The sequence below is a fragment of the Brachycentrus maculatus genome, unplaced genomic scaffold (genome assembly GCF_059751285.1).
Source record: "Brachycentrus maculatus isolate JH-2025_06_01 unplaced genomic scaffold, ASM5975128v1 h1tg000374l, whole genome shotgun sequence".
Lineage (NCBI taxonomy): Eukaryota > Metazoa > Arthropoda > Insecta > Trichoptera > Brachycentridae > Brachycentrus > Brachycentrus maculatus.
The window spans coordinates 1099786-1243964 of NW_028281123.1; the positions used below are offsets into that span (position 1 = coordinate 1099786).

Consider the following 144179-nt stretch of genomic DNA (forward strand, 5'->3'; position numbering starts at 1 on the left):
AGTCCAGGGTAATATTAAATAAAAATTAGAGTGAAAAATTCACATATATCTTTTTGACCCCCCCCTGGGAATCGAACCCGGGGCCTCCAGAGCGGTAGCCGAGCGCGCTACCATTACACTACCACTACCATTGCACAGCTGAAAATTAGCGATTTTTGATGTATGACGTTCTTGAAAGGAGTGAGCGATATGTTTTGCCGCACATTTTCTTAAATATCTTTTGTTTACAATATGAAATACCTCGCTTGATCCAAGCTAAGAGCGATCTTGACAATTTTGTTAACATCTCTGGAGATATTCGCTCCGTACACGCCTAGCTTGTCCACCTTGGTATGGATACCGCTGTCACGTACTTGCAATGGCTGTAAAGAAAAAAAATCAATTCAAATCACATTTTCTTTTTAAAAAATATCTTAAACTAAGTAATTGTGGGCTATGTAGCCACATCGTTGCGTTGCCGTGCTGACATGGGCAGGATGGAAGCATTTCCGATATGAACCGAACCGAAGATTTCCGAGCGGACCCGACTCTGAAGCGAGAGAACTCAAAAGCCGCGAGAAATTGCTTCGATCGTTTACTAGAACAGACGCTTTAACTAGATTTTAACTTTACTTGTTTAACTCTATACATTATAAATTATTTGTCATTTTTTGATTCCAGTATATAGTGTAAATTTTCATTTATTTTAATAAAGGAACCAACTGTACATTTTTTCATTTTTACACTGGTCACCAAATCCACATCACAATGGCAACACGCCACAAAAAAACCAGCCGGAATTAACATAGCAACTAGCTATATAATCATTATTTCATGACTTTATGGATAATAGAAGCAGGTTGTACATCTTTATTGCATTATCATCGAATGTAAGAAAATTGAGAACAATGTAAAAAACACAGACAAAATATATAAAATATGCAGCGTAATTCAAACGATGAAAGCCATAAAATGGTGATAGAGAAATGATTGATGCATTTTTTTTTATGGAATGCATTCGGGGTAAAAGAAATAAACGACACATCCGGGAAAACGGTTATTCGAGGATAGATAGAGGTTTCACTGTATTTCTCAAAATCTATTATATTGTGACACGTGTTGCAATGCATTCCGCATCATACTCAAAAACCACTATAGTTTATATAATATAATTAGGCTTAGCTTCACATACAGTATTTGAAAATTATGTGGAATGCATAGAAACACGTGTCACAATAGATTTTAAGATAGTGGTATTTATCAAGTAAATGATTTAAAAATTGATATTTATTTGTTTCTGTAAGTTTGTTGATAAAAAACTAATTGATGGAAAACATTAAAACAATTTGTATTGCACTGTATTTCATTTATTATAATATGTTTTTGATTGTTTGTGAACCATAAATAATAAAAAAAAAAGAAAAAAAATTACAAATTCCTGATAAGATGAGAAATACGACAATACTTTGAGTGTGGCCAAATTTTTGTTTACAGCGCTGGGTTTGTTCACATAGGAGATATTTATATATTGATGCTACATATCAATATATGAATAGCTACGTATCTAAATTAAGTCTGCCTATTAATCTTCTTAACTTTTGCTATACTTTATTCTTGCTGTTTACTTTTAACTCATTTAAAATTTGTGAAATTTTGTAATTGGAATGTTACAATTAATAATAATAATAATAAAACCCTTATCCGCACCCCAATGATGCATAGGGCACTGTGTCATATAAACGCAGTGTTATCTTGATCGTTTACACATGAAGGAAAGGTGATCAGGCCTCCGCTTCAGGTACCAGTCCATGGTAGTATTGAATAAATATTACAGTGAATAAATCACTTATATTTATTTTACCCCCCTTGGGAATCGAACCTGGGACCTCCAGAACGGTAGCCGAGCGTGCTGACCATTACACTACGGAGGCGGACAATGTTACAATTACCTGTTTTATTTTTGTAAATGTATTTATGTTAATGTTCTGTTAAAATTCTAAATAAATAAATAAGATTTTACCATAAAATGACTGCCGAATCTATAATGAAAAAAAATTATGTATAAAATGATTTAAAATTGCTATAATTACTTAAAATTTAGTTAATGTAAGTACAAATGCATATAATCTATTAATAATATGCTATCTAGCATAAAACCTTCATTGAATACAAGTTGCATATTGAAGGTCAACGCCAGAGATAATGTGTATAGTACATATATGTATATACAGTAGCGAATGCTGAAATGCTTCCAGACTGAATTATTATTATTATTTTTTAAATATTTTTTGTTGTGATTTTTTGATAGCTTTTCGATAGCTTTAGTCCAAATTATTAAACAACACTGTTTAAAGATGATATACTAAAAAAAGTGCCTATTTAGTGACCAAAAATTTCATAATTTTATATTTAATTTGCAGATTTTCAAATTTTTCGTAAAAAAATAAAAATGCTCATACAATTTTAAAAACCACATATTTATTGAAAATAAAATTACATAGGTATACAAAATTAACAATTATAAAAAAAAGAACCAATAAAAACAGGACTGTGTTGTTCCTCATTTTTTTATACCTACTTTGTAATTTATGTTTTTAGTACTACTACTACTACGGGTAGGCAGAGAGGATGGAACGCCACATGCCTGACATACACTCCTCGCTTCCTTCAAATACATACATCTAGTCATACATGCCCTTTTTCGGTCGTCCTCGTTCTGTTTTCCAGGATGTTTTTAGTATATACGCTTTAAATTCTCGCTTAGAGTGTCAGAAATGAAGACTCTGAGAAGCATAACAGGCAAGAGTCTTCGAGATAGATTGAGAAATGCCAAGATCAGGGAAATATGCGAGATCGAAGATGTCGTTAGGTGGGGAAGGCAACGAAGAAGACAATGGTATGCGCATGTGAGGAGAATGGAACCATCCAGACTCCCCCACATCGCACTGTACGGCCAACCCCATGGTAGACGACTCCCGGGCAGACCACCAAAGAGATGGGCCGATAGCTGGGAATCAACGTCGCAGGAGGCTAATCCCTCTTAAAAACAGGCCGTAAGGCCTACAATAAGAAGAAGAAGAAGAAGAAGAAGCTTTAAATTTTAGTTTGTTATGTATATATAAATTATTGATTAAATTAATTTAATTTGAAAAGATGATGGTTAATTAGAGTAAAATATAGAGGACTTACAGTATAGAGGGCGTCAAGAGCTCCTAGACACAGGACCATGTCGCTGTTGTCAAACACGGGGAAGTCTTGCAATATCAGGATGGGTTTCTTGACTCCAGCTTTCAAGGCGCGGTTCATCCCTTTCTTGGCTGCATCGTACAGAACCCTGGAAGACAAGGAATGTGGGACTTAAAGACATACAAATTAATGCTATTGACGATTTATATCAAGACTGAAAATATACCATATACACAGTGGCGTGCACAGATAATCAACCTGTCCGAGAGTGAGTTTATTTAAAAAATGTTTTTTTTAAACTTTTTATAATGTATATCATTCATTCGAACCCTTATCCGCACCCCAATGGTGCATAGGGCACTGCATCATATAAACGCAGTGTTATCTTGATCGTTAACACACGAAGAAAAGGTGATCAGCCCTCCGTTTCAGGTACCAGTCCAGGGTAATATTGAATAAATATAAGAGTTAAAAAATCACTTATATTTATTAGACCCCCCTCTGGGAATCGAACCCGGGACCTCCAGAACGGTAGCCGAGTGCGCTGACCATTACACTACGAAGGCGGAAGCAACAAATTTTCTTGAATAAAAAAAAGATTTACACAAGTAAACATGATTTATCGCAACATTGGCCATTTAGACATAAATCATGTTTTAAACATGTTTTGACATAAATCAGGTCATAAATCACGTTTTGTATGGTCGTATATGTACAACCATACTCCTGGAAAGGTTAATTAGGATAGGTAGCAGTGGTAGGTAGTAAGTTAAGCTAGGCACTACTTAGTAAGGTAGGTAGTAGAGGTAGGTAGTAAGGTAAGCTAGGTACTTCTTAGTAAGGTAGGCAGTAGAGGTAGGTAGTAAGGTAAGCTAGGTACTACTTAGTAAGGTAGGTAGTAGAGGTAGGTAGTAAGGTAGGTACTACTTAGTAAGGTAGGCAGTAGAGGTAGGTATTAAGGTAAGCTAGGTACTACTTAGTAAGGTAGGTAGTAGAGGTAGGTAGTAGAGGTAGGTAGTAGAGGTAGGTAGTAAGGTAGGTACTACTTAGTAAGGTAGGCAGTAGAGGTAGGTAGTAAGGTAAGCTCGTACTACTTACTAGGGTAGTTAGCAGTGGTAGGTAGTAAGTTAAGCTAGGTACTACTTAGTAAGGTAGAGTAAGGCACTGGTTGCATTTTTATATGTCACCCGGGTAAGTTAGGATATGCACTGTTTTTCTGCCTATATGGAATACACAGGTCTACCAAACAATAAAATGACTCGATTGCAATCAGTGTTAAACGCTGCAGCGAATCTGATTTTTGCAATTTCTGATTAAATTAAAAATAGAATTGAGTTAAACATTCAAAGACTTTATTACCTTTAACCCTTTCAGGACAACTGGTTGCTGCTGCTAACCACAAATTTAAAATAAATTGTCCAAGTGCCTACAGGTTTCTAGTTAAAAACCATAGTGCAATGTGTGTTGCCTATGTAACAGAAATAGTGCTTGTATAGATTTTATGTTGGTATCATTGTCTTGGAGCTTATTTCCTACTATTTACTGTGGCGATGTGCACATGCCGGGATATTTATAGGTTATCTGTATCTTAGTTTATCAATTTTGTAAGGTTATTGAACGAAATAAACAAAATGACAAGTAAGTTATAGTCATAATAATATTAAAAATAACTAACTAACTAACTAACTAACTAACTAACTAACCATCACGCCGCTTCTCCGCAGGGGTAGGCAGAGAGAATAGAGCGCCACACCACTCTGTCCTTGCTAACATTCTTCGCCTCTTCCACGTTCATGCATCTCCTCATACATACCCGCCGATTAAAAATAAAATAAAATAATGATTAAAAATAAGTAGTGTAATATATTACCTCATATTTTCAAGAAAAAATGTTTTTATTTATACTTTATAAAACATGGTCTTTGTTGCTAACTACCAGACACACAATGTGTATTTTTAATTTTGTTGAGGGATAAATATTGTATGAATCTGTGTGCACAATTTTCAGTAAATTTTCAGTTGCTGTATACACTTATTTGTAAATAATTTCTAGAAATAAAAATGTGTTAAGTAAAATATTTTTTATTCTGTCCTCAAAGGGTTAAGCAATATTCCTTCTTCCTTTTTTTGTGTTTAATTTAAGTTTAATTTATTAATTACTTTTAGACCGGTATTTAGATTATAATTATATGAGTACATAGTACATAGCATAAGACACAAGAAATAAAATATGAAACGCGCCTTTGAGACGGTATTTTCTAAAAATGGCACTTCGTAAATTAGCAGAAATAGTATGAAATAGAAGTATTATTGTAAATAATAAAAATAAAAATAAAAATATTCATCTTTAAAAAAGAAAAAATATTATTACCTCACATCATCGTAGGGTGATATAGGTCCTGTTGGGGATATGATAAGTCTTGAGCCAGCCACGTTAGAACAATGCACGACCGCAATTTCCTGTATTAGACAAAAGAGAATTAAAGAGATTCATCTGGCCTCTATTTCCATCTAATTGATTCATAGCGCATGTAACAACAGTGTCAACTCAATCAATTTTTTTGTTTTTTTTTTTTTTTAAAGAATGTAAAAATGTGTCTATCTGACGCAGTACTCTACGAACCATCTGAGTATATGCCCAAGTATGTTAACACACTTAGGACAGGAAAGGTATATCTACCCTTTTGGTCGATTGATGCTTAAGAACGGGAAGGGTATTTTTACTTTCTGCGCGGACCTCATTTCAAAGTCAGAAAAGAAGGAATTATTTAATGTTTTTATTAGAATATTATGTACCAATCTCTTTATTAAGTTCTAAACTACTTATAACCCTTATCCAAACCTAATGGTGCAAAGGGCACTGCATCAAATTGACGCAGTGTTATCTTGATCATTACTTACATGAAGGCAAGGTGATCACTCTTGCGCTTCAGGAACCAGTCCAGGGTAATATTAAATAAATATTAGTGTTAAAGCGCTAATATTTATTTTCACCCCCCCCTGGGAATCGAACCCGGGACCTTCAGCACGGTAGCTAAACACGCAGACCATTACACCACAGAGGCAAAATAAAAATAAAAACTATATGAACACAATTATCAAATCCCGTGACCAGCGGTCCGCCACAGACGTAAAAACACCCATCCAAAATCTGTTAATTGTTTTAATAATTACGCAAGAAATATAATAAAAAGATACGAGTGACTCCTATATGGGGAAGAGTGGCTAAAACTTACGGACTTCAGCCCCTTATCCAAGCTGAGGGCATCTTGGACTATTTTCGTCAGCGGGGATGGTGCGTCAATTTTAGTTTCGACAGGAAATGTGACCAGCAATACTCCGTCATACTCCGGATTGTCCAGAGAACTCACAATCCTGAGGGTGGACTCCGTGAGGTAAGGCTTGTCCGGAGACGCCATTCTGTAAAAAAAAGTCAGTCTGAAATAATGGTCATTGTCAAGTGGATTTTCTCCGCTATACTATCAAAGCTTGTTGTATTTGCAAAGCATATTGTGGAGTTGTTTCAACAAGTATTTACATTTTATTTATTGTTTCGGCATTAACTTTGTGGTAAGACATGTTACAATGATTAAAGAAAACACTTCGTTTTTTACCACTTGAGTTTTATTATAGACTACATGATTCAGAAGTTAAACTTCCATCATTCAGGTCTGTATAATAACTAAAATATAAAATATAAAATTCTATAAATAAGGAGAGGGGAAAGTAAGGGTTAGTCAAGGGACGGAGTTTGAAAACAAAGGAAAAATGGAAAGCAATGGTGAAGAATTTTGAAACAATATATTATTTAATAAATTATTATTAGAATTCAGGTTTTTTTGGATTTCTAAATTTTCTAAATAAAATTAAAAATAAAATTATTAAAATTAATTTCTAAATTAAATTAAAAATAATTTAACCAAAAAATACATACATTCAGCTCCTAATAATGATTCAATCAAAAATAAATCTTGGCGAAAATTTTATATACGGGTTCAATAACTAAAAATATTTCGAAAATCTTACCCTCCCATATCCAACCTGCATTTTATACAAATAATAATTATACATAAAATCCTCGATAACTCAAAATCTAAAATTGATTTATTACAAAAAAGTGGTGTTTATGAAATTTCGTGTGGAGATTGTGATAAAAAATATATTGGCCAAACTGCGAGAAATTTAAAGAACATCATAGCGGTCTTGTTAGTAATTATTTTTCGGAATTTGCAAATCATATAATAGATACTAATCACTCATTTCATTCTCATAAATTAAAATTATTACACCTTGTTCCATATAAAGGCCAAATTATGAATTATCTTGAAAATTTAGAAATCCAAAAAAACCTGAATTCTAATAATAATTTATTAAATAATATATTGTTTCAAAATTCTTCACCATTGCTTTCCATTTTTCCTTTGTTTTCAAACTCCGTCCCTTGACTAACCCCTTCCCCTTACTTTCCCCTCTCCTTATTTATAGAACAATTTTATATTTTATATTTTAGTTATTATACAGACCTGAATGATGGAAGTTTAACTTCTGAAACATGTAGTCTATAATAAAACTCAAGTGGTAAAAAACGAAGTGTTTTCTTTAATCATTGTAAGTATTTACATATTAAGATGACCTCATATGTAAATACAAACGTGTTATTCATACACTCTGTTAATGTATGACAAAAAAGACAATGCTCATAATTAAGAATAGACTGTTTTATTTATTGTTTCGGCATTCACTTTGTGGTAAGACATGATGAGATTGTAATTGAAAACACTTGTCATTTGCTTTTACAGTTATATTTATTTTAACGACTAGTTTCGGAAGCTACAGATGCTTCCATCTTCGGGTCTGAATATAAACAGACCAACTGGAAGCAACTTCAGCTTCCGAAACTAGTCGTTAAAATAAATATAACTCATATATTATTTTGAGAAGTAAAAAGACTTGAATGACTGTCATAAATTAAACCCTGAAGAGGGCACAGGTTGTTGCCGAAACTAGTTGGTTAATAAAAATGTGAGTGGATCAAAAAACAAAGTCTTTTTATTTCTCAAAATAATATATCAATATGATCCACAAAGTTAAAGCTTCCAATGTTCAAAACATAAATATAACTCAAGTGGTAAAAACAAGTGTTTTCATTTACAACCGCGAAGCATTTGCCACAGTGATCGCCAACATTTGGGGGACCTAACAAGACACACGAAGAAGAAGAAGAACAGAATGAGGACGGCCGTAAAAGACTTGGCACGATCAGGCCAATGAGAACTTAAAATCTGGTGGTGTCAAAAATCGGCATAATTGGAGGGCATGTATGACTAGATGTATGGATGTGCGGGAAGCGAGGAGTGTATGTCAGGACAGAAGAGTGGCGTTCCATCCTCTCTGCCTACCTGTAGTAGTAGTAGTAGTAGTAGTATATAATGTATACCCACACCTTTGTGGGATCTTTTTTTGTATTAATATTTTATATTTTTTGTACTTGTGAAATGCAAATAAAAAATAATAACCAGTAGCACAATCCGTGTTAGTTTCAAAGGAACTATCACGAGACGTTATATCATACACAATAAAATAGTGAAGAATATTTCGTACCCTAAGCCAAGCTAGGACATAAAATACCGAACCCTCTTCTAGTGGAACGGAAGGCCTGTTGAGGACAGTCAGCAGTCCGGCTTCTACTGAGGAGTGCATCGTGGTTTTCCTAATATATAAGTTATGTTCAGTAGTACAATGTTAAGTGCGTTAAGCTATAGTGCTGGAGGACCCGTATTCAATTCCCAGGGGGAGTCAAAATAAATACCGTTATTTTGAAACACCTTCTATTTGTTAGCAACATCAACAGCGAAACAATAATTAGCAATGATAACATTGTTATCAGACACCCAAATAGAAATTTCGCTGCTGTTATCAAACCAGATAACTATGAAAACACCCACCTAATAATTCATATTTTTATCAGGCTTTTCTCATAATATGGGGATAAATTTATTAAATATCTCTTCTTAGCCATATTGAAAAATGTGGAATATATAGAGTCCATATACTTAACCTATGTGGAATATATAGAGTCCATATCGCTCACTCCTTTCAAGAACGTCATAAATCGAAAATCGTCAATTTTCAGTTGTGCATGTTTTCGGAATGCCCAGAAAATGTACTATATCCCAGCAAAAGAGGCATATTTTTAACTTAATATTTACCCGCTACAGGGCAGAAAGTTTTTGCATTTTGAAGAAAAGGTATTGTTTAATTATTTTTTTAAATATACTAAATATTTTTCAAATAGAGAAAAAACCTTCAGGTTTCCTAAAAAGATTATTTTACGTAAAAATCCAAAATGTAGGATTTAGGATTTTACGGAGTGTGTGGAAGTTTTTGGTGAAAGTATTTTAATGTTTTTGAATTAAAATAAACCCTGATGATGACAAGGTTCTTGTTGAAACCGGTAGGTTAATTTTTTTTAATAAAAAAGTGGTTAAAACTAAGTTATTTAATTTTATAAAGTTTATAAAATGTGCCACACGGAAAACATTCAAGAAATTAATATTTATTTTGAAAAAAATCACTTCAAAAAAATGTTTATTTGACCCCCCTGGGAATCGAACCCGGGACCTCCAGTACGATCATTGAGCATGCTGACCATTACACTACGGAGGTGGACAAAAATCCCATTATAATTGACTTTAAAACAAAACTTACTTAGAATTGAAACCACCTTTCAGACTGTTTTCATAATCTTCACGGCGGAGCGGTGGACCAAGGAATCTCGGTTTTACTGTTCTAGCAGACATCCTTTGCTTTTACGCAGTCATGTATTTTACTCTTATGAGACAAATCTGGTATAAAAAAAACAGTATGTTGAAGATGCTTTTAAGTACAACATTATGAGTGTGTCCAAATACTTGTTCACAAAATCTGGATTATCTCCAATTACAGGAGTTATTTTCATATTATTTTTTGACATTTCATCAAAGATGAAGAAGAGTATAAGGAAGTCTGGGCATTTACAGGGCTGACGACCGTCATAGGCTGGTTTAAGTGATTGCTTTACACACGTGTAACATTCACCAATTCTACCCATTATTGACAACCACACTACTCAAATTCTTGGAAGTTCTATATATGTATATGTACCAATTTTGAAACATTGTTCTTCAATCACTAGAACTTCACTAGAGACATCTATTGGTGAGATGAAAAGAAGCAAGTGTCTCTAGTGAAGTTCTAGTGATTCAAGAACAATGTTTCAAAATTGGTTCATATATATAGAACTTCCAAGAATTTGAGTAGTGTGGTTGTCAATTATGCGTAGAATTGGTGAATGTTACACATGTGTAAAGTGATAACTCAAACCAGCCTATGACGGTCGTCAGCCCCGTAAATGCCCAGACTTCCATATTCTTCTTAATCTATGATGAGATGTCAAAAAATAATACGATTTTAAGTGTTTCCCGCAAAACAATGCGTCAAGTGATTTCTGCCAAAATGTCTGCAATTGTTAAATAAAATTTACACACTTTTAAATAAAACATTTTTCTTGTAAATTAAAAAAAAATTAAAGAGTAAACTAACTTGCACAGTGGTCGAAGCGGAAAATCTAACTGAGTAATGTCAAGTCTAAAGTACTAAAGTGTATTGAACTGATAAGAAATGTTATTTACGCACAGGATGTATAAAACTAATTATAAAATATAATTAATTAAAATAATCAATGAAAAATTCTGTTTGTTAAAAAATAGGTAAAAAAGTATTTAAAGTTAACACAGTGTTTGCGGGAAACGCTTAAAAGCGTTTCTAATACATACTGTGTGTAGAGAGCGGGAGACGCTTATAAGCGTTCCATTTGATTACTTTTGGTAGAGTGCGAGAGACACCAAAATACTTTGTACGGAATGGAGTTGGGTTTGCGGTTACTTGCGATAAGTATACGACCCTAATCAGTATACAAATTGGGTTTGAGGTTGATGAAAAAAATCGCCCGTCAACAATGCGTTCAGATGTATTGCTAAAACTATGATGTAGTTTATGGTTTGCATTGTGAGGAACAAGGAAATCAGGTGTAGAACGCAGCAACCCATGGTCACAACTGTCGTCAAGAAAACGCGATTCAGTTGGCTAGAACGTGTATACGCATACCTCCCGAAAGACGCCATCAAGCTTGCCTCCACAAGGCATCAGGTTCCCATAGCCTAGGACGTCTACTAGTGACAAATTGTCTGTGTCGTTACTTGTGAAAGGGATCCGAAATAGTGTCGATGAATAATGGTTGAGTGGAAATGCGATGACTGACCATTCTCTGTAAATGTCTTTGCACTGTTCCGTGTCTGTCTGCTGTGCTGGTCGGGGTTGTGGGCGTCTGTGTACCGGCCAACGTCGAGTCGGAATCGGATCTAGCTGACTAATCGAATGAAACACTAATCCCTTTCACTGCCTACACTGGGGTTCTTCTAGAAAATTTGGTGATGGACTTACAATCTTGTATTTATTTAGATTGGCAGTGACAGGTATATTGAAAGCTTTTAAATGTAAATTCACAGTAAAATCGGGATACAATTTTATATTGTTTCACATTTTCAATCAATTTCACACCTTAATTTTTAAAAAAAATGCTTAGCAAGAGCAGATTTGTCAGGAAGACTAGATGCTTCTGTATCAGATCTGGGCATGCGGTGGGACAGTTTTCAATATGGTGACAATTTGTCGGCAGTTGGACATGACCTAGCTTGGAGGCAGTTTGCAGACTCCATTAGCTCTGCATAGGGAGCAGATTTAGATAAATGATGTATTCAGGATATGTATATACACACATATACTACATACATTATCTCTGGCGTTGACCTTCAATATGCAACCATTGATATGTAACAATTCAATTTGAAGGTCTTATCCATTAATAATAGATTACATGCATTTGTACTTAAATTTATTATGATTTAAATAATGGCGTTGCAATTTAAAATTATTTTATAAAAAGAAATATATACTTTTTTTTTTTTATTATTAGATTAAAAACCAATATTTTTAGCTTTTCCACTTTTTTCAAAAAAAAAAAAAAAAAAGTGGAAAAGCTAAAAATATTGGTTTTTAATCTAATAATAAATTAAAAATGCAATTCCATCACGAAGTGTCAGTGGATAATATAAATCTATTAGAAATATATACATTAAATTAGGTAGGGCGAGAATGACAAATAACAACATGAATACAAATCAACCATAATAATAATTCTGGTTACATAACTCAACAAGGAAACTATGATACACATATGTGGCGTTCCATCATCTGCTTATTTCTTGGGAAAAACGGTGTGATGGGGGCAGCAATATTTTTAATTGTGACAAATTTTTCCGACTTCTTTGGATTCTACTGTATTATTTTAAAGACGATTGACATACTGTTTTTTATTTTTAGCTAACACTATACCAGGAGTGAGTAGATATTCAATATGCGAGATATACTGCACAATTAGTCAACAGAACCTTTGTTTTACGATAGTGTGGATCTATAAACCACACACATACACCCAAAAGGCATTATAGTCTCTAACATGACTCCTGTAGTACACGCGTTTACTCATCAAGGCAAGGTTGGTTGGTGCTTGCCTAACATGACCATTTATTTTTGTCCTCAAAACGGGACATCTCCAATTTTTACGTAATATTATGTATATTCAAGAAAACACATATTTTTTCATAGTTTTTATGTATTAATGTTGATAAAGGAATGATAATAATGTTGAAAAGGAATTTTAATAAAGAAAATAAGAGGAATAAATAGTATCTAAAAACGGGATGGTCCTGTTCAAAACAAGACGTATGATCACTTAATGCTTGCCGTACACATATCGCCCACTTCTTTCAACAACGTTATAACATCAATAAACTTGATTTTTCAGGAGATTGTTTTTAAAGTTTAAAAATATAATACAATGTACTAAAAATAAATATCAAGCCACTTATTGAACTTTTTACTGTGCAAAAGATCTTTTTAGGTGACACCTGAATGCTTTTTCTCCATTTGAAAAATATTTAGTATATTTAAAAATATAATTAAACAATACCTTTTCTTCAAAATGCAAAAACAACACTTTCCGCCCTGTAGCGGGTAAATAATAAGTTTAAAATATGCTGCTTTTGCTGGGATATAGTACATTTTCTGGGCATTCCGAAATCATGCACAGCTGAAAATTGTCGATTTTTGATATTTGACGTTGTTGAAAGGAGTGAGCGATATGTCATTCATTACTCTTTAAAGGGTTATTTTTGATACCGACATTATCATAGACAGTGAAAATTGGTTACTCAGAGTAAAAGATAGAGAAAAAAAAACTTACATAACGATGTTAAGATCTTTATCAATCTAATAATTTCAAGTGATTTCCAGTGGTGTGCAAATTAAATTAAGAAGGCTGTAGGAAAACAGAATATTTATTACCACATTGTTTTCGGTAAACGCTTATAAGCGTCTCCCGCTCTCTACCAACAGTATGCCAAAGACGCTTTTAAGATACACGCACACACACATATTTTTATTGGTATAGCATAGTTACAAAAATTATTACAGCTTAATTTTTTAACTAGACATTTCTAATTATGAAATATTTTATACTAGTTGCTTGGAGACAGACTTACAATGAATATTTATTTATTTTACTTAATTTAGGATGTAATACAACCTTTTTTTTTAAATTTCTCATGTACGATAAAGATTTTTATTGTAGTAATTAAATATCATTTATTTTTTTAATGAAGCGTTGCATTTCATAGTTGATAGTTCCAACTCTTAAGGCGGAGACTGACCGGAGCATTTGGTCGTAACGTAACACGTTACGATGCGAGCATTCAGGCAGTCAGTACACCGAGCCGAGCGCTCCATCCATAGTTTCGGATGCTCGCTGATGCCCGCCGCGAGCGATGTTACGACGTTATGTTACGACGAAATGCTCCGGTCAGTCTCTACCTTTATGTATGGAAGTGGTTATTTATGGAGTCCAGGCTCCAACCCTTATGTATGGAAGTGAAGCATGAAGTTCGCAAAAGAAGGATGAAAGCAGACTGAATGTAGTCGAAATGAGATCCCTCAGACGAATGTGTGATAAAAAAATGTGCGATAGATGTTCGAATGGTGAAATAAAGAAAGAATGCAAGGCTGAGATAAGGTAAGGTCACAATAGACCTAATATGGTCGCAGTGACATAAGGGATGCAAGATCTCTTGACCTCACAAAAAAAAGGCTGAGATAAGCATAATGATAAAATTAAGAAAGATGTGTTGAGATGGTTTGGACATGTGAAACGTATGAGTGAGGAAAGAATGGTAAAACAAATTTATGAAGCGCATGTAGTGGGAAAAAGAAGCAGAGGAAGACCGAAGAAAACTTGCCACAATCAGGTATGTCAAATACTTGAAAGCGGCCGGGTCAGGAGTCTAAATAATCGGCGGGTATGTTTGATGAGATGCTTGAATGTGGAATGTAGAATGTTTACAAAGATTGGGTGGTGTGGCATTCTATTCTCTCTGCCTACCCTTGCGCCAAGCGGCGTGATGATTAGTTAGTTTAGTTTATACATATTTTGGAAATTATAGATCATTACAATAAGTTGTTGGGTTGTTAATAAATATATCAATTTTGATAGTCATTATATTTTTAAGGTAGGGCAAGCACTGCTTATGTGCCTACATGTAACGTACACCACTGGTAACACGAGATAAGAATTTTCATAATTTCACGATAAGAACGGCATGACAACCACTTAATCTGTAAATCAGAAAATTACCTGGCCTACTTCATAAGTTTGTCATTTTTATGCATAGGATGTTTTTTATAGAATATATATCTTGACATTATTTTGATGCGTTAATTTAATTTAAATATTACTTTAATCTGTTATTTTTAAAAGAAAAATTAATTTAAAAATAAATGTATAAAAAAAACAATAATATAAACAACAATAATAACTTACCTACTGATTTGAGGAACGATCGGTTTTCATAAACTTCACGGTGAAGTTTAAACAATTAATTGAAGATTAGTAAATAGTAGTACGTACGCGCAGTCTCAGATTTACATAAATGCCGTAAAAATATCACAAAAAACAATAATCATTGCTCAGTGTAAACAGAAAATTAGGTTAAAAAAGTTAAACGTCATGTATGTATTCATTTGAAATCTGTAAATTACACTAGGTCTGCTCACTATTTAACTAAATATCTTCTTGTTTCACGCATGTCGTCATGGGTGAACAACCTTCATTGCAACAAAAAAAATAAATTGGAAAAAACTTTTTAGTTACGTCATCAAAGCTACGCCGATAGATGTCTTAAATGCATGACATGCGTTATTATAGACCAAGTATATTTTGGGTATAAAAAATTACAGCGCTCTGCTTTATCATGAAAACTGCCAGGAAATTCAAAAAGTCAAATAAAGACGTATTTTTGCATTGTTTTGTATAAAAATGCTTAACATTGCTACTAGTTTAAAAATTCAATTTTTTTTTTTATCACTTTGACTTACCAGCCAATGTTATCCCCGCAAAATATTACTCAAATTATTTTAAATAATTTATGGTTTAGCGCCATCTTTGTAAGGATGTAAAATAAACCAATGGTAATGCAGATTTCTTCTTTTATGTGCGTAAGAGTATTAAAACTTATAATTGAAAACACAGATGGCTAAAATGGATGTATTTCTTTAATTGAAGATGAGTATGTAAGTAGTTAGTATACAATGCATACATATGTACCTATGTCCAAATATTAAATAGTGTCAGGAGTAGACTGAAGAAGTCTTGGAGGTGTTCACATGACCTCCTCGTTGAAATTTAGAGTGATTATTGAACCTCTTATGAAATAAACAAAAATAAATACAAAAATAATATTTTATTATTTATTTGTCATGGAATATACTGAAATCCAGCACGGTAGCTTAAATGCCAAAGGGCCACAAAGCAAAAAAATCTTTATTCCAAAAATGGTATATAAATCGTCAACATTTTCATATTCGAAAAATACACCCATCATTCTTTTTGGCATTTTATTATTTTTTATTATTTTTTATTAATATTTAGTTATATCACATTGAATACAAACGATTAGGTATTTACACTTAAATTACATCATATGTATATATACTTACATCTTCTTACAGTAAACAAAATATTTATTTTTAAATTCTTTCAGACTCTTTTCATTCTTCATACATTCAAGCATATTTCCAGTAGGTACTATGTTCGTGATTTTTTTTGTTTAAAACCATTTTATCCTTAGAATATTTGGGTAATGATTCTAGCGTTAGAATTGTCCATTTCCAACGCTAGAATCATGTGTCTTTCGAATACGAAAATATTGACGATTTAGATACCATTTTTGCAATAAAAAGTTTTTTTTTGCTTTACGGCCCTTTGGCATTTAACCAGCGATATAAGTATCTAGTCAGATTTTACCACATACTACCCATATAAGTTTCAAAAAATACCATTGTCGTTGTTTTGCTTGAGGACTGTGGTTAGGTTATTATTCACCATTAGCCGTTTGCTTGAAAGAATGAAATTAGTTCTGACGTTTTGCAAACGTAGCAAATTGCTCGGACGTCGGACGATGAATGTTCATTCCAGTCAACTTGTCTTTTTGTTCAACTGCAGACATAATCAATTATTACCCGCATTGTTTCTTTGTTCAGAATTCACATGTACCTACTTACTTATAACTCAATCTATATAGCCTCTACATTAAGAAATACGCTCACTCCTTTCAACAACGTCATAAATCCAAAAAACTTGATTTTTCAGGAGAACAAGTTTAAAAATATAATACAATATATTAAAAATAAATATAAAGCCACTTATTGAATTTTTTACTGTGCAACAGATCTTTTTAGGTAAAACCTGAAGGTTTGAAAAATATTTAGTTTATTTGAAAAAAAAATTGTCCGCCTCCGTAGTGTAATGGTCAGCACGCTCGGCTACAGTTCCGGAGGTCCCGGGTTCGATTCCCAAGGGGGGTAAAATAAATATAAGTGATTTTTTCACAGTCATATTTATTCAATATTACCCTGGACTGGTACCTGAAGCGGAGGGCTGATCACCTTTCCTTCATGTGTAAACGATCAAGATAACACTGCGTTTATATGACGCAGTGCCCTATGCACCATTGGGGTGCGGATAAGGGTTTTATTATTATTATTATTATTATTTGAATAAATAATAAAATAATACATTTTCTTCAAAATGCAAAAACAACACTTTCTGCCCTGTAGCGGGTAAATATTAAGTTAAAATATAAGTAAAAATATGCCACTTTTACTGGGATATAGTGCATTTTCTGGGCACTCCGAAAACACGCACAAATGAAAATCGTTTATTTTTTATATATGACGTTCTTGAAAGGAGTGAGCGAATAAATTGTAATAAACATACATTAAGAAAGTGCTATTACTAGGCGAAACAATTGTCACAAAATTGATTTTCATGTGTTTTTTAACAATAAAATACAACTTAGCAGACTCCGAAAATCAGTGTTTGATTTTAACATTTCATATACTTATATATAAATTAAAATGGAATTCTACAAATTAAACGCCAAATCAATAAATAATTAATGGTAGAAAATTAAAAATTTTGAAATTTACCATATTCATATTTTAATAATGTGACGAATTAAATAATGAATTTTACATTTTTACACATCAGAAAAACAAAAGAACATCTCCTTAACTTCTTATATTAGATAATCCAGATTTGTGAACCAGAATTTGGACACACTAAAAATGTTGTAATTAATGAATTGTATATTCTTACACAACAGAAAAAAAACAACAAAAACATCTAGACCAACATCTTTATGATTCCACAATAAGAGATGGATTCGATATTCGGCATTTGCACCGTTTTCATCATAAATACTATGGTACCTACAGTATCGAACATATTAATTGAAACAATTTTTTTTTCGGATTTTCAACAACCTCTAAAAAAATGTTTTGGGTGTGTTCCTCGCATTATGGATCAGGGCTGCTTCTTTCAGTGACTGAGATGAAGAATAGCGAGAAGTATCACCCAATTCTACGGGAAAAGATACTACCAGAGATACAAAAACGAACGTCAAATGGTAATGAAATATTTCAGCAGGATTTAACCCCCTGCCACAAATCCAAAAAAAAAATGATGAAATTTTTCACACAAAAACAATGAACTGTGTTGGACTGGTCAATAATTTTGCCAGACATAAACCTAATTGAAAATCTATCGGCAAATCTGTAAGAATCGGCTCTCCAAAATTGATTGCACTACGGTGGAAAAGCTCATAGATACTGTCCATAATTCAGGTATGGTTTCGAGACGAAAGCATGGTATCCAAGTGCCAAAACCTTTTATAATAGATGCCAAGAAGAGTAAAATCTTTGATTGACCCCAAATGAGAACATTTTAAATATTAATTTGTGATATAACTAATAAACAAAAGATTTTACAAAACTTTTTACGAAAATAAAACAAAAAAGTCTTGTTTCAATTAATCTGATCGATATTGTAGGTACCTACCTATTGATTTGTCATTTCCTGTGTTGGCGGGAAACTATCTAGCAAAGGTAGACGTAACCTAACAGCTAATAGCCCAATTCCGCAAGTGGGTAATATTAATGTCACGAGAACAATTTGGGAATGATTACTCCGGGATTATTGGCATCTCAGAGATACGAGATCCAAGATGGCACACCGGATACTATGTTAGTTAATTGTATAGCCTGCATCGATCCAATTTGTTTTCGATTTGAAACATACGGATAATAATAATATGAAATGAAACATAAAAAAAGAGAAGATGTTATATCTCTAACCTACTACAACTTGACTTTAAAAATAAGAATATTAAAATAAAATATAATAGATACGGGCTCACAATTTTTAAATCGGGGATTGAAACACCAATACACAAACGTTTCTGAGATTTTTTTTGAATTACCTAACGTCCTAGTGACTCTTAAATCTAGCTACGGCTTATGCAACACCGTTTATCATGACTCTTCTCAGGCTTCAACTTTTTATGTTTCATAGCCTATGCCTACTCGTGAGTGGATTTACTCTTTATGTTTAAAGTTACTATAATTTCATGTACAACATTTTGAGTGTGTCCAAATACTTGTTCACTGTACTTTTGAGTTATTTTCATATTCTTTTTTGACATCTCATCATAGATGAAGAAGAATATGGAAGTCTGGGCATTCACGGGGCTGACGACCGTCATAGGCTGGTTTAAGTGATCACTTTACACACGTGTAACATTCACCAATTCTACCCATTATTGACAAATTAAAGTATTAATATAAGAGTTTCTGCTTAATAAAAAGCTTCCTTACATCTCACCAATAGATGTCTCTAGTGAAGTTCTAGTAATTCAAGAACAAGGTTTCTAAATTGGTTCATATATATACAGAACTTCCAAAAATTTGAGATGTGAAAAAAATAAATAATTTCATGTAATTCATGAGTGAAAATTCTAGGCCATAACACTCGCTATCTCGCTAGAGCCATGAGTTTATACATTTCATTGTTTCTAAGTGTTACGGACAGATCGCACACCCCGTGCGGCGGCCCTAAAAAAGAATTCCAGGCGCCTGGCGGCGAGCGAAACGGTCGCCCGTCGGAATGCGGCCCGAAGAAGGGCCTCTATGGATTCTACCGATTTCTCATGTATTTACAGAATGTATTAGATATAAGAAAGAATAAGACAATGTTAATACATAAATGCGCCTAGATGTTAAGTAGTATAAATAGATTACTGATATAAGATAGGATAAAATAAACTTGCAAATTGTAAATTGTAATGTAATAACGAACTGTTGGAACGGCACCGGTACGGTATGAAAGTGTAGCCCGTCCGGTGCCCATTAGAGAGAGACAGAGATATGGCTGTCTCTCTCCCCCGGCCGCTGATTGGCTGTACTTTCCCACTGTCGGGCGGTACGCGATCACGGCCGGGTATATAGAGGGCACATTTTTTGTAATAAACCAGTTCTGGTGTGACTGTTGAAACCTGTGTTTCATTTCTCCGCTCCCGCTCCTTGGACTACTCGCCGCGCCGCCAGCCTGGACCGCTTCGCCTCATTATACCGATTCACGGACCAGTTTCGGAAAGCCCTTATCAGGGCTATTGAGGTTGACTTGTCGGTCCAGTGCCCGCTCTTCCGCTCATACATCCATTCACCTCCGTCCGTATCCAGCTTACTCGGTAACTCGGTACGGCGGGGCCGTCTGGAACGTCACCCCTTACAACGGTGGCATAGTTGGGAGATTCCGAAGAAGGCCAGGCGTGTACATTTTTGAGAGTCATCGCACGTAACCCACGCCGGTTACATTTTGGTCCTTCGAGCCGGATCCTTCAACGCAGTCTCCAGCTACGATGCCTGCATCCCTGAGGTCGGGACGCAACGTCGCCATGGAGCCCGAAGAGCAGCGCCGTGAGGAGGGTCGGGACTCGGTCAGTTCAGTCCGAACTGATGCGAGTAGCGACTTGCGCCGCCAGATGGCGGAGCTAGCCGCTAGCAGCGAGAGGCAGTTCCAGCAACTCCGTGAGCTCCTGTCACAGTGGACAGCAGCTAACGTAAGCTCCCCAGGGGGGGAGGTTATACCGGGTGTCGAACAATCCACCCACCTACGAACGCGGCAGGACGACGCCGCCAATCAGCCTAGAACAGGATTCAGGACATCGGCCGCAGCTCTACCGGTTCCGGTGTTGGATCCGGAACCTACGCGATTCGCTGGGGAATCGCGGGACGAACTGACCGGCCACAGAGGAGAAGCGCCCGGGGGACATGGCCCGGCGCCTACTGGCAACGCGGAGCCGAGGCGTATGGAAACCTCTGGCTTGCGTTGGCGCGCACTGGACGAACGCGATCGCTACCCGGTACGCGAATGGGTCGACAGAGCTCGACCGGACGAACGGCACCGCAGAGATGACGGAAGAGGAATCTACGCGGAGCCCTCACCCCGAGGCGGGGACTACTTTCGATGGTCGGGGCAGCCGCCGGAGTTGCCTAAGTTCAGCGGAGACCCGAGGGAATGGCGCCGCTTCAACGCGGCATATCTCCAATCTACTGAGAGATGGGGGATAGGGGACGCTGACAACATCGGAAGATTGGCGCGCGCACTGGAAGGGCGTGCGCGTCACATGGTAGCAGGCCTGCTACTGTATCCGCGCAACGTGTCGGAAATATTGCGGACGCTGGAGGACGCCTTCGGCAGCCCGACACTCATCATCGCGCAGATACTGGAAGACGCCCGGAGGATGCCGAGTCTCGCCGACCACCCCGCGGACGAAGCAGTCGTGGATTTTGCGGTTTCGATACGCAACGTCATCACCACCGTGGACGGGATGGACGCTTGCTATCTCGACAACCCGCAGCTGCTAGCGGAGATGGTTGCCAAGATGCCGACGCAACTCCGGTGGGATTGGTTCCGCGATCGCCGCCGCGAGACGAGGAGCAGTATCTACGATCTCGCCGCTTGGCTTGACGAGATCACCGCCGGCATCACGCGCCACGGAGGTCTGTTCAGAATGGTGGCGAGGAACAGAGACAAGGAGCGCGCGGGTCAGCGCGACAAGTGCGCCGAGCCCGCCCGCCGCGAGAACGCTCGACGCGTCGAGCCGAGGTATCACGTGTTTGCGACGCGCGACACAACAAGTGATAAGGAATGCGTATTTTGTAAGGCCAACGGGCATAACATACGCCGATGCAAACGGTTCGAGAAGAAAACCGTGGATGACCGGTGGGACTTTGTGCGGTCGTCCAAACTGTGTTACCAGTGTTTGGAATCAGGGCACAAGGTGCCAAATTGTGAAGCGAGAAGTTGTGATGTATGCGGAAAACACCACAATAGGATCCTGCACTCCTTCCGCACGGACAGTGTTGTGGAAGATGAAAGTGAGGACGCTGTGGACAGTGCGCAGGTGTTGTGGATAAATGACGGTGAGGTCCCGGTCACCTTCAAAGTGTTGCCGATCACTCTGAAGGGACCACGGGGGACCGCAAAAGTGTTCGCCTTGATGGACGAGGCTGCATCTGTAACCCTCCTGGAGGAGGGCGTCGCCCGCGCAATTGGTGCTACAGGGATAGCCGAGAATCTGATAATCAAAGGCGCGTGTGGACGAGGCAACACATACAGGTCACAGCGTGTAACGGTGACTTTGGAAAGTGAACAAAACGGGGAATTCGAGATCAGGGCGAGGACCATTAAGGACTTGGATCTTGTTCGTGAAGGTGGCGCGCTCGCGCAGACCGGAGGCGTTATCAAGCCGCAGTTGCTTATCGGCCTCGACAACGCGTCTCTAATGTTCCCGATCGACACCCCAGTGCTTCATAGGGACGGTCAGCTGACTATAGTGACCGCACTGGGACCGGTCACGTACGGACGCCCCAAAGTGAAGGGGAATGACTCCGCGAGCGGAGTACTACAGGCGCAAATGTGCGCAATCGACTCCTTGGGAGTATCAAAGGAAAGAAGCCGCGCGGCGAATGCGCGTGCAATAACGGCGAAGGCTACCACGCAGCAACCGCCTAATCATGGGAAGGCGGGGTCGCTGCGGGCCCGAGACGATTTGCCGCCTGATGCGGTTCCGATGGGAAATCCGGAGCGACTCTCGGACAAGTCGCGGCCCGGTAGCACACTTCATACGGTTCCGACGGGAAGTTCGGAACCAAGGCGACTCACAGAAGGGTCGTGGCCTGACGGCCAGGAAACTTATGCAGTTCCGACGGGTAGTTCGGAACCAATGCGACTCGCAGAGGGGTCGTGGCCTGACGGCCAGGAAACTTATGCGGTTCCGACGGGTAGTTCGGAACCAAGGCGACATTAAGGAAAAGTCGCGGCCAGATGTCTCCACCTGAATGATTGCGGCTGGATGACTCATGGCCACACATGGATGCTGCCGGGTGATCACAAGCACGTGACGCGGAGCATCACTTCAAGCCCAGGCGATTCTAGCCTGGCATATGTAATGCGGTTCCGACGGGAAGTTCGGAGCTTAGGCGACTTAGGAAACTCAAGACAAGTCGCAGCCAGATGTCTCCGCCCGAATGGTTGCGGCCGGACGACTCTGGCAAGGATGCTGCCGGGTGATCACAAAGATGTGACGCGGAGCATCAATTCAAGCCCAGGTGACGCTTGCCTGGCACTCGCGGTTCCGGTGAGGATTCTGGAACTTAGGCGACTTAGGAAACTAAGATAAGTCGCAGCCAGACGTCTCCGCCCAAACGAGGTTGCGGCCGGATGACTCTGGCATGGATGCTGCCGGGTGATCACTATATGTACGTGACGCGGAGCATCACTTCAAAGTCCAGGCGACGCCAGCCTGGCCCCTGCGGTTCCGGTGGGAATACCGGAGCTTAGGCGACTTAGGAAACTCAGGATAAGTCGCAGCCAGACGTCTCCACCCGAACGATTGCGGCTGGACGACTCTGGTCGTACGAAGATGCTGCCGGGTGATCACAAGGATGTGACGCGGAGCATCAATTGAAGCCCAGGCGACGCCAGCCTGGCACATGCGGTTCCGGTGAGAATTCCGGAACTTAGGCGACTTAGGACAAGTCGTAGCCGGACGTCTCCGCCCGAACAAGGTTGCGGCCGGATGACTCTGGTAAGGATGCTGGGGAATCAAGGCGACTTCACGAAGGACGAGTCGCAGCCAAACGTCTCCGCCCGATTATGGATGTGGCCGGATGACTTTGGCCGTACAAGGATGCTGCCGGGTGATCACATGATGTGACGCGGAGCATCAACTCAAGCCCAGGCGATGCCAGCCTGGCAAATGTAATATGGAAACCAAGGCGACTTAGATGACAAGTCGCAGCCAGATGTCTCCGCCCGAGTATGGATGCGGCCGGATGACTCTGGAAGGATGACAAGGATGCTGATCACTGGACGTGACGCGAAGCATCACCTCAAGCCCAGACTTCTCCAGTCTGGCGTTGTGACCCGGAAGGCGACTCCATCAGGGCGAGTCGCGGCCTGATGTCTCTGGTGACGCGAGGATGCTGCCGAGAGACCACGCTGAACGGGCCACAATCATCACCATCGGCGTGATAAGGGAGAAGAACGTGCAATCCGTCCCAGGAAATTTGGTGCAGACTAGCTGCACGGGGGGAGTGTTACGGACAGATCGCACACCCCGTGCGGCGGCCCTAAAAAAGAATTCCAGGCGCCTGGCGGCGAGCGAAACGGTCGCCCGTCGGAATGCGGCCCGAAGAAGGGCCTCTATGGACTCTACCGATTTCTCATGTATTTACAGAATGTATTAGATATAAGAAAGAATAAGACAATGTTAATACATAAATGCGCCTAGATGTTAAGTAGTATAAATAGATTACTGATATAAGATAGGATAAAATAAACTTGCAAATTGTAAATTGTAATGTAATAACGAACTGTTGGAACGGCACCGGTACGGTATGAAAGTGTAGCCCGTCCGGTGCCCATTAGAGAGAGACAGAGATATGGCTGTCTCTCTCCCCCGGCCGCTGATTGGCTGTACTTTCCCACTGTCGGGCGGTACGCGATCACGGCCGGGTATATAGAGGGCACATTTTTTGTAATAAACCAGTTCTGGTGTGACTGTTGAAACCTGTGTTTCATTTCTCCGCTCCCGCTCCTTGGACGACTCGCCGCGCCGCCAGCCTGGACCGCTTCGCCTCATTATACCGATTCGCGGACCAGTTTCGGAAAGCCCTTATCAGGGCTATTGAGGTTGACTTGTCGGTCCAGTGCCCGCTCTTCCGCTCATACATCCATTCACCTCCGTCCGTATCCAGCTTACTCGGTAACTCGGTACGGCGGGGCCGTCTGGAACGTCACCCCTTACAACGGTGGCATAGTTGGGAGATTCCGAAGAAGGCCAGGCGTGTACATTTTTGAGAGTCATCGCACGTAACCCACGCCGGTTACACTAAGTTAGCAGTGAAGTTACTTAGGTGTAAGATTTTAAATCTTGATTTTACTCAGGAAGTGAATAAGATGTTTCTGAGAGTATGCGTGTGTACTGCACTTTACGTACACGCGCACGCGACTTCATACTGTTTCCGACGATCACATTTTAGCTGCGCACAATCTTCACCTCTTCCACAAACCTTATTACCTATTTGTAAGAAGAAAATAGACACAACATTTCGAGTGTGTCCAAATACTTGTTCACAAAATCTGGATTATCTCCAATTACAGGAGTTATTTTCATATTATTTTTTGACATCTCATCAAAGATGAAGTGATTCAAGAACAATGTTTCAAAAATTGGTTCATATATATAGAACTTCCAAGAATTTGAGTAGTGTGGTTGTCAATAATGGGTAGAATTGGTGAATGCAACACTGTGTAAAGTGATCACTTAAACCAGCCTATGACGGTCGTCAGCCCCGTAAATGCCCAGATTCCATATTCTTCTTCATCTTTGATGAGATGTCAAAAAAAAAAAATAGACAATATTATTTCAATTCATGTCACTTGGTAAGTGCGTAGGTACGCGAGGTACCTACGTAGGAAAAAATAGCTAAGTACATAATAGCATCATTACGTTAGATTTCACGAGTTTAAATTTAAAACGATATTATTTAACAAAGATTGCGGGTGTAGTTCTATCACATCCAGCTTTAGTATGACTTTTTTTTTCTTTCTAGACTTTTAAGTTGAAAACAAAAAGAAAAAACCGTACTCATCAGTAGGTACCTACTTAGGGGAGGTATGTAGGTAGAAATTCAAAAAGAAAAGCGTGTGCGAAGGCATAAACTACAGAGGACGACCCCGCTCAAACTACATGGACCAAATTATCTCCGACATGTGCTGTAGCGGGTACGCCGAGCTGAAGAGACGAGCGAAGGATAGAGCGTGGAGACTGTCCACGAAAGAAGCAAACCTATCATCACACAGGTTGTGATCAGCGAAGAACAAGATAGTAAGTGAGATCGAATTTCATTTCATTCATTCAAACCCTAATCCGCACCCCAATGGTGCATAGGGCACTGCATCATATAAACGCAGTGTTATCTTGATCGTTAACACATGAAGGAAAGGTGATCAGCCCTACGCTTCCGGTACCAGTCCAGGGTAATATTGAATAAATATTAGAGTGAAAAAATCACTTATATTTATTTGACCCTCCCCTGGGAATCGAACCCGGGACCTCCAGAATGGTAGCCGAGCATGCTGACCATTACACTACGGAGACGGAAGTGAGATCGAATACGGTTGTCAAACTTTTGTTTTTTTTACAGATTTTTGAAGAAGAAAAAGTTGAATTCAAGTTAAAAACGGATAGATATTACACAAAGTGACCGCCAAATATAGTGTTTGAAAATGATGCTGAATCCATCGAAACACGCGTGACAATAGATTTTAAGAAATAGTGGTATTTACCAACTAAACATGGTTAGACAGTGTAAAACACTTGTTTTTTACCACTTGAGTTTATTTTATTATGACGACTAGTTTCGGAAGCTGTGCTTCTATCTTCAGGCCTAAACTGTTTATATTTAGATCTGAAGATGGAAGCATAGCTTTTGAAACTAGTCGTCATAATAAAATAAAGTCAAGTGGTAAAAAAACAAGTGTTTTTCTTTTACAAATTAATTAAGTCTTACCACAAAGTGAATGCCGAATTAATAAATAAAATATGATTTTAGATATTATCACAAAGTGGCTTCCGAATCATTTAATGAGAATTTATTAACGTTTGAAAAAGTCATGCAAAGCGTCATGCTGACAGAATTATCGCTAGATATAAAAAAGTACCTTCTTGTGTATGAATGGCATTATAAAATAAGTAGGTATAGGTGGGTTTAATGTACTTCTTACAATGGCAATGTTAGAGTATGTTTTTATTATTATTTACAAGATCCGAAACCATTTGCGGTTATGGCTGAAAGCAATCACGACGGAAAATCAACCTCTTTGAACTTTATTTCACATTACCTTTATAATAATGAAGACGCACGAAAATACGGTCGCCGCTAAAACATGGTCTCCTGATAACTAAGAAAAAAATTATAGGAACAATTTGTAACCAATTTATTTACCATTTTTGATTTAAGTTTTACTTAGTAAATACTTGTATTTCTTAAATTCTACTGACACGTGTTTCGATGCATTTTCAAATATTAGGGGGTTGAATTAATTCTCGCCGTTTTTTGTAGTATTTTGAATTGAAAATATTTTTTTTTTTAAAGTAAGAATTTATTTAAAGTATTGCCCTTCTTTCTCGACTACTTTGGCCCATCTTTCAGGAAGAAGTCGTATTCCCCTATAAAAGAAAACCTTGTCTTTTGAGGCAATCCAATTTTCAACCCATAACTCGACTTCTCGATAACTTTTGAAAATTTCTCCCAATAATCCATGCTGCATGGACTGAAACAGATGATAATCGGATGGTGCGACGTCAGGGGAGTAGGGCGGGTGTGACAGAACCTCCCAACCAAAGGAGTTTATCTGTTCTTTTACCACTTTGGCAACATGCGGGCGCGCGTTGTCGAGCAGAATGAGAATCGACTCGTGCCTGGCTGCGTATTCTGGACGTTTTTCTTCAATTGCTGTTTTCAGTTTGATCATTTGCTGCTTGTAAACCTCTGCTGTGACTGTTGGCCTGCTTTAAAAGCTCGAAAAAAATTACTCCCTGCTGATCCCACCAAATGCATCGTTTTTGAGCCGTGAATGTTGCGTTTTGCAATGCTGGCTTCAGCAGGGAGTGGCTGACCTGGCTGGCAGATGACTTTGCGGCGTTTGGGGTTGTTGAAGAAGATCCACTTCTCATCGCTGGTGATGACGCGATGCAAAAAACCTTTTCTGTGATGCCGTTGCAAGAGTGAATCACACATGCAAAGTCGCCTTTCCATATCTCTCTCCTTCAGAGCATACGGGACCCAGTTTCCCTGCCGATGAACAAGGCCCATAGCCTTAATTTTGAGGCTGTTTGAGGCAGTTGAAAGTGCCACGTGGGTGTTCGAGGCAGCGGGGGACAGGAAAACAAAAAAAAACGAAAGGAATCTATTTAAATCACAGAGAAATATTAAATTTTTATAAACGGCGAGAACTAATTCAACCCCCTATTATTTTCAAAACGGTTAAACCTATCTATTTTTTAAATAAAATTATTAAAAATGGACAGGTTTTATCACAAAGTGACTATTAATGAAATGATTTATTTTCCTTACAACATTTTGAGTGTGTCCAAGTACTTGTTCACAAATCTGGATTATCTCCAACAAGGAGTTATTTATTAAATAACTCCTAGTTGGAAACAATCCAGATTTGTGAACAAGTATTTGGACACACTCAAACTGTAGTAAAAAAAATAACTGGTCAAATTAAATCGTCATCGTTTATTAAATATTATATGTGAATATAGGTACCTACTAGCTAATCCAGGATTCGGACCTCATACAAATGGAAGAGTCTTTGTTAAAAGAAAGCTTTCCTTATCCTACCACAGATGTCTCTAGTGAACTATGGCATACTGTGTTTCGAGTTTGATCAATATATCTAGAAGGTTCAAGAATTTAAGTAGTGTGGTTGTCAATCATGTGTAGATTGGTGAGTATAACACGTGTGTAAAGTGATCACTTAAACCAGCCAAAAGTGTTTGGACACACTCAGAATGCTGTAAATAAATTTCACATAAGCAACAGATATTGAAATCTAATCAATTGTTTTAAAAAAAGTAGTTGAATTTTTTATTCAACGCTTGAATCGCAGAATACGAACGGAATTTTACCGCGTTATTTATTAAATAACTTCTAATTGGAGAAAATCCAGATTTGTGAACAAGTATTTATTTGCACACACTCAAAATGCTGTAAATAAATTTCTCATAAGCAACATATATCGAAATCTGATCAATTGTCAACCCTCCCTTCCCGGTGTTGTGTACCTAGTACACATTGCTTCTAATAACCATAATATCTCTATAAATATAATAAATACAAGGCTAAGATTTTATGTATTCCTCCATAACATATTTACGCATTGATTTATAAAATAATATTAATAATAATCATATTTTATCGGGTACATCGAGGTATTTTGTGGATATCTGAAACAAATTCGCGTATAAACAGCGCGTGAAGAGTGTGCGGGAACCGCGACACTATACTCTTGTATACTTGCACTGTGCAAGCGTGAGGAGCTCAAAGCTCAATGTTCTCTAGCTAGCGGCTAGCGACAGTACAGCTGTCCAAACTTAAAACACAGTAAGGGACATTTTTTGTAGTTTTTTTTTGCATTTTTGGACTAAGTAGAATCTACTCAGTCCAAAAATGCAAAAAAACCTAGATACTAACAAAAAAATGTCCCTTACTATGTTTTGAGTTTGGACACCCGAGTAGCTTTTGGGCTTCCGACAAGAGTGGACCTATGCTTGTTGCGTGAGCGTTGCCAGATGTTTTTTTTTTAATGTTTTCAGCAAATAAATCTAAATTATTATAATTTTTAACATAATTTATCAGTAATTAAGGGGATTAGCTATGAATATCCGTATTTTTCCGATTTGAAATCGCTAATTTTTTATGTTTTTTTTTTTAAATTTTTCAGCAAATAAATCTAAATTATTATAATTTTTAACATAATTTATCAGTAATTAAGGGGATTAGCTATGAATATCCGTATTTTTCCGATTTGAAATCGCTATTTTTTTATTGTGTAGTGCGACAAAACGATGTATGATAGATGTTCGAATAGTGAAATAGGGAAGGAATGCAAAGCTGAGGAAGGTGTGTTGAGATGGTTTGGACATGTAGAACGAAAGAGTGAGAAAATAACGGTAAGACAAATTTATGAGGCGAATGTAATTGGAAAAAGGAGCAGAGGAAGACCGAGAAAAAGTTGGCACGATCAAGTATGCCAAATACTTGAAAGTAGTCAGGTTAGGAGTCAAAACAATCGGCGGGTATGTATGAGGAGATGCATGAACGTGGAAGAGGATTTTGATTGTGTATTTACTACCCGACGCGCGTTTTTATTTTAGCATCGTAAGGGAACGGTTAAAAAAAGTAGTTGAACTGCGTATTCAACGCTTGAATCGCAGAGTACGAATGTCACTTTACCGCATAAACACCGACAATTGAATGCCTGGTCGGAATTAATACCGGCCCAAACGAAACTGCGCTCTATAATAGCGCGTCACGAAGGGTACATCCATATTAGGGCCCATTCCGCAAGGGCCAATTCCCCTTGTAATAAAATCTGACCCGCGCCCAATCAGTGCGGCGAGGGGGCGGGGCCTCGGGGGAGGGGCGCCGCCCGATTGGTCGCCCGTCGCCATGGAGACGCGACTCCGGACCACGTGGTGTCGATAACATTCGTTCGAATTAAATTCGAATCAGATTCGTTCGGAATTGAATTTATTCAATAATTTTTATGGCTTAACGGAATTGTCGAGAAGTTTTAATGGATTTGGAATTCATATTTGAATGGGAATTTTTTTAATGGCATCATGAGGGAACAAATTAGGTATGTACCTATTTAGGGTAGGTAAGAATAATATATTTTTTTTCGCTGTAATATTTATTCAATATTACCCTGGACTGGTACCTGAAGCGGAGGGCTGATCACCTTTCCTTCATGTATTGACGATCAAGATAACACTGCGTTTATATGATGCAGTGCCCTATGCACCATCGGGTGCGGATAAGGGTTAGAAGAAGAAGAAGTATAATTATAATAATAATAAATTTGGATAAATTATATATAGCCATTTTCGTTACATACTGCCTCAAGTGCGCTTCACTGTGAATATGTCAAATGTAGGGATTGTCAAGGTAGGTACCTATCAGTGGCAGTACTTCCCTAGAAGCCCAAAAGCCCGAAAACTCCAAATAAAAATGACTAAATCTAGACCAAATGATTAAAAATACATAATTAATGTGTGACTGTTTTTAAATTATCGTGCGCTTATATGTTTATTAAACACTACGCATGCCATTATATGGTGATGGTACTTATTGATAATGGTTGATATCTGAGGAAGATATTTTATTATAGTGCACATTTTCTTTGTTTAAAGGTGATGGCTATACCTTACAAAAGTTACATGTATGCATGTTTTCACAATGATTACAATACATTGTTTATATTTATAATACTTTCTGGGTGCTTACTATACTGGGAATGATATGAGGTGAAGGAATTATAGGTACATCATGTATTCACGAATGTGAAAAATAGTGGGTTTGCCTTACTGGTAAACCCTAGGCACGCCACTGGTACCTATATGTCAAATGTAATGGTCAGCACGCTCGGCTACCGTACTGGAGGTCCCATGTTCGATTCCCAGGGGGGATCAAATAAATATAAGTGATTTTTTCACTCTAGTATGTATTCAATATTACCCTGGACTGGTGCCTGAAGCGGAGGGCTTATCACCTTTCATTCGTGTGTTAACGATCAAGATAACACTGCGTTTATATGACGCAGTGCACTATGCACCGTCAGGTGCGGATAAGGGTTAGAAGAAAAGGAATAATTTTTATGGCTTAACGGAATTGTCGAGAAGTTTTAATGGATTTGGAATTCATATTTGACTGAGGATATTTTTTAATGGCATTATAAAGGAATGAATTTGGTATATATCAATCTATTAAAAGTAGGTACCTATATGTTAAATGCATATCGAATTAGTGAAGAAAGGATAACAGTCAAACAGATTTATGAGGCGAATGTGGTTGGTAATAGAAGCTGCGGAAGACCGAGGAAAACTTGCCATGATCAAACATTTCTAACTAACTAACTATACATCACGCCACTTTCCCGCAGGGATAGGCAGAGAGAATAAACGACACACTAATATGTCTTTGCAAACAATCTTCGCCTCTCCCACATTCATGCAAGTCCTCACACACACCTGCCGATTATTTTGACTCCTAGCCTGACAGCTTTCAAGTATTTGACATACCTGATCGTGCCAAGTTTTTCTCGGTCTTTCTCTGCTCCTTTATCCAACTACATTCGCCTGATAAATTTGTTTTACCGTTCTTTCCTCACTCATTAGTTTCACATGTCCAAACCATCTCAACACACCTTTCTTATTTTTTTATTTATTTTCAAAATTATACCTCCTCGATAATGTGGTGGTTGGCGCGTTTGTCTACGATGTTCATATTCCTGGCATCGATTCCCAAGGGACCAACTAACTAACCATCACGGCGCATCTTCGCAGGGGTAGGCAGAGAGAATAGAATGCCACACCACGCTGTGCAATGAAACTGACAAAATAAAATTATTTTTTGAAGACGTAATTGAAAATTTAAATTTACCTATTTTAATCAATTTTAATTTAGTTAATTTTATAAAATTTTATTAATTGATTCGGCAGGCAATTTGTGGTTTTAAATCTATCCATATTTAATTCAAGTTTTACTTAGTAGGTAGGTTTACCTATAAGTATAAGTATAAGGCGTTCTATTCTCTCTGCCTACCCCTGCGGATAAGAGGCGTGATGGTTGGTTAGTTGAAATAGATCCAATTAAGTTTTGTCGATGTGTTTTACAATAAGTTCCTAAAGTACCTACCTAAAAGTAAAACAAATATCCAATATTATTTATTTCGGATTTTTTAAAAGAGAATTCGTAAGCTGTGAGGCCTCCATTGTATAATCGTTTGTCTTCAGAAAGGATAAAAAAAAATATGGAAGAAACAGTATTAATCATACATTACATTACCTAGAAAAAATTAAAAGGTCTTTAAAAAAAAAAAAAAAAAAAATAGGACCTTTCTTAATTTTATCGATAATGCTTTTCTCAGCCTTGCATTCTTTCCTTAAATCACTGTTATAAAATCTGTAACATCATATATGTATTGTTTTACCGCATGATTGTCTTAGAGAACGCATTTCAACTGCATTCAGGCTACTTGAATATAATTTTATAAAAAAAAAGTATTGTAAAATGTAAAATGGAAAACTATGTGATGGCACATTATTGTAATTTGTATTTATTGTGTGTGATGTAATATATTAATAAATAAATCAAGTATTTCTTTTTAAGTAGGTACATCAGCATGAGTTGCTTTTAATATTTTCAACAATTAATTCGGCAGGCACTTTTCGGTAATATTTATGCATATTTAATTAAGTAAATACCTACCATTATTTCTTAAAAATGTAATATGACATATCGCTCACTCCTTTTAAGAACGTCATAAATCAAAAAGCTTGATTTTTCAGGAGAACGTTTTTAGAGTATAAAAATATAATACAATGTATTAAAAATAAATATCAAGCCACTTATTGAACTTTTTACTGTGCAACAGATCTTCTTAGGTGAAACTTGAAGGTTTTTTCTCCATTTGAAGAATATTTAGTATATTTAAAAAAGTAATTAAACAATACCTTTTCTTCAAAGTGCAAAAACAACATTTTCTGCCCTGTAGCGGGTATATATTAAGTTAAAAATATGCCGCTTTTGCTGGGATATACTTAGTACATTTTCTGGGCATTCCAGAAACATGCATAACTGAAAATTGACGATTGTTGATTTATGACGTTCTTGAAAGGAGTGAGCGATATGTTTCGATCCATTTCGCATTATTATCAAAGACCGTACGGTATTTGAAAATTATGCGAAAAGCATTATAACACTTATCATAATAGATTTAAAAAAAGTAGTATTATTCAGCACGTAAAACTTTTGGTTGGTTAGAAGATATTGCTTTTTAGCAATAAGCCCGCCAATGCACTTATTTATTTTCTGTAAGTACATGAAGTTTAAATAAAATAAATAAAACTTACAACATTTTGAGCGTGTCCAAATACTTGTTCACAAATCTGGATAATCACCAATTATAGGAGTTATTTCATATTCTATTTTTTGACATCTCAACATAGATGAAGAAGAATATGGAAGTCTTAAACTTAAACCAGCCTATGACGGTCGAAAGACCTATAAATGCCCAGACTTCCATATTCTTCTTCATATATCGTAGTCGTACAGGAGAAAGTGACCAACTAACAAAACGTAAAATGTTCAGGAGGGCCATTTAAGTCAATTTTGCTTGGCACGAAAAAAAAACATCAATGCAGTTAGTCATTTTTAATAAGTCAATATTTTATACTTCCAAGTTTAAAATTGTTTTGGGATTTTTCAGGGCAGTATTACGCAAGTAAGATATCAAATAGTCAATAATCACGTTTTTTGTAAAAAATGCACTTGGTTACTTTCTCCTGTATGACTACGATATGTTGAGATGTCAAAAAATAATATGTTAAATTTAAATTATAATTATTTTTATATTACCCGAAGTTGAAGGCTGGTCATGATTTATGTTTAAAAAAAATCTGTTCGTAATATGTATGGGTGTGAATTTAAAACAGTTTAATGGTCGGGAAAAACATCCGAGTTATCGTAAAATCAAAACGATTACCATATTTTTATTACGGCACATTGTTGTGTGGATCAAAAGCGAAATAAAATGTGAAATAGACGCAATAATATTAATGACAAGAGTATATTTTTGAACAATTCTAAAATTACATGAATATTTCCTCGCGCCATTAATCATACTCCGCCCAGCGCAGTCGACCGGACTCGATCGGATTACGTTAACCAAGAAGAAGGCTATAACGAGTGAACACCTCCTTATAAAAAATACTCCCCTATTTTAAAAGGCACCGAGATTTATATCGCTACCCTTGTCTATCCAAAGGCAGGGGTATTGGACGGCTGATCGCGCTGTCTCTCTCGCGCAATTGCCAATTTATTTTCGACTGAGGCTCTAAGCGCTCAGTGTGAATTAGTTGGTAGAGGCGAAGGGTTCTCTTTGCCGGTTGCCGGCGAATTACTGGGGAAATTAATAGTCCGAATCGCGCTGAATTACGTTATATTTAACAAAACTTTCTACACTAATATCGTGTCAAAACAGCATTATTTTTTTTAATTAAAAAAAATCTGGTGAGACGTTTGTAGAATTTTGATATTTTTGTCGTAGAGGTGCTTGAGAAAAAAAAGTGAGAGATTTTTCTGGGTTTGACAGTATGTTTTTATTTTGAAGAAATATTTTGTGTTGTGATTTTTTTATGGACCATATTTTGGCGTGAGGCAAAAAAGTGTTGAACTGATTTGAAATTTAAATAAAATTAAGCTATCTCGGCGTTGTTTTAAAAGTGAAAAGCATTAACTAAATCATGTTTTTACGTGATTTGAAATATGTTTTAAAATGTCATAACGTTTGATTGAGGGGACAAGGTTGACAATTTGAAATTATCGAAGAAGACAAAGGTGAAGATAAAGACTTCGAGATGTCGTCTTTACATTCTGAAGATGAACAGGAAGAGATCAACGTAGACACTGACAGTAGGCTGTCAGCTGCTTGCGATCAGTCTGACCACGAATCAGACAAAAGATCAGATTCGTACAGCCCAAGAAATCGTTTAAACATTCATTCCATATCCCCATCCGATCTGCACAGAAGTCACATATCTTCGCAGACACATCCGGCGCAGATATCTCTTCCGTTCAGCATATCCAGGCTCCTCGGAAAGTCTTTCGAAGATGACAAAAACCTCGTCAACGTCGCCAGAAGAGGGGTGGACGAAATAATGGACAGAATACACAGAAGAGACTCGAACGAAGACACGACAGACGAAGAAGGTAGATTAAGAAGTGATAATGACTCTGAACAAGGTAGGGACGAGTTCAGAAGAACGGGAAACGAAATGAACGACAATGAATCGGAGTCTAAAGATGATTTTAGAAGGGTCGAGAGTGAAATGGATTCTGCAAGAGAAGAGTACAGGAGGCTAAGTGAAAGCGGTATGGCGAACTGTTTCATGGGTCCTATGGGTGTTGGTTACGGAGTTCCTGGGTTCTATGGGTCTGGTGGAGGAGTTTTGAGGGTGCCGGCTCAGAGGGCGCTGGCTTCTCTTCCTTGGGGACTGCAGCTGGATCCCAGACAAGCTGCGGCTGCAGCCTTCGCGCACCAAGTCGTCAAGGATAGACTTAACGGTAAGCCAATAATAACTCATAAAAAATCAATCCAGCAATCTTTTACAACCATTTAGGTGTCATAGAATCTTCTAGGTTCTATAGAATCTACAATATTTTGAGTGTGTCCAAATAAGTGTTCACAAAACGGGATCATTTCCAATTATATGAGTTTTTTTTGTATTATTCAAGTAAGTAGAATTGAAGATGGAATTGTGCAATTGGCTTTATTTTTATTAATGAAAATATTTTTTATAATATAATTTTACTAAATGTAAAGCTGTACAGCTCCCGAATACTTAAATAAAAAAATAAAAAAAAAATATTTCGAAATTGGTTCATATAGAACTTCCAAGAATTTGAGAAGTGTGGTTGTCAATAATGGGTAGAATTGGTGAATGATACACGTGTGTAAAAAGATCACTTAAACCACCCTATGACGGTCGTCAGCCCCGTAAATGCCCAGACTACCATATTCTTCGTAATCTATATAATATATATTTTTTGATTTGGCGTTTAATTTGTAGAACTCCATTTTAATTTATGTATTAATTGTTCAATCAAACACAGATTTTTTGAGTCTACTAAGTTGTATTTTATTGTTAAAAACATATAAAAATTGATATTGTGTCAATTGTTTCGCCTAGTTATGGCATTTTCAAACGAATGTCAGTTTCGTTTGTTAAGAAATACTATAATTAGGCAAAAAAATTGTCACAATATTAATTTTTATGTGTTTTTTATAACGATAAAATACAATTTAGAGGACTCGAAAAATCAGTGTTTGATTTAACGATTAATACATAAATTCTATACAATCTTTCAGGTATTTTAGAATCTTTTATTTATTTAACTTTATATATAGATGAGTTCAAAGCCAATAACAATGTACATACATACTTATATATATTTTTTATATGCAAAAAGGGATAATTTGATGGGCAATGTGAGGGGTCAATTACGCAAAAACTGGAAAAAAGTGTTATATGTAATATAAATCCTATTTGCAAGAGTTGAACGTGGATTTAGTGCAGTCTTTTACCTGAAGAGAGAAATCTACTAAACATAGATAAACGAGGATATTAAAGGAAGCCATTGACAAAATAAAGATTAATATTGATAAATTCATAGCACGATGATGAGGAGATGCATGAACGTGGAAGAGGCGAAGAATGTTTGCAAGGACAGAGTGGTGTGGCGCTCTATTCTCTCTGCCTACCCCTGCGGGGAAGCGGCGTGATGGTTAGTTAGTTGGTTAGTTTCATTTACCCATTACATGTTATTAATACTTGTAAATATTTAGGTAGGTAATGTAAAAATTCAATTATTTAAAAAGGTATTTATAATTCGGATTGAATTGAATTTGAAATGGTATAAAAAACTCAACTTTCGTTCAAGGAACTAAATGCCCGCATTCGACCACAGATCGCAGACGGATCTTCTGGAACCCGTATAAAAAATGACCGCAAAAGCCGTCATAAATGTCGAGTTCCTCCCGATGCGATGCGGTGGGCTCGCAGCCCAGTGTTGTCATCGTCCTCTCTGTTATTACGGCTGGGTAGGTAGTTGGTAGGTAGTAGGTAGGTACCTAGCCGTCCGTCGGTAGCTGGCAACATAACGTATTGCTGGTTAGGTACTCGCCATCCCATCTACGGATCATTAGACCATCGCCTGGAGTCTGCTAGGGATGGGAAAATCAGTTTCAAAAAGTCCGAATCGATCGAATTCAAAATCGACTTAAATTCAAATAAAATATTTTTGTATAAGCACAAAATTAGTTTAATTTCATTACACGCGACTAGTTTCGAAAAACAGATGTTTTCATCTATAGGGGAAAAGTAAAACAGCTTTACTTTTCACCTGTAGATGAAAATATCTGTTAGTTTTCGAAACTAGTCGTGTGTAATGAAATAAAACTCATTAAGTGGTTATACAAGTGTTTAATAATAAAAAAGAATCAAAATGAGTTTGATTTAATTATACACTACTAGTTTCGAAAAACATATGTTTTCATCTATAGGTGAAAAGTAAGACAGCTTTGCTTTTCACCTGTAGATAAAAACATCTATTTTTCGAAACTAGTCGTGTGTAATTAAACAAAACTCATAAAGTGGTTATACAAGTGTTTAATTATAAAAAAATCATTGATATTTGTTTCGACCCTGTCTGAAGACCCTTATGGCAGTCGTTCGTATTATTGGAAATGGATAATTGCGTTCAAGGAAGGACACAGATTTTTTCAAGCGATTAAGTTGTTTGGGGTCATTATGCCTTGTTTTGATTTCACCGCTTCCTGCAACAGTCGAACAAGTAGATATATAAATAATAATCGAAATTGGGAATATTTCGAATGATAATCGTTTTACGTGTGAATGAAAAAAACATCTCTGCAAACGAGTTCATCGGAAATAAGATCCCGATTTGTGAAAATTTCATTTGTAATAACGGTTCTATATTGCTGTTAATTTGAAAACACAATGAATCAATCGGTTTTTATATTTTATTTAGAATATTCAAGTATTTGTAATAAAAACTAACTGAGTAACTAACCATCACACTGCTTGACTACAGGGGTAGGCAGAGAGTATAGAATGCCACACAATCTGTCTTTGCATAAAATCTTCGCCTCTTTCATATTCATGCATCTTCTCATACATACTCGCCGATTATTCAGGCTCCTGACTTGACCCCTTTCAATTATTTGAAGAATTTAATATTTTTCAAAACCCTTATCTGCACCTGATGGTGCATATGGTACTGCATCATATTAACGCAGTGTTGTCTTGATCGTTGACACACGAAGGCAAGGTAATCAGCCCTCCGCTTAAGGTAGGTACCTACCAGTCCAGGGTAATATTGAATAAATATTAGAGTGAAAAAATCACTTATATTAATTTAACCTCCCCACACTGGGAATCGAACCCGGGACCTCCAGTACGGTAGCCGAGTTTGCTGACCATTACACTACGGAGGGGGACATACCCACCTTATTTTGTCTCCTGACCTGACCATGTTCAAGTATTTAAAATATAAACTTGATCATGGCAAGTTTTCCTTGGTCTTCCTCTGCTTCAATTACCAACCACATTCGTCTCATAAATTATTTTAACTATTCTTTCTTCACTCGTTCGATTCACATGCCCAAACCATCTCAACACACCTTTCTTAATCTTTTTCACAGTGTAGGTACTGTTTTAAAAAAATCTTTCCCTTGGCTTTGTGTTATATACTGCACCTATTATTATGTAGTTATAAAATGTATGTGAATAAAAACATAACAGTATTATTTGATTCGGCAGTTAATTTCTTTCAAAATCCATACATTATATAGTTTAACCTCTACTTAGATCATTAATTTTGGTTGTATTTTTTAACTTTTTTTTCAAAGAGAAATACTTGCGTTTTTATTATTTACACAAATATCTCAATTTCATACTCTTTCTGTGAGCCTAAGCGGCTCGTGCTGAATGCTGGGTGAATGCTGAATGCTGTGAACAAAGTGAATGGTGCACTGAAATCAGTTATAGCAAATAAAAACCTATCAGCGGAAGCTAAACTGGCAGTGTACAACGGAGTCCTGGTTCCAACTCTGAGGTATGGAAGTGAAACATGGAGTTGGCAAAAAAAGGATGAAAGTAGACTGAATGCAGTCGAAATGCGATCTCTCAGAAGAATGTGCGACAAAACGATGTATGATAGATGTGCGAATAGTGAAATAAGGAAGGAATGCAAAGCTGAGATAAGCATTATCGATAAAATTAAGAAAGGTGTCTTGAGATGGTTTGGACATGTGGAACGAATGAGTGACGAAAGAACGGTAAAACAAATTTATAAGGCGAATGTTAGTGGGAAAAGAAGCAGAGGAAGACCGAGAAAAACATGGGACGATCAGGTATGCCAAATACTTGAAAGTGGTCAGGTTAGGAGTCGTAACAATCGGCGGGTATGTATGAGGAGATGCATGAACGTGGAAGAGGCGAAGAATGTTTGCAAGGACAGAGTGGTTTGGCGCTCTATTCTCTCTGCCTACCCCTGCGGGGAAGCGGCGTGATGGTTAGTTAGTTAGTTAGTTAAGCGGCTCATTATTAGAAATAGGTACCTATCAAATTTTGATACAGTGGGTTCGAACCGAGAAACTCTAACTTAGAAGTCCGCGACACTAACTAAAACCCGACACGTAAAGTAAACTCGTTCTCAAACAAATGAAATAAATAAATAAAATAAAATAAATCAGTTCCATGTGTAATATTGGAAAAAAAATATATGTTCCTGATAAGTTTTTACTTTGAAATTCGTGTTTGGGACTTCGTGTTCTTCCGTGTTTAGTCGTACAACTCCGTGAAAGCCTAACAACCGGTCGTAGCGTTCGTGATGTCTCGCAAATGAAGCAAAAAATACCATAAAACTAAAACAGCAATAATAACATCAATAAAAAAAAACCATACCGAAGAAGTCGTGAAAAGATCGCACGACATTATTTTTCAAAACTATGCTAGACCTTTTTTTTTTTAAAATACAGTAATTACACAGTTCTTTAAGGTGGTATGGACATGTGGAGTGAATGGATAGCGAGAGAGTATGTGAAAATATATATGAGGAATGTGAGCGGGAGAACAGAACGAGGACGGCCGAAAAAGACTTGGCACTATCAGATCAATCAGAATCTAAAATTTGTTGGTGTCAAAATTCTGCGTAGCCGGAGGGCATCTATGACTAGATCACTAGATGTATGGATGTGTAGGAAGCGAGGAGTGTATATCAGGACAGAAGAGTATGGCGTTCCATCCTTTCTGTCTACCCCTTCGGGGAAACGGCGTGATGGTAGTAATAGTAGTATATTATCAATTGAAATGTGAATTTAAGCATTTTAAATATCGCTCACTCCTTTCAAGAACGTCATAAATAAAAAAACATGATTTTTCAGGAGAACGTTTTTAAAGTTTAAAAATATAATACAATGTATTAAAAATAAATATCAAGCCACTTATTGAACTTTTTACTGTACAATAGATCTATTTAGGTAAAACCTGAGGGTTTTTTTTTTCCATTTGAAAAATATTTAATATATTTAAAAAAAAATAAACAATACATTTTCTTCAAAATGCAAAAACAACACTTTCTGCCCTGTAGCGGGTAAATATTAAGTTAAAAATATGCCGCTTTTGCTGGGATATAGTACGTTTTCTGGGCATTCCGAAAACATGCACAACTGAAAATTGACGATTTTTGATTTATGACCTTCTTGAAAGGAGTGAGCGATATGTGCGCTTTTTATTAAATTTCTTTTTTATTTAATCAGTCTGAGGTTCAGGAACGCTTGGCCGGTTACAGCAAGTAAACATGAAATAATTTTTCACAGGTGTGGATTTAAAATGTACAGTAAAGCTTAATACTTTGCCGTTACGTTGTTCAAATATAATTGGCAAGAGTTGCGTGATGTCCGTGATCTAACGATGGCTACTGGGGAGTAAGGAGAGAGAAGAAGGGAGTGAGGAGTGAGGAGCAACGAGTGAGAAGTGTGGAGCGAAGGGTGAGGAGTAGGTAGCGAGGGGTGTGGAGCGTGGGGAGGCACTGAGGAGTGAGGAGCAAGTAGGGAGCGAAGGGTGAGGAGTAGGTAGCGAGGGGCGAGGAGTGAGGAATGGGGAGTAAGGAGTGAGGAGTGCAGACTGAGAAGGTGAAGGTATATCCTTAAGGCTCAAGACAGGTAGCGAGTAGCAACAACGGTTTAAAATTTAATTTACGGATGAAACACGAGTCTTGGTATGGTTTTTAAAACGGTCTCAAAAAATATCATTTATAATATTTAAAAAAATTGTGTGAGCAGGAACCTATTTCTTCTTTTTCGTATTTAAGAACTGGGTTACATACTGGCAACATGTGTGTTTTATTGAATTAAATAAAAAAACATTATTTATGCACAATGTTGACTTCAAAAACTTGTTCACAAATCTGGGTTTCTCCACTTTTATATATTTTTATATTTTGACATCTCAACAGAGGTAAAGAAGAATATGGAAGTTTGGGATTAAAAGGAATAAAAGCTTTCTCAATCCAACATGGAAGACTGTTGTGAACTCATATGTACCGTGTCATTTGATAGATCAACATAACTTATATTCCCTCTCCAAGCACAGGAGCTCAGTCTCTTTTTTAAGAGAAGCTCAGCGCAACTTAAAATTATATGATTGTATTTAGTTGAAATATATGGAAATTGTATTAAATTGAATTTAAAAAAAAAAAATATATCTAGGACTTACACAAATTTGAATAGTGTGGTTATCAATCATGGGTAGAATGGTGAACGTTGCACGTGTGTTGCAAGTGATCACTTAACCAGCCTATGTCAGGTTATAAACCCTGTAAATATCCAGATTTCCAAATTCCTTTTCATCTATGTTGAGATGTTTAAACAGAAAAATCTTTCATTATTCTTCGATTAAAGACGATATACTTATTTATTTTTTTACAAAAATGTTAATAATATTAGTAAATAACAACTCACCGAGATTTTTATGTCTACCGGTTTCGAGACGTTCAAGTCTCTTCGTCAGGACAATCACTACCACAGCATGCAAACAATACTATCCTTCACTACCATAGCACTATTTACACTCATAAAACTACACAAAATGTGCTATGGTAGTGAAGGGTAGTATTGTTTGCATGCTGTGGTAGTGATTGTCCTGACGAAGAGACGGGTACGTCTCGAAACCGGTAGACATAAAAATCTCGGTGAGTGGTTACATATTAATATTATTAAAATTTTTGTAAAAAAATAAATAAGTAAAAACGACTAACCATAAAGTAAATGCTTTAAATATTAATAATATTGAGAATACGTTAATATAACTTGTATACCTTACTATCTTTAAAAAACTGTCCTTTTTTAGTATGAAATCTATTCCTGCCCTCTCATTAAAACGGGTAGCCGTTTGCTCCACGGTAACATGGCTGGACACCACAAACCCAGAAGTTGGGTCATTTGTGTCCCAAACTTGTAACACAACATGTCACCTTATCCGACTTTATGGTAGGTGTCCATATCACCCACCTTTACCCTACTTAACAGTTACAACTTATTGTAAATGGAAAAATATCACGGTGTTTGATTATTAGCTTATAAATTAATATGAAAAATCACAAGACTATCGGTAGCATTCTAACTGAAATATGTAGAGAAATAAGGGATATATGAAGGTTTAAACTTTAGTTATTTTTATAAAACGGAAAACGTACGTTCGCATACGTCATCAAATTTCCGTCATCGAACGTTTTATGACGTCATGTGGTTTACTGTCTATGGTTTATAGAGCTGTAATAGCAGTAGTGTGGATTGTTTGTTTACCATTTGTGTTTAGTCCGCCTCCGTAGTGTAATGGTCAGCACGCTCGGCTACCGTACTGGAGGTCCCGGGCTCGGTTCCCAGGGGGGGGTCAAATGAATATAAGTGATTTTTTCACTCTTATATTTATTCAATATTACCTTGGACTGGTACCGGAAGCGGAAGGCTGATCACCTTTCCTTAATGTGTTAACGATTTATATGATGCAGTGCCCTATGCACCATTAGGGTGCGGATAAGGGTTTGAATGAATGAGCTATACAAATATGAGGGGAGGGGGGACCATATACATCAACAAATAGAACCGCCAATAATTTAGCAATGTTACCAATATTAAAATTACTCCATCGTTTCTGTAACGTCATTCATTGCCAACTTACAAAAATAACGTTTATTTGAAGGCGAATTTTCGTTTATTCAAAGAAAATGATGAATATTGATATAAGAGTCTGATACAATCCTTTATAGGTTGTGTTAAATTATATATTCCTCCCGTCTGACAAAGATAATAATAATAATAATAAAATTGGATAACTTATATAGCGCCATTTTCGTAAAAAAATACCTCAAGGGCGCTTCACTGTGAATGAATTGGGGAAAATATTATGGTGGAAATGATTTAGCAAACAAATGTGTTTTTATTCCATTTATTGTTTAAAAAAAAAACACAATAAAATATATTCAGGCACTCAAAAAATAAGTGTAATGATTCTTTGGTGAGCTCGCAACTTAATTTTCTTTAAACCCAGGTAATATCAAATTTAACCTTATTGAATTTTTTCCTTAAAACACTGTTTATGTACAGAAAAAATGTTTTTTTTTTTCTTCTTCTTAATAAATACATGGTTTTGAAAAGAGATTAGCTATTGAAAGATAAGGAGTCAAAAAAATTATAAAAATAACATTTATTTAACATATGTATGTACATATTTTTAAAAAAAATGTGCGCTGACAGCATGTGGATTCTCGCAGAGACGTTCGCGTAGTGATTTTATGTATTTGATAGTTCAACCTTAATAAAACTCAAAACACCTTTTTTATATACATATGTAAATACTAGATGTACTCGGTCACGCGTTGCTGTGACTCAGTCTGGTTAAATCGAAAAGAAGCACCCTTTCTTCCATGACGAATGCTTAGTATTGCGTGTTTCGGTTGAACAGATCGCGCTGCCATGGCGGTTAAAAAAGTTGTTAAAATTTTCTAGTAGGTACATTTAAATAGATTTTTTAAAAAAAAAGTAAGATATTTTAAAAATTCATAATAGTACTACATACCTACATACGAGTATACCGTTACTGTGAATACCTGCCCACACCTTCTATTCTTAAGACTAGCAATTGCGTTAGTCGTAAAGTTGATAAGCCTGCGCGGCGCGTTGTCATAGTCTGTGCGCGCGATGTGAGCTCATGTTTTCAATATGATACAGAATAGATTTTCAATGAACTAAATCTCATTTGTATTTTATATGAAATCTTTGTATTTTGTATGAAAATATAAACAAAGGTGTCATCAGTCTCTAATTACCTAATAAAGATCTTTAACAGTATTCAATATCAAATGATCTTATATGGTAACAAGTATTTAATTATTCTCCTAACTTAACGATGCCTAATTGCCTCCCTTACAGCATGGAGGGACATATTGCATATCTAATGACGTACAGGGTGTCTTGTTGGATATCGCGGGTGGCTTGCCAGCTACCCTTAGCGAGGAGCATCACCCCTGGAGCGCATGTGGTTTAATATTTTTTATGGCCCCGAGCCTTCGGGGGTGTTAATGTGATGAGAAGCAATGGCAGCAAGTTTAAAGGAGGGTGTTATGTTGTACATATAGATTATAGATATGGATATTGGTTGGGATATAGCTCTTAGACGCTCATGTTCTCCTGGTAATATTTAATATATTATTAGATTAAAACCAATATTTTTAGCTTTTCCACTTTATTTTTATTTGACCAGCGACCGGGTTTCGTCTTTACCGACATCATCAGACTGGTCTGATGACACCAGTCTGATGATGTCGGTAACGACGAAACCCGGTCGCTGGTCAAATAAAAATAAAGTGGAAAAGCTAAAAATATTGGCTTTAATCTAATAATATATTAAAAATGCAATTCCATCACGAAGTGTCAGTGGATAATATAAATCTATTAAAAAGTGCTGGTAATATTTTAATATAAATTAGTTTACAAGGTTTTTATTTCAAATTGGATGTTATACAAGCCAAAGTGTACGCTTTATTTTGAACATTTTCAACATTTTCACATACTTGAAAGCGGCCAGGTCAGGGGTCGTAATAATCACTGGGTATGTATGAGGAGATGCATGAATGTGGAAGAGGCGAAGAATGCTTGCAAAGACAGAGTGGTGTGGCGTTTGATTCTCTCTGCCTACCCCTTCGGGGCAGCGGCTGATGGTAAGTAAGTTAGTTAGTTAATTGGACGTTGTATTGTATTTTTTTAAATTACAATTTTTAAAAATATATTCACATTAGTGCTACATGTACCGTCGCGTCAGTGTGAATACCTGCTCATATCTTTTATTCTCAAGACCAGCAGGTGCGTTAGTCGTCAAGTTGGCAAGCCTGCACGGCGCGCTATCATAGTCTGTGCGCGCGATGTGTACTCAAGTTTTCAGACAAAATATTCAATACTACTTTGAATCGTTAGTAGTACGTATTGTACTTTGAATAAATTTTGATTTTTTTAATTATAAAATAGTGTCCAATTTAAAGCGATAAACCTCATTCATATTTATTTGACCCCCCTGAGAATCAAACCCGAGACCGTACGGTAACCGAGTGTACTGACCATTACACCATAGAGGCGGACACCGGTACTTGAACCGGAAACGGTACAAGAGGATTCAAATATTTTAAAAGAATTTTGACACTTATGCTTTTGTTTTTCTTTTTTTATAGTTTTTTCACTAACCGTGATTTTAAAAAGGTAGCTCAGTACGTAACTAGACGGGGAAATATGTGGGTAGGCACTTTTGATCATGCGTTCGTTCACAGCGCCAGTGCGGATGAAAAGCTTCGCCCGCCAGGTTTTATTTTCTCAAAGCATCGTCCCTGGGGTGGGCTTCATTCTTTGCTCAGAAAAACCGCGGGAAATACGAGAAATATGGATATAGGTACCTACGTACACACTACCTTCCACCGTGCGTATAATAGATTATAGGTACCTACCTATCTATCTACCCATCTACATACACCTACATATCTACCAGTCTAAATTTTTCTTTGTGGTTTCCCAAGTATGGTTTTGGTTCCGAAATACATATTTTTTTCTTCTAACCCTTATCAGTATCCAATGATGCATAGGGCACTGCATCGTATTGACGCAGTGTTATCTTGAAGGCGAGGTGATCAAACTTGCGCTACAGCGACCAGTCCGTGGTTTTATATCAAATAAATATACGAGTGTAAAATCACTAATATTTATATTCACCCTCCTTGGGAATCGAACCCAGCACGGTAGCCAAACACGGATATTTTTTTTTAACCTTACATTATTATTATCATCATCTATAAAGTCATTAAAAAGATAAACTAAATATAAAAGTACCTACCTACTATTCATAAGTTGATGATGGAAGTGTGCAGATCTGAAATACATCGTATCATCGGCCATGTCGTATTCGATTGCTATACAATTTTCTTTCGTTTATAATTGTATAAATACATATCGTGAAATATGCCCTCGGCACAGCAAAACTCAGTGGGGCACATTATATATATATATATATATATATATATATATATATATATATATATATATATATATATATATATATATATATATATATATATATATATATATATACATACAAGATACGAAAATTAGACTTGTGCAATCATGTGTACAACGGTGAATGATGCATGCGTATAAAGTGATTACTTAAACTAGCTAATGATAGGTCGACTACCTAGTATTAACACCCTGACTTCTAAATTCTGCTTCATATTCAAGTTCAGTTTTTAGTATAAATTATTTTAATTTATGTTTTACTCAGTAAATACCACTATTTCTTAAAATCTAATGTGACACGTGTTTCAATGCATTCCGCATGATCTTGAAACACCGTATAAATTAATACATCAAAACACGTGTCACAAAGATTTTAAGAAGTAGTTGTATTTACAACAAATACACTGGTAAGAAATAGTGGCATTTACCAAGTAAAACTAAAATTAAAAATATATAGATATTACCACAAAGTTACTACAGAATCAATTTATGCAATCAATTATTTTGATGTTTAACCCTTGACTCACTGCATGACGTTTTTTTTTTGCATGACTGCATTGACAGTTGGTCTTCGAGAGACAAGTGAAATTATTATTTTGGCTTTCATGGCGCGTTTTTTGGCTAAATTATGAACTATATACGTGAGTTATGAATGTTTCTGATCAGTAACAACAAAGAATGGTTGCTTATATTTTAAAAGAACGTTTTAACCCGTAAGCTGCGGATCGCATCTATTGTCGTTTTTTATAGAAGTACCGTTGACTGCGGATCACATGCATAGTCGTTTTTCAACTTTACGTACTTATATCAACACCTATGGATAATTTTTTGCACTTAAATTTGGTTCGAGGCATGGATAAATTAGTTCTCTTTGATTTATTGTCATAAAATATCAAAATTATTTTAATTTAGTGTCAACTTTATCGTGAATACTTCCGGTCGGCTCGTGCTCCGCAGATACGACAGCCGCGTCTTCTATACAGCCGCCATACTTTAGGCCGCGAGTCCGTAAATGTTAATATTTTTGTGTAAATACACCATAAAAACATAATAAGTAAAGTGCATTGTGTACTGTGAACATCGATGATGGATATCCGAAAGTTTCACTACAAAAAATAGGCAAAAATATGTTTTTTTGTCAAAAATATTGTAATGTAAAATAATCCAGCACGGGACGGAAAGTTTGATACTCGAAATCGAGCAGCTTAGAGGTTAACACTAACTTTTGGGTATGTAACATATTTGATACACTATGCAGTGAACGCTTAATAATCGGTTTCAGATTTTTCCAATACGGCATGTCTCGTCCCACATATTGGCGAATGCAGGTTATAAATTTATGAAAAATAAAAGCGGTTTTATTATGAAAGTGGGCAACGCCGGTAGCAAGAAGGTTCCCGAAGGAATACGGAAAGGTATTGCCAGTTAACAAAATCGGGTTTCCCTACCGTCGGGAATATTACCTCCCTACTTATGGAAAAACATCTCCTCCACTCTGGCAAGATTGTATGGCGGATCCTTTTACTCAGGAAAAGATAAAATGAATATATTTGTGTTATGTATATACACAATCACACACATATATATATATATATATATATATATATATATATATATATATATATATATATATATATATATATATATATATATATATATATATATATATATATATATCCGCCTCCGTAGTGTAATGGTCAGCATGCTCGACTACCCTACTGGAGGTCCCGGGTTCGATTCCCAGGGGGGGTCAAATAAATATTAGTGATTTTTTCACTGTAATATTTATTCAATATAACCCTGGACTGGTACCTAAAGCGGAGGGCTGATCACCTTTCTTTCATTTGTTAATGATCAAGATATCACTGCGTTTTTATGATGCAGTGCCCTATGCACCATAGGGTGCGGATAAGGGTTGAAAAAAAATACATATTTATATATATATATATATATATATATATATATATATATATATATATATATATATATATATATATATATATATATATATATATATATATATATACATATATATATACATATATAATTTTATATAAATTAGCGTAAACGATTGTTATATTTAAAAAAATGTACTTGTGCTAGTTTTTTTTAATTTGAACTTAATAAATGGCAAAGTAGGTAGTTCGGATTAGGGCTCTGTTCAGATTACTGAATATTTTAAGAAAAATGGGACAAAAAATGTCAATTTCGTTATATTCATAAGAATATGCTCTTTATTAAGGTATTGGTTTATAACAGAATTGGTCACGTTTTGTCGTAACTTTAATTAAGATATAGATAGAATACAGTAACCAGAATAGATTTGCATTTAAAGGAGTTTTTTGGTGTAATATTGAAAATGTAACTTTTTGGTGAGGACCTTCACATTCGTTAATTTCTTCTTGAAAAATGCGCAACATACAAATTATGAAAACAGCATCGTTTGATTTTCACGTGTTCTCTTTTAAAGTTATGAAAATACAAGATCTCGAGGGTGTTTCGCATCCCTTAGTTAATTCTTTTACCATTCCCCAGAATCCCGCCATATTACGGGACAACTTTATAGATTACCATAAAATAGCAACTCCCCTAACCACTCTTCCCTTCTAGACTCGCCCCCCAGCCCCCCATAGCCCCCATTGTCTCGCCTCCCCCATGAATAATAGATCCTCTAACAAGAGGAGACGAGAACTGATATTGGGTAAGAAAATACAGGTCAGGCGCTAAGATAACAAAATGGAATTTGCATATTGGTTATTAATGGATGAGGAGAAAATGACTAAGAGTATACTATATTTGGAAATTTGAATGGATGATCATATCGTAGTCGTACGGGAGAAAGTGACCAACTAACAAAACGTAAAATGTTCAGGAGGGCCATTTAAGTCACTTTTGCTTGGCAAGAAAATAAACATGAATGCAGTTAGTAATTTTTGACAAGTCAGCACGCTCGGCTACGGTTCTGGAGATCCCGGGTTCGATTCCCAGGGGGGTCAAATAAATATAAGTGATTTTTTCACTCTAATATTCATTTAATAATACCCTGGACTGGTACATGAAGCGGAGGGCTGATCACCTTTCCTTCATATGTAAACGATCAAGATAACACTGCGTTTTTATGAAGCAGTGCCCTATGCACCTATGCACCATTGAGGTGCGGATAAGGGTTTTATTTATTATAAGATATCAAATAGTCATTGATCACGTTTATGTGAAAAATGTACTTGGTCACTTTCTCCTGTATGACTACGATATGTGCGGTCTGAATTTTAATTCATTTTCATACTGGTTTAGTATCTCTAAAGGTGTTAAACAGGGATGTGTAATGTCGCCATGGCTGTTTGACCTATACAAGAATAATTGCATGAAATACATAACTGAAAATTTAAATGTTGGAGCTTGTTGAATTTTAATTCATTTTTAACCTGGTTTAGGATCTCTAAAGGTCTTAAACAGGGGTGTGTAATGTCGCCATGGCTGTTTAACCTATACATGGGTAATTGAATGAAATACATAACTGAAAATTTAAATCTTCGAGCTAGTTATGTCGGGTTGTGATCTCGTGGTTAAAATTGCGGACTCTTGAGTCAGAGGCTTTCGGTTCGAGCCCATTCTACTAGAATTTGATACCTATTTCTAATAATGAGCCGCTCAGGTTCACAGAAATAGTATGAAATTGAAGTATTTTTGTAAATAATAAAAACACATATACTTATTTATCTTTTTTATGAAAAAAAAGAATACATAATTTGACTGTCTGTTGCCTTTTATATGCTAACGATGCTGTTCTTATTGAATAGCAGAGAAGACCTGCAGGCGTTGATGCAAACAACAAAAAATGAAATAATATAATACTGAATAAAAAAAATAATTAAAAAATGAAACCTTTTTCATATTTTAATTATTGTTTCGACATTTACTTTGTGGTAAGACATGTTGAAATTATTGAAAAAAACACATTTCTTTTTTATAGTTTGTTCTACTCTTAAGAAGGGCTTAAGATTATAAAATATGCCCCGAAAACATTTTTAAAATTAAAAAAATTAATTTAAGTAAAAATACGGGAAGCCGGTCCTGCTAGCTTTAGGTTGGAGCTTATAGCGAGTAGGATTTCCTTTCCGAGTTCGGTTGGGGAAAACCATTCTGTAACCATCGTATAGCCATAATATTATAAAGAATTCACCATACTTTATCAGGCGTTCGACAGCCGATCTCTGCCGAAGCGAAAAATAATGGATAATTTACGGAACAGTTGTTCCACTCTTTGTTTTCGGCGTCACTAGCTTGTTTCGGCTTGTCAATTGCTTCGAACCACAGCTTCCCAAACTGGGCAATACTGCTTGCTTGGGCAATGAAAGAATCTTGGTGGGCAATATTTTATTTTATTTTTATATTTATAAGTTAATTTGTATTACAACTAACAGAAACTATTATTTACACTTAATATACATCATCCATATATGTATATATATATATATATATATATATATATATATATATATATATATATATATATATATATATATATATATATATATATATATATATATATATATATATATATATATATATATATATATATATATATATATATATATATATATATATATATATATATATATATATATATATATATATATATATATATATATATATATATATATATATATATATATATATATATATATATATATATATATATATATATATATATATATATATATATATATATATATATATATATATATTTATGTGTGTGTAATAAAATACTTACCTATAGATTTTATTAAGTACCTTCATATAGTACCGACAATCAATATTGTGACAGTCGGTAAAGCAGATCGCGCAAATCTACCACCAGATGTCGCCATGCGTCGCACTGGGAAAAACAAGAGAATCAGATAGATAGAAAAATATTATGAACTGTCATATTATATGTAATTTATAAAAGATTAATTAAGAATAAACTTTTACTGTCGTTTCTTTAATAACAAAGCAACACATTATAATATTATAATACACCCACTAATTTAGGAAAAAGAATATTACCACGGTATGTATATATATATATATATATATATATATATATATATATATATATATATATATATATATATATATATATATATATATATATATATATATATATCTCTACAGTTTACACAAAACATTTATTTTTACTTATTTATTTTTTTACAAAAATGTTAATAAAATTAGTATATAACCACTCACCGAGATATATATATATATATATATATATATATATATATATATATATATATATATATATATATATATATCTCGGTGAGTGGTTATATACTAATTTTATTAACATTTTTGTAAAAAAATAAATAAGTAAAAATGACTAACCACAAAGTAAATGCTTTAAATATTAAAAATATTGAGAATATTTATTTTTAAATTCTTTGAGACTCTTTTCATTCTTCATACATTCAGGCATCTCATCATACATTTTCAAACCCTTATACATTAAACAATTTTGCGACTCGGTTTTTTCAACAACGGCAGTCTTATGATATTTTATTGTTATTTCTAGTAATTTGTTCATGACAATTTTTGTTTAAAACTATTTTAACTTTAAAATATTTTCGTAATTTATCGTTGAAAAATTATGTGTAAAGATCAGCATATCAAATTGTAGTGTCTTTTTTATAGATAACCAGATTAGTTCTTCTCTCATTTTTTCTATATTATTAAATCTTTTTTTCTTAAGAACTATTCTCATTGTTTTATTTTGTATACTTTCTAGTTTATTTCAATTTCCTTCATTTGCTAAAAATAATATTGAAATGAGCAATGAAACGGGCAGAAACTTGTAGAAATGTGTAAAAATATTAATTACATATACTTAAAGCAAACGTTTTTTACATGAAATACAATGCGTTTAAGGGTATCCCTACGTATTGAAATATCTGCTGTTATATTTTTTCTAGATAGGTAGGTACATAAATTCGTGATCCACAGTCACAAAAAATAGTATCTATGTGTATCTGCGCTTAATATTTACTAACTAATTGGTTAGTCAGTAAATATATAGCGTATCTTTTTATATTTTTAATTACTATTTTAATATTTTCTATTATCGTAAATTGAGAATATGAAGTTTTCCCAAAAGGGACAAATATGAAAAATATTGACATCGAAAAACAGGCGCAGAGTCTAATAAGTTTGGGAATCTGTGGTTTAAACGAAGATACTTACAAGAGCGAAATGCCGAAATTGTCACAATAAAAGTGTTATTTTGCGGTCAATTTTATGTATTATTACAAGAGCATTTAGCGCTTTACACAAAAGACAATGGCTACACTTCAATTTGAAGATATTTCAATAATTTGTAAGAAAATAATAAAAAAAACATCAAAGGTACAATTCCTTAGAATCGGCTGATACGAGCGTCTATTAATGAAACGCATATTAAGGCGTAGATCTCAAGCGTTCAAATCACAACGCGCTCGGCCGAACTGAGGGCTAGACGTGTGTTCGCGCTGAATTTTTCTTTTTGCAATATATATTTGAATTTTTTTATCAAATACATATATTGCTTACTCCTTACAGCAACGTCATATATCAAAATCGTCAATTTTCAGTTGTGCATGTTTTCGAAATGCCCAGAAATTATACTATATCCCAGCAAAAGCGGCATATTTTAAACATGATATTTACCCGCTGCAGGGCAGAAAGTGTTGTTTTTGCATTTGGAAGAAAATGTATTCTTTAATTATTTTTTTAAATATTTTAAATAATTTTCAAATGGAGAAAAAACCTTCAGGTTTTAACTAAAAAGATCTGTTGCACAGTAAAAAGTTCAATAAGTGGCTTGATATTTATTTTTAATAAATTTGATTGTATTCTTAAACTTTAAAAACGATCTCCTGAAAATCTAGTTTTTTGATATATGACGTTGTTGAAAGGAGTGAGCGATATGTATTCTAACGCCACGGGATTTGACGTACAGATAAATTGACGCATCTGTTAGATTTATTAGCCGCTTGTAGGAAATTGGACCTTGACGTTTATTTCTTCATTGTGTTTACGTTATCGGAGTGAAATGTTTGAAAAAATATTTTTTGATGTTAATGACGCATTACGTTGGTTAATACAATGTCCCTACAAGAACTTTCGATTCAGTAGTTTCAAGCGCCTGTGAAATGTATAAACACTTCAACGGCGTCTCTAGTCTTTTTTTGGTTGGTTGCAAGATATTGCCTCTTAGAAAAAAGCCCTACAGTTTACACATATTTCGTATAATAAGTTTTAATAAATTATTTAACATTTTTTTTACAAAAATGTTCGTAATTTTAGTATATAACCACTCACCGAGACTTTTTGTTTAACGGTTTCGAGATGTACCCATCTCTTCGTCAGGACAGTCACTGCAACAGCATGCAAATAATACTACACGTCACTACCATAGCACTATCCACACACTTATAACTACATAAAATGTGGATCATATGCACTATTTGTCGGCCCGAGGACTTACGTGCACTAAGGATTACAGTACAAGTTGCACTAAGGGCCAAGGTCTGACATGCACTAGGGATGTTAGTCAAAGTATGTCGGGTTTATATAGGTTGAAAGGAGAGGGTCGACCAAAATCGTATGTGATCAACATTTAATGTTGTTTAAGTGTGTGAATAGTGCTATGGTAGTGATGTGTAGTAGGTGTTGTTTCTTTGCTGTTGTAGTGTTTGTCCTGACGAAGAGACGGGGACTTTTCAAAACTAGTAGATAAAAAATCTCGGTGAGTGGTTATATACTAATATTTCTTTAATTTTTGTGTAAAAATATAAAAGTAACAATGACTTACCACTAAGTAAATGCTTTAAATATAAATGATATTTTTATTTTTTATTTTATGTATTTATTTGGCAGTCTCCAGTAAAAGGATGTTTCTGCCAGTGTCAAGTATTATTTCCTTTACAAACAAAATAATAATAATAATTAAAAAAAAATCATAGTTTAAATGCGTTTAGCTTCATCAATTTAGAAATTATGACCGCAATTATAGAATTAGCTTCAGAAAGATAGAATATAAATAAATAAAAATAATAAAAATGTCGCGTACATTCTGAATGTACCTCATACATAGGTAGGTAGTAAACTTCCTATCTAAGAGGAATATGAGAACTCTGTCGGAGAAATAGGTAAACTTTGAATATTCCTAAGTGATTTCCGGTTTCCTTCCACCCTTTCCAAACCCCCTTGACACAGGCATCCCCCTACCCTAGTAACATTACCGGATATACAATATAATGCCATCTGACGGTTCGATTTATAAACTTTGGCGGTTATCGTAAACTCCCAATATAAAAATACGGTAAGGGTTATTATTTTCATCCCCAATATTTTCAGGAAACCAATGCCTTTTTTATTACCTTCTTTCGAAACTGGACGAAATTTCCCTCACAACATTTTGTCCCGTGGTTTCGCAGACTCTCGAGTCAGAGTTTCTGGGTTCGATCCCATTTTACCACAATTTGATACCTATTTTTATTAATGCCCCGCTTAGGCTCACAGAAGCAGTATGAAATTGATCTTCTTCTCCGTCTTATTCCTCATTGCTGAGGGTTGTGACCCTTGCAGAAGAAATGACTCTTCTCCAGTTATCCCTTGACTGCGCTGCACGTAGCGCTCCAAATGAAATTGATATACTTTTGTAAATAATAAAACCACAAATATTTTTCTTTATAAAAAAGTGTGTCCAAATAATGGTTCACAAATCAGCATTTTTTAAAGTTATTTATATATTTTTGATATATCGCTCACTCCTTTCAAGAACGTCATAAATAAAAAACTTGATTTTTCAGGAGAACGTTTTTGAAGTTTAAAAATATAATACTATGTATTAAAAATAATTATCAAGCCACTAATTGAACTTTTTACTGTGCAACAGATCTTTTTAGGTGAAACATTAAGGTTGTTTCTCCATTTGAAAAATATTTAGTATATTTAAAAAAATAATTAAACAATACCTTTTCTTCAAAATGCAAAAACAACACTTTCTGCCCTATAGCGGGTAAATATTAAGTTAAAAATATGCCTCTTTTGCTGGGATATAGTACCTTTTCTGGGCATTCTAAAAACATGCACAACTGAAAATTGTCGATTTTTGATTTATGACGTTCTTGAAAGGAGTGAACGATATCATCATGGACAAATATGAATATGGAAGACATAAAGAATATATAAATACTCAGACTTCCATATTCTTCTTCATCTATGTTAAAATGTCAAATTTTTTAAATCTTTCCTCTTTTAATGGAGTAAATAAAAATATTTGTAAAACTTTGTCAGTTGCAGAATTTATTGTACAACAACATTTTGGGTATGTCCAAATCCTTGTTCACAAATCTGGGTTATTCCACTTCAGAGTTATATTAACATTTAGACATCTCAACATAGATGAAGAAAAATATGGAAGTCTGGGTATTAACAGGTCTTACAACTTGTCATAGGCTAGTTTAAGTGGTAAATTTATACGTGTGTAACATTTACCACTCTACCCATGGTTAATCTGAACAAGACGTTTAACAAATAAAAATAACCAGTATGTAAAATAATTCGGTTTCGGATCTTGCATACAAATAAAAGTTTTCTTAATCCAATCATAGATGGCTATTGTGAATTCAATCATGGAACGTCATGAGATTGATTATGTATGTATAGCTTCCAATATTTGAGTAGTGTGGTTGTCAATCATGGGTAGAATGTAGAATGTTGCACGTGTGTTGAGTGATCACTTGACCATCCTTTGACGGATCGTAAGCCCAGGAAATACCCAGACTTCCATATTCTTCTTCATCTATGTTAAGATGTCAAAAATGTAAAATAAAAGTAAAATTAAAAAATACGTATTTAGACGTCGATATGACTGATATTTACCTTATCTTAAAATCCTTTGAACTGACTACACAATTTATAATCCTTTTACGAAATGGGAAATATAACAGGTCTATTTTTTATAATTTTGGTTGCTTCTTACAAAAAATAAGTTAAAAATCTAGATGCCTACTTTTTTAGTATATCTTTAGAATAAAGTTCTATTAAAGCTCCAGGGGTCGAAAGCTTTTAAGGCACCCCTAAACACTTTTCTGGAGAGCTTCGTGAAAATGTAGCCTTAAAAGGCCGCATTTAACAGACCAAAGGCGCGGTGAGGAGAGACAACTTGAAATATTACATCATCTCCCAAAGATACAGAGTGTTTAAAAATAATCCTAAATAGTGTCAGATTTCAGCTTAAATATATTATCGCAGTCGTACAGGAGAAAGTGACCAACTAACAAAACGTAAAATGTTCAGGAGGGTCATTTAAGTCACTTTTGCTTGGCAACAAAATAAATATCAATGCAGTTAGTGATTTTTAACAAGTCAGTATATTATACTTTTAAGTTTAAAATCCTTTGCGATTTTCAGGGCAATATTAAGCTAGTAAGATATCAAATAGTAAATGATCACGTTTTTGTAATAAATGCGATTGGTCACTTTCTCCTGTATGACTGCGATATCATAATTAGAACTTATATAAAATAAAACAAACTTTTTTTTATTATTAAAATGTAACTTTGTTTTAAAATCACTATAAATATTTAATTATAACTTAATTATAATGTCTACCGGTTTCGAAGCTAACCGCTTTTTTATCAAGACTGATTAATACTAAAACACGTGATTTTAAAACAAAGTTACCTACCCTTTAATTATAAAATGGAAAATCACAAAGTTAGTGCTTCAAATATAAATTATTAATTAAACAAACTTTTTTGTTTGTTTATTAAAATCATCGTTAACTTTCATATTATTCCGAAACCGGTAGTCACGAATAAATTTTTATAAAAGTGGTATTACTCAAAGTGAACGATGATTGATACGAAGAGTGTTAAAACAATTTTCATTTTAACCTTTTTTTATTTTTTTTAATGTACTCGTATATGTTTAACCCTGATGATGACAAGGTTCTTGTCGAAACCGGTTGGAGAAAAAAATGTACCACTAAAAAAACTGGTTTAAAAAAAATTGTTTTATTTTATAAAGTTTATAAAATATGCCACAAAGTATCTGCGAAAAACGTTCAAGAAAACGAAATTAAAATGTTACGACTACAAGTACGTTAGTCGTCATGTTGGCAGGCCTACGCGGCGCGCTGATATTGTTTGTGCGCGCGATGAGTACTCAAGTTTTCTGGATTAAAATTTTAATACTAATTTGGATCATGTACCCGTCGGACCCATTTCGTAGACAGAAGATTGAATATAAATATATATATATATATATATATATATATATATATATATATATATATATATATATATATATATATATATATATATATATATATATAAATATATGTATATATATATATATATATATACATATACATATATATATATATATATATATATATATATATATATATATATATATATATATATATATATATACATATACCGCAGGGGTAGGCAGAGAATAGAACGCCACACCACTCTGTCTTTGCAAACATTCTTCGCCTCTTCCACGTTCATGCATCTCCTCATACATACCCGTTGATTGTTACGACTCCTAACCTGACCACTTTCAAGTATTTGGCATACCTGATCGTGCAATGTATTTCTCGGTCTTCCTCTGCTTCTTTTCCCAATTACATTCACCTCATAAATTGTTTTTTTTTTCTTTAAAGGGATAACCTGCAAAGCTTCTATTTTAGATGCTTGTCTGCAGGTAGGATAGTCAGGATAGGGAAGGTAAATGTGAAAAATACATTTCCAGTACCCAGACCAATTGAAAATAAATCTTTCTTGAATTCATTTTGCAATTGCGGGAATCGAACCCGCGACGCCAGTTTCGCAGTCGAGCGTCTACCCAACTACGCCACGTCACCTGTCAAACGACTCAATCCAACAAAACTTGTTTTATATTGAATATAAATATATATATATATATATATATATATATATATATATATATATATATATATATATATATATATATATATATATATATATATATATATTTATATATATAAATATATATATATATATATATATATATATATATATATATATATATATATATATATATATATATATATATATATATATATATATATATATATATTTATATATATATATATATATATATATATATATATATATATATATATATATATATATATATATAAATATATGTATATATATATATATATATATATATATATATATATATATATATATATATATATATATATATATATATATATATATATATATATATATATATATATATATATATATATATATATATATAAATAAATAGGTATAGTTTTGAACCACCCTGTAGATTAAGCTTTAAGAAAGAGTTTCCCCAAAGCCTGCATTTTGCATACACTACTCTCCGTTGCACGCTATGGGAGTTGCACTCTGCGCATGGAAAGCACTGCAATATATGCATTCGGAAAAGCTATGTCTAGAGTTACGACAAGCATGTAAGAAATATCTTAGAAAATTTGTAATAGTGACATGTGACATATCGTTCACGCCTTTCAAGAACGTCATAAATCAAAAATCGACAATTTTCAGTTGTGTATGTTTTCGGAATGCCCAGAAGATGTACTATATCCCAGCAAAAGCGGCATATTTTTAACTTAATATTTACCCGCTACAGGACAGAGAGTGTTGTTTTTGCATTTTGAAGAGAAGGTATCGTTTAATTATTTTTTTAAATATACTAAATATTTTTTGAATGGAGAAAAAACCTTCAGGTTTTACCTAAATAGATCTGTTGCACAGTAAAAAGTTCAATAAGTGGCTTGATATTTATTTTTAATACTTTGTATTATATTTTTAAACTTTAAAAACGTTCTCCTGAGATATCAAGTTTTTTGATTTATGACGTTCTTGAAAGGTATTGGATGAATTCTACTTTTATTTACATAAATATTATAATATGTAACACGTTTCGTCTTATTAAGACACTATCAAACATTCATGAGTCTTTAGCACAAACTAACTGCCGAATCAATTAATGAAATTATTATATTATTTTTGACATCTCATCAAAGATGAAGAAGAATATGGATGTCTGGGCATTTACGGGGCTTACGACCGTCATAGGCTGGTTTAAGTGATCACTTTACACACGTGTAACATTCCCCAATTCTACCCATTATTGACAACCACACTACTCAAATTCTTGGAAGTTCTATATATATGAACCAATTTAGAAACCTTGTTCATGAATCACTAGAACTTCACTAGAGACATCTATTGGTGAGATGTAAAGAAGCTTTTTATTAAGCAGAAACTCTTATATTAGTATGTGAGATCCGAATCCTGGATTGTAATCACACACATGAGAAACGCCAGAAAATACCATTTTCATTTTTATTATTAAGCTTATAATTTGACCAGATAATTTATTAACAACATTTTGGACACACTCAAAATGTTGAAATTATTATAATTGAAGACAGTACGGTTTAAAAAGGTAAAATGTACAGGAAGTAAAACCTATATTCTTCTTCATCTATGTTGAGATATCAATACGACCTTTGATAAAATACCAGCCAAGGAAGTTATTTTTATAACTCAAATCATTTGATTATAAAATTTTATTTTTTAATATGGTTATAAAGTAATTTATTTAAATAAGCGGTGTAGGGTGAGGGAGAAATATGTAGAAGTTCTAGACGCGGATAGATGTGAAGGAATACAGGTAACAGGAAGAAGAACGTAATCAAATTACCCCTTGAATGATTCATGGCCCCTACAATAATTCCCCAGTTTTCCCCTATAGCTTATCCGAGTGTCATTTTTGGGCTCGTCAGAAATTGAGATTCAGAAATGATGTATTTTTTAATCTATATCAAAGGAAAATCAGAATAAAATTATAAAAATATTGTGTTTTTTATCAATATTATAGAAAAAATAGAAGAAAACATATTAATAATAATAAGTATTATTAAAAATCATTAATCATGTCTGCCTCCGTAGTGTAATGGTCGGCACGCTCGGCTACCGTTCTGGAGGTCCCGGGTTAGATTCCCAAGAGGGGGAAAATAAATATAAGTGATTTTTTCACTGTTATATTTAATCAATATTACCATGGACTGGTACCTGAAGCGGAGGGTTGATCACATTTCCTTCATGTGTAAACGATCAAGATAACACTGCGTTAATATGACACAGTGCCCTATGCACGATTGGGGTGCGTATAAGGGTTTTAATAATAATAAAAATCATTAAAAATATAATATCCTTAATCAAAATTATCGATTTTATAGGAAGATCAGACAAAATTATTAAAAACATTGTAAAATGTGAAAATAACTCCTATAATTGGAGATAATCCAGATTTTGTGAACAAGTATTTGGACACACTCAAAATGTTGTAAAAAATCATTGTTATTTTTATCAATATTTATAACATTTTCCAAATACTTGTTAAATCGGGATTATCTCCAATTATAGAAGTTATTTTTCAAACAATTTTTTTTGGACATTAAGTATTTGGACACACTCAAAAAATAAAAATGAAAATGATATCCATCAATATTATTTACATTATAGAAAAACCAGAAGATAATTGTATTCTTTATCAATATTATCGAAAATCAGTAGAAATCATTAAAAATATTGTATTTTTCTATGGAAAATTAACACACTTCATATACTTATGTAGTTCTCTCATTATTTTATTAAAATAAAGTGAGTATCAACCTGCTATCCCGCAGAGGTGGGCAGAGGTTGGAGAGGATAGAACGCAGCGCCGCTTTGTCTTGGCAAACAATCTTCGCCTCTTCCACATTGCGTATATATATATAAGTGATCACTTAAACCAACGATACATCGAAAGCCTTGTAATTCACCAGATTTTCATATTCTTCTTCATCAATGTTGAGGTATCAATGAAAATCTTATCTGGGCGGGATAATCGAAAGCTCACACCTGAATATTTAAAATCCAGGTATAACATATTTTATTTATTGTTTCGGCATTAACTTTGTGGTAAGACATGTTATAATGATTAAAGAAAACACTTCGTTTTTTACCACTTGAGTTTTATTATAGACTACATGTTTCAGAAATTAAACTTCCATCATTCAGGTCTGTATAGTAACTAAAATATAAAATATAAAATTGTTCTATAAATAAGGAGAGGGGAAAGTAAGGGGAAGGGGTTAGTCAAGGAACGGAGTTTGAAAACAAAGGAAAAATGGAAAGCAATTTTAAAACAATATATTATTTAATAAATTATTATTAGAATTCAGGTTTTTTTGTATTTCTAAATTTTCAAGATAATTCATAATTTGGCCTTTATATGGAACTAGGTGTAATAATTTTAATTTATGAGAGTGAAATGAGTGATTAGTATCTATTATATGATTTGCAAATTCCGAAAAATAATTACTAACAAGACCGCTATGATGTTCTTTAATTCTAATCTTTAAATTTCTCGCAGTTTGGCCAATATATAACATAATTGATTTTTTTGCTTAAAACACCGTTTTTGTATTGAGAAAATAAGATTTTCTTAGAAATAAATATATAAGTTCGAAAAGAAAGAGTTATCGAAAGGTTAACCTCATTACCTTAAAATATTAAAAATATTTTTTCAATTTACCTTTATTCTAAAAAAAAAACAAATTCCAATGTATAAATTTATTAAATTTGTGCGGACAACACGTGTGGCTTCTCGCGTAGCCAGTCGCGTAATAAATTACACATTTGAGAATTCACTCTTAATAACATAAATAAATGAATACTTGAAGTAATAATGGCCTGCATACAAACGCAATATGGCCATAAAAACAAAAATTGATAAAAAAATGGTCTTTTACATATGTATGTATGCACTGGCTAGAACAGTATTTATCGGTAGAATCCTAACTGCCCATCAATCATCCTCCCTTAGTTTTTCCCTCTACCTCCTTCCTTAAACTCCTCTTTTCCTTTGCCCTCCTTATTATCATCTTTTGGAATTTATGTTTTTTAAATGTTAATTTGTAATTGCTGTTTTTTTTTTAAAATATTCAAGTACTATCTACCCTCTGATTGCAAACAGCTTTATATGGTATCAAACGTTTTGATCAATATCACTAGTCTGTTTTTGGTTGCTTAGAAGACATTGCTTTTTAGAAATAAGCCCGCTTATGTGCTCGTTTATTTTCTGTACATGAAGTTTAAACAAATAAATAAATAAATAAACACTCAAGAAGGGTGAAAAGCCATTAAAAAGATGAAGAAGAAGACGAGAATGTATGCATGCAAAATTTGATAAGGGCACCCACTTATGTACCACCCAGTTAATACTCTCGCGGCGCTAAGGACCCCTCGTTCCTCGCCACCCTGTATCCTTCAAACCTCCGCAATACAATTGGATTTTCTCGCTCTGTGATTGGCCGAGCGCCGCCGGGAGGGGGGAGAAAAATGGCGTTCCTTTTGTGCGGCTGGAGGGGGCGGCGGGGTCTTAGGGGGGGGGGGTTTGGGGGGGAAGTCGCTGTAAATTGAAACATTGTTAAATTACCCGAGTAGCGTATCTGTATTTCTGTTACTCGTAAAGCAGCCATTGTCAAACTGTGGCTCGAAGCAAAGCCAAAGGATCAAAGCTCTCGAAAGCTTCAATTCCATTCGGGGATCCAAAATAAATGATCTGAGAAGGTACTTTATGGAAAGATATATATCTAATGATTAGTCGTATCGTAGTCATACAGGAGAAAGTGACCAAGTGCATTTTTTTTACAAAACCGTTATCATTGACTATTTGATATCTTACTAGCTTAATATTCCAGGGTTCAAAGGATTAAGGCCATACTAGCAATCACAGATCTCATTCAGCGTTCGGGAACGCTAGGAACCGCACGTCACTTCACGCCCGATTTTTAAGACTAAGATTTTTTAACTATTCCCTTTTCAAAAATATATATTTGTTTAGAACAAAAAGTTATTTTTTATTTTATTTCGTATTAAAGAAGAAAAAAAATCGTCAAATGTTACCTGAGTTTAAAGGAAGTTATATTGCTTTATAACGTATGAAGGGCCTTAAGAAAAGTGTGTTGAGATGGTTCCGACATCGCTCACTCCTGTCAACAACGTCATATACTATCAAGTACTATCTGCCCACTGATTGCAAACGGCTATATATGGTATCAAACGTTTTGATCAATATCACAAGTCCGTCTTTGGTCGGTTGGAAGATATTGCTTTTTAGCAATAAGCCCGCCAATGTACTTTTTTTATTTTTTGTACATGAAGTTTAAATAAAAAAAAAATTAAAAAAATATATCAAAAATTGTCAATTTTCAGTTCTGCATGTTTTCGGAATTTCCATAAAATGTACTATATCCCAGCAAAAGCGGGATAATTTTAACTTAATATTTACCTCAATCGTTCGGCAGTCACTTTGTGGTAAAATCTATCCATTTTCAATTAATGTTTTACTTAGTAAATACCACTATTTCTTAAAATCTACTGTGACACGTGTTTCGATGCATTCCGCACCGTACGGTGTTTGAAAATGATGCGGAATGCATAGAAACACGCGTCACAGTAGATTTTAAGAAAAAGTGGTATTTACTAAGTAAAACATTAATTAATAATTAATATTTACCCGCTACAGGGCAGAAAGTGTTGTTTTTGCATTTTGAAGAAAAAATATTGTTTAATAATTAAAAAAAAAATATACTTAGGTACTAAATATTTTTGGAATCGAGAAAAAACATTCAGGTTTTGTCTAAAAAGATCTGTTGCACAGTAAAAAGTTCAATAAGTGGCTTGATATTTGTTTTTAATACATTTTATTATATGTTTAAACTTTAAAAACGATCTCTTAAAAAATCAAGTTTTTTGATTTATAGAACAAATGAGTGAGGAAAGGACGGTAAAAAAATATTAAGCCAATATAGTTGGAGAAAATAGGCCGAGGAAAACCGAGAAAAACTTGGCATGATCATTTAAAAACATTCTTGAAATTCGACAAATATTATTTATATTATTCATTGCTCAAAAACATTGATCAGAATGGATGTATCGGTTTAAAATGTAATGTATAGATTGGTAGAATGAAATTTACGTGTTTATTTTAATATTAGTGAATTGATTATTACGGTACATATATATATATATATATATATATATATATATATATATATATATATATATATATAAGATTGATTTATATATATGATGTGGACAGATGAGAAAAAGAGAGAGAATTTATGACAGTTACACCTTTCATCATCTTGTCATAACGACATGAACTTAGCCGCGGTTATGCTGCAAAAAGTGTTGCCAGTAAAAAGACAAATAGTGCTTAGTCAAATATTATTAAGTACTTAGGAAAAGTACTTACTTACGCACCGATTGGAAACTTATTATCATTATTGTATAATATTTGGCTCCATTAGGTAAGGCTTGGTTATTTCACAGGGCATTTAGTGTATTTAGGAAGTAAATATTGTGGACAAATAAAACTTATATCAGATCTAGAGAGGTTTGTTTTTAAATGTTCACAAAAGTCGTCGAAACGAAGGCTTTAAAAGAGAGTTTTATAGGTGTACGTTTTAGTTTTAATTCTGTTGTGCCGAACTTTTGTGTTAGTCTTTCCCCATTACCCCTACATATTTAAATGTAAAAATTACACACTCGTTTAAGACCACTTTTTGAGTATGTAAATGTAATATACACGACTAGTTTCGAAAACTACAGATGTTCTCATCTACAGGTGAAAATACAAACAAAAATAGGTGAAATCACATTTATAAACTTTTAAAATGTGGTATTATAAAGAGTTTTATTTTATAAATAAGTCATCGTGTTATTGCACAAATTTAATACAGTTAATACAATGATTATTTCAACCATAAAGACATTCTTTATTCACAACATTTTGAGGGTATCCAAATACTTGTTCACAAAATCTGGATTATCTCCAATTACAGGAGTTATTTTCATATTATTTTTTGACATCTCATCAAAGGTGAAGAAGAATATGGAAGTCTGGGCATTTACGGGGCTGACGACCGTCATAGGCTGGTTTAATAGCATAGCATATCATGCAATCGAATAAGACTTGATCAAATGATGTACCTAATCTATTTCCAATCTGCCCACTTCCATGATTCATGTATAAATAGCTCTTTTATACATATTTTATTTATTTAATGACTTTATGGATAATAGAAGCTGTTTATGCAGCTTTATTGAAATATTTTTAAAGTTTCTTTGAACAAGCGAGGTATGTGTTAGATTTTATATTTTTTAATGATTTCTCTTTGTTCTTATTATACGTGTAATTGTTATAAAAGAAATAATTATCAAATTTAAAAAAATACCTCATTAACTGTTTCGGCAGTCACTTTGTGGTAAAATCTATCCATTAATAAAAGTTTTACTAAGTACATATAACTGTTTTACAAAAATATATTGTGACACGTGTTTCGGTGCATTCCTGTTTGAAAAAGATGCAGAATGCATCAAAACACGTGCCATGATAGATTTAAAAAAATAGTGGTATATACTAAGCAAAACTTAAATTAAAAATAGTAAAAATATCGTTTCTGAAGCATAATTTATGTTTCGTGATTATTGATTTGAATTTTCGGAAAGTCATATCAATTTCCGAGTAAGATCTTCCAGTCATAGTTTAATAAACATATACCACTCATCTCCCAACAAAAGGTTCCCCATAAAAAAAACCCATTGAAAATAATATACATCAAGTTTGAATAAGGCAATTTTTTTTTAAAGAAATAAAATCGATCTTATTATTATATATCGATAATTTTGATTATCAACACCTCTGTCATTGATAATTCTTAGAAGTCATTTGAAATAAATATCATCTGTGACCGGAACAATGCAAATAATACAAGGAAAATACAATTCATTATTTGTTTTCTTAGAACTAAAGAAATCCCCAAATAAAATATTAATTATACACATTACAATCATAGGCAGACAATTTTTTTATAGTTTTTTATTGCTGTGAATCATTTCTATAAATGTGCAATGGGTTGTGTCACATTTGATATTTGAATGTCCAGAAAAACGAGGTCTCAAAATACATTATTTTTTTTACCAAAATCAGATATCAACTTCAAAAACGTATTTTGCCTATTTAAACCCATGTAACATTTAACGTAACTGATTTAAAAAATATATATTGTTGTTTTTTATAAGTATTTCTTCGAAATAAATAAATGGTTTTGAAAAAAAAAGAATAATTGAAAGGTAAGGAGTGAAAAAAAGATAAAAATATGTTTTCAATATATATTCAATTAAAAAAATAATTTATAAACATTTAATAAGAAAATCTTCTTCAGGCTTCTTGCGCAGCCAATCGCTTACGTGATTCCCTATACATATGATTGAAATTATAGTATTGCATGCTCCCTTTGAACAGCATAATTTTGAATATATACTATCCGTATAAAAATGCTAGCTATAAACCACGTTTTTGAACGTATCATATTATTTTTGACATCTGAACATAGATGAAGAAGAATATGAATATTAACTCAATAAAAAGCTTCTTCATCGCACCAAAAGATGTCTCTGTAAATGCCCCGTAAATGCCCAGATTTCCTTATTGTTAATGACTGTTTTTAATGAAATGTGCGCAGGTTGGGTGTGAGACAGTAACAAATGGTAAAATCTCACCGAAGGCAGCTTCTTCTTCTTCATCTACGGTGAGATGTCAAAAAATAACATAAGATAATTCCTAATTGGAGATAATTCCGATTTGCTAACAAGTATTTGGCAAGCTCAAAATGTTGTAGAATAGAGTGACATAAAGTGTTATTTATAACATGTGTTATAAATAACGTTTTCGAAATTCAGCGGGAAATAACATTTAAATACCAACAGTTCCCGCCAAATGTATAACATATTGTTCTACGTAAAGTTTGAGGATCGCTCGTCCCAAGTCCGGTGTTTACAATTTAATATGGCAAGACAGAAAGCTTCCATTTCTCGGGTAAGTATTTCTTCAGGTGTAAAGCGTCTCGGGAGCGCCAAATTAGATAACCCCCTCCCCCACCCCCCGGACGTAAATCTTTACAAGATGGCGGACGCGATAAAGTAGGTAGGTACCCCCCGCCTACCTGGCAACACTCTGTGTGTAGGTACCTACTCGACAGCCCAAACTCAACAAGAGTAGCTTAATTATTGAAGGGGAACAAAAGTATTTGGCCAGCAATTAAATTTATAAGTAATCAGTAATGATATCTTTAACCCTTATCCGCACCCCAATGGTGCATAGGGCACTGCATCATATAAACGCAGCGTTATCTTGATCGTTAACACGTGAAGGAAAGGTGATCAGCCCTCCGCTTTAGGTTATATTGAATAAATATCAAAGTGAAAAAATCACTTATATTTATTTGACTCCCCTCCCTCTGGAAATCGATCCCGGGACTACCAGAACGGAAGAACGGAACTGGACTACCCGGTTTTGAAAATGCCATAACTAGGTGAAACAATTGTCACAAAATATTAATTTGTTGTGTTTTTTTACAGTAAAATACAATTCGGATTGTTTCATATATAAAGTATCGAAAAGATTAATTAATACAAAACATTTTTTGGTTGTATTTTCGTAAAAAGTTTTTTTTAAAAATCTTTTGTTTATTAATTATATAACAAATTGATATTTAATATGATCTCATTTGGACTCAATCAAAGATTTTACACTTCTTGGCATCTAGTATATAAGGTTTTGGAACGATGATGCCATTTTTTCATCTCGAAACCATAAGAAAATTATGGACAGAATGAGCTTTTCCACCGTAGTGCAATCAATTTCGGAGAGCCGATTCTTACAGATTGCCGATAGATTTTCAATCAGGTTTATATCTGGCAAAATTCTTGACCAGTCCAACACAGTTCATTGTTTTTGTGTGAAAAATTTTATCATTTTTTTTTGGATTTGTGTGATTTAAATCCTGCTGAAATATTCCATTACCATTTGACCTTTGTTTTTCTATATTTGGTAGTATCTTTTCCAGTAGAATTGGGTGACACTTTTCGTCATTCATCATTTCAGTCACTGAAAGAAGCAGCCCTGGTCCATAATACGAGGAACACCTCCAAATCTTTTTTTAGAGGGTGTTGAAAGTACGAAAAAAAGTTTTATTTCAATTAATCTGTTCGATACTGTAAATTGTAACTTTCTTCGATATCTTTGCGGAAAATATTCAAATAAACTGAATCGATATAAAACAATCAATTTCAGTGGTTGCTTGAAGGTTTTTAAGTTTAAAAAAAAACTGGTATTGGTATTTCCTTCTGAATAAGTGGTATTGCATTACGAAAGAGCATAATTATATCGCAAAATCAGCAATTACTTTGCCTAATTGTTTAACGGTTATATCAATTCTCGCATTTATCTCTTCTCGCTATTTATCATCTCAATCACTGAAAGAAGCAGCTACTATTACTACTACCATCACGCCGTTTCCCCGCAGGGGTAGGCAGAGAGGACGGAGCGCCACACTCTTCTGTCCTGACATACACTCCTCGCCTCCTTCACATCCATACATCTAGTCATACATGCCCTCCGATTACGCAGACTTTTGACACCGCCAGATTTTAGGTTCTGATTGATCTGATCGTGCCAAGTCTTTTTCGGTCGTCCTCGTTCTGTTTTCCCTCTCACATTCGCCACATATATTTTCTTAGTCATTCTCTCGTTATCCATTCGCTCCACATGTCCATACCACCGCAAAGAACTCTTCCTAATCTTTTCAATTATTCCTCGTTCAACCTTACAATCCCTTCTTATATCTTCTTGAAAGAAGCACCCCTTGTCCTAAAGTCCTTGAAAGTACTAAAAAATGTTTTGTTTCAATTAATCTGTTCGATACTGTACGTTGTTATACCCAACCTACACATTTTGGCTAGAGTTAACATAAAAATCATCATTTTAATAACCCTTAAATTCTCGTTTAACCCTCTCGCGATTAACCCGGCTTAACCCCTTTTAATGTAAAGGGACGATGTTTAGCGTTTAAGCGCGGAAGGGTTGTTCGTTTACCCATTCCGCCCCGAGTAGGTGATTACTTTGCGCCGGGGTAATTTGTAATCAGTGGTCATTATTCTACGTGTCATGAAGGGGTTAAAACAATATGAATTTTAAGGAAAATCCATTTATAATGGAAACCCACATTATATTTTTCTTGTCAAGCGAAAATTTGGGGTAAATTATTTATTTGGCTTCTGAAATATGAACAGGGTTAATTTCAACCGCTTTTTATTATTTTTACCGTTACGAAAAAAGTATTTCAGAGATCTTTTTTTACCTAACGTCCAAGTGACTCTGAAATCTAGATACGGCTTATGCAACACCGCTTATCATGACCCTACTCAGGCTTCAACTTTTTATGTTTCATAGCCTATGCCTACTCGTGAGCGGATTTACTCTTTATGTTTAAAGTTACTATAATTTCATGTAATTCATGAGTGAAAATTCTAGGCAAAAACACTCGCTTTATCACAGATCTAACAAACTAACTAGCTGCTTCTCCGTGGGGGTAAGCAGAGAGAATAGAACGCCAGACCACTCTGTTTTTGCAAACACATTGAGTCTCTTCCACATTCATGCATTTCCTCATACATATCCGCTGATTAATCTAGAAAACATACTAGGTAGGTACTCAAAATATATTAAATTATCGACTTGTTCTTTAATTTTCCCACTTGTCTATATTTTACAAACAGATCTGCATTCATAATTTCGGCTGCATTCAGTTTACTTTGTCCCTCTTTTGCCAACTCTATGCTTGGCGAATTCTGTTGGAAATAGGGGCAGAGGAAGAACGAAGAAAACTTGACATGGTCAAGAATTTTAAACACTTGAAAATAGTTAGATCAGGAGTTGGATTAATTGGCGGGTACATATGAGGAGATGTATGAATGTGGTAGAGTCGAATATTTTTTGCAAAGACCAGACTGATGTGGCATTCTCTTCTCTTCTCTCTGCCTTTTCCTGCGGATAAGCAGCGTGATGGTAATTTAGTTATATAGTTACTTAGACCTGCAAAATGTGTAATATATATGCTTCAAGTTTCATTAATCATCGAATATGTATAGGGAGATGCATTAATGTGGTGGAGGCGAAGATTATTTGCAAAGACAGAGTGGTGTGGCGTTCTATTATCTCTGCCTTCCCTTAGTAAGTAAGTTAGTTTTATAATGTATATTTTGAATTATTAGTGGGTAAAAAACACCTTAATAATAATAAGAATAATAAAACCCTCATCCGCACCCCAATGGTGCATAGGGCACTGCTTCATATGAACACAGTGTTATCTTGATCGTTTACACACGAAGGAAAGGTGATCAGCCCTCCGCTTCAGGTACCAGTCCAGGGTAATATTGAATAAATATTACAGTGAAAAAATCACTTATATTTATTTGACCCCCCCTGGGAATCGAACCCGGGACCTCCATTGACCTGACCATTACACTACGGAGGCGGACATAATAAACTTCCGGAAAACTTAAAATCTATAAAAAAATTATCAAACCTTTAAAACTAAATTTAAAAAACATATAAGACACACCCAACCTAAACTCCATACCAAGGAATATTTAAAAAAAAATTAATTTACTTTTAAAATTTGCTTTGTTTATATAAAAAAAAAATATTGTAAAACGAACTCCCTCTCTAAACACAAGTATATACTTTATTAGAGAGGTAGAAATGTTATATTTTAAATATTTTGTATGTTTACCAACTATTTTGTATATTTAAATATGTATTTGGAATTTTGTATATTTCAATTAAGAAAGGTGTGTTGAGATGGTTTGGACATGTAGAACGAATGAGTGAGGAAAGAACGGTAAAACAAATTTATGAGGCGAATGTTAGTGGGAAAAGAAGCAGAGGAAGACCGAGAAAAACATGGCACGATCAGGTATGCCAAATACTTGAAAGTGGTCAGGTTAGGAGTCGTAACAATCGGCGGGTATGTATGAGGAGATGCATAAACGTGGAAGAGGCGAAGAATGTTTGCAAGGACAGAGTGGTGTGGCACTCTTCTCTCTGCCTACCCCTGCGGGTAAAAAATAATAATTTCAATAAACAAAAAAAACCTTCCAAGTGACTCTGAAATCTAGCTACGGCTTATGCAACCCTTCTTACCATGGGCCTTATGATTAGATGGTTAGTTTATGTAGAATACCCAAGTCCGTCTCTGCGTCTGTAATTTATATAGGCAGTCACGTGATGCGATCGTTAGAGCAGCCGACCAATGGGAGGTCGCCGTATAATGGGTTAGCGTACACTCGAGCATTAAAGGGTCATTATGCCGGCATTACGCTGTGTTTATGTAATGCCGAGTCGTACATAAGCTGCCTCCATACCAGCGTGATTGATGATGCCTAATAGGTCTTAAGTATCTACGGTTTTTTGTGCTCATTTCATACATCTTCATCTTCATCTATGTGTAATAGTCAACACGCTCGACTACCATTTTGGATGTTCCCGGGTTCGATCCGCAGAAGAAATATCATATATCGCTCACTCCTTTCAAGAACGTCATAAATAAAAAAAACTTGATTTATCAGGAGAACGTTTTTGAAGTTTAAAAATATAATACAATGTATTAAAAATAAATATCAAGCCACTTATTAAACTATTTTCTGTGCAACATATCTTTTAAGGTAAAACCTGAAGGTTTTTCTCTCCATTTGAAAAATATTAAGTATATTTAAAAAAAATTAATTAAACAAAGGTGTGTTGAGATGGTTTGGACATGTGGAGCGTATGAGTGAAGAAAGAACGGTTAAACAAATTTATGAGGCGAATGTAGTTGGAAAAAAAAGCAGAGGACGACCGAGGAAAACTTGGCGCAATCAGGTTTGTCAAATACTTAAAAGCGGCCGGGTCAGGAGTCGTAATAATCGTCAGGTATGTATGAGGAGATGCATGAATGTAGAAGAGGCAAAGAATGTTTGCAAAGACCGAGTGGTTTGGCGTTCGATTCTCTCTGCCTACCCCTGCGGGGAAGCGGCGTGATGGTTAGTTAGTTAGTTTAATTAAACAATACCTTTTCTTCAAAATGCAAAACCAACACTTTCTGCCCTGTAGCGGGTAAATATTAAGTTAAAAATAAGCCGCTTTTGCTGGGATATAGTACATTTTCTGGGCATTCCGAAAACATGCACAACTGAAAATTGACGATTTTTGATTTATGACGTTCTTGAAAGGAGTGAGCGATATGATAGATGCCAAGAAGAATAAAATCTTTGATTGAGCCCAAATGAGATTATATGAAATATTAATTTGTGATATAACTAATAAACAAAAGATTTTACAAAACTTTTTACGAAAATACAAAAAAAATATTTCAATTAATCTGCTCGATACTGTATTTTAAATATTTGTCAAATCCTTAACGTTATAAGGTTTTGGCGCGTGGATGCCTTTTCTTCGTCTTGAACCATACCTGAATTATGGACAAAATGAGCTTTTCCACCGTAGAGCAATCAATTTTGGAGAGCCGATTCTTACAGATTGCCGTTAGATTTTTCAATAAGGTTTATGTCTGGCAAAATTCTTGACTAGTCCAATACAGTTCACTGTTTTTGTGTGACAAATTTCATCATTTTTTGGATTTGGGGCAGGGGGTTAAATCCTGCTGAAATATTCCATAACCATTTGATCTTAGTTTTTGTATCTCTGGTAGTATCTTTTCCTGTATAATTAGGTGATACTTTTCGTTATTCATCATCTCAGTCACTGAAAGAAGCAGCCCTGGTCCATAATATGAGGAAAACCCCTAAAACAATTTTTAGAGTGTGTTGAAAATACGAAAAAAATGTTTAGTTTCAATTATTCTGTTCGATACTGTAAATCGGCACTTTCTTCGATATCTTTACGGAAAACATTAAAATAAGCTGAATCGATAGAAAACAATCAATTTTAGTGGTTGCTTGAAGGTTATTAAGTTTAAAAAACTAGTATTGGTATTTCCTTCTAAATAAGTGGTATTGCATTACGCAAGAACATAATGATATCGCAGAATCGGCAATTACTTTGCCCAATTGTTTAACGGTTATATCAATTCGTGATATAATTACAGCCAGCCATGGGATAGAACGAAATGGATATAAACATTTAAATGTCGTTGTTAGGTTTGAGTGATTCATGCTCTGTGCAGTTATTACGTCAATTATCGTGATTGAACCGCACAAAACCTCATTTAATATAATATAAAAAGCGATATAAGAAAATCGTTTACAGAAATCGCTACGTGGGAGCGAGTACCTATCCACGAGACTACCAGGGATGGATCTAGGATTATATATACACACACACACATACAAGCTTGAGATTTAGGTCTTAATATTATTTAATATATCGTAGTCTTACTGGAGAAAGTGACCAAGTGCATTGTTTTACAAAAACGTGATGATTGACTATTTGATATCTTACTAGCTTAATATTGCCCGGAAAAAATCCCAAAGGATTTTAATCTTGGAAGTGTAATATATTGAATAGTTAAAAACGACAAACTACATTGGTGTTTATTTTCTTGCCAAGCAATAGTGACTTAAATGGCCCTCCTGAACATTTTACGTTTTGGTAGTTAGTCACTTTCTCCTGAACGAATACGATATATGACACTGGATTATTCACCCTACGGAGGAGATGTCGATTTAAAGGTGTCTCAACTTGTATCGTTCTTTTGACAATTCCAAATATTGTCTTCCAGCTGGTCCCTCAAGTGGAACATCTCCAAAATTTCAAAAGGAAAACATTATTCTCTCATTCAGCCTACTGTCCCATCCCGTCTTTGGTTTAGGATCGATGAACAAGAAAGATACATCCACCATTTGTCGAATGAGGATAGGACATTGCTGTACGAGAGAGCACCTTGCGAGGATTGGTGTCTTTGACTCCCCCATTTGCGAGTGTCGTTTTGAAGAGGAAGACCTTAACCACATATTCTTTATTTGCCCAATAAATAACCAAATGCCAACATTTTTTAAACTCTGGCCCCGCTTATTCCCCTCCCTACAGATATCCATCTCATCCTAGCGAGCAGGAACCCAATTATCTACAAACTTTTAGTTGTTTTTTATTTTTAAATTGAACGTAATAAATTTATGGTTTAATATTAATTCTATCATATTTTATAATTAAGTTACATTATTTAATTAACCTGACATTGGCAAAAGCAATATATTTCATATGCAACACCATTTTATATTAAAAAAAAACTTGTATAGTTTCTATTTGTATGAAAGAAGATGGAAGAAGATTTGAAACATGTATCACTTTATATGAAAGAATACATATATCCCAGTCATATATATAATCAAAGGGACAATCCAATCTTGATATGTAAACATTTAAAATTACTGCCGGTACGTGGAATATTGTGGATGAGTATCATCGTTGAGCAACAAACTAGACAAAATATCGAAATCCTTTAGTACACAACCATGATACACGATTTACACTCAACGAAGGTTTGATAGTCCCAAGAATCGACAATAAATATGGGAGTCCACACTGCAATATATCGTTCCGAACATTTTTAATTTGTTGCCGACGGATGTTAGAAGTCAAAATAAAATATTGAACAAAGGCAAAATAAAGGAATGGGTAAATGATTAAGAGTTAATTTTATGAAAATTGTAAAATGTTTATATTCTTAATTTTTTTCTCTTTTTTGTGTGTATATTAGGTTAAAATCGTTAAAAACAAAAAAAATGAATTAAAAAAAGAACTCCACCAACAAGACACACAAGGTGGCTTGGTGGGTCTCTGCAAAAAAAGTCCTAAAAATGTATAAATTGTGATTTAAATAAATGAATACAAAAAAAGAAAAAAAAAGAAAAAAGAAAGTGGAATTCTGAGCATCCCGGGGCATACAACCTGGCAAATTGGCTGGCTTAAGTGGTCACTTTATACACTTGCAAAACGTTCACCATTCTGCCTATGATCAAACCTCAATATGGAAAAAATATTTAATCTTTTATATACGGGTATGTAAAGGTTCCCCATTTGTGTACGAATTTCTATACGTTTCGATAAATATGGCTGATTGTAACGCTACCAGTTGAGAACTTGGTCAATTATTTATAAACTAACTAACTAACCATCACGCCGCTTCACCGCAGGGGTGGGCAGAGAGAATCGAACGCCACACCACTCTGTCTTTGCAAACATTCTTCGCCTCTTCCACGTTCATGCATCTCCTCATACATACCCGCCGATTGTTACGACTCCTAACCTGACCACTTTCAAATATTTGGCATAACTGATCGTGCCATGTTTTTCTCGGTCTTCTTCATATTAATTTAATAATAATAATAATAAAACCCTTATCCGCACCCCAATGGTGCATAGGGCACTGCGTCATATAAACGCAGTGTTATCTTGATCGTTTACACATGAAGGAAAGGTGATCAGCCCTCCGCTTCAAATACCAGTCCAGGGTAATATTGAATAAATATTATAGTGAAAAAATCACTCATATTTATTCTTACCCCCCCTGGGAATCGAACCCGGGTCCCCCAGAACGGTAGCCGAACGTGCTGACCATTACACTACGGAGGCGGATGAAATATTACTATTCATATTAATTTACTAGCCAATAATAACACATTATGAGAATGATCCATTCTAAAAAGATTAATATTTCACTAAATCCGCCTCTGATGCCGATTTACCGATGTAATCATATTTTTAATAGTGAGACTGTCCGCCATATCGCTGTACGGTTCTAGTCTGTAGTTTCGTAGCGCTGACTGGGCACTTGGCAGTTAGCTCGTAATGGCTTCCGTGTAATGAAAATATAAAGATGACTGGCAGACAGACAATGGCGACGTGTTATTCACGTTGATCAACGGAAATCTAATTAAATGATAAGCGCCCGATTCGGCGGCCATTTTGATCTCGGATAAAGGGGTGTATTCTGAAATCCGTATATGATATATGTGGCAGGAACAATTTCTTAGTTATTTAAAACATATTCTACATAATATAGTCATGACAATATAAGTAATATTCATGTGTAACCACCAACTAAACTCTATGTATATGTATATATAAATATATATATATATATATATATATATATATATATATATATATATATATATATATATATATATATATATATATATATATATATATATATATATATATATATTTATATTTATATATATATATATATATAATATATATATATATATATATATATATATATATATATATATATATATATATATATATATATATATATATATATATATATATATATATATATATATATATATATATATATATATATATATATATATATATATATATATATTAATATATATATATATATATTATATATATATATATATATATATATATATATATACAAATATATATATAAATATATATATATATATATATATATATATATATATATATATATATATATATATATATATATATATATATATATATATATATATATATATATATATGTAGTTTAGTAATAATATTGAAAGCATTTGATTTGTGGTCATTTTCACTTTTTTTAAAAACGTTAGTAATATTATTGATATTAGTTGTCAAATACTTAAAATATATTACTAACATTTTTGAAAAAAAAATTAAAAGTATAAATAGTTTATTTGTTATTAGATATAAGTTTTGTAGTGACATTTCTTGGTAGAACTGCATTCTATAGAATAAAATAACAAGTATGTAATTTTTTCCATATTAATTTTATTTGACCAGCAACCGGGTTTCGTTGTAACCGACATCATCACACTGGTGATGTCGCTTACGAAGAAACCCGGTTGCTGGTCAAATAAAATTCATGTGGAAAAAAGTATATACTTGTTATTTTATTCTATGTTTATTTGGTAGTCACAAATAGATGTATTTTTAGTGTGTCCAAATCTTTGTTCACAAATTATGGGGTTGTCTCCATTTAAAAAAAAATCTTCATAGAAAAATAAAATCTTAAAGTTAATGAAATGTATTTAAAATAAATATGAAGCCCCTTTTTTAATTTTTACGATACAACAGACCTTTTTAGATATAACCTGTTTTTTTTTCATTTGAAAAAAAAAGAATATTTAAAAAAAATTATTAAACAACAACTTTTCTTCAAAATGCAAAACAACACTTTCTGCCCTGTAGCGGGTAAATATTAAGACAAAATTATGCCGCTTTTGCTGGGATATAGTACATTTTCTTGGCATTCCGAAAACACGCACAACAGAAAATAATCGATTTTTGAAATATGACGTTGTTAAAAGGAGTGAGCGATATGGTATACATAAAATTTTAATAGTGTGGTTGTCAGTCATGGGTAGAACGGTAAATGTTACACGTCATATATCAAAAATATACTGATCACTTAAACAAGCCTATGACGGGTCGTAAGTCCTGTAAAGTAAATACACACACTTCCATATTCTTCATGTATGTTGAGATGTAACTAACATTAATTTTAATTAATGTATTACTGGAATATGGATGTTCCGACTAAATACGCCGCTGAAAATATAATCGCAAAGTTTGTAAAATCCAATAGGAATTAGTGCTGTGAATGTAAGACAAATTGGTATCATTATTCATTGTGATATATCCGAGTAATAACCTTAATCCCGATTGCATTATGAATATAATGGAATGGAAAATTAAAATTATACTCGCTTATTCTCGTGTATTATTCCGAGCCACACTCGAGAACGGTACCATAGCGTGTAATTTCGGATCGTTAATACGACGGTTTGATATTTCATTAAAATATAAACGAGTTGGTGTTCAAATTGTCTTTCTGAATTGTCGAAGTCATCAGAATAGTAATTAGAACATTTCCGAAGAGCGAGAGAGATCTCAGACCAGTTTGAATGACTTATTGTTTAAATGTAAGACCACTTTTGAGTTTATTAATGTAAACACGACTACAACATTTTGAGTGTGTCCAAATACTTGTTCAAAAAATCTGGATTATCTCCAATTACAGGAGTCACTTTCATATTATTTTTTAACATCTCATCAAAGATGAAGAAGAATATGGAAGTCTGGGCATTTACGGGGCTGACGACCGTCATAGGCTGGTTTAAGTGATCACTTTACACACGTGTAACATTCACTAATTCTACCCATTATTGACAACCACACTACTCAAATTCTTGCAAGTTCTGTATATATCAACCAATTTAGAAACCTTGTTCTTGAATCACCAGAACTTTACTACAGACATCTATTGGTGAGATGTAAAGAAGCTTTTTACTAAGCAGAAACAAATTTAAAAAAATAATAAACACGACAAGTTTCGAGGACTTTGGATATTTCATCGGCAGATGAAAATACAAAGTCTTTGATATTAATATTGGTATAATACATCTTTTGAGTTTATTAATGTAAACACGACTAGTTTTGAGGACTTTGGATATTTTATCAGGAGATGAAAATACAAACTGTTTGATATTAAAATTAAAATGAAAAACTTATAAAGGACAACTTTTGAGTTTATTAAAGAAAACATGACTAGTTTCGAGGACTTCAGACGTTTTTATCAACAGGTGAAAAAATAAACTGTTTGCATTTAGGTATTAAAATGCATTCGTTTGAAAAAGCCATAACTAGGCGAAACAATTGTCGCAATATTAATTTTTTATGTTTTTTGTTAATAAAATACAACTTTGTACACTCAAAAAATCTGTATTTGATTTAAAATTAATACGTAAATTAAATAAAACACTTGTATAAGACCACTTTGAAGTTTATTAATGTAAATAAAAGAAAAATTAAAAACACTAAAGCTCTTTATAGCTGAAGATGAAGCAAGAAGTGCAAACTAGAGGCTCATAAAAGACTAAAGGCCAAACAAAAAACCGGAATCAAAAGTTACCTAGAAAAAATATTAAATAAAAATCTACACGACTACTTAGTACGCTACTGACATTACTGGCAAAACTTTTTTTATTAATGTATTTTTTTTTGTAATCACATAATATCATTTCACCATAATTAGGTAGCCTGCCCAAGTATGCACCGGTACAGTGGTTGGCAATGGGTTACCTTACAAGTCAATCGCAATCAAAAAATTTAAATTACGATTTAAACTACCATATACAGACGTTTTAAACTGGCATGTCATCGGCCACATAGACTGAGATTATCTACTCAAGTATCCGCCAACCGCAAACTACGTGCCATTAAGGTAGTACAGTAAACCCTCGATATAACGGACCCCTATGTAACGAATTTTTGATACAACGGACAAAAAATCCGATCAAATGTGATAAAATTGAAAACGTCCCGTTAATACAATTATTTTTTTATTATTTACTACTAATGTATATAACAATATTAAAATAAAGTTTATAAAATGTGCCACGAAGTATCTGCGAAAAACATTCAAGAAAAACATAGAATTTGATTTGTGTTTTGAAATGATAATTTATATGTACATAAGTACAGTATTTATATTTTCAAAAAAGTTTTTTGATTTATTATAAATCTATTGGCCTATCGGCTTTAACGGACACCCCTTCCATCCAATAAGTCCGTTATATCGATGTTTTACTGTACCTATATAGTAATGCATGCCTCAGACCCAAAGATGACACTCAACATAGCTCACGATGGGCAATACCTATTACAAACTATTAACTCATACTTGTTCTTGCTTAATGTAACTATTCACTATTACAACTTACCTAGAACAGTTTTTATTTCTTTCGTAAGTTGCTTACAATTTTGATCAGACGTATTTTTTTTCTTTTACTCTTTATCATGTTTTACCTAGTATTTCTTGGTTTAAAGCTACTAGTCCCGGTTTATGTATGAAAGCGAGGCATGGAGTTGACAAAAGAAGGATGAATGCAGTCGAAATGCGATCTCTCAGCGCGTCAAAACGACGTAAGATAGATGTTCGAAAGGTGATATATGGAAAGATTGCTGGCTGAGATAATCATTATCGATAAAGTTGAGAAAGTATGTTGAGATGGTTGGAAAACAGTAAATAGATTTTTGAAGTAAATATTTTTTTTATAGATTTTAAACTAACTAACTAACCATCACGGTTACATTTTAATGAATATTTTACTAGTTTGCCATCAAGGTTAGTTTTTAATGAATATTTTGCTTACTTATCACCACGGTAAGTTTTCCAATGAATATTTTGTTAAATTACCATCACGGCTGATTTTAATGAATATTTTGTTAACTTACCAAAACGGTTTTTTAATGAACATTTTACTAATATACCATCACGGTTAGTTTTTCGATTAATGTTTTGATACTTACCATTATAGTAAGTTTTTTTTAGATGAATATTTAGCTTATTTTTTTTCTTACTGTAAATGTAAGTATAATATCAAATTTCCCATATATTTATCGTTAACCAATTGAGATGAACGATAAATAACCGCCACGTTTAGTTTTTATATGAATATTTTGCTAAATTACCGCAACGGTTAGTTTTTTAATAAATATTTTGCTCAATTACCGCCACGGTTAGTTTATTAACGAATATTTTGTCGCCGATTGCAGCCAGTTTCCCCATGACCCGGCGGATCGGGCACCCGTACCAGAACCGCACGCCGCCCAAGCGCAAGAAGCCCAGGACGTCCTTCACGCGGCTGCAGATCGCTGAGCTGGAGAAGCGTTTCCATAAGCAGAAGTATCTGGCGTCCGCCGAGCGGGCCGCCCTCGCCAAGACGCTCAAGATGACGGACGCGCAGGTCAAGACCTGGTTCCAGAACAGGAGGACCAAGTGGAGGTTGGTGCATTCATTTATCAACGACACCAAAATTTTGCACAAATAATCATGGAAAATATATTAGACAACAGTATTCACAACTTTTTGAGTGTGTCCAAATACTTGTTCACAAAATCTGGATTATCTCCAATTACAGGAGCTATTTTTATATTATTTTTTGATCTCATCAAAGATGAAGAAGAATATGGAAGTCTGGGCATTTACGGGGCTGACGACCGTCATATGCTGGTTTAAGTGATTACTTTACACACGTGTAACATTCACAAATTCTACCCATTGTTGACAACCACACCACTCAAATTCTTGGAAGCTCTATACATATATGAACCAATTTAGAAACCTTGTTATTGCATCACTAGAACTTCTCTAGAGACATCTATTGGTGAGATGAAATTAAGCTTTTATTGAGCAGAAACTCTTATATTAATATGTTCTTCATTATCTTTGATGAGATGTCAAAAAATAATATGAAAAACTCCTTTAATCGGATATAATCAAGATTTGTGAACAAGTATTTGGACACACTCAAAATGTTGTAAAAAAATATCTCACCCGAGATGTCAAAATGAACTTAAGTATACATATATATATATATATATATATATATATATATATATATATATATATATATATATATATATATATATATATATATATATATATATATTTATATATATATTTATATTTGTATATATTTATATAAATATATTTATATATTTATATAATATATATATATATATATATATATATATATATATATATATATATATATATATATATATATATATATATATATATATATATATATATATATATATATATATATATATATATATATATATATATATATATATATATATATATATATATTTATTTTTTTTATTTTTTATTTAATTTATTCTTTTTGAAAAATGACTTTTTGTAGAAAGCCGGTCGCAGTCATGTTGATGGTATTTGGTCACAGATTACTTGTTCTGACGTATGTGCTTCTTATCTTAAGCGGGTCGCATACCGTAGCACTGTAGGTCCCTTGTCTCGACTCATCTGGCGCCTACTGAATTAATTGAGTGTTTTCTGTTTTAAACACAGATAACACACAACTAGTTCTCCCTTGGAATGCGCAATAACTTTCAAGATAATACCAGATAGAAAATATCAAAGAAAAAGGTTTAAATGGACAGAAAAGTCAATGGTACAAAATAGTTACAAATATTTAGTCTAATTAAAAATGTTTCACAGGACAGAAAAGTTTATGGTACAAATTACTTACTTATTACTTATAACCCTTATCCGCACCCAATGGTGCATAGGGCACTGCATCGAATTGACGCAGTGTTATGTTGATCATTACTTACGTGAAGACAAGGTGATCACTCTTGCGCTTCGGGAAACAGTCCAGGGTAATATTAAATAAATATTACAGTGTAAAACCACTAATATTTACTTTCACCCCCCCCCTGGGAATCGAACCCGGGACCTTCAGTACGGTAACTACACCACGGAAACGGATAAAATAGTTACAAATATTTATTCCAAGAAAAATATTTCACAAAACAGAAAAGTCAACGGTAAAAAATAATTTTAAATTACTATTTTTTTATATAAGTCTCTGCTTAGCAAAAGTTTTTCTCATCCTACCACAGACGTCTATTGTGAACTCGCGCATACTGTGTTACGAGTTTGATCAATATATCAAGAAGTTTCGAAAAATTGAGTAGTGTGGTTGTCAATCATAGGTAGAATTGGTGAATGTTTTTTTGTTTCATTTTATTTTATTTTTCTCTCACCAAAAGATGTCTCTAGTGAAGTTCTAGTGATTCAAGAACAAGGTTTCTAAATTGGTTCATATATATATATAGAGCTTCCAAGAATTTGAGTAGTGTTATTGTCAATAATGGGTAGAATTGGTGAATGTTACACGTGTATAAAGTGATCACTTAAACCGGCATATGGCAGTCGTCAGCCCCGTAAATGCCCAGACTTGCATATTCTTCTTCATCTTTGATGAGATGTCAAGAAATGATTGTTTTCCAATGAATATTTTGTCGCGATCGCAGCCAGTATACCCATGACCCAACAAAATAACGTAAATAATAATCCAGATTTGTGAACAAGCATTTGGACACACTCAAAATGTAAACAAAATTGGTTGGTCAGTTTGCGACCACTGTTGTTTGATACGGTAGGTGGGCTTTGCCTGTATTGGAAGGTAGTTTGTGGTAGTATAGGCTTGCTCTTGGCGCCAAGGATTTATCTGCCTACACCGATTGTCCATTAAGAGTCCTGTCCATAAGGACTCGAGATAAGGAGTCGCGCGCAGGACACGAACGGGAGCAGGAATAGGAAACAAAAAGGATTTCCTGCGACTTCCACGCTGTCTAGAGCCAATTATGGTAGCGTACATAGAACATCAAGATCCAAAACACAGAAACACATCAAACAAAATACAACACATGTCTAATTTTTATTTATTTATTATTTATTTATTCGGGACTTGTACAGCTTACATATAAAAAAATGATATAATAAACTAAAGTTACATTAATAATAATAAACATTACATTACATTAACAAAAATAGTTACATATTATTTTTTGACATCTCATCAAAGATGAAGAAGAATATGGAAGTCTGGGCATTTACGGGGCTGACGACCGTCATATGCTGGTTTAAGTGATCACGTGTAATATTCACCAATTCTACCCGATATTGACCACCACACTACTCAAATCCTTGGAAGTTCTATATATATGAACCAATTTAGAAACCTTGTTCTTGAATCACTAGAACTTCACTAGAGACATCTATTGGTGAGATGTAAAGAAGCTTTTTACTAAGCAGAAACTCTTATATAATATAAACTCCAGATTTTGTTAACAAGTATTTGGACACACTCAAAATGTTGTAAAAAAATAGTTACGTTAAAAAAAGCCAATTAAACAATTCCTCATTTATGTTTTAAAACTATTAAAAAACATTCAGAAATTTAAAAAAAGGGTATGATATAAAATAATAGATTTTGCAGGAAGGAGAAGGAAAGGAGAGGAATTAATGAAGGTGTTTAAAGGATTTTTTTCTAGGTCTTATTTTGGTCAAAAAACTTGTGCAATAAAGTTGTATAACTTGCTTCCACTATCCATAAAGTCATTAAAAATAGAAACTATATATAAATGAGGTATTCATAAATGGCGTTCGCCTCTGTAGTGTAATGGTCAGCATACTCGGCTACCGTTCTGGAGGTCCCGTGCTCGATTTCCAGGGAGGGATCCAAATAAATATTTTTTATATTATTTATTGATTCGGCATTAACTTTGTGGAATGACACATTTAATTTATTAACCTATATGTACACGTAAATATATTTTTCTTCGTTAGTTTTAATTTGTACCAGAAGATGAAAATGTCGTTTTCGAAACTAGTCGTAAATATAAATAAAACTCATTGAAGTGGTATATTCAAGTGTATAATTTAAATAGTAGTTGTAAGTATATTTTTTCGCTCTCATGTTAATTCAATACTACCCTGGATTGGTGCCTGAAGCGGAGGGCTGATCACCTTTCCTTCGTGTGTTAACGATTAAGATAACACTGCGTTTATATGATGCAGTGCCCTATGCACCATTGGGGTGCGGATAAGGGTTTGGAGAAGATTCATAAATGGAAAATTTAAATGGGTAGATCTGAAATAGATCGTATCATTCAACCATGTCGTGTTTGATTGCATAAACATATAAATAAATATTATAACAAATCACTCACTACTTTCAATAACGTCAAATATCAAAAATCGTTAATTTTCAGTTGAGCATGTTTTCGGAATGCCCAGAAAATGTACTATATCCTAGCAAAAGCGGCATATTTTAAACTTAATATTTACCCGCTACAGGGCAGAAAGTGTTGTTTTTGCATTTTGAAGAAAATGTATTGTTTAATTATTTTTTTGAATATACTAAATATTTTTCAAATGGAGAAAAAACCTTCAGGTTTTACCTAAAAACATCTGTTGCACAGTAAAAAGTTCAACAAGTGGCTTGATATTTATAAACTTTAAAAACGTTCTCCTGAAAAATTAAGATTTTTTATATATGACGTTTTTGAAGAAGTGAGCGATATCCGATGATATGAGATGAAAATTGTTTGATTCTGGTCACCATATATCACCATTCAAACATCTATCATACATCGCTTTGCCGCATATACGCCTGAGAGAGAAAGAAAGATAAAACCGTGTACATGTGTGTATAAAATTGAAATAGTTTCATGATTTCTGAAATAATTAAGAAGCATGTACACCATTTTCAGGGTAATTACACACCTATCATGAAGTCGTATCATGAAGTCGTGATCAAATTTGTGCTCGTTTTAACTGAACACATTTTGTACAAAGTACATTATAATTATCATAATTAAGTCACGGTAATAAAAATGTACGTACACACACATATATATATATATATATATTATATATACATATACATATATATATATATATATATATATATATATATATATATATATATATATATATATATATATATATATATATATATATATATATATATATATATATATATATATATATATATATATATATATATATATATATATATATATATATATATATATATATATATATATATATATATATATATATATATATATATATATATATATATATATATATATATATATATATATATATATATATATATATATACATATATATAAACATATATATATACGCACGTATATACATGTATGTGTGTGTATATATACATGTATAATGATTGTTGGGCGGTATGTTCGATAATCCTGAAATTATCCGGAACATTGGTCTGTATGTTCCCGATAGTTACCTAAGACAGCGTCGGCATAGATTGTTTCACATTTCTATACACAGGACCAACCTGCCGATGTTTATGCCTGTAGGAAAAGCTACCGCTATGCTAAACAGTATCACGACGGATATTGATCTGTTCCATGTGTCTGGGGGGGTATTCTGGAGCGGGATTCTTCTACAACTTTAACAATTTATTTCCTTGTAATTTGTTATCTTCGTCGTTGTTACTGTCTTTTTATTTACATCGTAAGTATTTGGAATACTTCATCATGTCAAGTCTTCCTCGGTTTTCCTCTGCTTATATTTCCAATTTCATTCGCATCGTTGATTTATTTTACTCTTCTTTCTTGACACATTCAATTCTCATGCCCAAACCATATTAACACATTTTTCTTACTTTTATGTACGTATGCTTATCTCAGCATTGTATTCTTTCCTTATATCATCATTCGAACATCTATCATACATCGTTTGGCCGCACTGCGAGATCGCATTTCGACTGCATTCAGTCTACTTTCATTATTCATTCCCTTCACTTCTATATACTAGGGTTAGAACTAGGACGTCGTTGTATACTGTCAGTTTACCTTTCACTGAAAGGTTTTAATTTGATAGACACAGCGTTCACTATCTTTTCAATATCTTTATCAATCTTTTCATCCCTAGAATTTCTCATACACAAGTATTTTATGAACAGTAAAAAAATATCTCTTGTCGATGATAATGGAGAAAACGTATTACCTAAGTGAATTGTTAAGTATCCAAGTGTGTTATGACGGTTTCGCCCGACAGATGCATCATCACATTATCGGAACCATTAATAAAAGTCGCGAGTGTTTGGGAACTCAATATGTTTAGGAAGCTAGTCTGTCAACAGCGTAGAAGATAATATTTTAAGAGAGAAATGTGAATATTTGTGTTACCTTATCTCAAAGGTGTGTTTAAGTGCGATACGATGTCAATATTTTGTGATCGATTGTGTTTTTGTTCAACTGAAATGAAAAGGAGTTAGATCATTACAATAAATATTATTTAAAAAAGATAAGAGAGATTTAGTGTGAGAGATGGAGAAGGATATATTATATTATTTAAAATATTCTCAATATCATTAATATTTAAAGAATTTACTTTGTGGTTAGTCATTTTTACATTTTTTTTTACAAAAATGTTGATAATATTAGTATATAACCACTCACCGAGATTTTTATGTCTACCGGTTTCGAGACGTACCTGTCTTTTCGTCAGGACAATCACCACCACAGCATGCAAACAATACTACCCTTCACTACCATAGCACTATTCGGCTGTCCAAACTCAAAACACAGTAAGGGACATTTTTTGTAGTATGTTTTTTTTGCATTTTTGGACTAAGTAGATTCTACTTAGTCCAAAAATGCAAAAAAAACGTACTACAAAAAATGTCCCTTACTGTGTTTTAAGTTTGGACAGCCGTATTTAAAACTTACAGATGTTTTCATTTACAGGTGAAAATTAAAATCAAAAGTCGTGTATAAAAATTAAACTCATTAAGTGGTTTATGACAAGCGTTTAATTAAAAAAAAAGAGATATATTATTCCATACTGATTGTACCTGCAGACAGTTGGTAGAATTTCATATTAAATTGTTGGGTAATATATCCAAAGTTAAACACGGTTATTGGATTGAATTCTACTTTTATTTACATATATTATTTATTGATTCTGCATTAACTTTGTGGAATGACATGATTATTTTATTAAAACGAAACACTTGAATATACCACTTTATCGAGTTTTATTTTTATTTACGACTAGTTTCGAAAACGACAGATGTTTTCATCTTCTGGTACAAATTAAAACTAACGAACAAAAATATATTTAGGTGTATATATAGGTTAATAAATATAGGGAGGGGGGTTAAGGAACAAGATTTTTTGTAAAAGGAAACATTGATAATAATGGTGACGTATTTTGAAACAGTATTTAATTAATTATTTACATACATTATATGTGACGCGTTTCGTCTTGTTAAGACATTATCAAACACTGCAGAAAAGCCTCTAAAAGAGGCTTTGCGGGTTATTCCTTCTTAGTAATATCAAATTGAGCAATTTCCAGGATATTCCAGAGTTTATACTTGTGTATTTTTAAAGTGACTTTATAAAATATTTTCATTCAATCCTTGACTAGGGTTGAACTTTTCCTGTGGAAATATAAAATAAGGGATGGGGGGAGTTGAACAAGGTATAATGCCAGTGGTGAAATACACCATCGAGAGAGGTCTTCAAATATTCATGACGTCAATTTTAAAATACAAAGTAGGAATGACGTTTTATTGATGTATCAAAAAAAGAAGAGAAAAACGTGGATAAGTTCAATTCAGGGAGTCAGATGTGTTGAACAAACAATTTTATCTTTTTTTTATTTGAAAAAAAACTGTAAAATGATATTAAGAAAAACATACTGTATATTGTTAATTTATATATTAAATATTAAAATAACACACCGAGTTTACTTAATTATATTTTATTGTTCTATACACATAAAAATAAAATTTGTGACAATTCGCTCACTCCTTTCAAGAACGCGATAAATCAAAAATCGACATTTTTCAGTTATGTTTTCGGAATGCCCAGAAAATGTACTATATCCCAGCTAAAGAGGCATATTTTTAACTTAAAATTTACCCGCTACAGGGCAAAAAGTGTTGTTTTTGCATTTTGAAGAAAAGGTATTGTTTAATTATTTTTTAAAAATATACTAAATACTATTAAAATGGATAAAAAACCTTCAGGTTTTACCTAAAAATATTTGTTGCACAGTAAAAAGTTCAGTAAGTGGCTTGATATTTATTTTGAATACATTGTATTATATTTTTAAACTTTAAAAACGTTCACCTGAAAAATAAAGTTTTTCTATTGATCTATTCTATTTATTTATTCTGGGAATCGAACCCGGGACCTCCAGAATGGTAGCCGAGCGTGCTGACCACTACACTACGGAGGCGGACAAATGCTTCTTTATTTCTAATTTAAAATCAAAAGTGCTCCCTGACTTAAAAAAGGGTCCATTGTAGCCAAGTATACCCTGGAGGAACTCGGTCGGATAGAGCTGAGATACGATAGTTTGGTTTTGAGCTACGGGTCTGACAGCCTCGTAAGTAGAGACAGAGCAAGTGTTGGCTCAGAGGACCGTCCTCTCGGGAATCGACCATACTGGGTACACAATCCTCCACTTGTTACCCCTGCTTAAATATTTAAAGTCAGCAATCCGCGGACAGCGTCACCGTTGGTTTATTGATGGCGATGTTAGCCAATGGAGTGCCTGGGACACTTTAAAAATAGATGGCGGTTTGAGTGGCTGAAAGGTTGTCCGCTTGTATATTGAATGAGTTCACGTTCAATCGGATTTCGTTTAAATTTTTTTACCGAATTTAAATTAAAGAAATGGGTAATTTTTTTATTTTATTTTTCTAAAATAATCTTCATATTGACGTTTCATATATCGTAGTCGTACAGGAGAAAGTGACCAACTACCAAAACCTAAAATGTTCAGGAGGGCCATTCAGGTCACTTTTGATTGGCAAGAAAATAAACATCAATGCAGTTAGTCATTTTTACCAAGTCAATATATTACACTTACAAGTTTAAAATGCTTTGGGATGTTTTTCCGGGCAATATTAAGCTAGTAAGATATCAAATAGTCAATGATCACGTTTTTGTAAACAAATGCACTTGGTCACTTTCTCCTGTATGACTACGATATGACTCTACAGCATAAGTATGTACCAATGCCTTCCGTGTACCTTAATGTGTTTGCAAATAGTTCATAAGTAAATAGGTGCCGAGGGATTCATTTGCTGGAAAGAGATTAGATCCCCATTTCATTTTTTAAAAAAATCTCTAGATTCAAGGTACATATATCGCTCACTCCTTTCAAGAACGTCATAAATCAAAATTCGTCAATTTTCAGTCATGCGTGTTTTTGGAATGGCCAGAAAATGTACTAAGTATATCCCAGCAAAAGTGGCATATTTTGAACTTAATATTTACCCGCTACAGGGCAGAGAGTGTTGTTTTTGCATTTTGAAGAAAAAATATTGTTTCATTATTTTTTTGAATATACTAAACATTTTTCAAATGGAGAAAGAATCTTCGGGTTTTACCTTAAAAGATCTGTCGCACAGTAAAAAGTTCAATAAGTGGCTTGATATTTATTTTTATTACATTGTGTTAATACGTTCTCCTGAAAAATCTAGTTTTTGATTCATGACGTTCTTGAAAGGAGCGAGCGATATGACTTTTAAGCAAATGTAGGAAAAGCCTTCTACCTTAATGTGTTTTCAAATAGTTCGTGAGTAGGTACTAAAGCATTCATGTACAGTAAAAGGATTGGATAGCGTTTTTTAAAAATCACAAAAATCACTCTACAGCACGAGTACCAACACCTTCTATGTACATAGGTACCTACTTTAATTTGTTTGCAAATAGTTCGTGAGTAGGTACCAAGGCATTCATTTACGGTAAAAGGATTGGATCCCCGTTCCGTTTTTAAAAATTCATCAAAATAAGCGCGGAAAACAGCTGAAAACCGAATAGTTTATCGGAACGACCACCGAAGTTTGCGGCTCTGAGATTTGCGCCTAAATAAATAATCAGACGTGACTGTCGCCGTCTCGCTCTCGCGCGATGAAAAAATGTCTTCTCCGAGGGAGACAGAGATATGGAGAGCTTTCTCACTCCTTCTCAGCGCCTGAAGGGCTGATTTAAACAAACTGTCAGGTGGCTGGAATTCGAGGCGGATTAGTAGCCATTTTCCTATCAACAAAGTATCAAAAGAATTATTTTATTTTATTCGTACTGACACGTCACCCACCCTCTCATCTCTTTTCTCTCTTAAGGCCAAGTATTCGTTAAAACGCTACTTTATTTTCTCTAAATCCAGTGTCGGGTTGTGGTCCTGTGGTTAGTGTCGCGGACTCTTAAGTCAGAGTTTCTCGGTTACTCTCGGTCTACTCTTGGTCACTCTACCACACTTTGATACCTTTTTCTAATAATGAGCCGCTTAGGCTCACAGAAATTGTATGAAATTGAAATATTTGTGTAAATAATAAAAACACAAATATTTCTCTATACTTTAATAAAAAAAAAATATATTTTACAGAAATAATTTTTTCTTAATAATTATATGATTTTGAAAAGAAGAGAATTATTTAAAAATAAGAAATAAAAAAAATATATTTATATATATATATATATATATATATATATATATATATATATATATATATATATATATATATATATATATATATATATATATATATATATATATATATATATATATATATATATATATATATATATATATATATATATATATATATATGTATATATATATATATTCGTTTGTTCGGCTTCTTGATATAATATGGATACTGAATGACGGTACACTATTTAAAAATAAGGGTAGAATAAGTGTAAGTTTTCATTTGTCCGCCTTCGTAATGTAACGGTCAGTACGCACGGCTACCGTACTGGTGGTTCCAGGCTCGGTTCCAAGGAGGTGGTCAAATTAAGTACATATAAGTGATTTTCACTCTAATATTTATTCAATACTACCCTGGACTGATATCTGAAGCGGAAGGCTGATCACCTTTCTTTCATGTGTTAACGATCAAAATCTCACTACGTTTATATGATGCAGTGTCCTATGCACCATCGGGTGCGGATGAGGGTTTGAAGATGATATACATAGGGTTTGAAGAAATACGTATCGTAGTTGTAAAGGAGAAAGTGACCAACTAATAAAACGTAAAATGTTCAGGGGGCCAAGTTACTTTTGCTTGGTAAGAAAATAAACATCAATGCAGTTAGTCATTTTTAACTAGTCAATATATTATACTTCCAAGTTTAAAATCCTTTGGGATTTTTTTTCAGGGCAATATTAAGGTAGTAAGATATCAAATAGGAAATGATCATTTTTTTGTAAAAATTGCACTTAGTCACTTTCTTCTGTATGACTACGATATTTAACAAATAAATTAAATAAAAAAAATGGATGACTGGACATTTTGTATCCTTTTTGCTTTAAAAGAAGCGTAAAGTGCGGAAAGCGGTGTCAATCCTTCCTCAGCCGATCGCCTTGAATTATTAATGGCAGGTTGGTCGGCCTAACTTTAACTATTATATATTATAGTTCCGGGAAATGGGGAGGCGAGGGATGCTGCTATCTGCTGAAGGAATAAAGGATTAATCTGTCAACGGGGAAACTGGGAAAAGGATTCTAACATGTTATATCTACATGTATCAACCTATTAAGAAAAATTGATAAAAAGAAACAATTCTCATATCCCTGTATAGAAGTCATCGTGTATATATTTATATACCTATTTTTATTTTTTATTTCTTCAGTTACCTTATATTACATTTAATACAATCTTTTTTTACACTCAATTTAGATTATATACATATATTTATATCTTATTACAGCAAACAAAATATTTTTTATATATTTTTTCAGAATCAAATCAGAAATTTCATACATTTAGGCATCTCATCATACATTTTCAAACCCTTATACATTATACAATTTTGCGATTAGTTTTTTTTTTAAACGGTAAGTCTTATTTTATCCTTATTTCTAGCAATATATTCATGAATTTTTTTGTTTAAAACTATTTTATCCCTAAAATATTTGGGTAATTTATCGTTAAAAAAATTATATATAAAGATCAGCATATTAAATATTAGTATCTTTTTTATAGGTAACCAGTCGAGTTCTTCTCTCATTTTTTCTACATTCTTACATCTTTTTTTCTTAAGTACTATTCTCATTGATTTATTTTGAATAATCTCCAATTATTTAAAATTTCCTTCATTTGCCAAAAATAATACTGTTGAGCAGTACCTAATCTACACGTGGAATATTAAAAAAAAATATATATATATATATATATATATATATATATATATATATATATATATATATATATATATATATATATATATATATATATATATATATATATATATATATATATATATATATATATTGTAAATGACCTTATACGAGCATAGAAGGCACTTCCTTTAACATAAGTGTGTCCAGATCCTTAACACAAATCTTAATTTCTCCATTTTTACATACTTAGGCTAGTTTAAGCGATCACTTTATACTTGTGTAACATTCACCATTCTACCCATGATTGATAACCACAGTACTCACATTTAGGTCTAGTATAAAAAATAATTTAAGAAGAATCTTACAAGCATTTCGTGAAGGTCTCTGGTAAATAAAAAAAAACTTTTTCAATTCAACAATAGATGGTGCCGATAACTCGCATATGAAATAATGTATCAATTGCATGATAAATACAATTTACGAAATATAATATAAGAAGTATATTTATTAATCAAAGGTATATGTCATATACTCGTAATTCGTCGTTTCATATGTGAGTATTTAGCAGTATCTATGGTTGAATTAAGTAACCTTTTTATTCACTGGAAACCCTTATTGTTAATGAACGCAAGATCCTTACAGAATCATTTTACATACTAGAAGACACCTGAAAACATATTTTTTTTAAGCTTATAATTATTTTTTTATATTTGTATTACTTAATTTTTTTAAATGGTGTGGTTGTCAATCATGGGTAGAATGGTGAATATTACACGCGTTTAAAGTGATCACTTAAACTAGCTCATGATAGATCGTAAGCCCTGTAAATACTCAGAATTACGTATTTTTCTTCATTTATGTTAAGATAGATATTAATGTTTACATTTATAACATACTTATGTTAAGAATTTAATACATATTTAATTCAGATACATCAAATTCATTTTAAACTTAAAATTTACTTGGTAAACACCACTATTTCTAAAAATCTATTGTGGCACGTGTTTCGATGCATTCTGCGTCATTATCAAACACGTTTTTGGTAAGAAAAAATAAGGAAAATAAATAACAAATAAATAAATGAACTTTTCAAAAGTATTTTTGATATTTCCGGATGTCTGGAATTAAATTGTAATTTACTGAAAACGTTGAGCCGCCGTGAAAGCAGCAACCGGAAATAGAGAAAATAGGAAAACTACTAGCTTCCGGTTGTTTGATTAGATAAGTATCCTGTAATAATTCAACCCCTACCAAGTTCCCTATTTACAACCCCCATTTCCTCAAATAACATGTAAATTTTTGTAACTTAACATGAATGCAAATATATTTTTACTACATTTTGAGTGTGTCCAAATACTTACGTTCAAAACGAATATTTTAAAACTTAAAAACTAAATTATTTGGCAGTCCCCAGTGAAAAGATGATTCTGCCAGGGTCAAGTATTATTTTTATTTCTTCTTCTTCACACTTTTATCTGCACCCCAACGGTGAATAGGGCACTGCACCATTCAAACGCAGTGTTATCTTGATCGTTATCAAGTGAAGGAAAGTGATCAGCCCTTCGCTTACATATACAAATACTTGTTCACAAATCTGGATTATCTCCACGTAGGAGTTATTTTACCTTTTTGACATCTTACCATAGATGAAGAAGAATACGGAAGTCTGAATATTTACAAGGCTAACGACCTGTTAAGGGATCATTTTACATTTTTATATTTTTATTTTCGACATCTTAATATAGACGAATATGGAAGTTTAGGTATTCTCCATTCTTCATTTAAATTAAAGGGTCTCTGCTAAATAAAAGCTTTTTCAATTCAACATAGATGGCTGTTGTGAACTCATATTTACCGCGTCATAAGATTGATTAAAATATTTATTTATTTAACCTTCATATTCAGAAAAGAAATATGTATGTATGTACATTGGTGGGCTTATTGCTAAAAAGCAATATTTTACAACCAACCAAAAAAAAATTATCTAGCAGTTCCAAAAATTTTAGTAGTGTGGTATTTGTCAATTATGGGAGGAATGGTTTTTATTTTTTAAAGAAAGAAAAAATGTGTGTGTTTTTATTATTTACAAAAATAGTTCGATTTCATACTATTTCTGTGAGCCTCAGCGGCTCATTATTTTGTAAGGCAACTAAAAAATACATATTAAAAAAAAAACAAGCCTCAAAAATAGGGGCTTTGAGGGTAATTATTTAAAAAATTGTATTTTTTTTTAAGATAAATAATTGTGTTTATATTCTTTAAACAAATATTTAAATTTCATACTTTTTCTGTGACCCTAAGCGGCTCATTATTAGAAATAGGTATATGTGGTAGAGTGGGTTCGAACCGAGAAGCTCTGACCCGAGAGTCCGCGACACTAACCACGGGACCACAACCCGACACATCGGGTCGCTGGTTCACTTCCATACATCAGTGTCGGTACGAGCACTCCGTGGTGAACCACCAGTTAAGCTTGGGGTTATTTTTATCCTCAGTCACTCTATTCAAAGCACCATTTATTCTATTCCCTCCATTCAGGGCAGTAAAACAACCTAACAGCCAAACGACCATACCCATTTCCAGCCGAACAACGTAGGTTTGGCCAAATTGAATTTGTTCGCAAAGGGTGGCGGTCCCAGTTAACGCACTTAGCCGAACCCAATAACGGGTACCCACGCCGGACGTGTGTGGTGTGTGTGGGCCCCACACGCGCGCACACGGGCCCTTAGTGGGCGACACGCGCGCCGGCCAGCCAATCGGGGGGCAATGCCAAATTGTGTTAACATGCTGTTTTATAGTGGGAAGCAAAGCTTGTCAAACTGTCGCCAACTCAATAATGTATTTATAGTAACTGCAGACAGTTGGTAGAATTCCTTATCGAATTGTTGGGTAATATATCCAAAATAAAACACGGTTTTTTGGATTGAATTCTACATTTATTTATGTATATTTATGTATACGTGACGCGTTTCGTCTTCTTAGGACATTATCAAACACTGAAAGTGAGTCAAACACTGGCTCACTTTCAGTGTTTGAAAATGTCCTAAGAAGACGAAACGCGTCACGTATACATAAATATACATAAATAAATGTAGAATTCAATCCAAAAAACCGTGTTTTATTTTGGATTACCCAACAATTCAAAAATTTTTGGCAAAGCCTTTACAATCGAGTATACATGCCACAAACAACTAGTATTTTTTAATGATGCAAATGAACACGATTTTTATTAGTGTATTATAAATATTAAAGAAAAAATTTATTATTTTTTTTACTGTTTGAGTTTATTTTATGACCACTAGTTTAGGAAGCTAAGCTTCCATCATCAGGTCTAAATATAAGCTAAAACATATCAATATATAAAACATATCATATCATATATTTATTTTCTATCTCCGCTCCTTTGACTAACCCCCCCTCCCCCTAACATACTCAAATCCTTAATTATAGAACTTGTAAAAATTGAGTATACATGCCACAAACAACTAGTATTTTTTTAATGATGCAAATGAGCACGTTTTAATGATTTTTCGACATCAATATGGAATTCTGTGTATTTCAGAATAGTAGTAAGAATAGTATTTAAGAAGAAAAAGATATAATAACATAGAAAAAATGAGAGAAGAACATATATAAATAATTGTCAATTTTCAGTTGTGCATGTTTTCGGAATGTCCAGAAAATGTACTATACCCCAACAAAAGCGGCATATTTTTAACTTAACATTTACCCGCTACAGGGCAGCAATTGTTGTTTTTGTATTTTGAAGAAAAGGTATTGTTTAATCGATTTTTTTAAATATACTAAATATTTTTTAAATGGAGAAAAAACCTTCAGGTTTTACCTAAAAAGATCGGTTGCACAGTAAAAAGTTCAATAAATGGCTTGATAATTATTTTTAATACATTTTATAATATTCTTAAACTTAAAAAACGATCTCCTGAAAAATCAAGTTTTTTGATATATGACGTTGTTGAAAGGAGTGAGCGATATAAAAAGGTTACAATTTTTAGTAGGGAACAATGATTAAAGAAAACACTTGTTTTTTACCACTTGAGTTTTATTATAGACTACATGTTTCAGAAGTTAAACTTCCATCATTCAGGTCTGTATAATAACTAAAATATAAAATAAAAAATTGTTCTATAAATAAGGAGAGGGGAAAGTAAGGGGAAGGGGTTAGTCAAGGGACGGAGTTTGAAAACAAAGGAAAAATGGAAAGCAAAGGTGAAGAATTTTGAAACAATATATTATTTAGTAATATATTATTTAATATATTGTTTCAAAATTCTTACATGTCTTACCACAAAGTTAATGCCGAAACAATAAAAAAAATATTTTAGTATGGAACACAATGTTAAGATTCGATGAAGGGGCTGACGAGTTAGAATTGTAAAAAGGTATGAATAAAGTATTTTTACAATTAAGAGAAAAGAGGAATTAATGTGAATGAATGAAGTGAGTATTGGGAATCTCTGGGTGTAGCAGGTACAGTTTCAGAAGGGTCGCTGGTAATTGAGAATGTCCTAAGGTAATATAAAGCGAGGAAGCACGCACTGCTAATCTAATGTCATTCTTGTTTCTTGTTTTGTTACACAAATTGCTCATGTCAATTCACTTCCCATAACAGTCAACGTCATTACTTACACACATACGTTCACAAGAGCAATTAATATACAATTTTGTTGGTATCTCAACACCAGCAAAGATGACATCTTAGCATAGTTTTTTGTTGTTGTTTGAATGATATTAAAAATATTTAACCACATAATTTTTTGAACTACATTATTATTGTCGCACGTGAAATGATCAGCACGCTCGGCTACCGTTCTGGAGGTCCTGGGTTCGATTCCCAAGGGGGGTAAAATAAATATAAGTGATTTTTTCACTGTAATATTTATTCAATATTACCGTGGACTGGTACCTGAAGCGGAGGGCTGATCACCCTTCCTTCGTGTGAAAACGATCAAGATAACACTGTGTTCATATGAAGCAGTGCCCTATGCACCATTGGGGTGCGGATAAGGGTTTTATTATTATTATTATTAATTGTTATTGTAAATATTTTTGTTGATATTGTGAAAGGCATTAGCCGTAAATAATTTTTTTAAATAATAATTACAGATTTTGCAACTGTCTGCTTTCTTCCAGTTTATCAAAAAGTGTCCAGAACAATCAACTCTAGAGCAACCGGTATAATTGAGTAAAGGGTAGAATTTTAATTCGCCAAACAGCCTCCGGTTCTGAGCGGTAAAGAGGCCTATGTATTATTCACCCCCTAAAAGGGTTAAAACGCGTTTCGTATAATGAAAATTACGGAGGATTTTGTTTTAACGTTTTTAGCTGCGGAAACAAATTGGGGGAGTCTACAGTCAAACGGGCGGGAAAGTTTTGAAGGCTCCTGTTTTCGAATTTCTTTCGGGGGGAAATTGGCATACTTGTGAAAAATTTACGGCTTCCGTTTTTCAAACAGGGGTTGAATTAGTATTGAAAAGTTTGACGGGGCTGTGAAAATGGTATTTTACTACCTGGATGTATAATAATAATAATAATAAAACCCTTATCCTCACCCCAATGGTGCATAGGGCACTGCGTCATATAAACGCAGTCTTGATCGTTTACACATGAAGGAAAGGTGACCAGCCCTCCGCTTCAGGTACCAGTCCAGGGTAATATTAAATAAATATGACAGTGAAAAAAATCACTTCTATTTATTTTACCCCCTTGGGAATCGAACCCGGGACCTCCAGAACGGTAGCCGAGCGTGCTGACCATTACACTACGGAGGCGGACAAAATCGGATGTAAAGATCGTTTATTTCATGTATTTATTTATATTTTTATTCATTTATTTATTGAACGGCTGAAGCCTTTAAGATAATACATATATACAGTATCTAATATAAAAATAAAAATACACTAATGAATACACTAATAGAGAAACAAAAAGTCTTAAAACAAATAGTATATAACGTAAAATCATAATAAAATGTCAATCATGATAGTTATATAGCTATGGTGATCGCCCTTACATATCGCTCACTCCTTTCAAGAACGTCATAAATAAAAATAAAACTTGATTTTTCAGGAGAACGTTTTTAAAGGTTAAAAATATATTACAATGTTTTAAAAATACATATCAAGCCATTTATTGAACTTTATACTGTGCAACAGATCTTTTTAGGTAAAACCTGAAGGTTTTTTCTCCATTTGAAAAATATTGGGTATATTTTAAAAAAATAAGTAAACAATACCTTTTCTTTAAAATGCAAAAACAACACTTCCTGCCCTGTGGCGGGTAAATATTAAGTTAAAAATATGCCGCTTTTGCTGGGATATAGTACATTTTCTTGCCAACTGAAAACAGACGATTTTTGATTTATGACGTTCTTGAAAGGAGTGAGTGATATGTCCGGGTGAAGTCTGTGTGGTCAGGTGAAGATTTATGTACCTGGATGTGAAATGTCACTTACTTCAGTAAAAGTAATGTTAACTTAGTATTTTTCTTCTTTTTCCTGGGTCCATCCTAACTCATCGTCTTTGTAGACTATTGAGGCCAGCTCTCAAACACCTACAGGAGATTTCCTGGTTCACAATATGATCAGGTTCTCTGCGTTTTATGTGCGAAAAATAGTGCATAACTAGCGTTAAAATAGTAAAATAATAATAAAAAAAACACACATGTCCGAATACAAATCTGGATTATCTCCAATTATAGAAGTTATTTTTTGTATAACTTTTTGACATCTCAACATAGATGGAGTAAAATATGTGGAAGTCTGGGCATTTACGGGGCTTAGGACCGTCATAGATTTGGTCTTAAGTTTAAATATATAATTTATATTTGAAGCACTGACTTAGTGATTTTCCATTTTTATCATTAAAATATAACATTGTTTTAAAATCACTAAAAATGTGACATTCACCAAGTCTACCCATGATTGACAACCACACTACTCAAATTCTTGGAACTTCTGTATTTGTATATTGTTCAAATTGGTGACATATCTATGGTGAGATGAAAGAAGCTTTTTTATTGAGCAGAAACATTTTTATTTGTATGTGAGGTCCGAATCGTAGATACTCACATCGCTCACTCCTTTCAAGAACGTCATAAATCAAAAAACTTGATTTTTCAGTAGAACGTTTTTAAAGTTTAACAATATAATACAATGTATTAAAAATAAATATCAAGCCACTTATTGAACTTTTTACTGTGCAACAGATCTTTTTAGGTAAAACTTGAATGTTTTTTCTCCATTTGAAAAATATTTAGTATATTTTAAAAAGTACTTAAACAATACCTATTCTTCAAAATGCAAAAACAACACTTTCTGCCCTGTAGCGGGTAAATATTAAGTTAAAAATATGCCACTTTTGCTGTAATATAGTACATTTTCTGGGCATTCCGAAAACATGCACAACTGAAAATTGACGATTTTTGATTTATGTCGTTCTTGAAAGGAGTGAGCGACATATGTATGAGAAACGCCAGACAGCTTTTTTATTTAATTATTTGGGGTTATAATTTGACCAGTTAATTTATTATTATTATTATTATAATTATATATATATATATATATATATATATATATATATATATATATATTTATATATATATATATATATATATATATATATATATATATATATATATATATATATATATATATATATATATTTACATCTACTCACAGTAAACAAAACATTTATTTTTAAACTCTTATCTTCTCTTTTCTTCTTTCAAAGTAGGTTGAAAATAATTAAATAAATAAACAAACAAATAAAGAAGACTGGACTGCTAATAAATTTCCTTCTCTGTAGTCAGTATAATGGCGGCTGACGCGAGTCCGGGTGAATAATGAACTTCCCGGGTTTTGGTTAATTTATAACTAAATTTAAATAGGTTTTAATGCAATTAGCTCTCCGCCTTCTCTTTGACTCATTATGTCATTAATTTCACGGTTAGAATTAATGTAGCCGACTTTCGGGGATGATTTATTATTCAGGGCAGAGGCGTCTGTATTCGCGCAGGCAAGACTCTCGGCGAAAACCGGGAATGTCAATTTATTTTTTACAAAAAAAAAAAAAAACAATTCAACAATATATGTATATGTATATATAAAAACTACTATTACTGCTACTACTACCATCACGCCGTTTCCCCGCAGGGGTAGGCAGAGAGGATGGAACGCCACACTCTTCTGTCCTGACATACACTCCTCGCCTCCTTCACATCCATACATCTCGTCATACATGCCCTCCGATTAAGCTGACTTTTGACACCGTATATATTTATAAATCTATATATATATATATATATATATATATATATATATATATATATATATATATGGATATATATATATATATATATATATATATATATATATATATATATATATATATATATATATATATATATATATATATATATATATATATATATATATATATATATATATATAAATATAAGTTACGACAAGGTATGCCAAATATAAATTAAATAAATATAAACAACATAGTTACATTTATAAATAAATTTTTAAAAATACGAAAATGTGTTGTAATTTTTAAATAATTTTTTTAATATGCGAATTTCAGTAGGAAAACAACAAACGCAAACTGAATGCAGTCGAAATGTGATCTCTCAGATGGATGTGCGGCAAAATGATGTATAATAAATGTTCAAATGAGAAAAAAGAAAAGTTTTTTTAAAGTTATTTAAGGAGGAAATTGTATTTGTTATGTAAAAGGTTTAAGAAGGAATGAATGTAAGGCTGAGACAAACACTATCGATAAAATTAAGAAAAGTGTGTTGAGATGGTTTGGGCATGGAACGAATGGGTGAGGAAAGAACTGTAAAATAATTCATAAGGGTGAATGTGGTTCGAAATAGGAGCAGAGGAAGACCGAGGAAAACTTGGGATAATCAAGTATTTCAAATTCTCGTATGTGGTGAGGTCAGGCGTTGGAATAATCGGCGAGTATGTGTGAGGAGATGCATGAATGTTTAAGAGGCTAAAATTTCGAACAATTTTTTTTTTGGGGTCAAGGGATCTTGCATCTCTTATGTCACTGCGACCATATTAGGTCTATTGTGACCTCCCTTTGTATTACAGCCCACTGGAACATTTATTTACTAAACATTCTTATTTTAGATGTGCTCACATCTTTTAGTTAAAAATTTCTAAAGAAAGGCACAAATAAATAGTTGTCAAAACTGTAGGTTTTTAAGTACTTAAAGACACTGAGTAAATAAGGGAGATACGCAGATTTATAAAATATTCATACAAATTTTTCCCTCCGCATATTATTGACATTACTTGTTATTGCCGAGGAGATTTCGTATGAATATATAAATCATTCCATTATACCCAGTTTAAGTGGATGATTCAATTAAGAAATTGTTGTTGTACGTAACAAAACTGAACTTAAGGGAAATAAATAAACAAAATTTTCTTTTACTAATTTTTCTGACACTAAATAATTTCTGACACTAAATAATTCAATTTCAAAATTTTCTTTTACTAATTTTTCTGACACTAAATAATTTCTGACACTAAATAATTCAATTTCAAACCGAGGTTAGTTTTTTTTAAATAATGCGGAATGCATCGAAACACGCGTCACAAAATATTTTGAAATAAAGTGGTATTTACCAAGTAAAACTTAATTTCAAAATTAAAAGCATTGTTAACTTTGTGGTATGGTAATATAACTCTCTCCTTATCATTCATCGTTCACATTGTGTAATACCACTTTAGTAAACACTGATTCGGTAGTTACGATTCAGTGTTTATTAAAGTAATATAACACTCTTCTTATCATTCATCGTTCACATTGTGTAATACCACTTAAATAAAAACTAATTTTAAGTTATGAATTAGTGTTTGTTAAAGTGGTATTACACAAAGTCAACGATGAATGATGAGGAGAGTGTTATGTGTATTACCATACCATAAAGTTAACATGCTTTTAATATACTAAATATGTACAAGTAATATATCGCTCACTCCTTTCAACAAAGTCATAAATAAAAAAAAATGATTTTTCAGGTCATTTTTAAAGTTTAAAAATATAATAAAATTTATTAAAAATAAATATCAAGCCACTTACTGAACTTTTTACTGTGCAACAGATCTTTTTAGGTGGAACCTGAATGTTTTTTCTCCATTTCAAAAATATTTGGTATATTTAAAAAATAATTAAACAATACATTTTCTTCAAAATGCAAAAACAACACTTTCTGCCCTGTAGCGGGTAACTATTAAGTTAAAAATATGCCGCTTTTGCTGGGATATAGTACATTTTCTGTGTATTCCGAAAACATGAACTGAAAATTGACGATTTTTGATTCATGACGTTGTTGAAAGGAGTGAGCGATATGTTCAATACGTCGACAGACATCGTTCAACAAATTGGTGGAGATATTGAAATTACTGTTGTCTCTAGAGAGGGAAGTGATCGCATCTCGTCTATTTAAAGTTAATAGAAATGCTCGCTTCTGTTGCATATTTGATGAGGTGGGATGACTGCAGCTCAGCCAAGCCATCCCTAATAACATAAGGGTTGATTACCAACCCCATACTGCAGTGCCGGATTCACATAAAGCCGGATTCAAATATATAACGATCAATATTTATTAATTAATTTATTATTTTTGGACATCTCATCGAAAATGAAGAAGAATATTGAAGTCTGGGCATTTACGGGGCTGACGACCGTCATAGGCTTGTTTAAGTGATCACTTTACACACGTGTAACATTCACCGATTCTACCCATTATTGTACCGTAGAACGGGGCTACTTGAACTTTGATGTGTTACTTGAGCCCAGTACAAAAAAGATTTAAATCTGTATTTGGTCTACAATAATGAACGTATCGCGATAATAAGTGTCACATGTCGAACCTCACATAATAATAAATGAGTTTCTATTGAATAGAAAGATTCTTTTCATCTCACCAATTGATGCCTCTAGTGACGTTCTAAAGATTCAAGAACGATGTTACAAAATTGGTTAACATGTAACAATATATATATATATATATATATATATATATATATATATATATATATATATATATATATATATATATATATATATATATATATATATATACATTTATATATATATATATATATAAAAATATATATATATATATATATATATATATATATATATATATATATATATATATATATATATATATATATATATATATATATATATATATATATATATATATATATATATATATATATATATATATATATATATATATATATATATATATATAAATATATATATATATATATATATATATATATATATATATATATATATATATATATATATATATCTATGTATATATATATATATATATATATATATATATATATATATATATATATATATATTTATATATATATATATATATATATAGAACTTCCAAGAATTTGAGTAGTGTGGTTTTCAATATCAATAAGGGTAGAATTGGTGAATGTTACACGGGTGTAAAGTGACCACTTAAACAAGCCTATGACGGTCGTCAGCCCCGTAAATGCCCAGACTTCTATATTCTTCTTCATCTTTGATGAGATGTCAAAAAATAATGTGAAAAATACACCTATAATTGGAGATAATCCAGATTTGTGAACAAGTATTTGGAAACACTCAAAATGTTGCAATTTTCCATATTATTTTTAAGACATGATTGAAAGAGAAAATGGTATCCATTGGACAATGATTAAAAAAACACTTGTTTTATACCACTTGAGTTTTATTATAGACTACATGTTTCAGAAGTTAAACTTCCATCATTCAGGTCTGTATAATAACTAAAATATATTTTTTTTCTATAAATAAGGAGAGGGGAAAGTTAGGAGAAGGGGGTTAGTCAAGGGGCGGAGTTTGAAAACAAAGGAAAAATGGAAAGCAAAGGTGAAGAATTTTAAAACAATATACTATTTAATAAATTATTTTTAGAATTTAGGTTTTTTTGGTTTTCTAAATTTTCTAAATAATTCATAATTTGGCCTTTATATAGAACAAGGTTTAATAATTTTAATTTATGAGAGTGGAATGAGAGATTTGTATCTATTATGTGATTTGCAAATTCTTATTTATAAAAAAAGTTTGTTTTCAAACTCCGCCCCTTGACTAACCCCCTTCTCCTAACTTTCCCCTCTCCTTATTTATAGAACAATTTTATATTTTATATTTAAGTTATTATACAGTCCTGAATGATGGAAGTTTAACTTCTGAAACATGTAGTCTATAATAAAACTCAAGTGGTATAAAACAGGTGTTTTCTTTAATCATTGTAACATGTCTTACCACAAAGTTAATGCCGAAACAATAAATAAAGTATCCATAGGGAATGTAGCTTTTGATTCCTGAATCCTGGATCCACCACTGTAGGGTAGGTAATTAAGGACCCTCCACACTTCCCCTAGATCGCATTAAGTGCTATCCTTAACTTATTAACGGTAAACAGAGCCTTATATAACGCGAAGGAACGGGATTGACAATTAGACGATCAATTTTTAAAACACAGTGAGTTTGAAAAATTCAATATAAACATAAACATATTACATTTTGATATTTTTATTTTATTTTATTTTATTTGGGATTTTTACAGCCACTTCAAAATAATATATTTTACAACATTAATTAACAAAACTATGGGCAATTAAAAAAATCCTCCGATAATGCTATTCTTATGAAAGTTATGTTGGTTGGGGTGAGTGTGTGTGTGTGTGTGTGACTGTGTGTGTGTGTGTGTGTGTGTGTGTGTGTGTGTGTGAGTGCGTGTGTGCGTGTGTGTGTGTGTGAGTGCGTGTGTAGTACCTATTCCATGTCAACATAAATCATCCAACAAACAGGGATTATAAACATATATCTCAATAGACATGAGGAAGAATAGAGAATACTGGGTATTAACCTGTCATAGGCTGGTGAAGTGATCACTTTACACATGTGCAACATTTACCATTCTATCCATGATTGATAACCACATTACTAAAATTTTTGGACCTACTACTTATATAATTTATCTATTTATTGTTTTGGCGTTTACTTTGTGGTAAGACATAATTAAATTGTAAATGAAAATACTTGTTTTCGACCACTTGAGTTTAAAAAAACAAGTAAAGTGGTGAAAAACAAGTGTTTTGATTTACAATTCTATCATTAATCTCATGACGTTTTATGTGTGAGTTCACTGGAGATATCTATAGTAAGATTGAGAAAACTTTTATTTAGAGACCCTTTAAAATTTAATTCAATTAAGATGTATGCATGATCGCAACCGGATTATTTTACATACTGAGAGACGCCTGAAAACATGATTTTCTATTTTTTCAGATAATAATTTGACCAGTTATTTTATTGTGTTAGACGAATGTGTGGCAAACGATGTACGATAGATGCTGGCGAAGTAAGAAAATAATACAAAACGAAAGTGCTATCCATAAAATTAAGAAAGGTATGTTGAGATGGTTTGGACATGTGGAACGAATGACTGAGGAAAGAATGGTAAAATAAACTTATGAGGCGATTGTAGTTGGAAAAAGGTTCAGAGAAAAACTTGGTACGGTCAGATTTGTCAAATACTTGAAAACGGTCGGGTCAGGAGTCCAAATAATTGGCGGGTACGTATGAGGAGATGCATGAATGTGGAAGAGGCGATTGAAAATTCAGATACGTGTGGCGTTCTATTTTCTCTGTCTACCCTTTCGGAGAAGCGGAGTGATGGTTAGGTTAGGTTAGGTTAGGTTAGGTTAGTTATTTTATTCACAACAAAAAAAATATATGTAAATAATATATTTGTTCTGAATCGAATATATTCTTTATATATATCGACGTGCCCTACGTAAAGTGCTCTAACTACATTTTTGTCACTTTTGAGATATTTGGTGTATGTTATCAACTGATCGCTATCTACAAATATAAACAAAAAAATATATATATATAATAAATTACGCCCAGTTTTCAGGCGTATAAGACGCCTATCTACATTGAATTTCCGAAATGAACTGAACTCCTAAAACGCTAACTTTCATTTTGAAAAGCATAAAGTTTTAAAACGATATAATAAATTATTTTATCGTGTTCTTGAATGCATAATACTAGTTTAGAATTTCAGATAAAACCGTTAATTAATAAAATAAATACGTTGAAAAAATCTTCTAAGCTCTCTCCTGTTTTTGCAGATAGAGTACTTTACGTAGGGGCCGTCGATATATTGTTTTTTTTATCTAATAAACCTCTTCACACCTCGTAAACTTTATGGCAGTATTTTAAATTTTATCTTATTATAGAAGAGCGGCTCTAACGTGTTTAATTTTACGATTTGTCACATTTAAACTCCTCGGAATGTCTGCGAAATTCAATCAAGAATGTGCCAACGCCGAAAATTAGCATACTGATTGAGTTATATCTATTCTTGGTATCTGTATATAATTATTTTAATAGATTTGTTACTTTTTGTGAATCGACAACCATTGGTAACCGCTGCTTTTTAATTATTTGTATTATTTACTTCTTCGTTGATCAATATAATGATATATCGCTCACTCCTTTCAAGAACGTCACAAATAAAAAATCGACAATTTTCAGTTGTGCGTGTTTTCGGAATGCCCAGAAAATGTACTATATCCCAACAAAAGAGGCATATTTTGAACTTAATATTTATCTGCTACAGGGCAGAAAATGTTGTTTTTGCATTTTGAAGAAAAGGTATTGTTCTTTTTTTTTTAATGTGGGTACTAAATATTTTTCAAATGGAGAAAAAACCTTCAGGTTTTACCTAAAAAGATCTATTGCACAGTAAAAAGTTCAATAAGTGGCTTGATATTTATTTTTAATACATTGCGTTATATTTTAAACTTTAGAAACGTTCTCCTGAAAAATCAAGTACTTTTTATTTATGACGGTCTTGAAAGGAGTGAGCGATATCTTGGAGTCCCAAAAATTTGAGTTGTGTGGTTGCTAATCATGAGTGGAATTGGTGAATGTTATCGCTTAACTAGGCCTATGACGATCGTAAGCCCTGTAAATACCCAGACTTCCATATTCTTCATTATCTATGTTGAGGTGTAAAAAAAATGTAAATATAACTCCTATGTGTAGATAATCCAGCGTATTTGGACACACTCAAAATGTTGCATATAAGGGATATTTATCGAAGGGACAATCCGATCTTGATATATAAACATTAAAAATTACTGCCGGTACGTGGAATATTGTGGATGAGTATCATCGTTGAACAACAAACTGGACAAAATATCGAAATCCTTAAATACACAACCATGATACACGATTTACACACAACGAAGGTTTGACAGTCCCTAGAATTAACAGTAAATATGGGGTGAGAACACTGCAATATATCGTTCCGAACATTTTTAATTGTTGCCGACAGATGTTAGAGGTCAAAATAAAATATGGAACAAAGACAAAATAGAGGAATGGGTAAATGATCAAGAGTTTATTTAATGAAAATTGTAAAATGTTTATATTCGTATTTTTTTCTCTTTTTTATGTCTATATTAGGTTAAAATCGTTAAAAACAATAAAAATGTATAAAAAAAGAACTCCACCGACAAGACACACAAGGTGGCTTGGTGGGTCTCTGCAAAAAAAATTCAGCTAGTAAATAATGATAAATAATGAATCTCCTCAAGTTGTCACTTAAGTACATAAAATAGGGACAGAATTTAATGATATGCGCACCCTTAGAATTTTGTATCTTACATATGTTCGCAGTAATTTTTTTTTCAGAAATTTGCATCTCCCGTCTGGAACCCCCAATACAAAAATATATTAATCGAATAGAATCTATACTATCAAAATTTATTTCATATTGTTATTTTAGACGGATGACTCAAAGCAATGAATTTATGAATTTACCCAAGCTCGTCACACGTAGTAACAATGCTGACCTTATTTTCCTGTATAAAATTGTGTAGATTGCCCAGAGCATTTATCACTCATCAATTCGAGTCCCGGGAGCACAGACCAGAAACAAAAAAAAAAATTATAATCCCTAAAATGCACACCAAGTCCTATCGAAATTCATTTTTAAATCGAGCTTGCGATATCGCTTACTCCTTTCAAGAACATCATAAATCAAAAAACCTGATTTTTCAGGAGAGTGTTTTTAAAGTTTAAAAATATAATACAATGTATTAAATGTATCAATGCCACTTATTGAACTTTTTACTGTGCAAAAGATCTTTTTAGGTAAAACCTGAAGGTTTTTTCTCCATTAGTATTTTTTTTAGTATATTTGAAAAAATAATTAAACAATATCTTTTCTTCAAAATGCAAAAACAACACTTTCTGCCCTGTATCGGGTAAATATTAAATTAAAAATATGCCTCGTTTGCTGGGATATAGTACATTTTCTGGGCATTCCGAAAACACGCACAACTGAAAATTGACGATTTTTGAATTATGACGTTCTTGAAAGGAGTGAGCGATATGTGCAATGTAAGGGTTAATGAAACAGACATCAATAATGTTTCTTTTAAAACGTTTAAGAGAAATATTGTTGATGTCTATTTGACTAGAAAGAAAATTTCTAGTATTTGATTAAAACATTTAATGTGAGTTTATTATATAGTTATACTTTTGTGTACATGACAGTTTATTTTTATTTCTAGATTACTTTTGTGAAAACCTGTAATTGGAATGTTTTTTTTTAATAATTTTTATTATTTTTCTTAAATATTCTGTTGGTTTTCCAATAAATAAACAAAAAATATATTATTTATTGATTCGGCATTAACTTTGTGGAATGAAATGATTATTTTATTCAAATTAAACACTTGAATATACGACTTTATCGAGTTTTATTTTTATTTACGACTAGTTTCGAAAACGACAGTTGTTTTCATCTTCTGGTACAAATTAAAACAGTTTTAATTTGTACCAGAAGATGAAAACAAGTGTCGTTTTCGAAACTAGTCATAAATAAAAATAAAACTCGATAAAGTGGTATATTAAAGTGTTTAATTTTAATAAAATAACAAAAAATATAGTAAAAAATAAAAAAAATAAAATAAACACTTATCTTTTTTTAGGCCTCCACTCGTTTTCGAGTGATTTTAGCTTTAACAGACAAAACACACTTATCTTTGTCTTGCATTAATTTAATAACCAAATTCTAAGTATGACATCACCTCAAAAACTCGTCCAAATCTATCCGGAATGCCGATAAAACATGTATCGATACCAAAGTGTTATCAAAAGGCAGAGTTTTATTATAACGAAAGGTATCAATCACGTCAATATCGCTTCCAACGTCTAAAAGGCAATTCAAAATCGTCTCCGACGTCTGAAATGTCTCAATAATCGTTACTCTAGCAATTAAATTTGTAGACTCTACTTTTATGAGACTATTAGCAACACTTTACAGCTATATAAAAATCTGTATCGCGCCATTAACTTTTCCGTTTTATTGCTCCACGATTTTTAATGTTTATCTGCTGTTTTACGGCCCAAATTTGATAAGCTGTTTCTTCCTTATTTATTTATTGATGGAAGGTTGTGAGTACCACGCATCCATCTGTGGTTCCCTAGATAAAAAAAACATCAAATAAAATTACTGAAAAGGTTATTAACTAATTAACTAACTGAAAAACCATCATAGGCAGGGTAGGCAGAGAGAATAGGATGCCACCCCAATTTATCTCTGCTAACGATTTCCCTCTCTTCTGCATTCATGAATCTCCAATCTCCACATACTTACCCACCGATTATGCCAACTGCTGACCTGACCATTTTCAATCATTTGAAATACTTGATCATGCCAAAATTTCCTCGGTCTTACTCTGCTTCTATTACAAACCGCATTCGCCTCATAACTTTATTTTACTTTTATCCTTTCTTCACACATTCGTTCCATACGTCCAAACAATCTCAATACACGTTTTTTTAATTGTATCGATAATGCTTATCTAAGCCTTGCATTCATCCCTTATATCATTATTCCAACATCTATTGTACAGCGCTTTGTCACACATTCGTCTGAGAGATCGCACTTCGACTGCATTCAGTCTACTTTTATCCTTCTTTTGCCAACTCCATGCTTAACCTTTATACAATAGGGTTAAAATTATGACTCCATTATTTACATATTGCCAATTTGGCGTTCATTGACATGCTTAAGATATCAATTTTGATTAATTTTGATTGTCTTATTTATTTTTTTCTTTTTTTTTTCTTTCTAGGAGACAGACAGCTGAAGAACGTGAGGCGGAACGCCAGGCGGCCTCACGTCTCATGTTGTCTCTTCAAGCCGAGGCTCTATCCAAGGGTTATCCCGGTCAGGGAAGACCGGCTCCACCACAGCCATGGCCCGGCCAGCCGCCCCACATGCCGGGTCCTCCCGTCGCGGAGCCTATCTGCTAGGAATACTTGAAATATTTCTAATGTGACGTCACTTTTGGTTAATGTTGAAACAGTGTTGAAGAGCCAAATTATAGGTCATGAGACAAATACTAGGTCAAAAGTCCTGGGATGCTCAGACTTTGCTCAGCTCAGACTCAGAGATCTTTTTTCATATAAAAGGAATGTTAGATGTTTCGCATCATGTTGAGATTCATACATTTAATACTTCTAATGTGACTCACATTTCTGGACCTTTGATCAGTTTTGAAACAGTGTTGAAGAGCCAAATAACAGGTCATGAGACAAATACTAGGTCAAAAGTTCTGGGATGCTCAGACTTGAAACTTCTTTCATATAAAATGAATGTTAGATGTTTCATATCAAGTTGAGATTCATACATATAATACTTCTTTTGTGACTTCACACTTCTGAACCTTTGATCAGTTTTGAAACAGTGTTGAAGAGCCAAATAACAGGTCATGCTAGGGCAAAAGTCCTAGGATGCTCAGACTTCCATTTTCTTTCATACTCGTATAAAATGAATAAAAGATCTTTGTTGTTGAGATACCCATAATACTTTAATAGTGGCCTCACGTTTCTGGATCTTCGGTCAGTGTTGAAAGGTCCGCCAAATGCCAGGTCATAAGCCTTGGGATTTCTTCCATAAAAAGGAAGATATGTGTATGTTTCGTTTCAAGTCAAGATACATTCTAAAGACCTCAAGTTTCTAGATCTTTGACCAGTTTTACGCAAGTATTTGGAATTTGAATCGGGGATAGAAAAAAAACCTGAAAAAAACGTGTATTTCTTCATAATTATAGTTTTATTTAAAAAAAATTAGCCTATCCATTTCATAATAAAATACATCATCATTCGATGAATGCCACAGCTAGTCTTACAGTACCTAATTTTGACATCTCAACATAGATGAAGAAGAATATGGAGGTCTGGGTATTTACAGGGCTTACGACCGGTCAAAGGCTGGTTTAAAGCTTGTAGTATACAACATTTTACCAACAATTAACAACCATATCTACTGTTATTTTTTATGATATGATCCATACATCGTTTCGTTTATTTGAGTAAGCTTTTTATTTAACAGAGACCGTTTTGTATGTTAATGCACCCAAGATCCTAACCGAATTATTTTGCATACTGGTAGACGTCTGAAAACGTTATTTGAACATTTTGTGGTGTTTTTTTGGCAATCAATTTCATGTATCCTGTTAAATTTCGTGATTTTATACATGGGATTGTAATTATAAATTAAAAATAATTGTAAATAAGAAAAATATACTTAAACTCTATATACATGTAACATATATTATATTCCTCGTGCGTTTTCACAAATAATTGTCCGAAAAAATAACAATATGTTTTCTGTGATTTTTTCACTGTAATATTTATTCAATATTACACTGGACTGGTACCTGAAGCGGAGGGCTGATCACCTTTCCTTCATGTGTAAACGATCAAGATAACACTGCGTCAATATGACACAGTGCCCTATGCACCATAGGGGTGCGGATAAGGGTTTTATTATTATTATTATTTCTGTGATTTATTAATTTAGCATCAACTTTGTGGAAAAACACGATGATTTAAGCATACCAATAAAACACTCGTATAATACCACTTTTGAGTATATTCATGTAAACACGACTAGTTTTGAGAACTACAGATATTTTTCAAACTTGTCGTTAAAATTCAATTTTACAAATAACAATTGAAATTGTTCGAAAAATAATAACAATATGAATTCCATATATTATTTACAAATTTCGCTCCTACTTTTTGGAAAAAAACATGATCATTTTAGTATAAAAATAAAACATATCGCTCACTCCTTTCAAGAACGTCATAAATCAAAAATCGTCAATTTTCAGTTGTGCATGTTTTCGGAATGTCCAGAAAATTTACTATATCCCAGCAAAAGGGGCATATTTTTAACTCAATATTTAACCGCTACAGGGCAGAAAGTGTTGTTTTTTCATTTTGAAGAAAATGTATTGTTTAATTATTTTTTTCAATAAACTAAATATTTTTCAAATGGAGAAAAAAAAATCAGATTTTACCTAAAAAGATCTGTTTCACAGTAAAAAGTTCAGTAAGTGGCTTGATATATATTTTTTAAACATTGTATTATATTTTTAAGCTTTAAAATCGTTCTCCTGAAAAATCAAGTATTTTGATTTATGACGTTCTTGAAAGGAGTGAGCGATATGTATACTACCACTTTCAATGTCAACACGAATAGTTTCGAGAACTAAAGATATTCTCCAAACAAGTCATGCTTACATTAATAGTCTCATAAGTGGTATTAAACAATTGTTTTACTTTTACATTACATTTATTTGAATATATATGTATTATTGTGATCACTTTGCCACGTTTCTTGGTTCCCTGCGAAACAGCTGTTACAAAAATATTGACATTTGATTTTACTGCTTGCTTTCAAAGGCAGGAAAAGAAACTGTTAAGCAAATAATTTAGGTGGTGTGAGTATTTAATTTACTAAGTGTTTCTAAGAATATGATCACCAGTGTATATATTGAATTAATTTTACGTAGAGTGTATTTCAGCTAAAAGTTTGATTGGACGTTTTACTAACCAAATTGGACATTTTAAAAAACAAATTGGACGTTATGTTGTATTTAAAGAAAAATAATTACAATTAAAAAGAGTAGATACCAACTTTAAATATGTTAAATTGTTGGGTATTATATCCAAAATTAAACACGGTTATTGGATTGAATTCTACTTTCCATATTATATTTTAACATCTCATCAAAGATGAAGAAGCAAATGGAGGTCTGGGCATGTACGGGGCTGACGACCGTCATAGGCTGGTTTAAGTGATCACTTTACACACGTGTAACATTCACTAATTCTACCCATTATTGACAACCACACTACTCAAGTTCTTGGAAGTTCTATATATATGAACCAATTTAGAAACCTTGTTCATGAATCACTAGAGACATCTATTGGTGAGATGTAAAGAAGCTTTTTATTAAGCAGAAACTCTTATATTAGTATGTGAGATCCGAATCCTGGATTATATTCACACACATGAGAAACGCCAGAAAATACCATTTTCATTTTTATTATTAAGCTTATAATTTGACCAGATAATTTATTAATAACATTTTGGACACACTCAAAATGTTGAAATTATTATAATTGAAGACCAATTCTACCCATTATTGACAACCTAACTTAGGAACAAGGTTTCTTAATTGGTTCAAATATATAGAACTTCCAAGAATTTTAGTAGTGTGGATAATTGGAGATAATCCAGATTTGTGAACAAGTATTTAGACACACTCAAAATGTTGTGAATTCTACTTTTTTTACATATGTTTATGATATGTGACACGTTTCATCTTATTAAGATATCAAAGTGGAGTGTTTGATAATGTCCTAATAAGACGAAACGCGTCGCATATCATATAAGTAAATAAAGTAGAATTCAATATAATAACCGTGTTTAATTTTGGATATATTACCCAACAATTCAATATGGAATTTTACCAACTGTGTGCAGTTCAACAAATTTGAATATGTTTTTAATTCTTTAGAACATATTCAAAGTAGTAGTCATGATTCAAAGTACTTGTCTGAAAGCTTGAGTACACATCGCGCGCACAGACTATGACAGCGCGCCGCGCAGGCTTGCCAACTAACGCACTTGCTAGTCTTAAGAATAACTGATGTGGGCAGATATTCACACTGAGGGTATATGTAGTAGGTACTAATATGTATATATTTTTAATTTTTTTTTCTTCTAAAATACATACTATATAACGTCCAATTTGTTTTGTAAAACGTGGAATTCGAAGTGAAAAATCAGTATCATTGTTATAAAACAGTATTGTATATATTAAATTATATATGTAAATATGAATTGTAAAAATGGTACCTATCTATTCACTGTATTGCAAATCGAAACAAAAGTGATCTGCAAGGGATTAAGGTAATAATATACATATGTATTAACTTTTAAAAATGATGTTTTTGTGATATGAGATTGGAAACATGGGAATTTTTATTTTTATTTTCATTTTTCGTACTTTGTCGTTTAAAGCGGTTTTACATTGGGACAGTTACTGACGCCAGAACTGGCGCCGAGAGATGACTCACACTACTAAGGCCCAGCATTCGTTAAAACGCAACTTAATTTTCTCAAAATCCAGGTAACGTTTTGCGTAGTTGATTTTTTTCTTAAAAAACCGATTTTGCATTGAAAAATAAGATTTTCTTCGAAATACAATAGTTATACGGTTTGAAAAAAGGATTTATTAAAAGATTAAAAGTTGTAAAAAATATGTATATATATTTTTTCTATATATATTTCAAAAAAAAAATCCAATATGTGTACATTCTTTAAAAAAACGGGCGTGAAGAGACATGTGACCTCTCCGGTGGAATAAATGCGAATTAACGAATGCTGGGCCTTACACGTAGTCATCAGAAGAGGGTTTAATTTAAAGAAATATCACGCCTGATTAAAAAAAATGTAAATTGGATATATTTTTTTGTTTTTTAGAATATAGATAAAAAAATATATATTAATATATTTTTTAACTCCTTTCCTTTTAATAACTCTTTTCTTTTCAAAACCATAAAATTATTTAAAAGAAAAAAAAATCAATTCAAAAAAGGTTTTTTAATAAAAAATAAATTATGTTAAATGTTACCTGGATTTAGAGAGAATTAAGTTGAGAATTAACGAATACTGGGCCTTAACGATGCCCACATGCTTTTAAGGCGGTACTCGCAAATATACAATTCAGTATTTGTACATCATAATTTTTGTTCGGGGTTATCGATTATCCGTTTTAAACTTAACGACGTTTTGTGCTTTCATAAAAAAGAAAATAATTGTGCCCACTACCAGGAATACAATAAACTCTCCACAATGACTGACATATGTAATATGTGTAACACAACTGACATATGTTTCATATATCGCTCACTCCTTTCAAGAACGTCATAAATCAAAAATCGTCAATTTTTAGTTGTGCATGTTTTCGGAATACCCAGAAAATGTACTATATCCCAGCAAAAGCTGCACATCTTTAACTTAATATTTACCCGCTCCAGGGCAGAAAGTGCTGTTTTTGCATTTTTAAGAAAAGATATTATTTAATTATTTTTTTTAAATATACTAAATATTTTTCAAATGGAGAAAAAACCTTCATGTTTTACCTAAAAAGATTTTCCGCACAATAAAAAGTTCAATAAGTGGCTTGATATTTATTTTTAAACTTTAAAAACGTTCTCCTGAAAAATCAAGTTTTTTTATTTATGACGTTCTTGAAAGGAGTGAGCGAATATGTTACATATATATCTATAGAGATCACTTACACGATTGTTTGAAACCTACATATATTATGTTTATCACGATACATATAATACATTTGTAAACAATTGATGTTTTAAAAATATAACTTTATTTTAAAATATATGTATCGTGGGTATACTAGCGAAAAACGTTAATTCGAAAATATGCAATTTGGACTCAATTATGCAGTATTATAAAGTATTCAACGTTTTATAAACTAGCACAATACATTGGGTAGTTTAAAATTTTATATTTATATGGTTTTAAAAGTAAATTCAGCTTTAAGTTTAGCGGGTATTTTATTCAAGCTTTAAAAAACAGGGATTATTCAAACAGAGATTTTAGAGTTAACGTTTTTGCCAGTATACCTACAATATATTATATTTATCATAATTAATTTGTAAGCAAATAATGCTAAAAAAATATTACTTTATTTTAAAATAAATATTTTGAAAATGTACCAAATTTTATGTCAAAAATATAATCTATTACACAATTAGGCATATGTACTTTTTAGCAATGCGTAGGTACTTATTAATATTATGTACTTATCATAATTAGGTACCTATTGCCTATGTACTTATAAAATGCACTAATTGGAATACCTACCTATGTAGTAAATACGTATTTCATAGAAATAAGATTTAAATTAAAATAATATAAAATGTTTTAATGTTAGCACTATTTTTTTAAGTTTTCCGTACTTATTAAAAAACAGCTTTTGTTATTTAAAGACAATTTTTTATTTGTTTGTTAGTGGAACTTTTTTCAATGTGTACATTATTAAAAATATGTATGTAGACGTACGTAATAAAAATAAATAAACAAATAAATTTTGTTTTATTTTTAATATACCCGAATTTAATCCCTAGCAGATGAAATATTTGATTTGTTTAATTTTTAATTTGTATCATTTAAAGTAAAATTCTAGCACACACACACACACACGGAATATATCGTAGTCACACAGGAGAAAGTGACCAAGTGATTGACTATTTGATATCTACTAGCTTAATATTGCCCTGAAAAAATCCCAAAGCATTTTAAACTTGGAAGTATAATATACAGACTCGTGAAAAAAGACTAACTGCATTGATGTTTATTTTATTGCAAAGCAAGAGTGACTTAAATGGCCCTCCTGAACATTTTACGATATATATATATATATATATATATATATATATATATATATATATATATATATATATATATAATATATATATATATATATATATATATATATATATATATATATATATATATATATATATATATATATATATATATATATATATATATATATATATATATATATATATATATATATATATATACACAAAATGTTATCATTACCAACATTTTTGTAGAATAAATAAACAAAGAGACTTGATTTTTGATCATCCAGGCTTTAATACGGTCCTAAAACAGGAGCTATAGCAATCACACTTAATTTTTTATTCCCTTTTCTGGGATTTTAATGGGGGATTATTATCCAAAGGCAGCTCCTGGCAACGATGAGTTGGCAACCGTAATAGCAATTATCTACGATAGAGGATTCCTTCATTTTGGAAACGTTTATGCCCTATATCCGGCAGGGCATGCCGTGTCTAGCTTGATGAGCCGTATTTACAAGCTATTAGGCTGACAGACGGTTGAATAGACACGCTATTTAGAATCGAAACACAGAATCAGAAAATTAATATATATATTTTTTCATATTTCATATATTTAGGAATTTAATACTTCAATGAACTCCCTAAAGAAATAAAAAAAAATAGAAGATATCGTAGTCATACAGGAGAAAGTGACCAAGTGCGCTAGTTTACAAAAACGTGATTATTGACTATTTGATATCTTACTAGATTAATATTGCCCTGAAAAAATCCCAAAGCGATTTTAAACTTGGAAGTATAATATAATATATTGACTTGACTAATAAAATGACTAACTGCATTGATGTTTATTTTCTTTCCAGACAAAAATGACTTAAATGGCACTCCGGATTTATATATCGTTAGTTGGTCACATTCTCCAATACGACTACGATATCAAAATTCTTTAAAAAATATGCCTAAGAAAAATACTATTACGCTATTAATCTAATAAAGCAATAAACCTTAAGTGTAAGTCCCTCTCCAAGCACAAGAGCTCAGTCTCTTTTTTGGAGAGGCACAGCGAATCTAAAACTACAAGTTTGCCATATGTATAAATGTATAGAAATTGTATGTACATATGTAATGTAATTATATTAAGTAAATAAAATTAAAAAATGTAAATACCTATAAAAAATGTATATATATATTTTTTTGACATCTCAACAAAGATGAAGAAGAATATGAAAGTCTGGGCATTTACGGGTCTGACGACCGTCATAGACTGGTTTAAGTGATCACTTTACACACGTGTAACATTCACCAATTCTACCCATTACCGACAACCGCACAACTCAAATTCTTGGAAGTTTTATATATGTATGAACCAATTTAGAAACATTGTTCTTGAATTACTAGAACTTCACTAGAGACATTTATTGGTGAGATTGATTTTATGAAATAGTGGTAGGTATTTACTAAGTAAAGCTTAAATTAAAAACGAAAACTTTTAATAGGTTGAATTTTAGGCCTTGAACTTATGAGTTAAATTTTAGACCTAGGCTTCATAATTGGATTAAGTATACTTATTTTTTTTTTACAAAAATTTTAATAAAATTAGTATATAACCACTCACCGGTGAGTGGTTATATACTAATTTTATTAACATTTTTGCAGAAAAAAATAAGTAAAAATGACTAACCACAAAGTAAATGCTTTAAATATTAATAATATTGAGAAGGATTAATTATAGTTTTAATCGGTAAATATCAATATTTATTCAAATCTATTGTCACACGTGTTTCGATGCATTCCGCATGGTAAAACTTCAATCATTTACAAAAATTCTTCGATTTCATACTGTTCCTGAGAGCCTAAACTTCTCATTATTAGAAATTGATATCAAATTGCGGTGGAGAGGGTTTCGAACCGAGAAACTCTGACTCAAAAGTCCTAGTCCACTAACCACGGAACCACAGCCCGACAGCCGATGAAAAATGGATAGATATGACCACAAGGTGACTGCCGAAGCAATTAATGAAAAATGGGTTTTATTAGACTAAGACGTCACAATTGTTTGTATTTTGAAGCAATACAACGAAATTGCTTTGAATTTTAGATTTTGTCTTCATAATTGGTTAATTTTCACCTAAGACCTCATAATTGGCTAATTTTTCCACTCTTCCGTGGTGCTACGAAAAAACAAAGATGACCTTTGATTTTTTTCAATAATTATTTTATTATTTAAACTTATAATGTAACATACTTGTTTAGTAATTATTACATTAATATGTTTACGTAGGTAGGTACCTAAAATGGCGGATGTAAAAGTACCTATTTTTATATTTTATCAAACCAATAACCGGAAACAATTGTGTAGATATTAAGCATGCTCAATTTTATTGAAGGTTGCTCAAATTTAATACGTATAACTATAATACATGTGTGTTTTGTAACTGCATTTAAATAATCCAGTGCCGGCTGGATTAAAAAAATATTTTAAGGGATTTTGAATTTGAAAACTTTGGGTTGGAGTTGTGGTAAAAACTAAATCTTTCTTTTAAATTATATTAATATTTTTATTTTCACATTTTATATAACACATTTTCTTTTTCTTCATGAGCCCTCTGACTTCCACTGCTGGATATAGATAGGCCTCTTCCCCTTCATCCCATTTCCTCCAGTCGGTTGCTGCCTGCAGACATTTTCTACCCCCCACAGCGACTATGTCGTCGGACCATCTCTTTGGGGTCTTCCGACACCTCTTTTGATCTCCAAAGGTCTCCATCGCAAAATTTTAGGGGTCCATCTTGTGGGGTCCTGTCTCGCTATATCACTCACTCCTTTCAAGAACGTCATAAATAAAAAAAAAACTTGATTTTTCAGGAGAACGTTTTCAAAGTTTAAAAATATAACACAATATATTAAAAATAAATATCAAGCCACTTATTAAACTTTTTACTGTGCAACAGATCTTTTTAGGTAAAACCTGAAGGTTTTTTCTCCATTTGAAAAACATTAAGCATATTAAAAAAAATTAAAAATACCATTTCTTCAAAATGCAAAAACAACACTTTCTGCCCAGTAGCGGGTAAATATTATGTTAAAAATATGCCTCTTTTGCTGGGATATAGTACATTTTCTGAGCATTTCGAAACCATGCACAACTAAAAATTGACGATTTTTGATTTATGACGTTCTTGAAAGGAGTGAGCGATTTGTCCTGCCCATATCCATTTAAGTTAAGATAAAAAAATCATACACAGGCCTATTTAATTTTTTAAAAACGTATCCCCTACGAGTTGTAATATCTGTGTATCTGAGTAAGAGAGATAGGTAAAAATACAAATATGTAGTTTTGTGTAAAATATAAAAGCTGTGAGGCGGCCCTGCTCGTGTAACAGTTGTCTGACGTTGGCTGCAGTTGTCAAAATGACAGCCAATTATATTTATTACAACTGACAGTTCTGAAAAACTAAAGGTTAAACTGAGTCACAAAGTGAACCTGTCTTCCAAATTACAAACAGTGTTTATCTATACCTACGCCTGCTAAATGCTAGGTGAATATTTTTATTTATTTCATTGATGAAACATTAAAATTCTACTATACATATATATATATATATATATATATATATATACATATATATACAGAGCTTTTTTTTCATGTAACGGAGTGAATTAGCGTTCCCGCAACCTTTTTTACCGATATTATTTTATAATTTTAAATATCAATCAGACGAAATATTTTATTTTATTCATTTAAAAATTGCAATAGAATATTTTACATATATAAATATTGTGCCTTTAATCTGTGCAATGTTTTATCTCAATTTAAAAATATTAAGTATATAAAATAATAATTGAGCAATACCTTTTCTTCAAAATGAAAAAAACAACACTTTCTGCCCTGTAGCGGTTACCAGCGGCATATTTTTAACTTAACATTTACATGTTAAGTTAAAAATATGCCGCTTCTGCTGGGATATAGTACATTTTCTGGGAATTCCGAAAACACGCACAATGAATATTGACGATATTTCATATATGACGTTGTTGAAAGGAGTGAGAGACGTGTGTGCTTTGCTGGGAGGTGCTTTCTTGTGTTACGTGAGAGTAATTTTCGAATGTAAATGAACCGCTTGTTACATAATTGAATGAATTTTGTATTTTTTGTAATATTTAAATTGTGAATAAATCACAACATTTTGAGTGTGTCCAAAAATACTTGTCCACAAATCTGGGTTTATCCACTCAGGAGTTATTTTATATTTTTAACATCTCATCATAGATGAATAAATAAATAAATAAATAACTGCGATAGTTACATAAGACAGCGTCTACATAGATTGTTTCACATTCCTATACACAGGACCAACCTGCCGATGGTTATGCCTGTAGGAAGAGCTACCGCTATGTTGAACAATATCTCATTGGATATTGATCTGTTCCATGTGTCTGAAGGAGTTTTCCGAAGATTCTTCTACACCTTTAGCAATAGTTCTTGCATATATTTTATTACAATGTATACGATTTAAATTTTATGTATAGTTTGTAATGTATATAGCAATTGAAATATTTTTTTAATTGAATTGAATTGAAATTAAATGGGTGTGTGAAGATTTGAAAGAAAACCTTTGTAAATCCATTTATGGATGGTTGTTTTTAACTTAATTACGGAACATAATGAGATTGATCATTTGCATATTTGTATGACTATCAAAATTTGAGTAGTGTGATTCACCATCAATCACAGGTAGAGAATGGTGTATGTTGCACGTTTTGCATTATTTTTGACGTCTCATTTTTAACATAAATGAAAAGGATATTTTCTGGCGTTTCTCGTGTATGTTATTTTAATCCAGGATTAGAACCTCACATAAAAATTAAAGAAGTTCTGCTCAAAAAAGCTTCTTTAATCTCACCATAAATGTCTTTAGTGAAATCCTATTGATTCAAGCACTATGTTTCGAATTTGAACAATATACATATAAAGAAGTTTCAAGAATTTGATTAGTGTGGTTGTCAATCACAGGTAGAGAATAGTCTATGTTGCACGTATGTAAAATGATCACTTAAACCAGCATGTGAATGTCGTGAGCCCTGTAAATGCCCCGACTTCCATATTCTTTTTCATATATGTGAAAATGTCAAAAAATAATATGAATTTCTCTGTTAAAAATCGGTTTGTATTTAACAGAATCCCTTATTTATGCAAAATATTCTTCTTTTCTATATCCTTCTTTATCTAAGGTGAGAAGTCAAAAAATGACTAAAAATATTTCCTTCATCCTACCCTGCAGGGTATTTCACATCACAGGCCCGCAACAGCAGTATAGCGTACCACGAGCCCCCACGCCGGCGACATTATTTCTTCGAGTCGTATTTCGTTTATTACAATCGGAATGACAATTTCCCGAAAGTGTTTCGCCCAAATTGGTTAAGACATTTATCAGATAACCGGCCGGTGTGTATAATCTAGAAAAACACCAAATTATACCCCTAGAGAAGTCGTACCGTCTGCCATTACCTCCGGGATATAAAGGACGGTACACAAAGGACGCGATACATTAAATTGGTTACCCCTTCAATTTTTTCCGTGTCCATAAATACGAGTAATCATATTCCATTCACGGGAGGGTTCACCGATATAAAGGATTAAGTATTTTTTATTTATTTAATTTTTACTTTTGACGACAAACCAATCACCAATAACACACCACATGTAAACATTTATAAAACCACAATACATGGACCTCCAAAACGCTAGCCGAGCTTGCTGACCTTTACACTACGGAGGCGGACAAAGTATATGATATAACTAACTAATTATAATAATAATTTGTCCGCCTCCGTAGTGTAATAGTCAGCACGCTCGGCTACCGTTCTGGAGGTCCCGGGTTCAATTCTCAAGGGGGGTAAAAATAAATATAAGTGATTTTTTCACTGTAATATTTTTTCAATATTACCATGGACTGGTACCTGAAGCGGAGGGCTGATCACCTTTCCTTCATGTGTAAACGATCATGATAACACTGCGTTTATAAGACACAGTGCCCTATGCACCATTGGGGTGCGAATAAGGGTTTTATTATTTATTATTATTAATTAACTAACCATCACGCCGCTTCCCCGCAGGGTTAGGCAGAGAGAATGGAACGCTACACAACTCTGTCATTGCAAACATTCTTTGCCTCTTCCACGTTCATGCATCTCCTCATACATACCCGCCGACTGTTACGACTCCTAACTTGACCACTTATCGCTCACTCCTTTCAAGAACGTCATAAATCAAAAAACTTAATTTGTCAGGAGAACGTTTTTAATGTTTAAAAATATAACACCATGTATTAAAAATAAATATCAAGCCACTTATTGAACTTTTAACTTTGCCACAGATCTTTTTAGGTAAAACCTGAAGGTTTTTTCTCCTTTTGAAAAATATTTAGTTTATTTAAAAAAATAATAAAACAATACCTTTTCTTCAAAATGCAAAAATAGCATTTTCTGCCCTGTAGCGGGCAAATATTAACTTTAAAATATGCCTCTTTTTCTGAGATATAGTACATTTTCTGGGCATTCCGAAAACACGCACAACTGAAAATTGACGAATTTTGATTTATGACGTTCTTGAAAGGAGTGAGCGTTATATGATTTATATATTTTATAATATTTCCTATATTTATGATTCATCAAAATTCGTCAACGATGAATACGGGAATGTTCTACTCGACATTGTCGATATGTATAACTCGATATATTTATATCGCAGGTGTCTCAATTTTAACATAATTTGTCTTGGACTTGAGTTTTGATCTTTCCCTTTTCCCCTTTTCCTCCCTCCCGTCCCTTTTCCAGGTATTTATATTTAATGACATATCGCTCACTCCTTTCAAAAACGTCATAAATAAAAAATCGTCAATTTTCAGTGGCATGTTTCGGAATGCCCAGAAAATGTACAATATCCCAGCAAAAGAGGCATATTTTTAACTTAATATTTACCCGCTACAGGGCAGAAAGTGTTGTTTTTGTATTTTGAAGAAAATGTATTGTTTAATTTTTTTTTAATAAGTATACTTAATATTTTTCAAATGGATAAAAAAAAACCTTCGGATTTTACCTAAAAAGATCTGTTGCATAATAAAAAGTTCAGTAAGTAGCTTGATATTTATTTTTAATACATTGTATTATATTTTTAAACGTCCTCCTGAAAAACCATGTTTTTTGATTTATGACATTCTTGAAAGGAGTGAGCGATATGTGAAATTTTGTAAATGGAATGTTACAATAACCTGTTTTTTTTGTTACTCACTATCCTAAATGTATTTATGTAACGGTTCTGTTAAATTTCCAAATAAATAACTATTTGATAAAATATTTTTGACTTGGCTCGTTATAACCCTCAGTCGTATTCACGAGCATACATACATCCTACAATTAAGGATGATGTGAAGATATTTTATTTTAATACTACATAAAACCGATATATTTCTGTGATTGCTACAATCCTATAAAAACTAAACGCGCCATTTAGGACGCCATTAAGGTTACTAAAAACCATTCGGTATACTCGTACCATTGTTTTTCATCGCGTCTAATCGAAATGCCATGAGATATGATCGTAATTTGGAAACCTGCATTAACTAAAATACGAATTTAGGCAGCATACGTGCTTAAACATATGTTTAAATTTTATCGTCAGATGTAACGATTGAAATGATAGAGGTATTCGGCGAAAATCGAAAGGAAAAATGTGTGTTTATATATATATATATATATATATATATATATATATATATATATATATATATATAATATAAGCCTGGGAGTATTTTTTATGTTGACGTTTTAACAAAGATGAAAAAGAATATGAAAGTCTAGATATTTACAGGGCTTATGACTTGTCATAGACTGGTTAAGGAATCACTTTACAAACATGAAACATTTATCATTCTACCCACTAATGTTAACTCCTACATATTACAGTATATATATGTATATATATATATATACATATATATACATATATATATATATATATATATATATATATATATATATATATATATATATATATATTTATATTTTTATATATATATATATATATATATATATATATATATATATATATATATATATATATATATATATATATATATATGTATATATATATATATACATATATATATATATATATATATATATATATATATATATATATATATATATATATATATATATATATATATATATATATATATATATGTATATATATATATATAAATATATATATATATATATATATATATATATATATATATATATATATATATATATATATATATATATATTTATATATATATATATACATATATATATATATATATATATATATATATATATATATATATATATATATATATATATATATATATATATATATATATATATATATATATATATATATCTATATCTATCATTAATCTCATGACACTGTACGTGTGATTTCAAACTAACTAATTAACCATCACGCCGCTTCCCCGCAGGGGTAGGTAGAGAGAATAGAATGCCTCATGACTCTGTCTTTGCAAACATTCTTCGCCTCTTTCACGTTCATGCATCTCCTCATACATACCCGCCGATTGTTACGACTCCTAACCTGACCACTTTCAAGTATTTGACATACCTGATCGTGCCATGTTTTTCTCGGTCTTCCTTTGCTCTTTTTTCTACTTACATTCGCCTCATAAATTTGTTTTACCGTTCTTTTCTCACTCATTCGTTCTACATGTCAAAACCATCTCAACACACCTTTCTTAATTTTATCGATAATGCTTATCTCAGCTTTGCATTCCTTCCTTATTTCACTATTCGAACATCTATCATACCTACATCGTTTTGCCGCACATTCTTCTGAGAGATCTCGTTTCGACTGCATTCAGTTTACTTTCATCCTTCTTTTGGCAACTCCGTGTTTCACTTCCATACATTAGAGTTGGAACCAGGACTCTGTTGTGTAGGTACATTCATCCGTCTTTTGCCAACTCTATGTTTCAGTTCCATACATTAGAGTTGGAACCAGGACTCCGTTGTGTACTGCCAGTTTAGCTTCCGCTGATAGGTTTTTATTAGCTATAACTGATTTCAGTGAACCATTCACTCTCCTTTCTTTGTCTTTATCAATATTTCCATCCTTAGAAAACACACTACCCAAATATACGAAATCATCTACCTGTTCCAAAATCTCTCCGTTTACCAATATTTCACATTCAGATCTACATTCTTCTCTTTCAAAAAACATAATTTTGGATTTTTTATTTCGTTACGTGTAATAAAGTTAAGTAAGTAAGTAGGTATGTAGGTAAGGATATCACTTTCCAATTCAACAGATAGATTTAAAGACATATTAAGACGATTTTTCAATCATTCAGTAACCAAAATTCGGTCTTTGCGACTTGAAATGATTCTGTTTCTAACAGTTTTGGGCGGTTTTTATAAGAACCACTTATAAATAATATTTTAACTGTTGCTTGTACCGCACACCGGGAGGATTTTCAGAAAAATATTTTAACCTTAAGCCTTCTGAATTAAATCAAATTATTTGAGACCGCTCAGTTTCACTCAAATCACGTTTTTTGCCATTTTTATATAAAATAATAAAGGCTTTAATGAAAAGTATAGAAAAAAGCAATTATTCACTGATTATAATAACTGAAGAGCAACGTTTCAAATTTAAAACTGACCCTTGAAATTAGTGAATAGTGTTTTTCAATTAACCACGCCTCTAACTGTCGTAGGTCGGAATAGTAGTTACTAAAGAGTAGGTTAAGTCCATCTTTATACAATACAATCCGAAAAGATTGCTAGAATTCCAAGAATTGCACTATTTAAGGACATGAATAAATTAAGTAGGGGGTGCCTAATACATATGGCCAGGGCTGCATGTGTGTGTTTGTATATATCGCTCACTCCTTTCAAGAACGTCATAAATCAAAAATCGTCATTTTTCAGTTGCGCATGTTTTCGCAATGCCCAGAAAATGTACTATATCCCAAAAAAAGGCATATTTTTAATTAATTATTTACCCGCTACAGGGCAGAAAATGTTGTTTTTGTATTTTGAAGAAAAGGTATTGTTTAATATATTTTTTTAAATAAACTAAATATTTTTCAAATGGAGAAAAAAACTTCAAGTTTTACCTTAAAAGATCTGTTGCACAGTAAAAAGTTCAATAAGTGGCTTGATATATTTTTTTAATACATTCCGTTATATTTTTAAACTTTAAAAACGTTCTCCTGAAAAAACAAGTTCTTTGATTTATGACGTTCTTGAAAGGAGTGAGCGATATGTGAATTGAAATTGAGATTTTTGTCTTTTTACAACTATAATGGAACCTTTATACTTTCATACGGGAGTTGTATGGAGAGAGAAAGAAAGACACTCTAAATATCAAATTAGGGATGAGAGACTTTCGATCGCAAAAATGGGTGAATAAAAATTTGGTAAATGCTTTGTTTTTAAATATTTAATACCATGCGCTGAACTTTCAAAAATAAGATAGAGAACGATTAATCACAACTTTTTAAAAGCGAAATTGAAAATAATGTGTAAAGTTTTTAAATTTATTACCCTGAAAATTTCTTTCAGCTGAAAGCCAAACTTGAAGCTGGGAGCTTCGAGTGTGAAAGTTATCCCTATAAAGTAATAAGCCCAACTTGGAGTTATAATCAAGAACCTTAACATAAATAAATGAGACTGCGTAAAAAATGTTTAAAATTAAGATGTAACTGTTTTAAAATCACTATATATATTTTAATATAACTTAATTATAATGTCTACCGGTTTCGAAGCTAACCGCTTCTTTATCATGTCTGATCAGTCTTGATAAAGAGCGGTTAGCTTCGAAACCGATAGACATTATAATTAAGTTTTAATAAATTTATATTCTGATTTCAAAACAAAGTTAAATTTTAATTATAAAATGGAAAATTAGAAAGATATTGCTTCAAATATAAATTATAAAAAAATGTTTGACTGCGATGTTCACAAATTGAATAATATTTATTTAATACATTTTGAGTGTGTCCAAAAATCTGTTCATAAATCTGCATTTTCTCCAATTATAGGAGCTATTTTTCATATTTTTCAGTATTTGTACATAATGCAAACTATGCCACATTCTCTCCCATTCCGCGGCTTCACATGTTAGCCAATGCTTTTGATAGTATAGATTTATTTAATATATTGTTATCCTCCTTAAAATCTGTACTTTCTCAGCATTTCTTCGCCATGTTATAATGGATAAATTTAAACGTTGTGTTTCACTCTCTCTCGCTGCTCGCCGATAGTGTTTGAAGGAGACGTGTATTTACCAGTGCTTACTATTTGTTATTTTATTATGATTTTACGTTATAAGACTTTTTGTTTCTCTATTAGTGTATTCATTAGTGTATTTTTATTTTTATATTAGATACTGTAAATATGTATTATTTGTATTATATTAAAGGCTTCAGCCGTTCAATAAATAAATAAAAATAAAATAAAAAAATATTACTTTTCGACGAAGAAGAATATGGAAGTATGTGATTAAGATCCAGGATTCGGACCTCACATACAAATGAAAGAGTTTCTGCTCAAATAAAAAAGGTGCTTCGTCTCACAAATCTGACATCTGTCATCTACAGAGACATCTGTCTCTAGTGAAATTCTAAGTGATTCAAGTACAATGTTTCGAAATTGGATCATATATATGGAAGAAAAAAAATTGAGTAGTGTGGTTGTCAATCATGGGTAGAATTGGTGAATGTTACACGTGTGTAGAGTGATCACTTAAACCAGCATGACGTTCGTATGCCCCATAAATGCCCAGAATTTCATATTCTTCTTCATCTTTGTTGAGATGTCAATTTTTTTTTTAGGTTAGCCTGAGAAAAATACATATCGCTCACTCCTTTCAACAACGTTATATATAAAAAAACTCGATTTTTAGAAGATCGTTTTTAATGTTTAAAAATATAACAAAATGTATTAAAAATAATTATCAAGCCACTTTTTAACTTTTTACTGTGCAACAGATCTTTTAAGGTAAAACCTGAATGTTTTTTCTCTATTAGAAAAATATTTAGTATATTTAAAAAAAATAATTAAACCAAACCTTTTCTTCGAAATGAAAAAACAACACTTTCTGCCCTGTAGCGGGTAAATATTAAGTAAAAATATGGCGCTTTTGCTGGGATATAGTACATTTTCTGGGCATTCCGAAAACATGCACACCGAAAATTGACGATTTTTTATAAATGACGTTGTTGAAAGGAGTGAGCGATATTATGTTAAACGCGAAATGTGAGCATACATTACTGAGCACAGGCCATCAAAATTTGGAGCAATGTTATTTTCACAAAACTAGAATTTTTTTATGCGACACACCAAGTAATAATTTGCGGAACAATTGTCTAATATAAGTGTTTAATTTTTAATAATGAAGATATTCTTTTGTTCTGAATCTGTATTTCGTAGTCATACAGGAAAAAGTGACCAACTAACAAAACGTAAAATGTTCAAGAGGGCCATTTAAGTCACTTTTCCTTGGCAAGAAAATATACACCAATGCAGTTAGTCATTTTTAACAAGTCAATATATTATACTTCCAAGTTTAAAATCCTTTTGGATTTTTCCAGGGCAATATTAAGCTAGTAAGATATCAAACAGGCAATGATCACGTTTTTGTAAAACATGCACCTGGTCACTTTCTCCTGTATGACTACGATATCATAATTAGAACTTTATAAAATAAAACAAACTTTTTTATAATAATTTTTGTATTCATTATAAATGTTTTATTATAACTTAATTATAATGTCTACCTCTTTTGATGCTAACCGCTTTTTTATCAAGACTGATTAATACTAAAACACGTGATTTTAAAACAAAGTTACCTGTTAGTTATAAAATGGAAAATCACAAAGTTAGTGCTCCAAATATAAATTATAAATTATACAAACTTTTTTGTTTTTGTTTTCGTAAAACATGTACTTGGTCTTTTTCTCCTGTATGACTACGATTTGCTTGTTGCGTACAGATATTATGTTATATTATTATGTGCGATGTTGGGATTACGTGCCTCGGTAGTTGTGAAGGCTGTACGTTGACTGGCGGTGATTGATTGGACGGCCGGGAGCCGGTGACAGCGGCCGCCGCGACGCCCCAACATCGGGGCGTCCCAACGCTTCAGGGCTAGTCAATGTTCAGCACAATGATGGAGGTCCTCGCCGAAAAGTTACATTTCCAATATTGCACAAAAAATCCTTAAAATGCAAATCTGTTCTGTTTACCTTTATTCTATCAAAATCTTAATTAAAGATGCGATAAAACGTGACCAGTCCTATGTTAAACCAATATGAAATCAAAAGGTAACACATTCACATGCCAGAATTCCTAATTTACAACATTTTGAGTGTGTCCAAATACTTGTTCACAAATCTGGATTATTTCTAATTACAAAAGTTATTTTTCATATTATTTTTTGACACAATAAATATATATATATATATATATATATATATATATATATATATATATATATATATATATATATATATATATATATATATAAATATATATTTATATATTTATATACATATATATATATATATATATATATATATATATATATATATATATATATATATATATATATATATATATATATATATATATGTATATATATATATATATATATATTTATATATATATATATATATATATATATATATATATATATAAATATATATATATATATATATATATTTTTTTTTTTATAAATATTTTTTTTTTAATAAAAATTAAAAACTTATAAAAAGATAAAAAAGATAAAAAAGTAAAAAGTTAGCAAGTATGCACTACATGAGTGATACGTCTACAAGAAAAAGGAGCTTTAATCTGTCTCTTCAATAAACAATAAGCAAAATTTTAAATCTAAACAAACTAAGGTTGTGGAATAAATTGAACTGTTTTGGAGCTATGTAAAATGCGTGTCTTTGCGCGAGTGAAAAAAGGGATTTCAAATAAATTATTTTATTCTTTGGCTAGATCTATTATAATTGGCCTGGGTGTTTGTAATGTATTTTTCACATCTACTATCTTACCTGCAGAAAAGCATCTAAAATAAAGGCTTTGCGGTTAAAAGTGGCCCCGGTTTTGATCTTCTGGCCCCGACTTATGAGATTGGGATGAAGTTAGCACCGGTCGAAGGCGAGGGGAGGAGGTTGTCGGCTTTCGCCGCTGCCACATCGTCAAAAGATGGAGATAATCAAGTTAGAGTGAGATGAATCGCCTTTCATCTTTACCGGATATTATCAGCTTTCGAGAGATGCCCGTCGCATTAAAATAAAATTAAATATTTTGACATGTCAATATAAATGAAGAAGAATATTGAAGTCTGGGTATTTACAGGGCTTATGACCTATCATAGGTTGGTTAAGTGATCACTTTATACACCTGTAACATTCACTATTTGTCCTACTGCGTAGTGTAATAGTAACCGCGCTCGCCTACCCTAATTCGGTAGCGAGAGCGCGATTCCCGAATTCCCAGGGAGTTGATCAAATAAATATAAGTGATTTTTTCACTCTAATATTTATTTAATATTACTCTGGACTGGTACCTGAAGCGGAGGGTTGATAAACTTTCCTTCATGTGTTAACGATTGATCGTTAACATATAAAGATAACACAGCGTTTATATGATGCAGTGCCCTATGCACCATTGGGGTGCGGATAATAAACATTCTATGTTGAGATGTCAAAAAATGATGTGAAAAATAACTCTTATAATTGGAGATAATCCAGATTTGTGATTCAGTATTTGGTCAACTCAAAATATTGTGTGCGTGTGTGCGTGTGCGCGTGTGCGCGTGTGCGCGTGTGCGCGTGTGTGCGTGTTTGCGTGTGCGCGTGTGTGCGTGTGTGCGTGTGTGCGTGTGTGCGTGTGTGCGTGTGCGTGTGTGTGTATGTGTGTGTGTGTGTGTGTGTGTGTGTGTGTGTGTGTGTGTGTGTGTGTGTGTGTGTGTGTGTGTGTGGAATTAGTGCTTTTTCCAAATATATCTACGTCATTAAACATTTTATTATAAGTATCCATGATGCGGTTAATTGTAGTATTTCTGGCAAAATCAGTATTACATTTAGGTACTTGAAAAAGTTGATTATAACGCGTTTGCCCCTGCGGTACCCTAAAGATTTTCATTTTTATTTTTATTTTGCTTCTTTAATTCATAAATATATAGTACTAAGTATTTTGTAATTATTCTGATTTCAGTGTACGCACCTATATAAATAAAACAACTAACTGTGAGTAAAAACATTCTTTAAATTTTATTCTGGCATTCCCCCATTATACTAAAAAAAACGTGATCCCTTCACGTGATCACTAAACACGGCAACATATGCCCAAAAACTCAAAAATAGCAACTCGCTATATGTAGTTTTATACCACTTTCAAGTACCTATTTGAAATACGTTTTTCCCGGGCATGAATCCCTTTTGAGGAATTCCCCAAAAGATCAGTTGTAAATCTACATGAACGACAATGGAGATATTAATTTGATAGGTTTTTCCATCAAGTGTATATGGTGGATATTGTCACTCCTCTTCTCTTGCGTAGGGGAGGTCTGGGCCATATGATCCTCTAGGGAAAAATTAAATAGGGGAGGTGATATGAACTCGCTTTTCCATTAGGATAACACGCTGCGGGCCCCATGAGCGTGTGAATATTGGATGAAAACTTTTTGAATGTTTAAATGCCCCCCTGCCTCCCCCACGTCTGATGGATGGTTCTTAGTGTAATGAGTTTATGAGAATGTAATGAGGATTTGAGAATGTAATGAGGTTGTGAGAATGTAATGAAGTTTTGAGAATGTAATGAGTTTATGAGAATAAAATGGGTTAGTGAGAATATAATGAGTTTATGAGAATGTAATGAGTAAATGAGAATGTAATGAGGTTGTGAGAATGTATTGAGGTTGTGAGAATGTAATGAGTTCATGAGAATAAAATGAGTAAGTGAGAATATAATGAGTGTATGAGAATGTAATGAGGTTGTGAGAAAGTAATGAAGTTGTGAGAATGTAATGAGGTTGTGAGAATGTAGTAAGGTTGTGAGAATATAATGAGTTAGTGAGAATATAATGAGTGTATGAGCATGTAATGAGTATATGAGAATGTAATGAGGTTACGAGAATATAAGGAGTTTATGAGAATAAAAGAGGTTTATGAGGATAAAATGAGTTAGTGAGAATATATTGAGTATGTGAGAATATGTTGAGTTTATGAGTATGTAATTTTATGCAAACTTATGACGGTTTAAATGCCCTTCCTACCCTCTCAGTTGATAAATGCTTCTTAATATAATAAAACATTGAAAATTAAAACATTTTGAGTGTGTCCAAATACTTCAATACAAAATCTGGATTTTCTCCGGATAGAACTTCCAAGAATTTGAGTAGTGTGGTTGTCAATAATGGGTAGAATTGGTGAATGTTACACGTTTGTAAAGTGATCACTTAAACCAGCTTATGACGGTCGTCAGCCCCGTAAATGCCCAGACTTCCATATTCTTCTTCATCTTTGATGAGATGTCAAAAAATAATTTAAAAATTAAAAATTAAATTAAAATCGAATCTAAAAGTAATAAAAAATTGCAAAAAGCTCCAGAGGTATGAGAATTTGAGAAGTGTGGTTGTCAATCTTGGGTAGAATTGGTGAATGTTACACGTGTGTAACGTGATCACTTAAACAGCAGCCTTTGACAGTTCGTAAACCATGTAAACACTCAGACTTCTATATTTTTCTTCACTTATGTTGAGATGTCAAAAAATAATGTATCTTACTTTAGTGGTAACTTAGGAGATTGATTATTTATAATTATTTACTAGTTGTATTAGGTCATGCTTAGCTGCGGCTCATATGTGGCTTAAATGTACTACTACTACTACTACCATCACGCCGTTTCCCCGCAGGGGTAGGCAGAGAGGATGGAACGCCACACTCTTCTGTCCTGACATACACTCCTCGCCTCCTTCACATCCATTAATCTAGTCGTAAATGCCCTCCGATTACGCAGACTTTTGACACCGCCAGATTTTAGGTTCTGATTGATCTGATCGTGCCAAGTCTTTTTCGGTCGTCCTCGTTCTGTTTTCCCTCTCACATTCGCCACATATATTTTCTTCAATCTAAAAGAAAAATAATAAAAAACAATTCTATATATTAAACAACATTTTGAGTGTATTCAAATACTTGTTCACAAATCTGGATTATCTCTACTAAGGAGTAATTTTTTTTTTTTTTTTTAAATTTCAACATTGATAAAGAATGTGGAAGTCTGGGTACTTATATTACAGATATCATGTCGGACCACGGAAGGGAGGCAAAAGAGGATAAAAGTGAAGTCCCGTTTGAACTGTGCTAGTCTGGAAGTTGGAAGTTGGCCATCCACAATGACGAGGAGCTCAACAAGCTGCCCTCCAGCGTGACCATCGCTCTGGGTGGCGTCCTGCCCAACACCTTGGCCATTCTCCAGCCCATGGGATCAAGAGGAAGGCGTTTAATTTGTCGTCTCATCTTTTCCCCGCTCCTGAGACCGATTGACGACGTTTTAATCCATTTATTTTTTGTATATCATTATCATCATCCTATTATTATTATTAATATACATGTCCTTATAAGCGCCCTTGAGGTAGTATTTTACAAAAATGGCGCTATACAAATTATCCAAATTATTATTATTACTAAGCAGGCGCTGTGGCGTAGTTGGGTAGACGCTCGACTGCGAAACTGGCGTCGCAGGTTCGATTCCCGCCAATTGCAAAATGAATTCAAGAAAGATTTATTTTCAATTGGTTTGGGTGTTTGTGATGTCTTTTTCACATTGACCTTCCCTATCCTTACTACCCTACCTGCAGATAAGCATCTAAAATAGACGCTTTGCGGGTATTATATATAAAAAATAAAATAAAATCAATTAAAAATTGTGTGCAAGAGTAATAAAACATTGCAACAAAAGCTCAGGAGTCCAGATTGCACTTGCGCATGAAGTTGTTCACACGATCCGATCCGGTGACGTAACGTGTTTGGTGTTGTTCCTCGCAGCTAGCGGGAGGGTAGTTTCCCCTATTTGCCCAATCCGCCCGGTGGTTTATCCGATTACATTTTAATCAGGGGTTGATTGAGCTGTAGAGGGGCATCAAATTGTATTATATCTGTTGTTACGCGTCCGCAGGGGCGCGCAACCAGTGTGCGAGCGTATTATTAGCAACTCAAATGTATCAGGGACTCAAATATCGTAGTCGTATAGAAGAAAGTGACCAACTATCAAAACGTAAAATGCTCAGGAGGGCCATTTAAGTCGCTTTTGCTTGGCAAGAAAATAAACACCAATGCAGTTAGTCATTTTTAACGATTCGATATTTTATACTTCCAATGATTAAAAACAAAACCGAAGATAGCCGAGCGGACCCGACGAGGCTGAAACTCGGGACACGAAAAAGAGAGAATTGTTTGGATCGTCGACAAGAGCAGACGCGTAAATTAGTTTTTAACCTTACTTCTTTAACTCTATATATTATAAATTATTTGTCATTATTTGATTTCAGTATTTAGAGAAATTTGCATTTGATTCAATAAAGGAACCAACAGTAACTGCATTCTTTCATTTTCATTCTGGTCACCAAACCCACTACATCATAAACACGAGGTCACAACAAGTGACCACATCACAACGGCAACATGCCACAATAAAAGTAGTAGGATCACAACACAACCAGCTATAATGTATTCTCCTTATAATTTGTCGATGGTAATTAAATATTCCATTTGTTTTTTTACTTGATAAATACCATTATTTGTTAAAATCTATTGTGACACGAGTTTCGAAGAATTTAGCATTATTTTCAAACACCGTTTGGATTTTAAGAAACAGTTTTATTTACCTAGCAAAACTTAAATTTTAAATAGATAGATATTACCACAAAGTGACTGTTTAATCAATCAATGAATTTATTATTTAGGTACAGATATAAAGGTTGCAGATATGTATATAGATTTGGTACGCACCCCACTTAGGATACTAGGAACTTGTTGTTGAGCAATCGAAAGAGAACAACAGTTATTTATCTCTGCTCCGGACTAGACAATCTAATGGGGTGGAATAATATAAGGGTTGTACGAGTGACTACTGATGGTATAAGTGGTGATAGGGTTGCCACAATTATTTATTTACTTATATAATATTCTCAATATTATTAATATTTAAAGCATTTACTTTGTGGTTAGTCATTTTTACTTATTTATCTTTTTACAAAAATGTTAGTAAAACTAGTATTTAACCACTCTAACATTTTTACGTCTACCGGTTTCGAGACGTACCCGTCTCTTCGTCAGGACAATCACTAACACAGCATGCAAACAATACTACCCTTCACCACCATAGCACCATTCACACACTCAAAACTACACAAAATGTCTAACACATGCGATTTTTGGTCGACCCGAAGACCAACATGCACTATAGTTTTCAATACAGACATGCGTTACGAGCCGAGGTTAAACGTGCGATAATATTTATTTAAACTTCATGTACAGAAAATAAATAATTACAATGGCGGGCTTTTTGCTGAAAAGCAATGTCTTCTAAATAACCAAAAACAGACTAGTGATTGATCAAAACGTTTGATACCATAAATAAATTATTGCCATCAGAGAATAGATGGTACTTGAACATTTAAAAAAAAACGTAAATTATAAATTGATGATTATAAGGAAGGAAAAGGAAAAAGGAGTGTTTAGGGAAGGAGGTAGAAGGAGGAGGATTGATGGACAATTAGGATTCTAATAATAGATAGTAATGTCTCAGAAGTTTCTTAAAAGTTATTAGAGAAGGTGCATTTGTTTACGCGGAGAGGTAATTCATCCCATAGTCTGGCCGCTTGGACAGAGAAGGAATTACTGAAGAATGATGTGTTATGGCGAGGAATGGAAAGTGTTCTTTCTTGGGAAGAACAAAGTGATGGACCATGATCTGAGAGTTATACAAAGATCAGATAGAAGAGAGGTATATAAGAAATTATCAGGCGCGATCTTCAATAAAATACGTACTACTACCATCACGCCGTTGGTAGCAAGGATGGAAAGCCACACTCTTCTGTCCTGAAATACACTCCTAGCTTCTTTCACACCCATATATCTAGCCATACATACCCTCCGATTACGCAGATTTTTGACAAGACCAGATTTTATATTCTGATTGATCCGATCGTGCCAAGACTTTTTCAGGCGTTCCCGTTCCGTTCTCCCGTTCTCATTCGTCATATATATACTTTCTTAGTCGTTCTTAACTCTTACAATAACCAACTAAATATAATTTTTAGTCCACTTTTAAAAATATTCCGATTTGAATCATTTGTCTTTTTTCTCTCTTTAAAATTGTTGTTTTTGTGCAAATGCCAAACCGTAATAATTTTATTTTAATGAATTGATGATGGAATGATTATTTCGAAACCGGTAGTCACGAATTAGTGTTTATTAAAGTGTTATTACACAAAGTGAACGATGAATGATAAGGAGAGTGTTAGAAACATAAATATTTTTTTCAGCAATTTTATATCGCCTATGGGCCAGCCCTGATTGAATTACACATACAGGGTGTTTTATTTCTAGCGGAACTCGAATCACTTTGGCTCGCTTTATGAACTGTGCCGAACTCCGGGCCGCTGGTAAACACGAATATCTGTTTCTCATCATCCTCGGTTCGCCCCCCCCTCCTGCGTACATGGCCCCCCAGTACCTACACTCTCACACACACACACACGTAGCGAGGGGTCATTTGTCAACTCAATCTGGGGCGGTTTGTCAATTAGATTTATTTTCGTTAATGTTTTTTAAAGATAATTTGTGGCAAATTTCATAATTTTTTTTAGTTATTATTCAGACCTGAATGATGGAAGTTTAGCTTCTGAAACTAGTAGTCTTTAATAAAACTCAAGTGGTTTAAAAACAAGTGTTTTCTTTAATCATTGTAACATGTCTTACCACAAAGTTAATGCTGAAACAATTAATAAAAAAATTATAAAATAAATCTAAAATTTCGTTTTTAACCACTTTTCTTTTTGGTTCATTTCTCCAACCGGTTTCGGTTCATTAGGAATGGATAAGTAAATATCCATCTGTTGATGATGATAAATTGCTTATTGAAATTGGTTGGAGAAAAGTACCAAAAATTAAAAACTTTTAAAAACTCTTTATATTTTAAAGTTTTCATAATAAGATTGATATTTTTTTACAAAATTTAAGTAATGTTAGTAGATAACTTATAACAGAAATTTTATTCTACCGGTTTCAACTACGCAAAATATAGTGCATGTTGGTCCTCGGTTCGACCAAAAACGCATGTGATTAATTTTTAACTAAATTTTGCCCTTAATTCAACGTTTAATGCATAGTTTTTTTGAAAAGTAGGTCTTGTTGGTATTCGGATTGAAGTATTACTATATATTTACATTATAGTGATGGGAATCGTACAATAAAAATGTAGTCTACCATACAACTCACACGTGCATTTGTAGTACACAAAAACACACTACAATCGTAAAATGCAATGGTTTCTCAGGCAAACCCACCCCCACTCTTAAAATTCTGTAGTAACAGGATTTGGTTAAAAATGTAACTTTTTATTTACAAATTGCTTGAAAATTAACATCAAGTCCGTAAAATACGGTATTTGTATTTAAAATTGCAAAAAGTTTTTCGTTAGTACATTTAAAAAAAAACCCTTATCCGCACCCCAATGGTGCATAGGGCACTGCTTCATATGAACACAGTGTTATCTTGATCGTTTACACACGAAGGAAAGGTGATCAGCCCTCCGCTTCAGGTACCAGTCCAGGGTAATATTGAATAAATATTTATTTGACTTCCCTGGGAATCGAACCCGGGACCTCCAGAACGGTAGCCGAGCGTGCTGACCATTACACTACAGAGGCGGACATGCAATGCTTAATACAATGTAAATGCCCAGATTTCCATATTCTTCTTCATCTTTGATGATATGTCAAAAAAAACATACAATGTTGTTTGAAAAACGCGGTCATTCAATTAAGTACAAAAAATAAACAGTTTTATCCTTTCAATAATTATATTGTTTGGGGGACTGTATCAACCCCGTGACAGTTGAATAGAGAAGAGGCCCCTGCTACTTACAGTATAAATAACTCTAGTGTGTTTTTATACGGACAATATAATGTACATAATATGTCCTTCCGAGTCAAGTGCTTTAGGGCAAGTGTTAAACAAAATCAGACAATAAAACTGAGTTTTGTTTAATACCATCTGAAAAAGGAAAAGAAAAACTAAGGCAAGAACTGTAAAGTATAAAAATTAACACAGTATTATAAATAATAAAAAAATGAGCTAAGAGTGTCAGTAATGATGACTCTAAGAAGCATATCTGGCAAGAGTCTACGAGATAGAAGAATAAGGAACACCAGGATAAGAGAAACAAACACTCGTGTGCGAGATTGAAGATGTCGTTAGCTGCGGAAGCCAACGAAGAAGACAATTCGCTCACTCCTTTCAACAACGTCATATACATATATCAAAAATCGTTGTGCATGTTTTCGGAATGCCCAGAAAATGTACTAAATCGGCAAATTTTTAACTTAATATTTACCCGCTACAGGGCAGAAAGAGTGTTTTTGCATTTTGAAGAAAAGGTGTTGTTTAATTTTTTTTTTTAAATATACTAAATATTTTTCAAATGGACAAAAAATATTCAGGTCAATACGCAAACTTTCATGTCCTTCTTCATCTACGTTAAAGCTTATATCGATTTTGCTTTTGAAAAAGTAACAAATTGATAAACAAAAAACTTAAATTGTAGCTTTATAATAGATTTATATTATCCACTGACACTTCGTGATGGAATTGCATTTTTAATTTATTATTAGATTAAAACCAATATTTTTACCAGTCTGATGATGTCGGTAACGACGAAACCCGGTCGCTGGTCAAATAAAAAAGTGGAAAAGCTAAAAATATTGGTTTTAATCTAATAATAAATTGTAGCTTTATGTATGACATTTTGACATATTAAAACGTTCAATGATAGAATTATTGCCCTTGTTAATAAGGAGAATGACGATAATGCTGTACGAATAGTTACAAATGTAGGCTTCATCATTTGACGTGAAATTTTCATAATTAAACAGGATTATATATTAACATTTCACATTTAATCGCTATTGATGACGTGCGATCATATTATACTGATATGATGAACCCTCAAATTATAATTATTGCACCGACTCATGAATGTGTAATAGTTCATATCAGTGTATATCGCTCACTCCTTTTAACAACGTCATATATAAAAAATCGTCAATTTTCAATGGTGCATGTTTTCGGAATGCCCAGAAAATGTACTTTTTATCCCAGTAAATGCCGCATATTTTAAAGTTAGTATTTACCCGCTACAGGGCAGAAAGTGTTGTTTTTGCATTTTTAAGAAAAGGTATTTTTTAATTATTTTTTAAATATACTAAATATTTTTCAAATGGAGAAAAAAACATCAGGTTTTACATAAAAAGATCTGTTGCACAGTAAAAAGTTCGATAAGTTGCTTGATATTTATTTTTAATACATTTTATAATATTTTTGAACTATAAAAACGATCTCCTGAAAAATCAAGTTTATTGATATATGACGTTGAAAGGAGTGAGCGATATGTAATATTGAACAATCGATGTACCTCGCTTAGTCCGAATAAATGATTCCTCCAAGGACCCGGATTATTTAAAACCGGACTTTTAAAAATATATACAACCAACTCACTAACAAACCATCACGTCGCTCTCAGCAGGAGTAGGCAGAGAGATTAGAAGGCAACATCAATCTACCATCATTCCAAATGACCTTTGCATCTCCTCATATATACCCGCCGATTATTCCGACTTTCAAGTATTTTAAATACACGAAAATGTCATGTTTTCCTCGGTCTTCCTCTGCTCCTATTACCAACCACATTCGCCTAGTAAATTTGTTCTACTAAGAAATATCTTACTCATTTGATTCACAAACCCAAACCATCTCAACACACCTATTCTTAATTTTATCGATAATGCTTATCTCAGCCTTGCATTCTTTCCTTCCATCACCATTCAAACATTTATTATACATCGTCTTGATGCGCAATCGTCTGAGAGATCGCATTTCTACCATGTACATATAAATATACAAATGAATATGGAAGTCACAGAGCTTTAGACCTACCATTTACCCATGATAGATTACAACACTTCTTAAATTTCCGGAACTTATGAATATATATATATATATATATATATATATATATATATATATATATATATATATATATATATATATATATATATATATATATATATATATATATATAAGTACATATATCATATATACCATACATCTATAGATGAGATGGAATAATTGATAGTATGTAAATAAACTAATAAAATAAATAATACGAGATTGATGCGTTTGATTACGTTATCTCGATCATAATTGTAAAACTTTTCCAAACGATTGGCGAGGGCTGTGAATATAGAAGGGTGTGTTAGACAGCGTTCACCCCCTCCGTAAATGACATTTTAATCTAATTATTCGCCACCACTGGCTGTAACCCCCCCCCCCCTATAACAATTATTGCGATTTTTCATACGGCTTATTGAAATTCCGAATATTTATTAATTAACTCTGCCTCCTTCGATATGCTTTACGTAATAAAAATTGAGTAAAAATATTTGTTATGTTTATTTAGACACAGGGTGATTCATATACCTACTTCCTTGATAAAAAACTAACTAACCATCACGCCGCTTCCCCACAGGGGTAGGCAGAGAGAATCGAATGCCACACCACTCTGTCTTTGCAAACATTCTTCGCCTCTTCTACATTCATGCATCTCCTCATACATACCCGACGATTATTACGACTCCTGACCCGGCCGCTTTCAAGTATTTGACATACCTGATTGTGCCAGGTTTTTCTTACTTGATTCATATTAGAAATTGAAAAAATGATTATCCTGACGAAGAGACGGGTACGTCCCGAAACCGGTATCCATAAAAATCTCGGTGAGTGGTTCTATACTAATATTACTAGCATTTTTGTTAAAAAAAATAAGCAAAAATGACTAACCACAAAATAAATACTTTAAATATTAATAATATTGAGAATATGAAAATACGACCCCAAATTTGAGTGTGTCCCAAAATTTGAGTTGTATGGTTGTCAATCATGGGTAGAATGGTGAATATTTATATACACGGTGCATAGGGTACTGCATCGTATAGAAGTAGTAATCTTAATCGTAAAATACATGAAATGAATGTTATCAACCCTGCGCTTCCGGTACCTACCAGTCCAGGGTAATATTAAATAAATATTATGGCAAAAAAATAGTAAATATTTATATTGACCTTGATCCAGGGACCTATTAAGTATGGTGACCAATAACTATAGCATTGACCCTACCTAACCTAACCCTACGTTACGTAACGAAACCTAACCTTATATGTTTAGAATATTTAACACTATAGAAAATGTGTAATTATCTT

The 144179-nt window shown here is 33.1% G+C and overlaps 2 protein-coding genes across 4 annotated transcripts in view; one reads left to right on the forward strand and one right to left on the reverse strand.

Moving 5' to 3' along the window:
* Positions 1–15390, reverse strand: part of Dip-B (Dipeptidase B) — a 24562-nt gene extending 9172 nt beyond the window's left edge. Inside the window, exons 1-6 of one of the 3 annotated variants that reach the window (XM_088270232.1) lie at positions 10747–10776; positions 9874–10010; positions 6402–6585; positions 5537–5625; positions 3169–3313; positions 241–362 (exon numbers count right to left, since the gene is read on the reverse strand). In XM_088270232.1, coding sequence (XP_088126358.1) covers positions 241–362; positions 3169–3313; positions 5537–5625; positions 6402–6585; positions 9874–9965 — 632 coding nt within the window. In that variant the 5' untranslated portion in view covers positions 9966–10010; positions 10747–10776. Of the gene's footprint in view, positions 1–240; positions 363–3168; positions 3314–5536; positions 5626–6401; positions 6586–9873; positions 10011–10746; positions 10777–15136 lie in introns of those variants that run through there. The other 2 variants (XM_088270233.1, XM_088270234.1) reach the window with 2 other exon arrangements.
* A 19529-nt stretch (positions 15391–34919) lies between these two features.
* C15 (homeobox protein C15) lies at positions 34920–112903 on the forward strand. Its single transcript, XM_088270235.1, has 3 exons — positions 34920–36138; positions 81755–81983; positions 111946–112903. Exons 1-3 carry the CDS (start codon positions 35433–35435, stop codon positions 112124–112126), a joined length of 1116 nt encoding a protein of 371 aa, XP_088126361.1. The 5' UTR covers positions 34920–35432; the 3' UTR covers positions 112127–112903.
* The last annotated feature ends 31276 nt before the right edge of the window (positions 112904–144179 follow it).

Excerpts from the sequence above, each read along its gene's own strand:
- C15 (XM_088270235.1), top strand. The coding sequence starts at position 35,433 with ATGTCGTCTTTACATTCTGAAGATGAACAGGAAGAGATCAACGTAGAC. Across the intron at positions 36,139-81,754 it reads CGTCAAGGATAGACTTAACG|CCAGTTTCCCCATGACCCGG; the intron begins GTAAGCCAATAA and ends CGCCGATTGCAG. Across the intron at positions 81,984-111,945 it reads AACAGGAGGACCAAGTGGAG|GAGACAGACAGCTGAAGAAC; the intron begins GTTGGTGCATTC and ends TTTTCTTTCTAG.